The sequence below is a fragment of the Balaenoptera borealis genome (genome assembly GCF_965194805.1).
Source record: "Balaenoptera borealis genome assembly, contig: HAP1_SCAFFOLD_1415, whole genome shotgun sequence".
In the NCBI taxonomy this organism is placed as follows: domain Eukaryota; kingdom Metazoa; phylum Chordata; class Mammalia; order Artiodactyla; family Balaenopteridae; genus Balaenoptera; species Balaenoptera borealis.
The window spans coordinates 1-143082 of record NW_028122808.1 but is presented as its reverse complement, the minus strand read 5'-3'; the positions used below and the strand labels follow the sequence as shown (position 1 = coordinate 143082).

General features: G+C 42.6%; 1 protein-coding gene, 2 long non-coding RNA genes and 4 pseudogenes across 12 annotated transcripts; 3 read left to right on the top strand and 4 right to left on the bottom strand.

Moving 5' to 3' along the window:
* Positions 1–48309: 48309 nt before the first annotated feature.
* Positions 48310–57751, bottom strand: LOC309622028. 6 transcript variants are annotated; one of them, XR_014240440.1, is made up of 6 exons: positions 56832–57564; positions 56591–56651; positions 55120–55461; positions 50447–50620; positions 50243–50289; positions 48310–49533 (listed from the first exon to the last, which is right to left on the bottom strand). It is a non-coding gene; the product is annotated as an uncharacterized lncRNA (long non-coding RNA). The 6 variants fall into 6 exon arrangements; XR_014240437.1 differs by lacking the exons at positions 55120–55461; positions 56832–57564 and adding an exon at positions 57663–57751; XR_014240438.1 differs by having other exon boundaries at positions 56591–57564.
* LOC309622027 (RING finger protein 11 pseudogene) lies at positions 52854–55109 on the top strand (annotated as a pseudogene). The gene has a single exon. The product of its transcript is annotated as an RING finger protein 11 pseudogene (transcript).
* Positions 57752–60183: 2432 nt separating the features above from the next.
* LOC309622026 (uncharacterized protein) lies at positions 60184–111533 on the top strand (the record flags this gene model as incomplete). The annotated part of the gene is made up of 6 exons (XM_082409240.1): positions 60184–60198; positions 91224–91702; positions 92164–93152; positions 109660–110103; positions 110228–110276; positions 110444–111533. 6 exons carry the CDS (start codon positions 60184–60186, stop codon positions 111015–111017), a joined length of 2550 nt encoding a protein of 849 aa, XP_082265366.1. The 3' UTR covers positions 111018–111533.
* Positions 94099–94991, bottom strand: LOC309622022 (heterogeneous nuclear ribonucleoprotein A3 pseudogene; annotated as a pseudogene). Its single transcript has 2 exons — positions 94281–94991; positions 94099–94223 (listed from the first exon to the last, which is right to left on the bottom strand). The product of its transcript is annotated as a heterogeneous nuclear ribonucleoprotein A3 pseudogene (transcript).
* A 181-nt stretch (positions 111534–111714) lies between the features above and the next one.
* LOC309622024 (heterogeneous nuclear ribonucleoprotein A3 pseudogene) lies at positions 111715–112914 on the bottom strand (annotated as a pseudogene). Its single transcript has 2 exons — positions 111753–112914; positions 111715–111721 (listed from the first exon to the last, which is right to left on the bottom strand). The product of its transcript is annotated as a heterogeneous nuclear ribonucleoprotein A3 pseudogene (transcript).
* Positions 112915–117062: 4148 nt separating this feature from the next.
* Positions 117063–124669, top strand: LOC309622029. The gene is made up of 2 exons (XR_014240443.1): positions 117063–117202; positions 122993–124669. It is a non-coding gene; the product is annotated as an uncharacterized lncRNA (long non-coding RNA).
* Positions 124670–135356: 10687 nt separating this feature from the next.
* LOC309622023 (mitochondrial import inner membrane translocase subunit Tim8 A pseudogene) lies at positions 135357–137328 on the bottom strand (annotated as a pseudogene). The gene has a single exon. The product of its transcript is annotated as a mitochondrial import inner membrane translocase subunit Tim8 A pseudogene (transcript).
* Between the last annotated feature and the right edge of the window lie 5754 nt (positions 137329–143082).

Here is a 143082-nt window from a genome sequence, read left to right as displayed (position 1 = left end):
GTTTATTTTTATTTATTTACTTTTACTTTTTTTTTTTTTTACCGTTAGCCTCATGTAAACCCCTCTTGCCACACTTCTGCGGAAAAAGCAGCCAGCAGCACTGAGGGAGCGTGGGTTTCGGCAGGGCAGCCCGGACGGGGGTGTGCGGCGGCACAGGGCAAGTGCTGAGCTGGTCCGGGGGCTTCTGCACCCCTGGCTCAGCCGCTTCCCGCGCTGAGGGCTGGGGAGGTCCTCACACTGATCCACAGCAGAAAGCGCCCTGGCCTGTCCGTCTGAACACCGGCTCCTGGGCCGGGACTGGTGGTGTCCGTGATTCTCAGGCCCACAGGCAGCAAGCTGCATCCCAGACGTGAGCCCGCATCCCCGCAGACGCCGGGTCTTCTCAGAGCCCAGGAAACACGTGTTCTTCCTCAGAAACGTCTCTCCACCTCCAGGGCTGGCCGCTGCGTCCTTCCTTCCCTTGGCTCCTTCTTCTGTAGCTTCCTGCTTTTCCCAGTTTCCTGGACGAAGTTTTCCCACCTGTTACTTGCGGACAATGTCCCCAGGACGGGGCCACCGCCCCCCTCCCGTTCCAGACCCGAGTGGCCTCCTGGGCGCTTCCCCGCGTTTGCTGTGCGTGGCTCCTGCCCCCGGGTTCCTGCCGGTCCCACCTGGAGACCAAACTCCTGCCTCCCCAGACCCCCCCCCCACCTCGAGCCCCGCAGTGCCAGCAATGGGCTCCAGTGGGTCCTCAGCCCCCCAGCCACCCCTGTTGGCACCGGCTCGTGTGTGGGAGCCGGGGAGGCCTACCTGTGGCTATTTCCTCTTGTTTATTTTTTCCCTGTTTTAATTTAGATTTTTTAAAAAGTAGTGCATGTTCATAAACTAGAGAGCTTGAAGACATTACAAAGCCCATGACAGACCATAGAAATGAAATTAAAAAAAAAAAAAGCAGAGTTAGAGAAACATCTGGAAATATTGAGGTTGATGTGTATAAATGTTTGTATGCTTTTAAAACACAACCTTTCAAATGCTCATAGAACATTTTTTTTTCAAACAGCTTTTTTAATATGTAATGCACATATATAATTCTCCCACTTAAAGTGTACCATTTAATGATTTTTACCCTATTCACAGATATGTGCAACCATCAACACAGTTGACTTTAGAACATTTTTATCACCTCAGAAAGAAACTCTATACCCCTTAGCTATCACCCCTCTATTTCCTCATCACCCACCTCCCCCCAAGCCCTAAGTCAACCACTGATCTACTTTGTCTCTATTATAAATTTTCCTATTCTAGACCTTAATACAAATGGAATCATTTAATGTGTGGACTTTTGTGACTGGCTTCTTGTAACTCAGCATGATGTTTTTGGGTTCATCCAAGTTAGGGCTTGTATCATTATTTTATTCCTTCTAATGGCTCAATAATATTTCATCGTATGTATGTATCACAGTTTGTTTATCTGTTTGTTGATGGACATTTGGTTGTTTCCACCTTTTGGCTACTATGAATAATGCTTTTATAAAATAATGATTTTATATTTATAAAATATAAATGCTTTTCTATTCATGTACAGGTTTTTATATGGACAATATGTTTTCATTTGTCTTGGGTACGTACCCAGGAATGGAATTCCTAGATCATGTGATAACTTTATATTTCATCATCTGAGGAGTTGTCAGACTGTTTGCCAAAGTGGCTGCACCATTTTACATTCCCAGTAGCAATGTATGAGGATTTCAATTTCTCTACTAACTCACCAACACTTATTATCTGACTTTTTCATTGGATCTATTCTAGTGGACGTGAAGTTGTATCTCATTTTGCTTTTGATTTGCATTTGCCTCCTGATTATGATGTTGAACATCTTTCTGTGTGCTTATTGGCCAGTTGTGTGTTATCCTTGGAGAAATGTGTATTCAGATCCTGGCCTGGTTTTTATTTGGGCTATTTCTCTTTTTTATTGAGTTTTAAGAGTTCTATGTATTCTAGATACACATTCTTATCAAAATTTTGATTTTGATATATTCTCCCATTCTGTGAGTTAAAATTGGGAAGTATGAGTCCTCCAACATGACCTTATTTTTCATGATTGTCTTGGCTCTTCTGGGTCCTTGACAATTCCATATGCTTGCAAAATTTCTACTAAGAAATCAGCTAGGATTCTGATAGGGATTGTGTTGAATCTGTGATCACTTTGGTGAGAATTGCTTTCTTAACAGTAAGTCCGTGGACTTGGGATGTTTGATTTAGATAGATATTTATTGATTTAGATATTTATTTAGATATTCTTTAATTTCTTGCAGTCATTTTTTGTAGCTTTCAGAGTAGAAGTTTTTCTCTTCTTATGTTAAATTTACATTAATATTTTAATTTTTTTGAGGCTGTTGTGAACAGAATGGTTTCCTTTTGCTTTTCTTTTTGTTTTTGGCTGTGCTGCTTGACTTGAGGGATCTTAGTTCCCCAACCAGGGATCTAACTTATGCCCTCTTGCAGTGGAATTGCAGAGTCCTAACCACTGGACTGCCAGAGAATTCCCCCAGAATGGTTTTCTTAATTTCATTTTCAGTTTGTTAATTGCAAGTATATCATAATACAATTGATTTTTTTAATATTTAACTTTTATCCTGCAACGATGCTGACTCGTTTATTAGTTCTAAATGGTGAATGGGATTGTTTGCTTAATTGGTCTTTCTTAGCTTTCGTTGTTAGTATGTAGAAATGCAGCAGATTTCTGTGTATTAATTTCATATCCTGAAACTTTAGCGAATTCACTGATGAGCTCTAGTAGTTTTCTGGTAGCAGCTTTAGGATTTTATAGTATCATGTCATCTGTAAAAACTGACAGTTTTACTTCTTCTTTTCCAATTTGGATTCGTTTTATTTCTTTTTCTTCTCTGCTTGCCGTGACTAGGACCTTCAAAACTATGTTGAAAAAAAGTGGCGAGAGTGGACATCCTTGTCTTGTTCCTGATCTTAGGGGAAATGCTTTCAGCTTTTCACCATTGAGTATAATGTTAGCTGTGGGTTTGTCATATATGGCCTTTATTGTGTTGAGGTATGTTCTCTCTGTGCCCACTTTCTAGAGAGTTTTTATCATAAATGTGTGTTGAAATTTGTCAAAAGCTTTTTCTGCATCTATTGAGATGATCATATGTTTTTTTTTTAATAAATTTATTTTATTTATTTATTTTTGGCTGTGTTGGGTCTTCATTACTGTGTGCGGGCTTTCTCTAGTTGCAACGAGCGGGGGCTACTCTTTGTTGCGGTGTGCGGGCTTCTCATTGCGGTGGCTTCTCTTTGTTGCGGAGCACAGGCTCTAGGCGCACAGGCTTCAGTAGTTGTAGCACGCGGGCTCAGTAGTTGTGGCTCACAGGCTCTAGAGCACAGGCTCAGCAGTTGTGGCACACGGGCTTAGTTGCTTCACGGCATGTGGGATCTTCCGGGACCAGGGCTCGAATCCGTGTCCCCTGCAGTGGCAGGTGGATTCTTAACCACGGTGCCACCAGGGAAGCCCGATCATATGGTTTTTATTCTTCAGTTTGTTAATGCGGTGTATCACACTGATTGATTTGCAGATATTGAAAAATCCTTGCATCCCTGGGATGAATCCCACGTGATCATGGTGTATGAGCCTTTTAATTTATTAGTGGATTCGGTTTGCTAGTATTTTGTAGAGGATTTTTGCATCTATGTTCATCAGTGGTATTGGTCTGTAGTTTTCTTTTGTGTAATATCTTTATCTGGTTTTGGTATCAGGGTGATGGTGGCCTCCTAGAATGAGTTCAGAAGTTTTCTTTCCTCTGCAAACTTTTGGAAGGGTTTCAGAAGGATGGGTGTTAACTCTTCTCAATGTTTGGTAGAATTCACCTGTGAAGCCATTTGGTCCTGGACTTTTCTTTGTTGGGAATTTTTAAATTGCTGATTCAATTTCAGTTCTGGTAATTGGTCTGTTCATATTTTCTGTGTCTTCCTGATTCAGTCTTGGGAGGTTGTACCTTTCTAAGAATTCATCAGTTCCTTCTAGGTTGTCCGTTTTATTGGCATGTAGTTGCTCATAGTAGTCTCTTATGATCCTTTGTATTTCTGTGGTGTCGGTTGTAACTTCTCCTTTTTCATTTCTGATTTTATTGATTGGGGGCCCTCTCCCTTTTTTTCTTGATGAGTCTTCCTAAAGGTTTATCAATTTTGTTTATATTTTCAAAGAGCCAGCTTTTAGTTTCATTGATCTTTCCTATTTTTTTTTTAGTCTCTATTTCATTTATTTCTGCTCTGATATTTATGATTTCTTTCCTTCTACTAACTTTGGTTTTTATTTATTCTTCTTTCTCTACTTGCTTTAGATGTAAGTTTAGGTTGTTAATTTGAGATTTTTCTTGTTTCCTGAGGTAAGCCTGTATTACTATAAACTTCCCTCTTAGAACTGCTTTGTCTGCGTCCCATAAGTCTTGGATCATCGTGCTTTCGTTTTCATTTGTCTCTAGGTAGTTTTTGATTTCCTCTTTGATTTCTTCAGTGATCCATCAGTTGTTTAGTAGCATATTGTTTAGCCTCCACGTGTTTGTGGTTTTTGCAGGTTTTTTTTCTTGTAGGTGATTTCTAGTTCCATAGAGTTGTGGTTGGAAAAGAAGCTTGATATGATTTCAGTTTTCTTAAATTTACCAAGGCTTGTTTTGTGGCCTAACATGTGATCTGTCCTGGAGAATGTTACATGTGCACTTGAAAAGAATGTGCATTCTGCTGCTTTTGGGTGGAATGCTCTATAAATATCAGTTAAGTCCCTTTGGTCTAATGTGTTATTTAAGGCCTGTGTTTCCCTGTTGATTTTCTCTCTGGATGATCTGTCCATTGATGTAAGTCAGGTGTTAAAGTCCTTACTATTATTGTGCTGCTGTTGATTTCTCCTTTTATGTCTATTAATATTTTGCCTTCTGTATTCAGGTGCTCCTATGTTGGGTGCATATATATTTACAGTTGTTATATCTTCTTCTTGGATTGATCCCTTGATCATTCTGTAGTGTCCTTCTTTGTCTCCTGTGACAGTTTTTATTTTAAAGTTGATTTCATCTAATATAAATATTGGTACTCTGGCTTTCTTTCGATTTTCATTTGTGTGGACTACCTTTTCCATCCCCTCACTTTTAGTCTGTATGTGTCTCTAGATCTGTAGTGAGTCTCTTGTAGGCAGCAAATACACGGGTCTTATTTTTGTATCCATTCAGCCAGTTTGTGTCTTTTGGTTGGAGCATTCAGTCTGTTTACGTTTAAGGTAATTATCGATATGTATGTTCGTACTGTCATTTTGTTAATTGTTTTGGATTTGTTTCTGTAGGTCTTTTTTTCCCCCTTCTTTTGTTCTCTTCTCTTGTGATTTGATGACTATCTTCAGTGTTATGTTTAGATTCCTTTTTTGTGTATGTGTGTATCTGTTACAGATTTTTGGCTTGTGGTTACCTTGAGGTTATTGTATAGCAGTCTCTGTATACATATGGTGATTCTTCTAAATTGCTGATGTCTTAATTTCAAATGCATTTGCCATTACCCTCCATGTGTACTCTCCTCCCCTCATGATTACTGTTTTTTATGTCATGTTTTACATCAAATTGTTTTGTGTATCCCTTAACTGCTTATCGTGGATACAGATGATTTTACTACTTTCGTCTTTTAATCTTCCTGCTAGCTTTGTTTGCGAATGATTTCCTACCTTTACTGTATGTTTACTGGTGAGCTTTTTTGTTCCATAGTTTTCTTATATCTAGTTGTGGCCTTTTCTTTTGCACCTGGAGAAGTTCCTTTAACATTTGTTGTAAAGCTGGTTTAGTGGTGCTGAATTCTTTTAGCCTTTGCTTGTCTGTACAGCTTTTGATTTCTCTGTCAAATCTGAACAAGAGCCTTGCTGAGTAGAGTATTCTTGGATGTAGGTTCTTCCCTTTCATCACTTTAAATATATCATGCCAGTCCCTTCCGACCTGCAGAGTGCCTGCTGAAAAGTCAACTGATAGTCTTATGGGAGTTCCTTTGTATGTTATTTGCTGCTTTCCCCTTGCTGCTTTTAGTATTCTCTGTATCTTTAATTCTTGACATTTTGATTACAGCGTGTCTTGGTGTGTTCCTCTTTGGGTTATCCTGTATGGGATTTTCTGCGCTTCTTGGACTTGGATGACTATTTCCTTTCCCAGGTTAGGGAGGTTTTCAGCTATTATCTCTTCAAATATTTTCCTGAGCTCTTTCTTTCAAATATGTTCCCGGGCTCTTTCTCTCTTCTTCTGGGACCCCTGTAGTGCGAATATTAGTGCTCTTGATGTTGTCTCAGAGATCTTTTAAACCGTTCTCATTTCTTTTCTTTTTTAAATCTTTTTTCTGTTCAGTGGCAGTGATTTCCACTACTCTGTCTTCCAGCTCACTGATCCATTCTTCTGAATCCTTTAGTCTACTTTGATTCCTTGCACTGTATTTTTCATTTCAGTTATTGTATTCTTCATCTCTGGTTGTTCTTTACATTTTCTAACTCTTTTCTTAAAACTTATAACTTCTCGTTCTGTGCATCCATTCTCCTCCTGAGTTCTTTGATCATCTGTATGATCATTACTCTGAACTATTTCTTGGGTAGATTGCCTATTTCCACTTCACTTAGTTCTTCTTCTGGGATTTTATCTTGTTCCTTCATCTGAAACATATTGCTCTGCCATCTCATTTTGTCAATAAGTTGCTATTTGTATTTTTATGTATGTAGTAGGTAAGTTACATCTGTCAACCTTGGAGAAGTGGCCCTCTGTAGGAGGCGTCCTGTGCATTTCAGCAGCACACTCCCCTCTCGTTACCCAAGCTGTGTGCTCTAGGGGTTCACCCTAAGAGGGCTACTTGGGCCTTCTGTTGTGGTGGGCTAACTATGTGGGCAGTCTGGTAGGCCCCTAGTCTGGTTGGTTGCCAGATCCTGCCTTGTGTGGATGCTGCTGGCTGCTGTTTAGCAGGGCCTGGTCACAACGTGGCTGGTTGCAGAATGCTAGGGGCCCCGGGGCTAATGCTGGCTCACTGGTGGGTGGAGTCAGGGTCCTGAAGACCCTAGGGTTGTTGCCTACCCACTGGTAGTTGAAGCCAGATCATGGGGTTAGTGCTGGTCTACTGGCAGGCAGAGCTGGTCCCTGGAGTCCAGCTGCAGGGTCCTGGGATCCCAGAGCTCATTTCAGATTGTTGAGGGGGTGGTGTCGGTTCCTGACACAGTTGGGTACAGGGTCTGGAGTGTCCTGAAGGTTTCCTTGGCCTGCTAGTGGGCCAGTCCAAGGCCCAGCTGGTCCCAGGGTAGGCTCTGGCCTGCATTGAGGAATCATAGTTTTCTTGCTTTTGGTGCCTGCATCCTGGTGAATGAGACTGGTCTAGAAGCTTGGCCTGGCTTCCTGGTGGGAGAGTCCTGTGCCTGTCTACTGGTGGTTGGTGCTGGGTCTTGGCCCTCTGGTGGGCTGGGCCATGTCTAGGGGCTAGTCCAAAGGCAGCTGTGAGCTTTTTTGTCTTTAGGCAGCCTGTCTGCTAATGGGTGGAGCTGTGTCCTGACCCAGTTAGTTCTTTGGCCTGAGGCGTCCCAGCACTGTTGCCTGCAGGCTGTTGGGTGGGGCCAGGTTTTGGAGCTAATGAGCCAATATGTCATCCACCAACAGTGTTCCCCAATATGTCTGCCACCAGTGTCTATGTCCCCAGGGTGAGCCGCAGCCACCCTCCCCCAACCCCTGCCGCTCCAGGAGACTCTCCAAGACGAGCAGGTAGGTCTGGCCCAGGCTCCTATCAAATTACTTCTTTGGCCCTGTGTCCCAGGGTATATGAGATTTCATGTGCACCCTTTAAGGGTGATATCTCTATTTTCCCCAGTCCTGTGGGGCTCCTGCAATTAAGCCTTTCTGGCCTTCAAAGCCAAATGCTCTGTGGGCTCATCTCAACAATGCCAGACCCCCAACCTGGGAGAACCTCTGGAATATATTTACTCTCCAGTTTTCGTTGCCTACATAGGGGTTATGGAATTTGATTATATTGTGAGTCTCCCCCTATTACCGGTTTTGTTGCCGTTCCTTCTTTATGTCTTTTGGTGTAGGAGATCTTTTCTGGTGGGTTCCAGTGTTTTGTGTGTGTGCGTTTTTTTTTTATTGGTTGCTCTGCGGATAGTTGTGATTTTGGTGTGCTTGTGAGAGGAGGTGAGCTCAAGGTCTTTTTACTCTGCCATCTTGCCCACTTTCCTCTATACCACATTTTCTTTTTTTTTGTTTTGTTTTAATTTTTATTGGAGTATAGTTGCTTTACAGTGTTGTGTTAGTTTCTACTGTACAGCAAAGTGAACCAGCTATACATATATATATATATATATATATATATATATATATATATATATCCCCTCTTTTTTGGATTTCCTTCCCATTTAGGTCACCACAGAGCATTGAGTAGAATTCCCTGTGCTATATACAGTAGGTTCTCATCAGTTATCTATTTTATACATAGTATCAATAGTGTATATATGTCAGTCCCAATCTCCCAATTCCTCCCACCCCCCCCCCATACCACACTTTCCTTATCTATTCATCCATCAGTGGACACTTAGGTGGTTTCCATGTCTTGGCTATTTTAAATAATGCTGCAGTGAGCACAGATCTACGAATATCTCTCCAAGACCAAGCTTTCAATTGTTTTGTGTGTAGACCCAGAAGCAGAATTGCTGGATCGTATGGTAGTTGCATTTTAACTCTTTGGGTAACCTCCATACTGATTTCCATAGTGGCAACACCAATTACATTCTCACTAACAGTGCACAGAAAAAGGAACCTTTAGCTCCATAACCTCACTAATGCTTGTTATTTCTTGTCTTTTTGATGATAGCCATTCTAACAGGTGTGAGGTGATATCTCATTGTGGTTTTGGTTTACATTTCCCTGATGATTATTGGTGCTGAGCATCTTTTCCTGTATTTGTTAGCCATTCGTATGTCTTCTTCACAAAAATGTCTATTAAGATCCTGTGCCCTCATTTTTTAATTGGGTTGTTTGTTTGTTTGTTTTTATTTGAGTTGAATTCTTTGTCTATTTTGGATGTTAACCCCTTGTCAGATATGTCATTTGCAAATATCTTCTTCCATTCAGTAGTCTGATGGTTTCTTTTGCTGTGCAGAAGCCTTTCAGTTGGATGTACTCCTACTATTTACTTTCGCTTTTGTTGTCTTTGCTTTGGGCGTCAAATTCAAAAAATTATTGCTAACACCAGTGTCAAAGCTCTTACTGCCTATGTTTTCTTCTAGGAATTTTATGGTTTCAGACCTTACATTTAAATCTTCAATCCATTTAGAATTGATTTTTGTGTATGGTGTAAGATAACGCTTCAGTTTCATTCTTTTGCATGTGGCTATCGAGTTTTCCCAGTACCATTTATTGAAGAGACTATCCTTTCCCCATTGTATATTCTTGGCTGCTTTGTCATAAGGTAATTGACCTTATATGTGTGAGTTTATTTCTGGTCTCTCTATTCTTTTCCATTGATCTACATGTCTGTTTTTATGTCAGTACTATACCATTTTGATTACTGTAGCTTTGTAATATAGTTTGAAATCAGGAAGTGTGATGCCTACAGTTTTCTTCTACTTTTTAAAGATTGCTTTGGCTATTTGGAGTCTTTTGTGGTTACATACAAATTTTAGGATTGTTCAATTTTTGTGAAAAATGCCATTGGAATTTTGATAGGGATTGCATTGAATCTGTAGATTGTTTTGAGTAGTATGGACATTTTAACAATATTAATTCTTCCAATCTGTGAACACAGAATATTTTCCCATTTGTTCATGTCTTTTTCAGCTTTTTTCATCAATGTTTTCAGTATACAGGTCTTTCACCTCCTTGGTTAAATTTATTCCTAGGTATTTTATTCTTTTGATGCAATTATGAACAGGATTGTTTTAATTTGTTTTTCTGGCAGTTTATTATTAATGTATAGAAATGCAACAGATCTTTGTCTGTTAAATAATTTTGTATACTGCAACTTTACTGAATGTTTTAGTTGTAACAGTTTTTTTGGTGGCGTCTTTAGGGTTTTCTATATCTAAAACCATGTCATTTTCACATAGTGACAATTTTGCTTCTCTTCTGATTTGGGTGCCTTTTGTTTCTTTTTCTTGCCTAATTGCTCTGGCTAGAACTTCCAATACTGTGTTCAATAAACGTGATGCCGGTGGATATCCTTGTCTTGTTCCTGATCTTAGAGGAAATGCTTTCCATTTTTCAACATTGAGTATGTTAGCTATGGTCTTGTCAGAAATGGTCGTGAGCTATGTTTCCTGTATACCTACTTTGGTGAGAGTTTTTATCATGAATGGATTTTGAGTTTTCTCAAATGCTTTTTCTACATCTATTGACTATATGATTTTTGTCCTTTATTTGGTTAGTGTCATGTACCACATTGATTGATTTGTAAGATGTTGAATCATCCTTGCATTCCTGGAATAAATCCCACTTGATCATAGTGTATAATCCTTTTAATATATTATTGAATTTGGTGTGCTAATGTTTTGTTTGGTTTCTTTTTGCATCTATGTTCATCAGGGATATTGGCTTGTAATTTTTTTGTAGTGTATCTACACTGGGTATCTAGGTAACGTCTGGATAACAGGGTAATGTGGGCCTTATAAAATAAGTTTGGAAGTGTTCTCTCCTGTTCTGCTTATTGGAAGAGTTTGAGAATCTTTCATATTAATCCTTCCTTAAGTATTCGGTAGAATTCAGCAGTGAAGCCACCTGGTCCTGGACTTTTGTTCATTGGGAGGTTTGAGAGTCTTTTTATCCTTTAGATATAAAAGCAGACTCCATGTATCCCACTATATTTTCGGGAAATTGTCTTAGGGATTCCCAGAGTATTTTGTGAAAATTCTGATTACCAATAATCTATAGAGAAGGTAAAATGGATCCCATAGTTACAAGTGATACTGTGTTTCATATGTATGTCTGTTTCTTCCATGACTTAGAACTCTAAAAATGTGTATGGAAACTGAATTAACGTTTGCAATTATGGTTTATAGTTGTTAAGATGTTCTACATCTTAAAATGCCTATTTTGATATAGAATGACTGTCAAAATGTGAAGATGGAAGATGGTAAATTATAGTAGGTGTATTTTACCACAATAAAAAAAATGGAGGGGGTGTGAAGATGGTTCAGAAAAAAGAATTTTTCAAGGCTCTAAAACATACAAAGAGTTGGAGTTTTAAAAATTCCATCCATTTAATTACTGATGATAAAAATAAAGTCTCAGGTTTCTTAGCTGAAAATGAGATTAATAATACCTCTCTCTCAGTTTGATAAGAGGGGAAAAAACAGATATAGAGCATATATCATAATAGCCCACACATAGCAAGCAGTAATACATAGCAGCTGCTGTTACAATCCCAAGAACCTAAATGCCCTCCTCAAGGTCATACAGCCAGTCTGTGGCAGAATCCAGCCCAGAATCTGGGTCTTTTGATCCTGAGTCTCTTAAACTATTACCATGCCAATCTAGCCACTAGGCACAAGGCATGAATCCTTTGTCCAGGCAGTGAATTTTCTGAATCTTTATATAGACCATTCTTTCCTTCAGTCTTTGTTTTGTATCTAAAGAATTAAATGTGAATACTATTTCTAAAGGGAATGCAAATATTTTGAAAGTCCTTCAAAATCTTTTTTTTTTTTTTTTTCACCTTTTCAGAGTCCAGATGTCATTCAGAATTTGAAAATACCACCCATTCTGTCTTCAGGTCAGCTAAGTTTTACTTTCATCATCCAGTGCACCTACCAAGTGATCAAGATTTTTGCCATGAATCCTTAGGAAGAAGAGTTTTCATGAGGCATTCTTGGAAAGATTCCTTTCAGCATCATCCAGACAAACAAAGAGAACACACTTGTCTTCCTTCCTCTTATCAAAATGTGGCAAAGACAAAGTCAGATTATACCAGAATAGAGAGCCTCAGTATCAATGTAAGCTTGGAAAACAAAGAAGTACAGCATACTACTAAAAGTCAGGCTAGAGATTTTCCAAAATATGACAAACAAGTTAATGACCTAAAAAGGGATCATAAGGCCACCCCAGAGTTAACAACTCAGCACACTGTGAGTTTAAATGAACTCTGGAACAGGTATCAGGAGCGACAGAGGCAACAGAAACCTCCTGAGTTCAGTGCCAAGAAGGAACTTTCCTTGGTGGAGCGACTTGATCGTTTGGCTAAACTTCTTCAGCGTCCCATCACACATTCTCTCCAGCCCTCAGAAAGTACACAGGATGATAGCAAGGGGGAACAAGATGTTAAGGAATGGAGTGGTAGACAGCAACAGCAGAACAACAAGCTTCAGAAAAACAAACGGTATAAAAGCCTGGAGAAATGCCGTAAAAACACAGGCGATCTTAAAAAAAAAACAAGGTTCTTTCTACTCATCAAGCTGGGAGGGCCAATCAGATTACAATTGAACAGATTAAATTTGATAAATATATTCTGAGAAAACAGCCAGGTTTTCATTATATAAATAACACTTCTTCAGATTCTAGACACTCAGAGGAGAGTGAGCTGCTCACAGATACTGCCGCCAACATCCTTTCCACCACCACTTCTGTGGAATCAGATATATTGACCCAAACAGATAAGGAAGTGACTCTGCATGAGAGGGGCAGCTCTATTTCCACCATTGATACTGCCCGACTGACTGAGCCATGCTTTTGGCCATGAAAGAGTTTGTTTGTCACCCAGGCGAATTAAACTAGACAGCAGCATCACCGACCATCAGAGGAGATACCTTGAGAAGCGGAGCGAGAAAAACAAGAAACCATTGAATACAGGTTACCCCCAAATTACTTCAGAGCACACCAGAAGGAAACACATCCAGGTACATGGCTACAAATTCCATCTGGCAATGTGACTGCATTTTTCATGGACTTTTTAGTTAAGCTTTGCACACAGGTGAAAAATAGCCAATTGCCCTTTCCTCACTATAACATTTCTTACCAGCTGGAAAAGAGTGAGAAAGTGTAGTACAATGCTGTTTGAGTCGTCATGCTTTTCATCAACACTCATTTACGAATTACCCTTTGGATGAAAGGCTTTGCTGCTAAATGCTTCAAAATCTGCAAAGTCTATACCTTTGGTACAGGGGAGCTTCAAGTTTAGAATGACCTCCATTCTGAACAATATTGCCTGGTTTTTTTGCCTGTTGGTTTTTGTTTATTCATTCCTTCCTGTCTTTTAAGAAATTTTGAGGTGCTTTTAAGCGCGCACACACACACACACACAGACACATACATATATAAGTAATATGATATGATTGTTTTTTAAGTAAATGAAGAATTGGAATGATGGAAAATTAGACTGAAGCCAGGGAGGGGTGAGCTACAACATGATTTGAAAAATAAATACATGAAGAATTAAGAGTGACGGGAAGGCAAGTTGATACCTTGTGGATGTGGTTGCTAAAAATGAGCCACAAATTTTGCTTTATGTTGTCTAGCAATTAGTGTTGCTAGAATTTTGTGATCACTTACATAACTCGAATATAAAAGCAAGCGAAATTTTCAAAAGCATTACAGATATTTCTGGTACTGAGACTTCTTAAATTTCTCTCGTCTGTCCTCATAAAGAAGGCGTTGTGGTGTAACAAAATCCTCAACGGCGTCCTTACAGTACATTCTCAGTAACAACAATCATGTAAGGCTAATAGGGCCTTAGTTTAGGGAATTCCATAAAGGCAGATTTCAAGGGGTCAGTAAATGCAGACCATTACTTTAACCCAAGATAAAATTGATTTGGAGAGGTGCTCTCCAAATAGGGATACTTGCAAAATGGTTCATTGGAGTATGAACCTTTTAAAATTTATATTTTTGTATATGTTTTACAGGGCATGAGTACAGCAATAATATATAATTTATAAATAAGTATCTACTTTAGTAGTTTGTACTCAAAAATATTTTATCAGTGGGACCCCATGATCAAAACAATTTGGAGACCACTAGTTTAGCTGAAAGAAGGCACAAAACATTCAGACATTTAACCATAAATATTATTTCTCAATTGACTTTTTGGTAGGTATTAAATGACAGTAATTACACATATAAATAGTACAATAAGACTCTTTTTTAAAGTAAGCCAAAAATTGGGACAGACACAGATTGAGGCTTTTTGTTCCATAGAGGAGGTAGGGGGAAAGGATGCAGATAGAGGGGTTTTTGGTGTGTGTACTAGAATACATATACGTAACAAAGTTTACAGTTTTATCATTTTAAAGTATGCAGTTCAGTGGCGCTGAGTATATTCACAGTGTCTTACAACTATCACCACTATCTAGTTCCAGAGCTTTTTCATCACCCTAGTGGAAACCTCATACCCATTAAGCAGTTACTCTCTATTCCCCCTTCCTACCAGCCCCTGTCAATCACTAATCTACTTTTTGCCTCTGTGACCTTGCCTATTCTGGTTATTTCATTTAATTGGAATCATATCATATGTGGCCTTTGTGTCAGTCTTCTTTGACTCTAGAATAATCTTTCTGAGATTTATCCATGTCCCAGCATCTGTCAGTACTTCATTGCTTTTTATGGCTGAATAATATTTCATTATATGTTTAGACACATTTTGTCTATGTGTTCATCCATTCATGAACATTTAGGTTGTTTCTACCTTTTGGCTATTGTGAATAGACCTGATATGAACATTTGTGTACAAGTTTTTATTTGAACAGCTACATACAGTTCTTTTGGGTATACATGTAAGAGTTGAAAATGCTGGGTCATTTGGTAGTTTTATTTTAAGCTTATTTAGGAACCATCAAACTGTTTTTCACAGTGGCCACACCATTTTACATTCCCAGCAGCAATTTCTAAGGGTTCCAATTTCTCCACATTCACCAACACTCTTTGTTTACTTTTTTTTTTTTTTTTTTGCCATCCCAGTAGGTACAAAGTGGTATCTCACACTCATTGTCATTTTGATTGTGGTTTGTTTTGCCTTTCCCTTTGCATAATGACTAATGATGTTAAGTATCTTTTTATGTGCTTGTTGGCCATTTAAAAAATTTAATTAATTAATTAATTAATTAATTTTTGGCTGCATTTGGTCTTCGTTGCTGTGCATAGGCTTTCTCTAGTTGTGGCGAGCGGGGGCTACTCTTCGTTGTGGCGTGTGGGCTTCTCATTGCGGTGGCGTCTCTCGTTGCAAAGCACGGGCCCTAGGTGCGTGGGCTTCAGTAGTTGTGGCTTGCTGGCTCAGTACTTGTGGCTCGTGGGCTCTAGAGTGCAGGCTCAGTAGTGTGGCGCCTGGGCTTAGTTGCTCCGTGGCATGTGGGATCTTCCTGGACCAGGGCATGAACCCTGCGTTGTCAGGTGGATTCTTAACCACTGAGCCACCAGGGAAGTCCCTGCCCACTTTTTAATTAAGTTGTTTGGCCTTTTTGTTTTTGAGTTGTAAGAGTTCTTTATATATTCTGGATTGTGGAATCTTATCAGATGTGTAATTTGCAAATATTTGCTTCCACTCTCTGGGTTGTGTTTTCACTCACTTACTACTGTTTTGTGAAGCACAGCAGTTTACTTTCAGTGAAGCCCCAGTGTACCTATTTTTTCTTTTGTTGCCTGTGCTTTTGGTGTCATATTTAAGAAACCATTGCCAAATCCAAAGTCATGAAGATTTGTCCGTATATTTTCTTTCAAGAATTTTATACTTTTAGTTCTTTCATTTGCATCTTGGATGTATATTGAGTTAATTTATTTATATGGTATGAGGTAGGGGTCAAACATTCTTTCCACATGGAATTGTCCCAAAATCAGCTGTTGAGACTGTTCTTTCTCCATTGAATGGTCTTGGCACCCTTGTCAAAAATCAGTTGACCATAGATGTGAGGGTTTATTTCTAGGCTCTCAGTTCTGTTCCATTGATCTATATGCCGATCTGTATGCCATTACTGCACTGATCTGGTTACTGGAGCTTTGTTGTAAGTTTTAAAATTGAGAAGTATGAGTCTTCCAACTTTGTTCTTTTTAAAGACTGTTTTGGCCAATCAGGGCCCTTGTGTCTCCATATGAATTTTAGGATCAGCTTTTTTTCATTTCTGCTGAAAAGGTTGTTGGGAATCTTATGTTAATTGCATTTAATATGTAGCTTGCTTTGGGGTTTATTGCCATCTTAACAACATTGTCTTCCAGCCGATGAACACAGGATGTTTTTCAATTTATTTAGGTCTTTAATTTCTTCCAGTAAGGTCTTGTAGTTGCCAATGTACAAGTGTTATACCTTCTTGTCTAAATTCATTCCTAAGTATTTGATTCTCGTGTTTTCTTTCTTTTTCTTTATTATTTTTAATTGTGGTAATATATGCATAACAAAATTTATCATCTTAACCATTTTTTCTTTGTAATTCTAGTTTATTTATTTTTCTTCCAGTTTTATCGATTTAATTGACATACAGCACTGTTTGTTTGAGTACAGCATAATGATTTGACTTACATACATCATGAAATGATTATCACAGTAAGTTTAGTGAACATCTATCATCTCATACAGATACCAAATTAAAGACATAGAAAAAAATATTTTCCTTGTGATGAGAACTCTTAGGATTTACTCTCTTAACCACTTTCATCTATAATATACAGCAGTGTTAGTTTTATTTATCATGTTGTACATTACATCCTTAAGAGTTGTTTACCTTATAACTGGAAGTTTGACTGCCCTCAACCAATTCCCACTCCCTCCCCCCACCCGTTGCCTCTGTTAACCACAAATCTGATCTCTTTCTATGAGTTTGTTATCTTGTTTCTGAAGTATAATTAATCTACAACATTCTGTTAGTTCCTGTGCACAAAATAGTGATTTGATATTTCTATACATTTCAAACACCACGGTAAATCTAGTTACGATATGCCACTATGCAAAGATATTACATAGTTATTGACTGTATTCCCCACACTGTACACTTAATACCCGAGACTCATTTGTTTTACAAATGGAAGTTTGGACTTCTTAATCTCCCTCACTTATTTCTTTCCTCCCTTCACCACCTCCCCTCTGACAACCACCTGTTTGTTTTCTATCTATAACTCTGTTTCTGTTTTGTTATGTTTGTTTGTTTTGGTTTTTAGATTTCACTTAGCATAATACCCTCTAGGTCCATCCATGTTGTTGCAAATGGCAAGATTTCATTCTTTTTATGGCTGAGCAATATTCCATTTCATAAATATATACACCACATTTTCTTTATCCATGGGCATTTAGGTTGCTTCCATATCTTGGCTATTGTAAATAATGCTGCAGTGACCATAGGGGTGTATATACCTTTTCGAATGAGTGTTTTTGTTTTCTTCAGAAAAATACCCATATGTTAATTGTTGGATCATGTGATAGTTCTGTTTTTAATTTTGTGAGGAGCCTCCAAACTGTTTTCCATAGTGGCTGCACCAATTTACATTCCCACCAACAGTGCACGAGTGTTCCCTTTTCTCTTCATCCTTGCCAGTACTTGTTGTATTTTGCTAATAGCCATTCTGACAAGTGGGAGGTGATATTTCATTGTGGTTTTGATTTTCATTTCCCTGATGATTAATGATGTTGAGCATCTTTTCATGTGCCTCTTGGCCATCTGTATGTCTTCTTTGCAAAAATGTCTATTCAGATCCTTTGCCCATTTTTAAAAATCAGGTTGTTTGGGTTTTTGATGTTGAGTTGTATGAGTTCTTTGTACATTCTGGGTATTAACCCCTTATCAGATAGATTGCTTGCAGATATCTTCTCCCATTCAGTAGATGATAGTTCCCTTCACTGTGGAAAAGCTCTTTAGTTTGATGTAGTCCCATTTGTTTATTTTTGGTTTTGTTTCCCTTGCCTGAGGAGACATATGCAAAAAAAAATTATTAAGATCAGTGTCAAAGAGCTTAGTGCCTGTGTTTTCTTCAAGAAGTTTTGTCTCTTTTTTTGGTTGTGGTTTCAGTTCTTACATTTAAGTCTTTAATCCATTTTGAATTTGTTTTTGTGCATGGTGTAGTTTAATGGTATTAAATACATTCATATTGTTGGGCAGACATCACCGTCACCCATCTCTAGAACTCTTTTCATCTTGCAAAACTGAATTTCTACATTGACTCAAATAGCAACTCCCCATTCCACCTTATGCTCAAGCCCCTGGCAACCACCATTCTAAGAATTTGACTACTCTAGGTACCTCACGTAATTGGAATACAGTATTTGTCCTTAAGTAACAAGTTTACTTCACTTAGCATAATGTCCTCAAGGATCATCAGTGTTGTACTATCTGACAGGATTGTCTTTTTTTTAAGACTGAATGATACTGCGTTGTATGTATATACCACATTTTGTTTGTTCATTCATTCATCCATCCGTTAATAGATACTTGTGTTGCTTCCACCTGTAGACCATTGTGAATAATGCTGCTATGAACATGAGTGTACAAATATCCATTCAAGATCCTACTTTCAATTTTGGGGGTTACATATCCAGAAGTGGAATGGCTGGATTATATGGTAGTTCTATTTTTAATTATTTGAGGAACCACCCTACTGTTTTCCACAGCAGCTGCCCATTTTACAGTCCCACCAACAGCACACAATGGTTCCACTTTTTCCACATCTTTGTCAACACTTGTTATTTTCTGTTTTTTTTTTATAGTGGCATCCTAGTGTGTATGAAGTGATATGTTTTTGACTTGCATTTCTTTCATGATTATATTGAGCATCTTTTTATATACTTCTTGGCCACTTGTATATCATCTTTGGAGAAATGTCTATTCAAGTACTTTGCCCATTCTTGAATCGCGTTATTTTTTGGTCATTGAGTTGTAGTAGTTCTTTACATATTCTGAGTATTAACCTCTTATCAGATATATGATTTATAAATTTTTCTCCCAATCAGTGGGTTACCTTCTCACCTTTGTTGATTGTGTCCTTTGATGCCCAGAAATTTTTAATATTGATGTAGTCCCAATTGTCGAGTTTTACTTTTGCTGCCTGTGCTTTTGGTGTCATATCTAAGAAGTCATTACCAAGTCCAATGCCATGAAGCTTTTCCCCTGTGTGTTCTTCCAAGAATGTTATGGTTTTAGGTCTTTAATCCATTTTGAGGTAATTTTTGTATACGATGTAAGATAAGGCTCCAACTTCATTCTTTTTTTTTTTTCCCCATTTCATTCTTTTTAAGAGCATGTGCATATCCAGTTTTCCCAGCACCATTTGTTAAGGAGACTGCTCTTTTCCTGTTGAATGGTCTTGGCCCCTTGTCAAGGGTCAGAGATCATTTGACCATGTGGCACAAAGGTTTATTTCTGGGCTCTCTATTCTAGTCCATTGATCTATTTATCTTTATGCCAGTACCACAGTGTTATTGTATTACTGTTTTGAAATCAGGAAGTGTGAATCCTCCAACTTTGTTGTTCTCTTTCAAAGTTGTTTTGGTTCTTCAGGGTTTCTTATCATTTTTAATGATTTCTTATTGTTTTCCATTTTTTTTATTGCTATATGATTTTCTTTGAGTTGTTTTTTTTTGCTAACTTAGCAGCCATGTAATTAACAAATATGCTTAAGCCACTGTCTCAATGTACCACTCAGATATGAAATAGTATCTATTGACTCCATTATATAAAAAATTAAGAAACTGGTTGCACTTGCCCTACTTCTCCCCACTCTCCACCTACACACACTTCCCCCAACATAACAATATTCGTTAATTTTGTGAATGTTGTCTCAATTCATTATGGTAGTATTACTACTGTATTGATTAGCTTTATTTTTAAGAAGTATAGCATTTTTCTTCCATGTTATAAGCAAAATCACCATTTTATGTGTTTTTTAAAGGGGGTCAATATCATCAGTCTTTTCAGTGTAACTGTTTGTGAGTTTATTAATTTAAATAATTTTATTATTTAGCTAGATTTTTCAACAGTTGTTCAGGAGTGAGCATCTCTTCAGTTCTTATAAATTTGAGATTATCATTCTGTAACCTTTGTATAGGAATAACAACTTGTTTGGGTATAAAACTTTTGAATAATAATCTTTAATTCAAAACTCAGTCAGATTTGCTCCCCCTTTCTGGGCACATACAATTAATATTTCTGTGCCAGAGGCAACCCTAATATTTTTTCCCTATTGGATCCTGGATTGTTGTTGGGTTTTTAAAATTTAAGTTTTCTTACTTTCCCAGGGTATGTCTCAGCGTTGGTCAATCTCTATTGATTTTTTAAAAATAAAATTTACATACCTTACAATTCATTCTTGTAAAGTATACAATTCAGTGGTTTTTAATATATTCAGAGGAGGTTATACAACTGTCACCACTAATTCCAGAACTTTTTGTCATACCAAAAAGAAACCCTGTGCCCCTTCACAGTCATTTCCTAGCCTTCAACCATTAATCTACTTTCTGTATCTATGGATTTGCCCATTGGGCACATTTTCTATAAGCAAATCATGCAATATGTGGCCTTTTGTGTCTGGCTTCTTTTACTTAATATTTTCAAGGTTCATCCATTTTGTAGCAGGAATCAGTACTTGTTGTTTGTTATGAACAGTAACAAACAGTATTTCAAATACATATACAACATGTTTATTCATGAGTTGTTGGACATGTGGATTGTTTCTGCTTTTTTGGCCATTATGAAAAATGCTGCTGTAAACATTAATGCACAGGTTTTTGTGTGGACATGTTCCTTCAATTTTCTTACGTATATACCTAGGCGTAGAATTGCTGGATCATATGGTAACTCTGTTTAAGCTTCTGAGTAACTGCCAAAGTGTTTTCCAAAGTGGCTGCACCATTTTATATTCCCACCTGGATCATATTTCAGTTTGTCTACATCCTCATCAACACTTGTTGTCTGTCTTTTGATAATAACTATCTTAATGGGTGTGAAGAGGTATCTCACTTTTTAATGATTTTAATTTGCATTTCGCTAATGACTAAGATGTTGAGCATCTTTTCATATGCTTATTGGCCATATGTTTACCTTTAGAGAAATGTCTAATCCAATCCTTTGCCCATTTTAAAATTGGCTTATTTGTCATTTTATTACTGAGTTCTGTTTCTTTGTCTATTCTGAATACAAGTCCCTTATTAGGATATGTTTTGCAAACATGTTCTTTCATTCTGTGCCATCCTTTTCACTTTCTTGATGACTTTACTTGTGGTACAAAAGTTTTAATTTTGACAAAGTACAATTTGTCTGTTTCTTCTTTTGTCACTTGTGCTTTTCATGTCATATCTAAAACTATTGTCTAACCCAAGGTTACAAAATATTTACTCTTTATTTTCTTCTAAAAGTTTTATAATTGTAGTTCTTACTTTTAGTTCTATGATCATTTTTTAGTTAACTTTTGTATGTGGCATTGAGGTAGTACAGTTTTATTCTTTTGCCTGTGGATAGCCAGTGTCGTAGTACCATTTGTTGCAAAGACTATTCTTTCTTCCATTGAATTGTCTGGGCACCCTTGGCAAAAATCAATTGATCATAAGAAAAAAAAAAAATCAGAAAAATAAAAATAAACTTAAAAAATTGATTATAAATGTAAGGGTTTATTCTAGACTATAAACCCTATTTTATTGATCTATATGTCACTCTTTATGCCACTACCACACTGTCTAATTAGTGTGACTCCTCCAACTTTGTTTTTTCTTTTTCAAGATTGTTTTATCTATTCTTAGGTCATAGGAATATTCAGATCAGCTTGTCAATAATTTCTGCCAAAAAGAAAAAAAAAAAGACAACTTGAATCTTGGGTAGGGATTGCATTGAAACTGTAGAAAAATTTAGGGAGTACTGCTGTCATAACGATATTAAATCTTCTAATCCATGAACTGGGGTGTTTTTCCATTTATTTAGGTCATCTTTAATTTCTTCAACGATGTTTGTGGGTTCCACTTCTTTGTAGTTTGGCACTTCTGTTGTTAAAAGTATCCCTGAGGGGGGAGAAGAGAAGATGGCGGAAGAGTAAGACGCGGAGATCACCTTCCTTCCCACAGATACAGTAGAAATACATCTACACGTGGAACTGCTCCTACAGAACACCCACTGAATGCTGGCAGAAAACGTCAGACCTCCCAAAAGGCAAGAAACTCCCCCCGTACTTGGGTAGGGCAAAAGAAAAAAGAAATAACAGAGACAAAAGAATAGGGACGGCACCTGCACCAGTGGGAGGGAGCTGTGAAGGAGGAAAGATTTCCACGCACTAGGAAGCCCCTTCGCGGGCAGAGACTGCGGGTGGCAGAGGGGGGAAGCTTCGGAGCCACGGAGGAGAGCGCAGCCACAGGGGTGCAGAGGGCAAAGCGGAGAGATTCCCGCACGGAGGATCAGTGCCGACCAGCACTCAGCAGCCCGAGAGGCTTGTCGGCTCACCCGCCGGGGCGGGCGGGGCTGGGAGTTGAGGCTCGGGCTTCGGTCGGATCGCAGGGAGAGGACTGGGGTTGGCGGCGTGAACACAGCCTGAAGGGGTTAGCGCACCACAGCTGGCTGGGAGGGAGACCGGGAAAAAGTCTGCAGCTGCCGAAGAGGCAAGAGACTTTTTCTTGCCTCTTTGTTTCGCGGCGCGCAAGGAGAGGGAATTCAGAGCGCCGCCTAAACGAACTCCAGAGATTGGCGCGAGCCGCGGCTATCAGCGCGGACCCCAGAGACGGGCGTGAGACGCTGGGGCTGCTGCTGCCGCCTCCAAAAATCCTGTGTGCGAGCACAGGTCACTCTCCACACCGCCCCTCCCAGGAGCCTGTGCAGCCCACCACTGCCAGGGTCCCGTGATCCAGGGACAACTTCGCCGGGGGGAACGCACGGCGCGCCTCAGGCTGGTGCCACGTCACGCCGGCCTCTGCCGCCGCAGGCTCGCCCCGCCTCCTCTGTACCCCTCCCTCCCCGCGGCCTGGGTGAGCCAGAGCCCCCGAAGCAGCTGCTCCTTTAACCCCGTCCTGTCTGGGCGGGGAACAGACGCCCTCAGGCGACCTACACGCAGAGGCGGGTCCAAATCCAAAGCTGATCCCCAGGAGCTGTGCGAACAGAGAAGAGAAGGGGAAATCTCTCCCAGCAGCCTCAGAAGCAGCGGATTAAAACTCCACAAACAACTTGATGTGCCTGCATCTGTTGAATACCTGAATAGATAACGAATCATCCCAAATTCAGGAGGTGGACTTTGGGAGCAGGATATATTAATTTTTCCCCTTTTCCTTTTTTTGTGAGTGTATATGTATATGCTTCTGGGTGAGATTTTGTCTGTATAGCTTTGCTTTATAATAGCTTTCTTTTACTTCACTATATTATAGCCTCTTTCTTTCTTTCTTTCTTTCTATTTTTTCTCCCTTTTACTCTGAGCCGTGTGGACGAAAGGCTCTTGGTGCTCCAGCCAGGCATCAGGGCTGTACCTCTGAGGTGGGAGAGCCAACTTCAGGACACTGGTCCACAAGAGACCTCCCAGCTCCACGTAATACCAAACGGCAAAAATCTCTCAGAGATCTCCATCTCAACATCAAGACCCAGCATCACTCAATGACCAGCAAGCTACAGTGCTGAACACCCTATGCCAAACAACTAGCAAGACAGGAACACAGCCCCATCCATTAGCAGAGAGGCTGCCTAAAATCATAATAAGGCCTCAGACACCCCAAAATACACCACCAGACGTGGACGTGCCCACCAGAAAGACAAGATCCAGCCTCATCCACCAGAACTCAGGCACTAGTCCCCCCCACCAGGAAGCCTACACAACCCACTGAACCAACCTTAGCCACTGGGGACAGATACCAAAAACAACGGGAACTACGAACCTGCAGCCTGTGAAAAGGAGACCCCAAACACAGTAAGATAAGCAAAATGAGACGACAGAAAAACACACAGCAGATGAAGGAGCAGGGTCAAAACACACCAGACTTAACAAATGAAGAGGAAATAGGTAGTCTACCTGAAAAAGAATTCAGAATAATGATAGTAAGGATGATCCAAAATCTGGGAAATAGTATAGACAAAATGCAAGAAACATTTAACAAGGACGTAGAAGAACTAAAGAGGAACCAAGCAACGATGAAAAACACAATAAATGAAATTAAAAATACTCTAGATGGGATCAATAGCAGAATAACTGAGGCAGAAGAACGGATAAGTGACCTGGAAGATAAAATGGTGGAAATAACTACTGCAGAGCAGGATAAAGAAAAAAGAATGAAAAGAACTGAGGAAAGTCTCAGAGACCTCTGGGACAACATTAAACGCACCAACATTCGAATTATAGGGGTCCCAGAAGAAGAAGAGAAAAAGAAAGGGACTGAGAAAATATTTGAAGAGATTATAGTTGAAAACTTCCCTAATATGGGAAAGGAAATAGTTAATCAAGTCCTGGAAGCACAGAGAGTCCCATACAGGATAAACCCAAGGAGAAACACGCCAAGACACATATTAATCAAACTGTCAAAAATTAAATATAAGGAAAACATATTAAAAGCAGCAAGGGAAAAACAACAAATAACACACAAGGGAATCCCCATAAGGTTAACATCTGATCTTTCAGCAGAAACTCTGCAAGCCAGAAGGGAGTGGCAGGATATACTTAAAGTGATGAAGGAGAAAAACCTACAACCAAGATTACTCTACCCAGCAGGGATCTCATTCAGATGTGATGGAGAAATGAAAACCTTTACAGACAAGCAAAAGCTGAGAGAGTTCAGCACCACCAAACCAGCTTTACAACAAATGCTAAAGGAACTTCTCTAGGCAAGAAACACAAGAGAAGGATAACACCTACAATAACAAACCCAAAACAGTTACGAAAATGGGACTAGGAACATACATATCGATAATTACCTTGAATGTAAATGGATTAAATGCTCCCACCAAAAGACACAGGCTGGCTGAATGGATACAAAAACAAGACCCATATATATGCTGTCTACAAGAGACCCACTTCAGACCTAGAGACACATACAGACTGAAAGTGAGGGGATGGAAAAAGATATTCCATGCAAATGGAAATCAAAAGAAAGCTGGAGTAGCAATTCTCATATCAGACAAAATAGACTTTAAAATAAAGACTATTACAAGAGACAAAGAAGGACACTATATAATGATCAAGGGATCGATCCAAGAGGAAGGTATAACAATTGTAAATATTTATGCACCCAACATAGGAGCACCTCAATACAGAAGGCAAATACTAACAGCCATAAAAGGGGAAATCGACAGCAACACAATCATAGTAGGGGACTTTAACACCCCACTTTCACCAATGGACAGATCATCCAAAATGAAAATAAATAAGGAAACACAAGCTTTAAATGATACATTAAACAAGATGGACTTAATTGATATTTATAGGACATTCCACCCAAAAACAACAGAATACACATTTTTCTCAAGTGCTCATGGAACATTCTCCAGGATAGATCATATCTTGGGTCACAAATCAAGCCTTGGTAAATTTAAGAAAATTGAAATCGTATCAAGTATCTTTTCCGACCACAACGCTATGAGACTAGATATCAATTACAGGAAAAGATCTGTAAATAATACAAACACATGGAGGCTACACAATACACTACTTAATAACGAAGTGATCACTGAAGAAATCAAAGGGGAAATCAAAAAATACCTAGAAACAAATGACAATGGAGATACGACGACCCAAAACCTATGGGACGCAGCAAAAGCAGTGCTAAGAGGGAAGTTTATAGCAATACAAGCCTACCTCAAGAAACAGGAAACATCTCGAATAAACAACCTAACCTTGCACCTAAAGCAATTAGAGAAAGAAGAACAAAAAAACCCCAAAGCCAGCAGAAGGAAAGAAATCATAAAGATTAGGTCAGAAATAAATGAAAAAGAAATGAAGGAAACAATAGCAAAAATCAATGAAACTAAAAGCTGGTTCTTCGAGAAGATAAACAAAATTGATAAACCATTAGCCAGACTCATCAAGAGAAAAAGGGAGAAGACTCAAATCAATAGAATTAGAAATGAAAAAGGAGAAGTAACCACTGACACTGCAGAGATACAAACGATCATGAGAGATTACTACAAGCAACTCTATGCCAATAAAATGGACAACCTGGAAGAAATGGACAGATTCTTAGAAATGCACAAACTGCCGAGACTGAACCAGGAAGAAATAGAAAATATGAACAGACCAATCACAAGCACTGAAATTGAAACTGTGATTAAAAACCTTCCAACAAACAAAAGCCCAGGACCAGATGGCTTCACAGGCGAATTCTATCAAACATTTAGAGAAGAGCTAACACCTATCCTTCTCAAACTCTTCCAAAATATTGCAGAGGGAGGAACACTCCCCAACTCATTCTACGAGGCCACCATCACCCTGATACCAAAACCAGACAAAGATGTCACAAAGAAAGAAAACTACAGGCCAATATCACTGATGAACATAGATGCAAAAATCCTCAACAAAATACTAGCAAACAGAATCCAACAGCACATTAAAAGGATCATACACCATGATCAAGTGGGGTTTATCCCAGGAATGCAAGGATTCTTCAACATACGCAAATCAATCAATGTGATACACCATATTAACAAACTGAAGGAGAAAAACCATATGATCATCTCAATAGATGCAGAGAAAGCTTTCGACAAAATTCAACACCCATTTATGATAAAAGCCCTGCAGAAAGTAGGCATAGAGGGAACCTTCCTCAACATAATAAAGGCCATATATGACAAACCCACAGCCAACATTGTCCTCAATGGTGAAAAACTGAAACCATTTCCACTAAGATCAGGAACAAGACAAGGTTGCCCACTCTCACCACTATTATTCAACATAGTTTTGGAAGTGTTAGCCACAGCAATCAGAGAAGACAAAGAAATAAAAGGAATCCAAATCAGAAAAGAAGAAGTAAAGCTGTCACTATTTGCAGATGACATGATACTATACATAGAGAATCCTAAAGATGCTACCAGAAAACTCCTAGAGCTAATCAATGAATTTGGTAAAGTAGCAGGATACAAAATTAATGCACAGAAATCTCTTGCATTTCTATACACTAATGACGAAAAATCTGAAAGTGAAATTAAGAAAACACTCCCGTTTACCATTGCAGCAAAAAGAATAAAATATCTAGGAATAAACCTACCTAAGGAGACAAAAGACCTGTATGCAGAAAATTATAAGACACTGATGAAAGAAATTAAAGATGATACAAATAGATGGAGAGATATACCATGTTCCTGGATTGGAAGAATCAACATTGTGAAAATGACTCTACTACCCAAAGAAATCTACAGATTCAATGCAATCCCTATCAAACTACCACTGGCATTTTTCACAGAACTAGAACCAAAAATTTCACAATTTCTATGGAGACACAAAAGACCCCGAATAGCCAAAGCAATCTTGAGAACGAAAAATGGAGCTGGAGGAATCGGGCTCCCTGACTTCAGACTATATTACAAAGCTACAGGAATCAAGACAGTTTGGTACTGGCACAAAAACAGAAATATAGATCAATGGAACAGGATAGAAAGCCCAGAGATAAACCCACACACATATGGTCACCTTATCTTTGATAAAGGAGGCAAGCATATACAGTGGAGAAAAGACAGCCTCTTCAATAAGTGGTGCTGGGAAAATTGGACAGGTACATGTAAAAGTATGAAATTAGAACACTCCCTGACACCATGCACAAAAATAAACTCAAAATGGATTAAAGACCTAAGTGTAAGGGCAGACACTATCAAACTCTTAGAGGAAAACATAGGCAGAACACTCTATGACATACATCACAGCAAGATTCTTTTTGACCCAGCTCCCAGAGAAATGGAAATAAGAACACAAATAAACAAATGGGACCTAATGAAACTTAAAAGCTTTTGCACAGCAAAGGAAACCATAAACAAGACCAAAAGACAACCCTCAGAATGGGAGAAAATATTTGCAAATGAAGCAACTGACAAAGGATTAATCTCCAAGATTTACAAGCAGCTCATGCAGCTCAATAACAAAAAAACAAACAACCCAATCCAAAAATGGGCAGAAGATCTAAATAGACATTTCTCCAAAGAAGATATACAGATGGCCTACAGACACATGAAAGCATGCTCAACATCATTAATCATTAGAGAAATGCAAATCAAAACTACAATGAGATATCATCTCACACCGGTCAGAATGGCCATCATCAAAAAATCTAGAAACAATAAATGCTGGAGAGGGTGTGGAGGAAAGGGAACACTCTTGCACTGTTGGTGGGAATGTAAATTGATACAGCCACTACGGAGAACAGTATGGAGGTTCCTTAAAAAACTACAAATAGAACTACCATACGACCCAGCAATCCCACTCCTGGGCATATACCCTGAGAAAACCATAGGTCAAAAAGAGTCATGTACCAAAATGTTCATTGCAGCTCTATTTACAATAGCCAGGACATGGAAGCAACCTAAATGTCCATCGACAGATGAATGGATAAAGAAGATGTGGCACATATATACAATGGAATATTACTCAGCCATAAAAAGAAATGAAATGGAGATATTTGTAATGAGGTGGATGGAGTTAGAGTCTGTCATACAGAGTGAAGTAAGTCAGAAAGAGAAAAACAAATACAGTATGCTAACACATATATACGGAATCTAAGGAAAAAAAAAAAAAAAGGCCACGAAGAACCTAGTGGCAAGACGGGAATAAAGACACAGACCTACTAGAGAATGGACTTGAGGATATGGGGAGGGGGTGGGGTGAGATGTGACAGGGTAAGAGAGTGTCATGGACATATATACACTACCAAATGTAAAATAGATAACTAGTGGGAAGCAGCCGCATAGCACAGGGAGATCAGCTCGGTGCTTTGTGACCACCTAGAGGGGTGGGATGGGGAGGGTGGGAGGGAGGGAGATGCAAGAGGGAAGAGAAATGGGAACATATTGTATATGTATAACTGATTCACTTTGTTATAAAGCAGAAGCTAACACACCATTGTAAGGCAATTATACTTCAATAAAGATGTTTAAAAAAAAAAAAGTATCCCTGAGTATTTCATTCTTTTTGATACCAGTGTAACTAGTATTGGTTTCTTAAGTTCATTTTGGGAATTTTCCTTGTGGTACAGGAATATTACTGGTTTTTGTATGTATTTTGGTTCCTGCAACTTTGCTGAACTTGCTTATAAGTTTGAGTAATTTGTGTTTGTGTGTTCCTTAGTGTTTTCTATATAAAATATTGTGTCATTTGCAAAGAGAGATAGTTTTCCTTCTTCTTTCCGATATCATGTCATTTATCTCTTTTTCTTGCCTAGTTGCCCTTGCTAGAACCTCCAGTACTGTGTTGAATAGAAGTGTTAAGAATGAGTATCCTTGTCTTGTTCCTGATTTTAAGGAGAAATCTTTCTGGTCATTAAGCATGATGTTAGCTGTGAGTTTTTTTTATAAATGCCGTTTATCAGGTTGAGGAACTTCTATTCCTGTTTTGTTGAGTGTTTTTATTATGGAAGGGTTTTGGGTTTTGCCATATGCTTTTTCTACGTATAATGAAATGATCCTATGTTTTCTTTATGAAGATGGTGTGTTACGTTGATTGATAATCATATATTGAACCAACTTTGCCTTCCTGGGATAAATTCCTCTTGGTTTTAATGTATAATCCCTCTTCTGTGTTGCTGGATTCAGTTTGCTAGTATTTTGTTGAGGATTTTCCTTCTATATTCATAAGGGGTATTGGTCTGTAGTTTTACTGTATCTTTGCCTTTTTTATCAGGGTAATAATCTCCTTATAGAAAGAATTGGGAAGTAATCCTTCTTCTCATTTTGTTTTGATGATGATGTTGTTTTTTGAGTTTGTGAATGGTTGTTGTTAATTCTACTTTAAATGTTTTTTAGAATTCACCAGTTTGGACCTGGGCTTTTCTTTGGGGGGTGTTTTCTGATTACTGACTCAGCCTCTGTCCTTATTATAGGTTTGTTCAGATTTTCTATTTTTGCTTGAGTCAGTTTTGCTAGGTTGTTTTTCTAGGAATTTGTCTATTTCATCTGGGTTACCTAATTTGTTGACATGTGATTGTTCATAATATTCCCTTATGATCCTTTTTAATTTCTGTGTGATTGGTAGTAACATCCCCTGGTTCATTCTTAATGTAAATGATTTGAGTTTTCCCCTTTTTGCTTTTGGTGAATTCTAGCTAAAGATTTGTCCATTTTTGTTGACCTTTTCCAAGAACCAACTTTTGATTTCTTTGATTTTTCTCTTTTTTTGATTCTCTGATTCATTTATTTTCATTCTAATCTATATAATTTCCTTCATTTTGCCTGCTTTGGGTTTTATTTGGTCTTCTTTTTCTGGTTTCTTAAGGTTGAAGGTGAGGTTATAGTTTCGAAATCTTTCTTCTTTTAATATGGACATTTACAGATACAAATATCTGTAAGCTCTGCCTTCACTGCATCCCAAAGGTTTTGGGATGTTTTGCTTTCGTTTTCATTCATCTCAAAGTATTTTCTAATTGCCCTTGTGATTTCTTCTTTGAACATTGGTAGTTAAGAGTGTGTCATTTAATTTCTCTATATTTTTGAATTTCCCAAATTTCCTTATTGATTTCTAGTTTCATTCCATTGTGGTCAGAAAACATACTTTGTATAGTTTGTAAATATATTGTGACTTGTTTTATGGCCTAGCACATGGTCTCTCCTGGAGAACATTATTATGTTCCCTCAGAAGAATGTGTATTCTGCTTCTGTTGGTTGGAGTATTATGTATATGTCTTTAGGTCTAGTTGGATTATAGTGTTGTTCAAGCCTTCTATTTCCTTATTGGTCTGTCGAGTTTTTCTATCCATTTTGAAAGTGTACTATTGCAGTCTCCAGCTATTACTATTGAATTGTCTATGTCTCCCTTCATTTCTGTCAGTTTTTTTCCTTTGGTACCTGTCCTTGGTTTTCCAACACATGGCAGACATTCATTAATTTTTGGATGAAGTGTGTTAATTTGTCAACTACCTTTTAGTCTCCCTGTATTGTCCTAGCTTATCTTGGATCCATTTCATTAAGTCCATGTTCTTTTTAAATTTTCTCTAGAGTGAGAGTACAAATTCTTCATTGACTAAAATGGGTAAACCTTCTGGCAAAATAAATTCTTTCTCTTTCCCTTCTTTTTTTCCTTCCTTTCTTCCACTTGTTTCTTTATACATTTATTTATTTTATTTATTTATTTTTGGCTGCATTGGGCCTTCATTGCTGCGCCCAGGCTTTCTCTAGTTGTGGTGAGCGAGGGCTACTCTTCATTGTGGTGCGGGAGCTTCTCATTGCCGTGGCTCCTCTTGTTGTGGCGCACGGGCTCTAGGCACACAGGCTTCAGTAGTTGTGGCGCGTGAGCTCAGTAGTTGTGGCTCGCAGGCTCTAGAGCACAGGCTCAGTAATTCTGGCACCCTGGCTTTCTTGCTCCGCGGCATATGGGACCTTCCCAGACCAGGGCTCGAACCCGTGTCCCCTGCATTGGTAGGCGGATTCTTAACCACTGCGCCACCAGAGAAGCCCCCTTTCTTCCATTTTAATGCTATAGAATATTTTCATAAATCCTTCTCTTTTGTTTTCAGATGACCTTTGTCTCAAAACAGTTCTGTGGAAGCCATTTATTTGATCACAACCATTTATTTGATCACATTTGATGACCTTATTACCTATTTACAAGATACTGCTTGAGTCCCCTTCCTAGGACATGAACTTGAAGGCTCATTGTGTATGGCTTGTATTTCTTTTGCCCCTCAGAGTTTGGGAAAGGCAGAAAGATAGTAATTGATTCTAGGACTCTGGACAGCTACAGTAGGTGACATTTTTCTCTGCCATTGTTTTGAAACTCATAAATTGATGGCCACCTTATCAAGTGTGGAGGTGAGGAAAGTATCTTGTTCTATAGGACATGCCCTTGGGGTTTTGCTATTACACTACTGTAAAGTCACCTGGCAGCTGCTTTCATAGCATTGTCGTGTGGGCAGTGATATGGCTGAGGCCTTATTTTTTTCTAGCAAATCTTAGTAATAAAACTAAGACATTTAGACTTAAAAGGTTATTTCCCATCCCTTTTTCTGACTTCTTCCTGGCCAGAGTAGGCATACAGTAAACCATTCTGGCAAGGACATAAGGAGCTATTTTTTCACAGGGAACGTGTCTCCAATTGGGACATTTATCTTTCTCCTGGGCCACTTATTACCTCAGTCCCTTTTCTGAGATACCAGTGGGATATTTTGAATTGTTGACTCACCTTTTACCCTTCTGCTGTATGGTCCTTTGTGTAGGAAGAGCTTTGTGGTGGCTCCTTATATTTATTCCCAGTTGTTTCTTTAGACATTATTTCTGGGATTTTGTGGTGTGAGTTGAGTCTGTTCCCTAGATTCTGAATATTTTTTTACTTTTTTAATAAATTTGTTTATTTATGTAGTTAGTTATTTTGGCTGCGTTTGGGGCTTTGTGCACGGGCTTTCTCTGGTTGTGGCGAGTGGGGGTTACTCTTCGTTGTGGTGCGCAGGCTTCTCATTGTGGTGGCTTCTCTTGTTGTGGAGCACGGACTCTAGGCATGTGGGCTTCAGTAGTTGTGGCACATGGGCTCAGTAGCTGTGGCACACGGGCTTAGTTGCTCCACGGCATGTGGGATCTTCCCTGACCAGGGCTCGAACCCATGTCCCCTGCCTTGGCAGGCGGATTCTCAACCGCTGTGCCACCAGAGAAGCCCTATTTTTTTACTTTTTGATGTTTTTTGTTTGTGTCTTTCAGTTATGAAAGAAAAGGTTCATTAAGGTCTCTGTGCTGTCATATTTTCTAAAATCCATTATCTGTTTTCTCAGTTTTGTTTTCGCTCTCTCTTTTATATTCCATTTCTTCCTTTTCTGTAGGCTCCTTCCTCTCAGCTAGAACCATGCTTATGTCTCTCCTTATCATAGACTGGGGAGTGGAGGGCTTGCCTGTGGTTGATGCTTCTACCACTTTACATCTCTCTCTTCTCTTTATTACTAAATACTTTGGTCAAAAAAGATATTTTATTACTTTTGAGTATAAAAGTAAAAAGGTAACTAAATATAAAGAGTTTAGATAATATATAAAATATAAAGACCTTGGAAATCACCCATAATTCTCACCATCCTGAAATAGTCGTGATTAACATTACAGATAAGCTTCCAGGTTTATATTTTATGATTCACATACCTACTGCCTATCTTGGATCTATTTTATTAGGTCTGCAATCTAATGAAGCTAAATATCAAATGAAGAACTCCATGAGAGCATAAAATGAGAGCTTTATTAATGTTTAATTAAATGTTTACCAGTGTTTCTTACACTTTTATAAAACAGGCCGATTTCATACCAGTCTTCAAAATCATGTTCATATATGGAGAGAAACAACAGTCCAAAAAAATGAAATCATACTATGTATATGTATGAATACGTATGTATGAATACATACTATGTATATGTATGAATACAATATATGTATTGTTTTGAAGCTCTGCACTTAGTATATCATAGACATCTTTCTATGCAGTAAATAAAGATTTATGTAGTCATTGTTAATAGCTTTATGGGTTCCATTGTATAAATATAATATTTAGTTAGTTCCTAATGACAGATATTTAAGTTTTTTTGGAATTTTTCTTTATCATAATCTGCACTTCGATGGGTAGTCTTGTTACATCTTTCTGAATTTTTCAATTTCCTTGAGAAACATTTCTAAACATGGAATTTCTGGGTTACCAAGTAGGCACATTAAAAATGTTTAAGCCACACTACTAAATTGTCCTTCTGAAATGTTGATTCAATTATTTGTTCACCAGTAATGTGCAATAATATTTTGGTCAATACCTGCCAACAGCATCCTTGTTAATACTTGCCACATTGGCCAGAAATATGGTATCTATCCTGATCCACGTTTCTTTAATCACATGGAGTTTTTAGTTTCTTTTGTGTGTTGATCGACCGTATTTCTTCTTTTTGGAACTGCCTATCTTATCTTTAACCCAGGTTTCCTTAGATATGCTAATGCTTTTTTCCCCCTGAACATGTGTACCCAGGACATGTACATTTGAGGGGTTAAGAGTGAATATAAGGGAATAAGTGCAACTGCCTGCTTGTTCTTCCCTTCTTCCTTTGATTACACCTACTCTTTCTTTGACTCATTCTTTCTGTGCCTCTCTCTGCTGTGTCTATGCAGGCTGTCCCCAGGCTCTATAGTTCATGCTTTTCTCTTATTACAGTGTCTTTGCACCCTGTCTGCTTCTGTGTTCTTTCTCTCTGCCTCTGTGCACCCGCATTCTGTGCACTTGTGCTCTCCTCCACCCCACCCCATGCTGTCTCTTGTCTCACTGTCTCTGCTGTGTAGCTCTCTTGTTCTTCTGCTTACTCCTTTTCTCCTCTCCTTCTCTCATGTTCTTGCTGTGTTTGTCTCTGTGCTCTTTCTCTCTCTCCTTCTTGTTTTTTCTTTCTTTCCCCCTCCCTTTCCCATCTTTTTCTCTCAATGTCTGGGTGTATACTGGGATCAAAGAAAAGGGATAGTTTACTACTGTCAGTACAAAAGAAGCCATATTTAACAGTTTTTGTTTACAGAGAAAAAGCTGAAGATGAATAATTTCTCTGTATTTTTGACCTCTCATTATTTCCAGTTGCCCACGTTTTCAGCAGTGGGGCAAATGAACAACACAAACTAACTACCAAACAAAGAGACCTCCATGAGAGAATAAAATGAGAGCTTTAGTAATATTTAATTAAATGTTTACCAGTGTTTCTTACATTTTTATAAAACAGGCTAATTTCGTATCACTCTTCACAATCACACATATATGGAGAGAAACAACAGTCCAAAGCAGTATCTTGGAACCCAAGGATACATTTCATTATATGCTAAGAGGTAAAAAGCAAGATATAATATTTACATGTATTTATATGACTGGATCAAAATTAAATATTAGCAGATTATTTTAAGATTATGGGATTATACTTTTTTTAAAAAAAATTTTTCATGTTTTTTTTTAAACAAGAAGCACATCTTTTCTACTATGAAACCATAAAAATTTCTTTGTGACATTAATTAAAAAGTGACCTCAGCCAGACTGATCAAACATAAAACGTTAGTTATGAGCTGGAAGAGAGAATTCTCAAGCTTTTCATTGTGTTCTAGTTTCTGCCTAAAGTACCTGTTTGAACCTCCAATCTAGTCATAACAAATCCTTCTAGAAGCAGAGCGAAAGCATAGAATTAGTACGCAGTTTCTATGCCAAGATAAAGTTAAAAAAATTTTTTTAACTTCAGCTGCCAAGAGTTGAGTTAAGTATACTCCTAGGTTCATGGCCTCTCTTTTTAAAATTTCATTCCCATATCCCATCCTCATTCCTGTCCTCCCGTCGGAACTGGCCTTGTTATGTAAATATCTTTTGGCTTACAAGAGTTCTTACAAAATATGTATTCTGTGTTGTCATGTATTTTCAATGTATATAAAAGGTATGTCATTACTTTTGTTATTTTCACTAAGCTTGTATTTTTAAGATTCATCACATTGCTATACATACGTCTAATTCAGGTTTCTGATCACTGCATAGTACTCCATGGAGTGCATCTACCAATCTACCTATGCACTTGCCCTGTAATGGACACCCAGGTCGCCGTCAATTCCCAACAAGGCAAAACACCAGCAGTGCACATCCTTGTCCATATTGCCTTATGGACCTTGTGAGACTACCTTTGTTGCACAGACCCAGAAGTGGAAATCTTGGATCATAAGCTATATGTATACTTAATTTTCTACATTAGTACCAAATTAATTTCCAGTCTATATTCCTACCTGCAATGCATGAAAATTCCTATACTTCCACCTTTCTGCCAATAATTTATAGTTTTTCCGGATTAGAAATACAAGTTTCTATACCATGGAAAGGTAGCGTTTTGGGGTCATTTCTAATTAAATGTTACTTGTCTTGAGAATCTACCCTATCTCCACTCTGTAATTTCCAAGGGAAGAAAGAGTCTTTCAGAGACTTCCAAAATTACTGCTGTGCTTTCAACCAGAGTGCATTCATATGTTCATCCAGACATAATTACAATATACAACGTGACAAAAGTACAAGAATGGGATATTTTCATTGTTTTTATCAGATTTTGACATATAACAGATAAAAGATATGGAAGATTTTAATAGCAATATTAAGAAGTTTGATTTAAAGTATCTATAGAAAACTTTATTCCCAAAACACAGCAGCCACAGTTGTTCCAAATGCCCACGGAATATTTACAAAAATTAACTGTACATTTAGGCAAAATGTTGATAAATCCGCAAAGTAGAACATTTCTAACTAAGCTTATATTCTCTAACCACAGTACAATAAGGTTGGAATTTAACAACTATAACTTTTTCCTTAAATAAACATTTTAAAACAGTCTAAGCTTTTGGGCTACAGGAGAACTAAAAATTGAGATTATAGAATTTTTTTCATTAATGACAGTAAAAGCACATATCCAAAACTTACGGGATGTGACTAAATCTATATTGAGAGGAAAATGTATAGCCTTCAATGATATTTTAGTTCAACAAACTCAACTAGGAAACAATTGAAATAAGCATTCTATAAATCAGTCCCCAGAATTGATCGATATAACCAAGATCTGGTTCTTTCAAAAAAAAAATAGACCAAATCTCTGGTTATTCTGACCATGAGAAAAGGATCAACACTAATAGTATGGAAGGGTATAACCACAGTCAAAGAAGTGTTTTTTTTAAAAAGATTACTGTATGCAACTTTAAGCTGATATATATATTTTTTTTTCCTTTTTTTTTTTTTTTAATATGAATGGCTGGATTTTATTTATTTATTTATTTTATTTTTTTGGCTGTGTTGGGTCTTCGTTTCTACGCGAGGGCTTTCTCTAGTTGTGGCAAGCGGGGGCCACTCTTCATCGCGGTGTGCGGGGTTTTCACTGTCGCGGCCTCTGTTGTTGCGGGGCACAGGCTCCAGACGCGCAGGCTCAGTAGTTGTGGCTCACGGGCCTAGTTGCTCCGCGGCATGTGGGATCCTCCCAGACCAGGGCTCGAACCCGTGTCCCCTGCATTGGCAGGCAGATTCTCAACCACTGCGCCACCAGGGAAGCCCTAGGCTGATATATTTTAAAACCGAAATTAGATGGGTGATTTTCTAAGAAAATATAAATTAACAGAGTTGACCAAGAAGTTTTAAATCCTAAGTAGATCATTAATAATAGAAATTTAAAAGACTGTCAGTAATCTGTAGACCTCCCCACCTCTAACTATGTGCCCTCCGGGAATTTTGTACAAATATATGTGCCCACCAAAAGTATGAGAGGACGTGTTTCTTCATTCCTTTGCCAACTATGGGTAGTATCAGTCTTTTTAATATTTGCTAATCTAATGTGTGAAAAAACTCATTGCTTTAAATTGCATTTTTTAAATATTAGGTTTCAGAGATTGCTCTTTACATTTCTTGTTTTGAGAATTAGCTGCTTATATCCTTTGCCCATTTTTCTCTGAAGAATTTTTCTTATTAATTCTTGAGCATTATTGATATTGTATTAATAGTGTAATAGCATTGTTGTGTACTCAACTTCTTTATTTCTTTTTTCCATGCTAAGAAAGATGTCCCCAACCACAAGATTATAAAAAAGTATTCTCCTTTTTTTTTTTTTTTTTTTTAATACTTATTTAGGGTGGAGGGCAATGCATTTAAACACTTAATCCACATGGAATTTATTTTGTGTGTCTAGATATAATTTTATTGCCAAATGTTTAGCTAATTGTCAGCAGAGATTTTTAAATAAGAAAGTGATATTCATCAATTAATTTATGAGAAGAAACTAAGCTGGACTCTCATCACTTGGACTTGGTAATTAATAGCCGTGGTTCTTTTGAAATTTCTACCCAAAGCAACTAAAATACTATGCAAACACCTTATCAAAATGGAGAGATTGGAAGAGGAAACTAATTCTGACTGAAATATGAAGGAGTTTTATTGATTAAAGTTGAAGTTAGATCAAAACATCCAAGTGAAACTATCTAAAAACATAGCTACGTATGACCTCATGAGTATGTCATGAGTGGAATAAAGATTTTAGAGCCATCCATGTAAAAAAGGTGATCATAATCCTCACAAATACTAAAGCTAAGAGGAAAGATTTCAGAGAATGCAGAGAAGCAAAGAGAGTGAGAGGGTCACTTCCAGACCATAATTTTTCAAACCTGATAGAAAATCCTTTGGGACTTAAGTCATCTAGCTCTACCACCCTCTACAAGATTTTAATGATCATTTGCTAACCTTCCAGTTTTTCCTGTATATTAATTGAGGACTTTAGCTCTTGATTTTCTTTCTTTTCTACCCCAAACCCAGCCACTATCTGGGAACCTTACCATCCTGTTAGTTTCTTGACCTCGGTTCTAATGACAAGTACTTCCATTACATTTTAACTCTACAGTCTCATGGCCATACTTGGAATTTTGGCATTATTCAGATTCGTTATGTCTCTGCAATCTTTACTCATTCATGTATGAAAAGAAATTTTCTGAGGACCATTCTGCAGGCGCAATGCATTTTTGATTTGAGGGGGAGGATATATTAGAGTTATCATCTACCATACTTGCAGAAGTAATTGACCAGTTCTGATTTTCTGATGGTGACTACTAGACAGTTATCACCTTAGTTCCTGCTTTTAGAAGTTCTAATCTTGCCTTTCAGAATTAAATCTACGTCAAAATGTTATTTTGGGGGCAGACGAGCTAGTACGTTTTCGTACTGAAACGCCAGTTGCCAGTTTGAACGGTGCATATCTAAAAACTTTTCACAAGAAAAGACTGTCTTTTGGTGCCATCGACTGTATTTCTAATTTTGACTCTGTCTTATCAATGTGTATCTCTGGTCCTAAACTTTAGTGGTTATAAATAAATGAGCATAAACCCATTTTTCTGAAAGAAAAGCATCTTTCAGCAGGCACCTTGCCGGCAGAAGGTCAGCAATAACAATCTTCATACATGAAGAATAGCTGTATAAGGTGATGTAAGAAAATACAGCCTTTTTCCTATATTAGAGATGTTTTCCTAAGTTCAGTTTCCACCTAAAAAGTCATTATTTAATTGAAAAGCTTTTCTTTTTCCCCCCCTGGGTCTCTATGATGGTTTGTCTGATCAATGAACACGGGAATGAATTTCACCTAGATTTTAATTAAACTAAAAAGTACTACAAAAAGCCTGAAACATCTCTGAGATGGTGGCAGTTACTTTTTCCCCAGTTGTAATAAGGCATTAACAGGTGAGTTTACTCTCACAATAATAGAAATTATAACAGAAGAAGCCAGCCAGTGTGTATCTCCTTTCAAGACTCTCTGCAACAGAAAGCTTAAATCATGGTAGCTGATAATGTGAGTTGACTTGTAGTCACTTCAATCTTTATGCGTAAGCCCAGTTGCAGAGAACAGAGTGGGTTGATTCACATCCAGGCGCTAAGGGATGATGAGATCATTAGAGGAAATGCCTGAGACTCTCCCACGGACTAAGGAAAGTGGATTGTTGTGGTTTACCGACGGCATCTGTAAATGAATTCAGCAACAGTTCTATGTTCTATCCCATGGTGGGTCCTCAGCACAAATTGTCACACACAGTGCAGACCTGTGAATTGTGGTTATTGATTGAATCTGTGGAAGTCAAATTAGCGTGACGGCACGGTTCTGACGGTTTGCACTTAGTGCTAGCCGTAGTGTGTGTAGCACTGCACCAAACGTACAATACCCAGCGCCCACATTTTTGTTGGGACTGTCCACTGTTAAATGGAAATGACGCTGTTGGTCACCTTCCATTGTTCTTGTACCCCTGATTCAGTAACAGAAGATGTAAGAACAGAGAGCCCGAGAAGCTTTTTTCTCCAAATAAGGCTTCATAATCGACATGTATTTTAGTTTGCGTACATGAATAAACACATTGTTATAGCTTTCTTGAGATCCTTAACATACCATAAAAGTCACCTATTTAAAGCGTACAGTTAAGTGTGTTTCAGTGTATTCACCGAGCTGTGCAACCATCACCCCAGTTTAATTTTAAGACATTTTCAACACCTACCATAAACACCCTATGTACATTAGCAGTCACTCATTTCTCCCAATCTCCCACCCCTGCCCCAGCCCCTGCCCCGGCTGTGGTTACTAATCTGCTTTCTGTCTCTATAGATTTCATTATTCTGGACATTTCATGTAAATGGAATCATACAACATGTGATCTTTTGTGACTGGCTTCTTTCACTTAATATTTTCAGAGTTCATCTACACTGTAGCATGTATTCATTCCTTTTTATGGCCAAATCATATTCCACTGTATGAATGCACATATTTCACTTATCTATTCATCAGTTACTGGACATTTGCATTTCTTCCACTGCTTGGCTACTATTAACAAAGCTGCTGTGAACATCCATGTACAAGTTTTTGTGTGGACGTATTTTACATTTCTTTTGGGCATATGCCGATGAATGGATATACTCTGGATAATACAGTTAACTCTATATTTAACCATTTGGGGAACTACCAGACTGTTATGCAAAGTATTGTTACCATTTTGCATTCCTAGCAGCAATGTATGAAGGTTCCCATTTCTCCACATCCTTGAAAACACTTGTTGGCGTCTGTCCTTTTGATTTTCACCATCCTAGAGGGCTAACTAGATACATTTTGTTGAGAAAGAATTTATTTTTAGACTATTTTCTATTTTTAAATGTTTACCGTTTTATAGGCAGGAATGAACTTAATCAGAAAGATTGAAACTAGAAGCAGAAACACACACACCAAGGCTCCTCCCTCATTTAATCAGATGTAAACGTGTGTGCTTTACACCCAGCGGTGCATACCATGTCCTCTGGAAGTGCCAGAGGTTCTCAGACTCGTTCTCGGAAGGGACCGTCAACACTTCCGCTGCCTCTGCTCCACAGGGTGCTCCAGCCTCTGCTTCAACAGCTCCACCACTCACTTGCCGCTCATTGGCAACTTGTTCCATTTGTCTAAGGCTCCAGCTGGCAAAGGTTTTAAAACTTAAAAAGATCCAAAATCTGCCTGTACTAGATTTCCTGGCTCTGCTTCCAGTTCTGCTCTCTGAAGGCACAAAAGAGACCTAATCTTCTACCTCTCAGGTCCCCACTTCCTTCCCTGAAGTATTTTCCCTCAGGTCTTCACTCTTTGAACCGTTTCTCACAGGTCATCCTTTCTACTCCCCTTTCCTAAGTTGACAGCTTCTGGGTCTATTTGTTGACATCCTGTTTTTAAGCATGTCCCTTTGAACTAAGCATGTTGTGCTTCAGATGGTGACAGAGGATTTATCATCTTCCTTTCTGTAAGCTAGAACATTTCTATGGCCTAACATATGTTTTACTCCTATTGAACTCACCAAAGCCATTAAACCTTTATTGCCACACTCTTCTTTGTAAGTTTTTGTTTTGTTTATTCTCATTTCTTAAACTGACAATACATGGTACAAAATTAAAAATATAGAAAGGAGTATTTGATACAGTGTCTTCCCTCTCCCGTTTCCCAGGCACCCATCTTTCCTTTCCAGAGCTACTCAGTGTGACTTGTTCTGGCATATCTTTACAGAGATTTTTAAAACACTTTATAGAAGTTTAATTTACATACCATAAAATACATCCATTTTAAGTATACAATTCAATTATTTTTAGTAAATTTACAGAGCTGTGCAATCATCACCACAATCCAGTTTTAGAACACTTCTGTTACCCAGAAAAGTCCCTTATACCTGTTTGCAATCAATCCACATTCCCAGCCCCAGACAACCTCCAATCTGCCTTTTTCCTTTTCTGCACATTTCATGTAAATAGAATTATATAATATCTAGTCTTTGCATCTAGCTTCTTAGCATGATGTTTTCAAGATTCATCCTTGTTATAGTGTGTACCAGTACTCCTTTTTATTGCTGGTTAGTATTCCATTGTATGTCTCTACCACATTTTGTTTATCCAGTTGCCAGTTGTTGGACATTTGGATTGTTTCATTTTTTTTTTTTTTTTCCGGATAACGTGAATCATGCTGCTATGAACATTTTTGTAAAAGTTTTTCTGTGGACATAGGTTTTCATTTCTTTTGCATATATACGCAGGACTGGAATTGCTGGGTCATATGGTAAGTTTATGTTTAGCTTTTAAGAAAATGCCAAAGTGCAAGCCCCACAAACAGCAAGAAAGTTGAAGAATGAGGTCAGCATTCAAAAATGGGGTCAAATCTACAGCTGGGAAGTGGTGTACAGACAGGTAGAATTTAGATCCTGAGCCTTTAATAAGCACTACCTTCGCTCAGTGCTCTCTGTTTTTAGACTCTATATGAGAACACCTAGGGCTTCCCTGGTGGCGCCGTGGTTAAGAATCCGCCTGCCAAGGCAGGGGACACGGGTTCGAGGCCTGGTCAGGGAAGATCCCAGATGCAGTGGAGCGACTAAGCGCATGTGCCACAGCTACTGAGCCTGCATTCTAGAGCCCGGGAGCCACAACTACTGAAGCCCATGCGCCTAGAGCCCATACTCCGCAACAAGAGAAGCCACTGCAATGAGAAACCCGCACACCGCAACCAAGAGTAGCCCCCGCTAGCCGCAACTAGAGAAAGCCCGTGCACAGCAATGAAGACCCAGTGCAGCCAAAAAAATTAATACATAAAATAAATAAGTTCAAAAAATAAATAAACAAATTAAAAAAAAAAAACAGAACACCTAATGCAGGTGGGAAGGTGGGAGGGACACTGTAAAGGTCATCTATGCTACATGTACAAGAACCCCGAGAGCACACCAATAGGTACCACATTTTTCACTGCTGTAGCCGATCATTCCCCCTGTACTACCACACTGTAGCATTCCCTTCCCTGATCTACTGCTACAGTCTCTTTGGAAGGTGTTTCAGAACTCTTGTTATGAGAGTGCCAGTTGAACTGTCCTCACTTCCTTCATTTATACCAGGATTGAAGACCTTGTGGTCCGAGATCCTGTCCAGAGAGCAAGCAGGCTAAGACTCTGTCTTTGTTGATGTATTTCATCAGAAAGGGCTCTACCCCCTCTCCTAGTTCATGGTGTGAAGTGTTCTTAGCCTCTCAGGAAAGTGGGGAGAATTGGAAAGACTCTACATGAGAATGCTAGGCTTTGTAAAACACTTTAGTTTTTTAAAAATAAGACTCATTTTGTATTGGACTTATAACAATCCTATGAAATACAAAGAAAGCCAAGAATCAGTGACATGAAATGATCACCAGTAAGAACTACAACAGTCACCGCTTATCTCGTAGCACAGGGCATTGTCCATGATCCTTAAGAAGAGTTACTAGAAATGCCTCGCCCATCCTGCCCCTAAACACCAACACAGCAATCATGTACCTTGAACGGTACATGATTGCTGTGTTGGAGTTTAGCGGGAGCATCTCACTTACCAGGGACTGGACTTTTACCTTGATTCCTTTGTAGTGACGGAGACATCCCTGGTGATGAAAAATTCCCTGGGATTGCAACCTCCAAGCCAGACATTTTGTGTGACACAAACTCAAGAACTCCCCAAGTCCTGCAGTAGCAGAAACAGTCACATATTTGAGAGTAACCCAGCATCTGAACTTGGGGACATTTCAGTGACAGCTCCAGTCCAGAGTGCCAGGCGTCTCCTGGCCCTGCCTCCAGCTCCAAGCCAGGGACAAATAGAGAGTAAGAACGTGGATGATATTAAAACCAAGCTTTCAAAGATTCTGGATGCCTAACACATCCCAAAAGAAAACCAAGATCCTCCACTACTCCCTTTAGGAATCCCTGATATTCACCAGCCGCTGGCCTGCACCGATCCCCTCAGCCAAGAGGAGCAGCCTGGTTCTGAAAATGCTGATCTGGGAAAGAACAGCCTGAGTCGTGAGGACCTAGGGACACTCGAAAATGGGATCGAATCCAGCAGTGGTCTTGCAGACATTACTACACTGGCGGAGGATATTCACCTTCCCCAGCTCTTTAGTTCTTTGAAAGATCTTGATCAATCCCAAGGTCCCAACGGGATCAAAGCCAAAGATGCCAGAGCCTTTAAGGTGAATCAGGTGCAGGAAAAGCCAAGTGTCATAAAGGTTCCCTCTGATCAACCCAGGAAGAACAAACAGAAAGCCTCTGAGCCTATCAGTGGCGCTCCCAAGGCCAAAATCCAGCCAAAGAATCCAGAGTGCCTGTTAGGGGGAGAAGTGGTTACATGCCACGCTGCAGTCAGTGACAGGGCTCCTGTGAACACGGCCAAGCACTCTCAAGGCAAACCTCAGAAAGCTGCATCCAGAAAGATCAGCAAAACTAAGAGCCACGGGCAGGAAAAGACCAAAAGGACCAGAGGAAGAAACAAGGCTGAAGAGAACAAGCAGTCAGGGAACAAAGTCAAGGCAGAAGAGAAGCCAACAATTCCCGAGACGAAGCGAAAAAAACACCAAACTGAGCTTTAAAAAGCCTCGAACCTCCCTAGGCATGCGCATGCTGGAGTCTGTGAAGGTTCTTCATGCGCTGGGGAAGAAGGATGATAAGAAAACTGGGCTCTCTTCCTGTCGGCTCTTGGGAAATTCAAGCAACCCCAAAGACCCCCAGCCATCCAGCCATGGCGGCATACCCCACATGAGGGTAAGAGTGCTGAGAAAACTCAAGTCGAAGCCCAGAAACCAGTCAGCAGTGCTGAAACAGAGTGTCTATCCTCATCCCAGTATGAGCGGCCTCCTCCTGGGAAGGTCAAGTTGATACCTCTGCCTTTTTCTGCCTGGGACAAGCCTCAAGCTCGACCCGCTCCTCGGAGGCCACAGTCTCTGGCCTCACATTGGCCTGCTGGGGCTTACCGTGCCCAGCCTGGTTCTACTGACTCAGCTCAACCTGCTGCAGTCAATTCATCCCAGCCAGTTCCTGCCTCTCTGCCAGGTCCCGCCAAACCAGCTCAGCCAACTGTGACCAACCCAACCCAACCGGCTTGGACCAACCATACCCAGCCTCGTGTCCCCTCAGTCTGCTGCTCTTAGGCCTGCACCCTACAAAACTTCATCTGGCGCTTCTCTCCAGCGGGAAGCCTGTTCCCCCTGCTGTGACTAAGCGCCAGTCCCCATCCAAGCTCCAAACCCAACTTCTATGCCAAGACTTCAGCAAGCAACGAGTTCCATGGAGGGAACCCAACGTGCCTGAGCCAGTCATGTCAAAGCCCATCGAACAAGAGCAGAGGCCAGAGCGAGAGGCCATGAAGAGGCGGGCTCAACAACAACGGGAGAATGCTGCCAGATACACCTCTTCGGGGAAGCTGCAATTTTTCACTGAGAGGGAAAAAGAAATGGAAATTGCTGTCTACTACGGATACGTCAAGTGAGAGCTGCTAGGATTCTTGGTGCCACCTTGGCTACCAGCTGTTCTTCCATACATAGGTAAGATAGGTATAGAACTGAATAAGTAAATGGAATACAATTAATAGATGAGTAATAAACCTTAAGAATTTTGAGATGCTGCTAACTGGGGCGTGAGAAAGGAAGGACTGAAAGTTGGATGGGAGAATGAAGGAAAGGGGTAAAAACTGAGCAAAGAGGAAGGAACTTGGCCCAGGGCTAGGAAGGCCAAAAGAGACGTATGGATTTAGGAAAGGAAGCAGGAGCGAGGATGAAATGGCAGAAGTAAAAAGCAGGGTCAGAGGTCTGGGTTGAAAGAACACAATTGGAGTAGAGTTGAAGGTGACAGAAGATGAGTCTAGGTTTACTAGGAGAAATAGAAAAAGTCTCTCGGGGACGCTGGCCTTAAGTCTCACAACCACCAGATAGGTATTTCAGAAAACAAGAGGTTCAGGACACATCTCTGAAAGGTCTGAGTTGCCTTATTCAGGTGTGACTATAGTGGGGGAATAGGGAAATCTACCAGAGAAGTGGCTAGGGCTCAGAGTTATCCTAGGGGCAGCTGACGACAGGGGCAGAGCCAAGGGAACTGCTGCATCAGGAGGCCCACGAATAGGGCCTGGTATGTAAATCACGATGTACTCAACACCTAAGCACGCGGGGAGCGAATGCGCTCTTCAGTTAACCTTGGCAAAGACAGGCAAGGCCGGTATTCCTGTGCCACTTCACTTACAGAGGTGCAGCAAAGGGCTGAGGTCACATCCCATGTGGAGGTACAAGGACTCAATTTGAGGCCCAAATGCCTCTGAAGTCCTCTGTATTTGCAGATGCCCGTAGGCGGCCAACCTGGCTTTCAGAGCACAGCATCCTGAGGTTACTGGTGGACGAGATCAAACTTCTGCACGCGCCTAAATATTAACTTGAGGGGCTTCCTCCATTGGGCAGGGCACGTGCCGCCTTTTGTAAACATCACCATCTACTGAAACGCATGAGAAAAAATCCGACGGAAGCGTCCACTCTCACGGGTGAGAGTGGTGGGGGCATGCGCACTGGGCAGCAGCTCCAACAGCCACAGGACGCAGGCGCCCAGGGGTTCAGAGGCTCCCTGGGAGGCCTCGTGGGGCAGCTCGAGGGAGTGACGATGGGAGAGAGCGGCAGGGCTGGGCGTGAAAAGGAATGCAGTGGGGAGAAGGGAGAGATGGAGACAGTGGATAGTGACTATGGGAAAATGGGCAATTTTCATTTTCAAAATTATTTTTTTGAGATGTCATTCACATGCCATAAAATTCACCTTCTGAAACTGCAAATTCAGTGTCATTTAGTACATCCACAAGCCTATGCAACCATCACCGGCATCTAACCCATCACGTTTTCATCACCCCAAAAAGAAGCCCCCTTAAGCATCAGCAGGCACTCTTCATCCCCTCTTCCTTCAGCCCTGGCAACCATTAATTTGCTTTCTGTTGCTATGGTTTTGCCTTTTCTGGACATTTCATGAAATAATACAAATGTGACCGCTGTCTCTGGCTTCTTTCACTTAGCATAATGTTTTCAAGTTCGTCCATGTTGTAGCATGTGTTAGTACTTCATTCCTTTTTATGGCTGTATAATATTTCACATATCCACCACATTTAAAAAATCCATTCATCCACTGATGGGCATTTGGGTTTTTTTCACTAATAATGTCCATTTTTTGAGAGTTTATTCTGTGCCAGGCAGCACCAGGCTGAGTTACTGACCTTACTTCACAGATTAAGAGGCTTGGAGAGTGTGAAGAGTTTGCCCTAGATTAAGAGCTAGCAATTGGGGGAACTGGGGTTTGAACTCAGGCAAACTTCAGAGGTAATAGATTCACATGACAGAACACTAGAAAAGGTACACAAGGGTATTCAATGAAAAGTGACCCTTTTCCCCACGTTCCCCAGCCACACATTTCCCTCCTCAGAGACATCTGCTTTGGCCGTGCTGTGGATCCTTCCAGAGAAATATTTATACCCCAACATTTATGTATCACAACTTATTGACTAATCTGTCCCACTGATTTGAAATGTCACTTTTATGGTATAACAGATTCTTATACGTATATATATATATATATATATATATATATATATATTTTAATGTATTTATTTATTTATTTTTGGCTGCTTTGGGTCTTTGTTGCTGTGCGCAGGCTTTCTCTAGTTGCGGCAAGCGGGCTTCTCATTGCGGTGGCTCCTCGTGTTGCCGAGCACGGGCTCTAGGCGCGTGGGCTTCAGTAGTTGTGGCACACAGGCTCAGTAGTTGTGTCTCACGGGCTTAGCTTCTCCATGGCATGTGGGATCTTCCTGGGCCAGGGATCGAACCCATATCCCCTGCATTGGCAGGAGGATTTTTAACCACTGCACCACCAGGAAAGCCCCTTATACGTATTTATATTTCTCTTTTCAGAGCTGTCCTGACTCTTTCTTGCCTATCTGTTATGTTTGCCATTTCTCTAAAATTCTTTTTATCTTCTTTTTGATTTAAAAAAATTTTTTCCTCTTCTTGTTTGTTTCTCTTAAGGCATTATCCATTATGTTCATTCACTCGTATTATTTTATTTAATTTATTTAATTAATTAACTTATTTATTTTTGGAGGTGTCGGGTATTAGTTGCAGCACGTGGGCTCTTTGTTGCAGTGCGTGGGCTCTTCCTTGCGGCTCGTGGGCTCTCCAGTTGTGGCGCGTGGGCTCCAGAGTACGTGGGCTCAGTAGTTGCGGCGTGCGGGCTTAGTTGCCCTGCAGCATGTGGGATCTCAGTTCCCCAACCAGGGACCGAACCTGCATCCCCTGCACTGCAAGGTGGATTCTTAACCACTGGACAACCAGGGAAGTCCCCACTCTTGTATTATTTTAAATTTAGTCCTCATTTCTGAAACTTTTTTCTTTTATTTTGAATTCTGTCTTGAGTTCTATCATCTTACCTAATTCTGGTTTATGCTGTTCTTTCATCTTTTTTTTATTATGGTAAAATATACATAAAACAAAATTTATTATTTCAACCATTTTCAAGTATACAATTCAGTGACATTAAATACATTCACAATGCTGTGCAACCATCACCACTGTGCAAATTCAAAATAATTATGTCAAAAGATTGAGCAGGACATCAGAAAGATGGAGGCAGCAGCATAGCTTCTGAATCTCTCCAAACCCTTTCATGGAAGAAGATCAACTAAAACCAAACACCCATAGGTGGCATTTATCAGCATTTACCATTTCCAGAACTTTTCCACCATCCCAAACAGAGACTCTATAGCCACTAAACAATAACTTCCCATTCCCTCCTCGATCCATGTTCTTTCATCTTTCGCATTGTTTTTCCTAACATCTTTTAGCCCACTTTGAAATAATAGGTTACAGTTTTGATCTGTTTTGTGGACCTGTCTTTTCCAACTTGATTTTATTGTCTGAAGACATGCTATTCTGCTCCTTATTCTCTTTTTTCTTACACTACCTCTGTACGGGATTTGATCCCAATCCTTTTCTGTTACTGATTTTTGGATGAAAAAAGTTTTACAGCACTTTGAAAAGGTGGTGCGAGGCCATGTGGAAACATGTTCTTCATGGCTGTTTCATCAATGCTTCACTTATACTGCTTTGGAATAACTGTTTTCCAGGAGGCATAAACCAGTGGGCTTTACCATTGGACAGAGTGCAGAGAAAGGACCCCACGAAAGCTGATCACCTTAGCAGAAATGACTTAGTTATGATTTCACCCAAGATTGGTCACAAACCAGCCTGGGAAACTCAAGGCACCAGAGACAAGGCATAATGCCATCTTTCCTTCTCTCTGCCTCAGCTCTCAAGGATTGGTCACCTCCATGTTATTAGTAACTATTATTTGGTTTCTGTTCATAATTACTATCAGGAGACACAGCACTTAGGGGCCTAATTACACTGCCCAGCTACGCACCATTCTTCTTCATCTTGGCTTCCTGTCCACCAGCAGGAACCTGATTTAGTTTTGTTCTCCCTTCACCACAGCCCAGTAATTTTTGTGCATGACTCTCAGTCTCACCAGAATCTGTATCTCTCACTCTGCCCCAACATTCCACCCCATCATTCGCTCCCTGAAGTGTACTCTAGAAATTTCGGTCAACTGGATATTTTACCACTGTTCACCATCTCTTATGAAACCAGAAGACGAGCAGCTTTCTTATGGAATGACGGAGAACTTGTAAAGATAAAACACCAGTCTGCAGGAGAAAGGGAAGAAGAGAATGATGGAAATCGTTTCTGCAAAACTAGTTTTACATTACGTTTTGTTTGTTCCTGGTAAAGAAACTGAAATCCTCTAAACATTAAAAAAAAAATCTAAACCACTAAAGTCAATAATACAGGAATATAACTTTTGAAAAAAAGTTCTTTGGCTGCGCAGCATGTGGGATCTTAGCTCCCCAACCAGGGGTTGAACCCACGCCTGCTGCATTGGAAGCGCAGAGTCTTCACCACTGGACCACCAGGGAAGTCCCAGGAATATCACTTTTAAAGGAGAAGTTATAAACCCCTTGGTTCTATGAACTGGAGATTTTTAGTAAGAAGTCATGTATTTTAAATGACTTGGAGCTTTAAAGGAAGGAAGGAAGGAAGGGAGGAAGGAAAGAAGGAAGGAAGAAAAAGGGACTTCCTTGGTGGGGCAGTGGATATAATATCAAAAGTAAATTAATTAATTAAATAAATTTAAAAAAGAAAAAAAAATGCTGAAATCCACTGACTAATTATTCAGGCTATTATATCTTGCTATTTCCAGATACATCCCTTTATAAACTTTTGGTAAAAGGTTATCGTATGTCAGAACAAATGAATTACAGACTTTTCTATTTTTCCAAAATTTGAGAAATTCCCTTACATTTCTCCCTTCAAATTTTATAACAAGGGAAAAGTAGTGACAACCCTTATACTTACATTCAATTGCATCATCTGGCCACATGCCTTCTACATCAATCAAATATCTACAAAACAACAAAATTCGAGTCATTTGTAAATAAAAAGGAAAGAAAATCAAGTTTTTGCAAAAAAAGGTCCAATTGTGCTTTACAAATACAGATAGAAAAATCCTAAGAAAATATCAGCATATCTAATCAATAATTATTAAAGCATGATACATACCATGACTACAAAAAGGCTTTATTCCGGAGTTTCCCTGGTGGCGCAGTGTTGAGAATCTGCCTGCCAATGCACGGGACACGGATTCGAGCTCTGGTCTGGGAAGATCGCACATGCCCCGGAGCGACTGGGTCCGTGAGCCACAACTACTGAGCCTGCGCGTCTGGAGCCCGTGCTCTGCAACAAGAGAGGCCGCGATAGTGAGAGGCCCGCCCACCGCGATGAACAGTGGCCCCCGCTTGCCGCAACTAGGGAAAGCGCTCGCATAGAAACAAAGACCCAACACAGCCAAAAAAAAAAAAAAAAAAAAAACAAAACAGGCTTTATTCCAAGGACCAAGGATGCAAGGATAACGCAACTTTAGAAAATCTATTAATATAGTTATTTACATTAATACAACAATTTAATCAATAAATGAAAGAGAATAAAATACAGGACCAAACTGGCAGATGTTAAAAAGTTATCTGATAACATACAACGGTCAGTTTCGGTCAAAATGCTTTGTACACTAAAAACAGGAGACTTAATATGACAAGAGTATTCATCAAGAACCAACAAATAACAAAAGACAAATTAGGACAAATATTAACATCATATCTAAAAAACCCTATCTAACCAACCACAGGAGCCAGAAACTTAGGAATCACCATCACTGACAGCTATTTCTCCCTCACCCTCATCCTCAACCCACCACCAGTGCTGACAATGATACTGCCTACATACCTCTAGAATCTGTCCACATCTTTCCACCAAAATGACCACCATACCCTGGTCCAAGCCACCATTATGCCCAATTTCTACACAAGTCTCCTAACTTGCTTCCTCGCTTCCACTCTTTCTCCCTGCAGTGTATTCTCCACTCGGTAGCAAAACGATAGGTTGAAAATGCAATTGGGTATGTTCCACACACTCACCTTCAACAAAAATAGTTCAATGGTTTTCTATTACTCTTCAAGTCTGAAACCTTAAACATAAGCCTGCACGATCGAGCTCCTACCCACACTTGCAGCTCCATTATAATGACATGCTCCCCCAACGGCCCCACCTTCCTGGCCAGTTCCTCCAACACAGCATATGCTTTCCTCTTAGAGGGTCTTTTGCTATTCCTTATGCTCAGAAATCTCTCCCCAACGTCCCTATCTGGTTAATACCTACTCATCCTTCAGATATCAGCTGAAACATCCCTAAACCTTCTCTAATCTCCATGATGAGATCAAATCCTCCCTAAAATATGCTCTCATGGTACCATGTCCCTCTCCTTGGCACCTGTCAGAGTTGTAATTCTACATGCAGAGTGTGATTCTTGAATAGCTATTCCCTCTCTGGACTGCTAGAATTCACAAAGGGCAGGCAGGTCAAGTCTCCTCACTCACAAAATTTCTCAAGTCTTTTTGCTAGCACCCAGCACAGTGCTTAAACATAACAGATGCTCAATACGTATTTCCTGCATGAACAACCATACATTGGTACAGTGTAGCAACACCCACAAAAAGCATAAGGGCATAAACTCCTTGATGCAGAAGTCCCATTCTGAGTGAAGTTAACTGAGACAAAGCATATATATTCAAAGATGTTCACACAGGAATGTTCATTACTTTGATGTTTTATAATATCAAAAACTTCTGACTTGTACATGTTCATCAGTAAGCAAAGGAACAATGCAGCCTTAAAAAAAAAAATAAACCGATCAACAAAGGATTAATCTCCAAAATATATCAATAGGTCATGCAGCTCACTATTAAAAACACAAACAACCCAATCAAAAAATGGGCAGAAGACCTAAATAGACATTTCTCCAAAGAAGACATACAGATGGCCAAGAAGCACACGAAAAGCTGCTCAACATCACTAATTATTAAAGAAATGCAAATCAAAACTACAATGAGGTATCACCTCACACCGCTTAGAATGGGCATCATCAGAAAATCTACAAACAGCAAATGCTGGAGAGGATGTGAGGAAAGGGAACCCTCTTGCACTGCTGGTGGGAATGTAAACTGATACAGCCACTATGGAGAACAGTATGCAGGTTCCTTAAAAACTAAAAATAGAATTACCATATGACCCAGTAATCCCACTACTGGGCATATACCCAGAGAAAACCATAATTCAAAAAGACATATGCACCCCAATGTTCACTGCAGCACTATTCACAATAGCTAGGTCACGGAAGCAACCTAAACGCCCGTCGACAGGTGCACGGACAAAGAAGATGTGGTACGCATATACAATGGAATATTACTCAGCGATAAAAAAGAACGAACTTGGGTCATTTGTAGAGACGTGGATGGACCTCGAGACTGTCATACAGAGTGAAGTCAGTCAGAAAGAGAAAAACAAATATTATATATTAATGCATATATGTGGAATCTAGAAAAGTGGTACAGAAGAACCGGTTTGCAAGGGCAGAAATAGAGACACAGATGTAGAGAACAAACGTATGGACATCAAGGGGGGAAAGCGGGGCAGGGCGGGGGTCGGTGGTGGTGAGATGAATTGGGAGATTGGGATTGACATATATACACTAATATGTATAAAATAGATAACTAATAAGAACCTGCTGTATAAAAAATAAATAAATTTTTTAAATTCAAAAATAAATAAATAAATAAACTAATTAAAAAAAAAAAAAAAAAAAAAAAAGAATGAGGTTGGGAGACTGTCAAAACAGCACACAGATCACACACTCAAGCCCCGGAAGATGGGGAACTGCCTTAAGTCCCCCACTTCGGATGACATCTCCCTGCCTCACAAGTCTCAATCCGACTGGGCTAGCTTTGGCAAGGGGACGGAGCTGGATCAGGAGCTGCTGCTGCCATATCTGGATCAAGTTCCAGTTTTGGTCTCTCATCCAACACCTAGTCAGACTCGCCTAGCACCTCAGCTGAGAGGAGCAAATTAGGATAGCTCAAAGAATAGGCCTCATACAGCATCAGCCTGAAGGAGTTTATGACCCTGGAAGAAATGGATCAGAAAAAAGGATCCGGGGGACTTCCCTGGTGGTGCAGCGGCTAAAGACTCCACACTCCCAACGCAGGGGGCCCGGGTTCGTTCCCCGGTCAGGGAACTAGATCCCACATGCATGCCGCAACTAAGAGTTTGCATGCCACAACTAAGGAGCCCACCGACTGCAATTAAGACCCGGCGCAACCAAATAAATGAATAAATAAAATAAAACAAATATTTAAAAAAAAGATCGGGGAGTGTGTGATCTGTATGATGCACTTTGTTTATGAGAACCCAATTTGATTTCTGCTGTGTATGCAGATCACCTGGGCTGTACAGATGACTGGCTGATGAGATCCTTCACGTGCCCCTCCTGCATGGAGACAGTTGATGCAGCACTGCTTTTGTCCTACGAGACTAACTGAGCCAGTGTCTCTCACCTGACTTCAAGTGAACCATCATTTTTGGTGGTTTTGATCTTTTGTGGTTGAGCCCAAAGAGCCAGGGATTAGGAATTAAGATCATGCATGAAAGTTTCCTAAAAATTCCTGAACGGCTGCAGATGTTGGGGAAAAGCACGTGATATTTTAGAAATTTAGGGGGAAAAAGGAGGATGGTATTTTTATGTAAAGCCTTCACCCAGTGTTGAAAAATATAATTGTTATTTAGATCTTGTTATTCCTCCAGTACATAGGAATTGTGTAAAGTGTTACAGCAGCTATATATGTTTCAACTGTGTGCCAAAGATTAGGATAAAGATAGTGGTTGTTTTTCCTAAGTGAGATAACTTTCTTCTTCCCCCTACCCAAATTCTTTTCTGAAGTTGCTGGCATTTGGGTCAAGGTTTTATGAAAAGCCACATTTTAGAACACTGGCACAAAAAAAGGAGTTTTAAGCTGGTTTGCATAGTTCTTTTTTTGTTTTAGAATAAACATAGAGCACTTATATTTTTTACTTTATAGGAACTCCACAAGTTAAGGTCCCATTGTTCTTTTGCTGTGATTGTTGTTACTATTGATGTTGCTGTTTTCTGTCTTTGCTGGTTCTTTCTAATCTACCATTTGTCATTATTGGCATATGATCATCTCAGGGTCACAAGATGGCTGCTGTAAAACCAAATATCATATTCTCACAAAACAAGGAGGAAGCAGAAAAAGAGCCCAAATGGTCATTTTCCTAATGCCTATTTATCTTTTCTCAGAGAAAAATATCATTCTCATAAGCACAATAACAGCCTTCCCTTAATTACTCATTTGCCAAAACAGACTGATATGACCATTCGTAAGACAATTCATGGCAAAGAGGGATATGATAATGATTGTCTTAGCCTAACAAGGATTTATCCACTCAAGCTGAATGCTTCACTCCTCAAAAAAGTCATAAAGCTCTATGAGCAAGGAAGAACTACTAAGTGACTGTTAAGTAAACCATCAGAATTGTTTGTCCAAGACCATACGATTCTTTCTTTCCACTGGAAATGGAATTCATTGCCTTAGGTCTTTTTCAATAGTGTACTATTACTGTTGGGGCTGGCTCTGTGCTTGAAAACCAGCTGAAAACCAGTTATAACCTGTTACAAGTGCTATATCTGTTTGCAGTTAAGAAATGCAGAATTCAAAGTGATCTCCTAGCTTGTAAGCCAACTGAGATTCACTGTCCCTCTTCTATAAAAAAAATGAGCTAATGTGTCCAGAAACTAACTCTAGTAAAGTGGGGTTTATTAACATTACCCTTTCTTATGAGTTTCGTCAAATTATTTTGGTTGTTAACATGGTGATAATTAAAAGTCAAGGTAAATTTTAAATATTAAGAATTCTGATGTATTGAGCTTGAATTATGCCACCATGCTTATGTAAAAATGAAAGTGGCACCATGGTTACACTGAGAAAAGTTTCTCAGTTGTAACCATTTTGATTTCTTCTTTCCTGTGACCTCCTTCCCTGTTGTCTTGAAGCACAGCAAAAGGATACTGCATGTCTTCTTACTGTAGTGCTGAGGTTATTGAAGTTATATAAAACACATCTCAGTCTCTTGTTTCTTGGAAGGAAAGTCCTGCTAGTTGACTGACAATTCTAAGCAGGGAGAATTAAGAGAAATGTGTTTCATGTTTTGCACACAAATGAAGAATTTGTATAATCACGACTTCACAGCTGTGATCTCAAAAAAGAAGGAATTTCTCTCTTTCTATTTTTCTTGCAATTAACGTAAGAACACTCTAAATCTCTAAGTTTCTGAAGCGTTAGTAGAGATGGTCTAGTAAAGATGTAGTTGTAATGTTTTACCCATTTAGCATGTGTTTATTTTTCCTTATGTACTCCAAGGTGACATATTTGTTCAGCTCAGTGATATTACAGCTAAAACAATCATTCATTAGTAAAAGGAGAAGCAATCTCAACCTAACAAATCAGAAGTGTTTCTTATTATTTTATACTGAGTTGAATATTTGACTCTTAACACTTTTTGCTACATACAAAACACAAGTCTCTTGAAGGGTTCCTCATAAGTGCATTATACAAGGATTTAGTATGTCCTAAGCACTTAAAGATTTGACATTCAACTGTAGTAGTATCCATGTTGGTTACTTTTCTTACGAGCCCCATGATGAGTTGGAGAAACACTGAAAGAATTAAGAGTATCAGGTTCTATTAAATTGTTACATGTATCTTGCTTAAGTTTGTGCTCATTTATTTATATCCAACTACATAAAGCAAATTTGGAGGAAAAAAAAGAATAATAAATAAATAAGAATGAGGTCTCCAAATATTGTCAGACGAAGATGTCCTCCATATATTAAATTATAAACCAGAATGTCTAAAACACTATACCATTAAATCACAGGTACAGTCAGTTCTGTATATCCAACGGTTCCATAACCTGCAGATATGGAAGCCCGACTGTACTACACCATTTTACATACGGGACTTGAGCATCCGAGGATTTTCGGATCCATGGGGAGTCCTAAAACCAATCCCCCTGCAGATACCAAGGGACCACTGTATATGCTTATATCTGCATTTTTTACGTCTGAAAAAATATGTGCTAAATTATTACTGGTGGTAACATCTGAGTAGGGGGCAAAATTGCCTTCCACTTCATACACTTCTCTGACTGCATTTTTTGCATTCAGCTTACATTAGCTTACATTACTATTGTAAACAGAACAATTTAAACATGCTCTGCCTCTTGGGGTTGGCAACTCACCTGCACATGAGGTAGCCAGTCCTGTTGAAACCATGGGTACAGTGGACACCAAGAAGTCTGTCTAGAAAACAGGGAATATGGAATTAAGTAAGCGAAGTAGATACACTAAAAACGAGTTATACAATTTTCTGAAGAGTAGCCTTTATTAGTTACCACAACACTACCACTATCCTGAAAAGGAAAAACTCTGAAGAAAAGAGTGTTTTTGCAGGAACGTACTATAAAGAATTAACTACTATACAGTCAAAATTCATTGTCTCTGGGAAATTTTGCATAGCCTCCAATCAGATGCAATAGTGTGGACTGGAGAATGCCCATCAGGAACTGATCTGACTATAGAAAAAGGGAGTGGAAAAAAAAAACAGGCTATCAGAAGAACAGAATTTGTTTTTGAGTGAAACAAATGGAATGCCTTCACTTTTAATGCTCAATATTAAAAAGAACAAACGGTTTCTGAAGGGCTCTTGGGGTCCCCAAAGCACTTCCATTCCTTCTCTCCTTCACTGCTCCTCACACGCCACGGGTCTATGTGCCTGGGGAGTTCTCGGGTTAAGTAGCACCGTTCTTATTTCACAATGAAAAAGTAAGGCTTGAGAACGTAAGCCCAAGCTGCAGAGCAGGCAAACAGAAAAAAGACTAGAATCGAGTCTCAGATTTTTCCAACGATGCCACAGTATTTTGTGGTCCAGGACTTAAAAAAAATTATATGAGAGAGTAAATAAAAAACAACAACATGTAGCTGATCTCTGCAAAAGCTATGTCTGTGACTAGGTGGTGTCTGGCATTCGTCATCTCCTGCCTGGAATACTACCGCCCTACAATTCTAACAATCTCTTCTATTTCAACTGATCCTCCACATGGAAGATGTTCTCTCTCTAAAATATAAACTTGGCTGGATTGCTCTGTTGCTTAAAAATCTGTTGTAGCAATGCAACTTCCCTAACACGAAGCGTCTGCAACTTCTCCAGAGTCTCTGCCCCTGCCGTCAGTTCGGCATCGGCTACTGGTACCCCTTTCCAGACACTCATGGGTAGTGCCTACCTTTACCAACATTCTAGCACGACTATGTTACCTGGAGTTACGGACCACAGCCAGATCTCCACTTCAGCTGCTTCCTATCCAGGTGTTCTTGAGTGGGACATCACAGCAAGCACTGAAAAGAATTCTTCTTCACTCGGAGACTTTACTCTGGCACTCACTGACCGGCATACAGCTGCTTCCTCCATGTTTCTGGCAGCCCAGTATGATAAAACTTCAGACGCCAAGAACATGGTCCCTCTACATCCATCGCTTTCTGCCAGCCTTGCTCAGGGAACACCATCTCAGATTCCAAATCAGGGGCAGAGCCGCCTGTCACTTACCTACCAGGAAGGAAGCCAGGTATATTACTATAACCAAGGCACACTGGGGTCTTTACTGTATGGAGAACTTGGCTCCTGCCCGCAATCCTATGGCTCTGTGTCATACACAGGAAGTAGGGCCTCTGTGCAACCAGAAATGGGAATGGGACTGAAGGAGATTCAGCCCACAAATATCCGACCACCAGCTTCCACCTCTGCAATCTGCCACCCTGTGTCTGCTCAACGCATCACAGAAACAAGTTTTCAAGGTGAGTACACAAACGGCAGAGAAAGTTGAAGAATGAGGTCGGCATTCAAAAATGGGGTCAAATCGACAGCTGGGAAGGGGTGTAGAGACAGGTAGAATTTAGATCCTGAGCCTTTAATAACCACTACCTTCTCTCAGTGCTCTCTGTTTTTAGACTCTATGTAAGAACACCTAGGGCTTCCCTGGTGGCGCCGTGGTTAAGAATCCGCCTGCCAATGCAATGCGGGGGACACGGGTTCGAGCCCTGGTCTGGGAAGATCCCACATGCCGTGGAGCAACTAAGCCCATGTGCCACAACGACTGACCCTGCATCCTAGAGCCCGTGAGCCGCAACTACCGAAGCCCACGCGCCTAGAGCGCATGCTCCGCAACAAGAGACGCCACCGCGAGGAGAAGCCCGCACACCACAACCAAGAGCAGACCCCGCTAGCCGCCAACTAGAGAAAGCCCGTGCACAGCAATGAGAGACGCAGTGCAGCCAAAAAAATAAATACGTAGAATAAGTAAGTTCAAACAATAAATAAATACATAAACATAAATTACAAAAAAAAGAACACCTAATGCAGGTGGGAAGGTGGGAGGGCCACTGTAGAGGTCATCTATGCTACATGTACAAGAACCCCGAGAGCACACCAATCGGTACCACACTTTTCACTGCTGTAGCCGATCATTCCCCCTGTACTACCACACTGTAGCACTCCCTTCCCTCATCTACTGCTATAGTCTCTTTGGAAGGTGTTTCAGAACTCTTGTTATGAGAGTGCCAGTTGAACTGTCCTCACCTCCTTCATTTATACCAGGATTGAAGACCTTGTGGTCCGAGATCCTGTCCAGAGAGCAAGCAGGCTAAGACTCTGTCTTTGTTGATGTATTTCATCAAAAAGGGCTCTACCCCCTCTCCTACTTCATGGTGTGAAGTGTTCTTAGCCTCTCGGGAAAGTGGGGAGAATGGAAAGGACCCTATATGAGAATGCTAGGCTCTGTAAAACATTTCAGGTTTTTAAAAATAAGACTCATTTTGTATTGGACTTACAACAGTCCTATGAAATACAAAGAAAGCCGAGAATCTGTGACAGGAAAGGATCACCAGTAAGAATTACAGCAGTCACCGCTTACCTCGTAGCATAGGGCACTGTCCATGATCCTTAAGAAGAGTTAGTAGAAATGCCTAGCCCATCTTGCCCCTGAACCCCTTGAAAGGTACACGACTGCTGTGTTGGTGTTTAGGGGGAGCATCTCACTTACCAGGGACTGACTTCTCCCTTGATTCCTCTGTAGTGATGGAGACTTCCCCGCTGATGAAAAATTCCCTGGGATTGCAACCTCCAAGCCAGACAGCTTTCCTATGGAATGACAGAGAACTTGTCAAGGTGAAACACCAGTCTGCGGGAGAAAGGGAAGAAGAGAATGATGGAAATCGTTTCTGGGAAACTATTTTTACATTATGTGTTGTTTGTTCCCGGTAAATAAACTGAAATCTTCTTAACAGTACAACAAAATCTAAACCACTAAAGCCAATAATACAGGAGTATAACTTTTGAAAAAAATTTCTTTGGCTGCGCAGCATGTGGGATCTTAGCTCCCCAACCAGGGATTGAACCCACGCCTGCTGCATTGGAAGCGCAGAGTCTTCACCACGGGACCACCGGGGAAGTCCCAGGACTATCACTTTTAAAGGAGAAGGTACAAACCCCTCGGTTCTATGAACTGGAGATTTTTAGTAAGAAGTCAATATATTTGTTGTTAGGCTCATTTTATGTTAGGCTGTCTCCCTGCACAGGATGCAGGCGCCTTGAGGATGGAAATCATATCCCTCTATAGTACGTCCCTCTTCTTTCTGCTTTGCAGTTTGCTGCTCCACTTGCTCAACCCCACCTAGTAATAACCTATACTTCCCTTGTTCCTGTTTTCCCATCTGGAAAACAGACAAAAGGCAACCAAACAACGCAAAGGTCTCAACAAATAAGGGATATCCAAAACCAGAGATGGCCAGAACTTCTGTATCCCTGATGAAACCTAGCCCGGTGTTCAATACTTAGGTATCATTAATTCATGCGTGTTGACTGAAACAGTTGAAACTCAATTCTGCAACTTCCCAGTTTAGTTTTAGTCCTCATACAAAACCTGATAATCAAATTCCTTAATGCTAGGAATCACAGTGAAAAATAGTATCTGAACTGACTTCTGTCAGATGAGTGAGAACTAAGGTTAATTCAGTGTATCTGAAGCATAGAAAGTGAGGGCAAAAGTGGCACAAGATGGGGCTAGAGAAGCAGAGAGGATTCTAGACCACGCAGAGTCTTAAAGGCCAACAGTGTGTTTTCTATTCTCAAAACAATGCTTGTGAGCGATGTTTATGAGCAACGTTCCAACTTGCTTTGAAGGTTTCTTGTGTGAAGAGTGGATTGGAAGGAAACAAGATATATGGACACTAGTTAGGACCTAATCGCAACAGACAGGCAAGTTCAGTATTAGGAAGTTGAGGAAGAGCTGGCTGACAGATTCCAAAGAAATTCAGGAGATGAACTGAAGCGGGCTTAATGGGGTAGGAGATGGAGGAAAGGAAGGTCTTAGGGAATTCAAGGGTTTACTGCACACATGAGCAAAGTCTCAAAATTAATCATTTGAACGTACAGAGGCGGATCTCCCAAATGACACCGGTTAGGAAGCAACGGTACGCCCTTTAGAATTCCTAGAGACAACACAAATCAACTGTTTCGATGGAAAATTCGGCGGGACTCTTGATTTCCATGGGAATACAGAGAAAAGAGACACTGATCTGGCTTGCAGGTATATTTAGGAAGTTGTTAGCCGGACATCACCTACTAGTATCATGTAAGTAGGCCGTCCGAAGTAGGAAGCTTAGGGGAAAAACCTGGAGGAAAACTTAAAAGCTTAAGCCACACCTCTACACTACACCACCTTTCACAATTTCTTCTCAGATAAGCATCATCCCCATCAGTGAAGAAACTCGTACCTCATAATAGGAAAAACAGGCCTAAAGATTCAATGTGTGTCTTGGGAGGTCCCATCTATGCGATATCTTCCTGGGACCAGAAAAGGCCCCAGGAAGATCAATCTCTGCACCCCTGAAAGCTTACCACCAAGGAAAATGACTAGGTCCATAGATTTCCTCCCTCAAACCAGCTTACCTCACACATAGATCGTTAGCAACTCCGCCCTTACTCACATTATCACAGTCACAAGAGTGGTTAGGGAGAAAAGCACTAACCAGGGGAACTAAAACAGAGGCAATCCAGGCCAAGCTGGGCTGGTGGCAGATATCTTGCTCCTTACGCTCGGGTGCATAATGCGACTCACCACAGTGCCTTTTTCACAGACCCTTTTGAACGTTTCTCCACAGAATCCAACAGCTCAAGTCAGTTCATGACGCTTCAAGGTCAACAATCGTCAAGAGAAAAACATGCAATATGTCTTACAATGTTGGATTCCTTACAAACAGGACAAGGAGATAACCATGTAGACAAAACCAGAGCATTTGAAAACATCTGTATTCTACAAACACACCAGTGAATGCTATAAATAAGGTACTATGACATAAAACAAAATGAAAACTAGATGTGAGACTGTTCTCTTCAGTGTACAGACTTCATGGCAGTTGCTGCACACTATCTAGCTACTTAGATCTTTAACTCTCTGTTCTGTTAATACCAAATGAGGCCCAAGTGTGTCAACCTGTTTCCCACAGAAACCAAAAAGTCTACATGCATCTCTTTTCTCCTGTGCCCTTTCACCTTACCTGCTCCCAATTCTCCACCAACGTCCTCCTCTTTCTCTAATTATTCTCCTCTTCATTTTGCTTGGCCTTGCCCCCAAGCATGCAAGACAGAGAGTCCTAGAGGTCCAAGATTCTAGAGTGGCTGTTTGCAAGGCGGAGGAGATTACAGTAACTGCCACACTGTATATACTTCTGTGCAAAGAAAAAGGGACAGTGTTCAGAATGTCTCTCACATATAACAAGAGCTGGAGATGGCAGGATACCTGTGTGGCCCAAGGAACTAGAGCTAGCAAATTATGGGCCAAACAATTGCAACCAAAGGCTGGAAGAGGAAAGGTCTGCAACCAGCTCTGTCTCCTAGCTCTCTGGTATTTGCTGCCAACGGGCAGAGTCTATTTCGTGAAGCATCAAGCACTGAAAAGAAGACTCCTGCTGCTGGAAGTTGACAGGAAGTAACGTCCAATGCAAGATCAAGGCTTGTCCTCGAAGCAATGCCCATAATGGAAGAAAAAAAAAAAGAGGAAGCGGAAGAGAAATGTTAAGTCGCAAGTCCAACCTGGCCCCCAGCCTAGCCCAGCCCAAGGAAGGTAGGAGTCAAGGAGAAGAAACTAAAAGAGAAGAGCCTTGGACCACAACATTCTCCACAAGGTACACTCAACAAACTTCACCCTACTCTTGAACCAAGTTACAAAGAGAGCTTCTTAATCCCTACTTTGGCTCCTTAAAAGCTGCTATCAGTTCACTCATTAGACACATCTGATTTCAGAACAACTGTAATAGTTCAAACTAGATGGCTCTTTCCTTCCTAAGGATTATTAATTAAATAAGATCTATATAGCTCTAAGTATATGATACATAAAATAGAATACTCTGTAGAATATAAGTAACTCTTAGTTCAGTGTATTAATGAACGTCTGTAAGAAATGTGGCAATGATTTCCCTAATGGAAGAGCCTGGGGGAGGTAAATCTGTCTTCTAGGATTTCCTCCCCAGAGCTCAGAAACTCAGGTGTTGTTTTAGCTCTCCTACACTCTCTTCACCCAAGCCCGCCTTCCTGTTGGGGATCGGACCTCCCTATTGGCTCTCTCATACCTTTCAACTGCCTGCTTTGTGACATCACTCTCCTACCAAACCTACTACCACTTGGTAGAGCCTTGGGGTTTCCGTGGAGCTGTTTGGACCAGTAACCAGTGACCTCTGTACTGGACACGTGCGCCGTTCAGCTGCAGCCACTCAGACATCCTCTAGTGTTGTCTCCTCATCCCTTGTACCTGCAGTGGATGCTTCCTCTTCTCTGACCATGTCAGGTAAGAAAAGAAACTTTGGAAAGTTTTGCGTTCGATTTCTTTTGCCCCTAAATTGAGTAGGAGATTCAAAATAGCATGGAATAATGAGGGAAAGTATTGAACTACACGTCTGGAGACCTAATTTCACTTTTGACTTTGACGTTTACTATCTGTGTGACTTTGGACAAATCACTGGCTGTCTCACAAAGCCTGTTGCTTTCCTTAACTGTTACGTTAGGATACCACGTTGGGTTGATCACTCTGATCCCCTTCTTTTCCAGTATTGAGCCTTAAAGGGTACCCATGTAGAAAACGAAATCAGACACTTCTCAAGAGTGTTTCAACAGAAACATAGAAAAGCCAGGGGACATAGAAAACTAGCAATATATACCAAGATGTTTCATCTCTAATGGTCTCCCTCCACTAGGATTTCGACTAGTTGAAAAGAGAGAATAGGGAGAGAGGATGGAGAGTACTGGGCTCTACAGGGAGGCACAGAGTCGAGCGTAAGGAAGTTTAGGACGGTTTTCATTAGCACAGGCCAACAGGCACCAAGAGATGGGAGAAAATGTAAGAATGAAGAGGGAAAGCATAGAGGAGCTCTCAAGAAAAACGGAGTTTGCAATGGAATGCTGATGGGAACCAAAGATTTTCAATTAAAGCAGAAACAGCACAGAGGGAAACCTGCTCAGAGCAGGGCAAAACCAAGTTGATGGTAGCAAACCCTTACATTAACAGACTAAGAAGGAAAGTAAGGCCAGAACAGGGGATCACCAGGAAAGGCAGCTTATCAGAAAAGTCATACTCCGTTTTCTTTCTTTTATTGCCTCTCTGAATACAGTTGGCCACTTGACAGTTTTGAATATAAACATTTTAGAAATACGTTTTAGAAATGATGCCTCCTATAAACAAGCAACCACAGTGGTTATCTAGGGGGCTGCTTTTCAGTGTTTTATTCTTTCTAATTTTTAAACTAGGTAGACATTTCACCAATTCAACATTTTAAGTGATATCTTCTAAATTGAATCAGAAGGACTATTTTCCTTGGTGTGATATGTAGGTTCTAAGGCAAGGCTGCTTTTCATTTTTACAGTTATTTCCTTCCTAACACAGAGAGCACATTGATCAACAGCCATCGTTCGCTTGTAGAGCTTAGCTACCGAAGAAGAAGAAGAAAAAGTCAAGCCCCACATCTCTAATTCCCCCCACTTAGGGAATTCCCTGGCGGTCCAGTGCTTAGGACTCGGTGCTTTCACGGCCAGGGCCACGCGGCGCGGCCAAAGAAACAAAACAAACAAACATCCACGTTTATCGAAAACCATATTGTGGAGTCCTGTGGATTTTCTTACATTTGAAAATCTTTTTTAATTGGATTCTAGGCATGATGGTTTTTTGAGGTTTTGGGATGCCATCTTCCTGGATGCTGAAGATGATTCTAATCTAAGTTCTAGGATAAATCCAAAAACCTTCCTGATACATTTTAAGCTTCCTTTCTGCTTATTATATAAGCTATATTCATTGAAATATATATTTCTCCTAGGCTTAATACCTCTTACTTGCTGGGTAAAAATATGAAGGAGCACAATAATGAAACTCTTTTACACTTATTATTTTGCTGTCTGCTTCGTACCGGTTTTCATTGAAATACTTGTCTATATGTGTTGTGGCTACCTATACATGCACATTTATTGCATTCTGTTGCTTGTTATGCATTTTTTACTGACATACCTTCTCTGTCTGTATGCATTGGCTAGGAATTCATTCACCTCTATCACCTCCATCGTGTTTTCTGGTTAATAGTATTCACTAAAATAGAGTGGGCAAAATTCACTTTCATAATATTGCATGGATGGTACAGAATGCCATTTGTCAGTAAATTCATTAGGCTTTGATACTTGCCACATACCCCAGTTTTCATTAATATCTATGGATTTCTTTTTCGTTAACGTAATATGCTTGTCATGATTTTTCTTTGTCTTTCTAGAACTTATTGTATCTTCCTCCATATAAATCATACGCAACAGATCAGCTTATTCATCTATTAATTATTACTGCTATTATTATTGGTGGTGGTGTTATAACCACTTTATAGGTGAGTAATCTGAAGTAATCAGATAACTTTTCCCTTTCCAAAAGCACTTAAGAAATCCACTTTCGGGTAATCATTTTGAGGTAGGATGAGAAACCAGGCTTGAAGAGGGCAAAAATGACTCTTTCAATTCACCAGTTGGACTGAGCTGTACGTCACCTCTAGGTAATAGCGTGGGAACTGCACAAGCAAAGGGAGACACTGAAGACGACAATGGTAATAGCCGTACTGTTTTCTAATGGACAAAAAAAATGCCTATATTATAAGTTCTATTTCTCCTGCTTTCTGGCAGTATCATGCTCAGAGTGGAGTCCTGGCAAGGAAGTCAGGATACTTAGGTTCTGAAACCTGGTAATGATACTAACATAATGAGAGAACTTGAACAAGTCAACCCGACCTCTCTGAGCCTCAGTTTCCTTACTCACGAAATGAGACTGAGAACATCGAAGTTCTCTAAGGGCCTCCTAGTTCTAAAATGCTTCCAGTCTAGGAAATAGCATAGAAGTCAATACGAGTGCAGGCCGAAGGGAAAGACAGGGCAGGGAGAAGGTTGCTTCCAGCCTAGAGAACAATCTCTGAACCACACCACTTGGCTCTTCTGCCCGTCTGTGCCCAAGATGGGAGCACAGGCAGTTAATAGAGAAGAGTGGAAAACTGCTCAGTCCTTACAGCCATCATCAACTGTCTGATTTTGGGCTTCTCAGGAAGTAGTGATAGTAGAGGTGTCCTGATAGCAAGAACCTTCAGATGATGCCGTTCCTCAAACGTAGTGAGAATTTCTCAACCTCCCTGAGTTTTTCATGACCCTCTTGTTCTTACAGAAAATTTCCAACATCCATCTCTACTTGGAACTCTAAATTCTCTGCAGCATTCTCCTCCTGTGGTGAGCAATGCAACTTCCCTAACACGAAGTGTCTGCAACTTCTCCAGAGTCTCTGCCCCTGCCGTCAGTTCGGCATCGGCTACTGGTACCCCTTTCCAGACACTCATGGGTAGTGCCTACCTTTACCAACATTCTAGCACGACTATGTTATCTGGAGTTACTGACCACAGCCAGATCTCCACTTCAGCTGCTTCCTATCCAGGTGTTCTTGAGTGGGACATCACAGCAAGCACTGAAAAGAATTCTTCTTCACTCGGAGACTTTACTCTGGCACTCACTGACCGCCACACAGCTGCCTCCTCCATGTTTCTGGCAGCCCAGGATGATAAAACTTCAGACGCCAAGAACATGGTCCCTCTACATCCATCGCTTTCTGCCAGCCTTGCTCAGGGAACACCATCTCAGATTCCAAATCAGGGGCAGAGCCGCCTGCCACTTCCCTGCCAGGAAGGGAGCCAGGTATATTACTATAACCAAGGCACACTGGGGTCTTTACTGTATGGAGAACTTGGCTCCTGCCCGCAATCCTACGGCTCGGCGTCATACACAGGAAGTCGGGCCTCTGGGCAACCAGAAATGGGAATGGGACTGAAGGAGATTCAGCCCACAAATATCCGACCACCAGCTTCCACCTCTGCAGTCTGCCACCCTGTGTCTGCTCAACGCATCACAGAAACAAGTTTTCAAGGTGAGTATAACAAACGCCAGAGAAAGTTGAAGAATGAGGTCGGCATTCAAAAATGGGGTCAAATCGACAGCTGGGAAGGGGTGTAGAGGCAGGTAGAATTTAGATCCTGAGCCTTTAATAACCACTACCTTCGCTCAGTGCCCTCTGTTTTTAGACTCTCTATGAGAACACCTAGGGCTTCCCTGGTGGCGCCGTGGTTAAGAATCCGCCTGCCAATGCAATGCGGGGGACACGGGTTCGAGCCCTGGTCTGCGAAGATCCCACATGCCGTGCAGCAACTAAGCGCATGTGCCACAACGACGGAGCCTGCATTCTAGAGCCCGTGAGCCTCAACTACCGAAGCCCACGTGCCTACAGCCCATGCTCCGCAACAAGAGAAGCCACCGCGATGAGAAGCCCGCACACCGCAACCAAGAGTAGCCCCCGCTAGCCGCCAACTAGAGAAAGCCCGTGCACAGCAATGAGAGACCCAGTGCAGCCAAAAAAATAAATACGTAGAATAAATAAGTTCAAACAGTAAATAAATACATAAACATAAATTACAAAAAAAAAGAACACCTAATGCAGGTGGGACGGTGGGAGGGCCACTGTAGAGGTCATCTATGCTACATGTACAAGAACCCCGAGAGCACACCAATCGGTACCACACTTTTCACTGCTGTAGCCGATCGTTCCCCCTGTACTGCCACACTGTAGCACTCCCTTCCCTCATCTACTGCTATAGTCTCTTCGGAAGGTGTTTCAGAACTCTTGTTATGAGAGTGCCAGTTGAACTGTCCTCACTTCCTTCATTTATACCAGGATTGAAGACCTTGTGGTCCGAGATCCTGTCCAGAGAGCAAGCAGGCTAAGACTCTGTCTTTGTTGATGTATTTCATCAGCAAGGGCTCTACCCCCTCTCCTAGTTCATGGTGTGACGTGTTCTTGGCCTCTCGGGAAAGTGGGGAGAATGGAAAGGACCCTATATGAGAATGCTAGGCTTTGTAAAACATTTCAGGTTTTTAAAAATAAGACTCATTTTGTATTGGACTTATAACAGTCCTATGAAATACAAAGCGAGCCGAGAATCAGCGACAGGAAAGGCTCACCAGTAAGAATTACAACAGTCACCGCTTACCTCGTAGCATAGGGCACCGTCCGTGATCCTTAAGAAGAGTTAGTAGAAATGCCTTGCCCATCTTGCCCCTGAACCCCTTGAAAGGTACACGACTGCTGTGTTGGTGTTTAGGGGGAGCATCTCACTTACCAGGGACTGACTTCTCCCTTGATCCCTTTGTAGGGATGGAGACCTCCCCCCTGGTGATGAAAAATTCCCTGGGATTGCAACCTCCAAGCCAGACGTTTTGTGTGACACAAAGTCAAGAACTCCCCAAGTCCTGCAGTAGCAGAAACAGCCACATACTTGAGAGTAACCCACCATCTGAACTTGGGGACATTTCAGTGACAGCTCCAGTCCAGAGTGCCAGGCGTCTCCTGGCCCTGCCTCCAGCTCCAAGCCAGGGACAAATAGAGAGTAAGCACGTGGATGATATCAAAACCAAGCTTTCAAAGCCTCTGGATGCCTACCAGATCCCAACAGAGAACCAAGATCCTCCACTACTCCCTTTAGGAATCCCTGATATTCACCAGCCGCTGGCCTGCACCGATCCCCTCAGCCAAGAGGAGCAGCCTGGTTCTGAAAATGCTGATCTGGGAGAGAACAGCCGGAGTCGTCAGGACCTAGGGACACTTGAAAATGGGATTGAACCTAGCAGTGGTCTTGCAGACATTACTACACTGGCGGAGGATATTCACCTTCCCCAGCTCTTTAATCCTTTGAAAGATCTTGATCAATCCCAAGGTCCCAACGTGATCAAAGCTAAAGACACCAGAGCCATTAAGGTGAATCCGGTGCAGGAAAAGCCAAGTGTCATAAAGGTTCCCTCTGATCAACCCAGGAAGAACAAACAGAAAGCCTCTGAGCCTATCAGTGGCGCTCCCAAGGCCAAAATCCAGCCAAAGAATCCAGAGTGCCTGTTAGGGGGAGAAGTGGTTATATGCCACGCTGCAGTCAGTGACAGGGCTCCTGTGAACACGGCCAAGCACTCTCAAGGCAAACCTCAGAAAGCTGCATCCAGAAAGATCAGCAAAACTAAGAGCCACGGGCAGGAAAAGACCAAAAGGACCAGAGGGAGAAACAAGGCTGAGGAGAACAAGCAGTCAGGGAACAAAGTCAAGGCAGAAGAGAAGCCAGCAATCCCCCACACGAAGCGAAAGGAACACCAAACTGAGCTTCTCCAACAGAGCTTTCAAAAGCCTCGAACCTCCCTTGGCGTGCGCATGCTGGAGTCTGTGAAGGTTCTTCATGCGCTGGGGAAGAAGAATGAGACGAAAACTGGGCTCTCTTCCTGTCGGCTCTTGGGAAAGTCAAGCAACCCCAAAGACCCCCAGCCACCCCCAGCTATCCAGCCATGGCGGCATACCCCACGTGAGGGGAAGGGTCCTGAGAAAACGCAAGTCCAAGCCCAGAAACCAGACAGCAGTGCTGAAACAGAGTGTCCGTCTCCAGCCCAGTATGAGCGGCCTCCTCCTGGGAAGGTCAAGTTGATACCTCTGCCTTTTTCTGCCTGGGACAAGCCTCAAGCTCGACCCGCTCCTCGGAGGCCACAGTCTCTGGCCTCACATCGGCCTGCTGGGGCTTACCGTGCCCAGCCTGGTTCTACTGACTCAGCTCAACCTGCTGCAGCCAATTCATCCCACCAGCCAGCTCCTGCCTCTTTGCCAGGCCCCGCCAAACCAGCTCAGCCAACTGTGACCAACCCAACCCAACCGGCTTGGACCAACCATACCCAGCCTCGTGTCCCTCAGTCTGCTGCTCCTAGGCCTGCACCCTCCAAAACTTCATCTGGCGCTCCTCTCCAGCGGGAGCCTGTTCCCCCTGCTGTGAATAAGCGCCAGTCCCCACCCAAGCTCCAAACCCAATTTCTACTCCAAGACTTCAGCAAGCAACGAGTTCCATGGAGGGAACCCAACGTGCCTGAGCCAGTCATGTCAAAGCCCATCGAACAAGAGCAGAGGCCAGAGCGAGAGGCCATGAAGAGGCGGGCTCAACAACAACGGGAGAATGCTGCCAGATACACCTCTTCGGGCAAGCTGCAATTTTTCACCGAGAGGGAAAACGAAATGGAAATTGCCGACTACTACGGATACGTCAAGTGAGAGCTGCTAGGATTCTTGGTGCCACCTTGGCTACCAGCTGTTCTTCCATACACAGGTAAGACAGGTATAGAACTGAATAAGTAAATGGAATACAATTAATAGACGAGTAACAAACCTTTCGAATTTTCAGATGCTGCTAACTGGGGCGTGAGAAAGGAAGGACTGAAAGTTGGATGGGAGAATGAAGGAAAGGGGTAAAAACTGAGCAAAGAGGAAGGAACTTGGCCCAGGGCTAGGAAGGCCAAAAGAGACGTATGGATTTAGGAAAGGAAGCAGGAGCGAGGATGAAACGGCAGAAGTAAAAAGCAGGGTCAGAGGTCTGGGTTGAAAGAACACAATTGGAGTAGAGTTGAAGGTGACAGAAGATGAGTCTAGGTTTACTAGGAGAAATAGAAAAAGTCTCTCGGGGACGCTGGCCTTAAGTCTCACAACCACCAGATAGGTATTTCAGAAAACAAGAGGTTCAGGACACATCTCTGAAAGGTCTGAGTTGCCTTATTCAGGTGTGACTGTAGTGGGGGAATAGGGAAATCTACCAGAGAAGTGGCTAGGGCTCAGAGTTATCCTAGGGGCAGCTGACGACAGGGGCAGAGCCAAGGGAACTGCTGGATCAGGAGGCCCACGAACAAATCAGGGGCATAGCCGCCTGCCACTTCCCTGCCAGGAAGGAAGCCAGGTATATTACTATAACCAAGGCACACTGGGGTCTTTACTGTATGGAGAACTTGGCTCCTGCCCGCAATCCTACGGCTCGGCGTCATACACAGGAAGTCGGGCCTCTGGGCAACCAGAAATGGGAATGGGACTGAAGGAGATTCAGCCCACAAATATCCGACCACCAGCTTCCACCTCTGCAGTCTGCCACCCTGTGTCTGCTCAACGCATCACAGAAACAAGTTTTCAAGGTGAGTATAACAAACGCCAGAGAAAGTTGAAGAATGAGGTCGGCATTCAAAAATGGGGTCAAATCGACAGCTGGGAAGGGGTGTAGAGGCAGGTAGAATTTAGATCCTGAGCCTTTAATAACCACTACCTTCGCTCAGTGCCCTCTGTTTTTAGACTCTCTATGAGAACACCTAGGGCTTCCCTGGTGGCGCCGTGGTTAAGAATCCGCCTGCCAATGCAATGCGGGGGACACGGGTTCGAACCCTGGTCTGCGAAGATCCCACATGCCGTGCAGCAACTAAGCGCATGTGCCACAACGACGGAGCCTGCATTCTAGAGCCCGTGAGCCTCAACTACCGAAGCCCACGTGCCTACAGCCCATGCTCCGCAACAAGAGAAGCCACCGCGATGAGAAGCCCGCACACCGCAACCAAGAGTAGCCCCCGCTAGCCGCCAACTAGAGAAAGCCCGTGCACAGCAATGAGAGACCCAGTGCAGCCAAAAAAATAAATACGTAGAATAAATAAGTTCAAACAGTAAATAAATACATAAACATAAATTACAAAAAAAAAGAACACCTAATGCAGGTGGGACGGTGGGAGGGCCACTGTAGAGGTCATCTATGCTACATGTACAAGAACCCCGAGAGCACACCAATCGGTACCACACTTTTCACTGCTGTAGCCGATCGTTCCCCCTGTACTGCCACACTGTAGCACTCCCTTCCCTCATCTACTGCTATAGTCTCTTCGGAAGGTGTTTCAGAACTCTTGTTATGAGAGTGCCAGTTGAACTGTCCTCACTTCCTTCATTTATACCAGGATTGAAGACCTTGTGGTCCGAGATCCTGTCCAGAGAGCAAGCAGGCTAAGACTCTGTCTTTGTTGATGTATTTCATCAGCAAGGGCTCTACCCCCTCTCCTAGTTCATGGTGTGACGTGTTCTTGGCCTCTCGGGAAAGTGGGGAGAATGGAAAGGACCCTATATGAGAATGCTAGGCTTTGTAAAACATTTCAGGTTTTTAAAAATAAGACTCATTTTGTATTGGACTTATAACAGTCCTATGAAATACAAAGCGAGCCGAGAATCAGCGACAGGAAAGGCTCACCAGTAAGAATTACAACAGTCACCGCTTACCTCGTAGCATAGGGCACCGTCCGTGATCCTTAAGAAGAGTTAGTAGAAATGCCTTGCCCATCTTGCCCCTGAACCCCTTGAAAGGTACACGACTGCTGTGTTGGTGTTTAGGGGGAGCATCTCACTTACCAGGGACTGACTTCTCCCTTGATCCCTTTGTAGGGATGGAGACCTCCCCCCTGGTGATGAAAAATTCCCTGGGATTGCAACCTCCAAGCCAGACGTTTTGTGTGACACAAAGTCAAGAACTCCCCAAGTCCTGCAGTAGCAGAAACAGCCACATACTTGAGAGTAACCCACCATCTGAACTTGGGGACATTTCAGTGACAGCTCCAGTCCAGAGTGCCAGGCGTCTCCTGGCCCTGCCTCCAGCTCCAAGCCAGGGACAAATAGAGAGTAAGCACGTGGATGATATCAAAACCAAGCTTTCAAAGCCTCTGGATGCCTACCAGATCCCAACAGAGAACCAAGATCCTCCACTACTCCCTTTAGGAATCCCTGATATTCACCAGCCGCTGGCCTGCACCGATCCCCTCAGCCAAGAGGAGCAGCCTGGTTCTGAAAATGCTGATCTGGGAGAGAACAGCCGGAGTCGTCAGGACCTAGGGACACTTGAAAATGGGATTGAACCTAGCAGTGGTCTTGCAGACATTACTACACTGGCGGAGGATATTCACCTTCCCCAGCTCTTTAATCCTTTGAAAGATCTTGATCAATCCCAAGGTCCCAACGTGATCAAAGCTAAAGACACCAGAGCCATTAAGGTGAATCCGGTGCAGGAAAAGCCAAGTGTCATAAAGGTTCCCTCTGATCAACCCAGGAAGAACAAACAGAAAGCCTCTGAGCCTATCAGTGGCGCTCCCAAGGCCAAAATCCAGCCAAAGAATCCAGAGTGCCTGTTAGGGGGAGAAGTGGTTATATGCCACGCTGCAGTCAGTGACAGGGCTCCTGTGAACACGGCCAAGCACTCTCAAGGCAAACCTCAGAAAGCTGCATCCAGAAAGATCAGCAAAACTAAGAGCCACGGGCAGGAAAAGACCAAAAGGACCAGAGGGAGAAACAAGGCTGAGGAGAACAAGCAGTCAGGGAACAAAGTCAAGGCAGAAGAGAAGCCAGCAATCCCCCACACGAAGCGAAAGGAACACCAAACTGAGCTTCTCCAACAGAGCTTTCAAAAGCCTCGAACCTCCCTTGGCGTGCGCATGCTGGAGTCTGTGAAGGTTCTTCATGCGCTGGGGAAGAAGAATGAGACGAAAACTGGGCTCTCTTCCTGTCGGCTCTTGGGAAAGTCAAGCAACCCCAAAGACCCCCAGCCACCCCCAGCTATCCAGCCATGGCGGCATACCCCACGTGAGGGGAAGGGTCCTGAGAAAACGCAAGTCCAAGCCCAGAAACCAGACAGCAGTGCTGAAACAGAGTGTCCGTCTCCAGCCCAGTATGAGCGGCCTCCTCCTGGGAAGGTCAAGTTGATACCTCTGCCTTTTTCTGCCTGGGACAAGCCTCAAGCTCGACCCGCTCCTCGGAGGCCACAGTCTCTGGCCTCACATCGGCCTGCTGGGGCTTACCGTGCCCAGCCTGGTTCTACTGACTCAGCTCAACCTGCTGCAGCCAATTCATCCCACCAGCCAGCTCCTGCCTCTTTGCCAGGCCCCGCCAAACCAGCTCAGCCAACTGTGACCAACCCAACCCAACCGGCTTGGACCAACCATACCCAGCCTCGTGTCCCTCAGTCTGCTGCTCCTAGGCCTGCACCCTCCAAAACTTCATCTGGCGCTCCTCTCCAGCGGGAGCCTGTTCCCCCTGCTGTGAATAAGCGCCAGTCCCCACCCAAGCTCCAAACCCAATTTCTACTCCAAGACTTCAGCAAGCAACGAGTTCCATGGAGGGAACCCAACGTGCCTGAGCCAGTCATGTCAAAGCCCATCGAACAAGAGCAGAGGCCAGAGCGAGAGGCCATGAAGAGGCGGGCTCAACAACAACGGGAGAATGCTGCCAGATACACCTCTTCGGGCAAGCTGCAATTTTTCACCGAGAGGGAAAACGAAATGGAAATTGCCGACTACTACGGATACGTCAAGTGAGAGCTGCTAGGATTCTTGGTGCCACCTTGGCTACCAGCTGTTCTTCCATACACAGGTAAGACAGGTATAGAACTGAATAAGTAAATGGAATACAATTAATAGACGAGTAACAAACCTTTCGAATTTTCAGATGCTGCTAACTGGGGCGTGAGAAAGGAAGGACTGAAAGTTGGATGGGAGAATGAAGGAAAGGGGTAAAAACTGAGCAAAGAGGAAGGAACTTGGCCCAGGGCTAGGAAGGCCAAAAGAGACGTATGGATTTAGGAAAGGAAGCAGGAGCGAGGATGAAACGGCAGAAGTAAAAAGCAGGGTCAGAGGTCTGGGTTGAAAGAACACAATTGGAGTAGAGTTGAAGGTGACAGAAGATGAGTCTAGGTTTACTAGGAGAAATAGAAAAAGTCTCTCGGGGACGCTGGCCTTAAGTCTCACAACCACCAGATAGGTATTTCAGAAAACAAGAGGTTCAGGACACATCTCTGAAAGGTCTGAGTTGCCTTATTCAGGTGTGACTGTAGTGGGGGAATAGGGAAATCTACCAGAGAAGTGGCTAGGGCTCAGAGTTATCCTAGGGGCAGCTGACGACAGGGGCAGAGCCAAGGGAACTGCTGGATCAGGAGGCCCACGAACAAATCAGGGGCATAGCCGCCTGCCACTTCCCTGCCAGGAAGGAAGCCAGGTATATTACTATAACCAAGGCACACTGGGGTCTTTACTGTATGGAGAACTTGGCTCCTGCCCGCAATCCTACGGCTCGGCGTCATACACAGGAAGTCGGGCCTCTGGGCAACCAGAAATGGGAATGGGACTGAAGGAGATTCAGCCCACAAATATCCGACCACCAGCTTCCACCTCTGCAGTCTGCCACCCTGTGTCTGCTCAACGCATCACAGAAACAAGTTTTCAAGGTGAGTATAACAAACGCCAGAGAAAGTTGAAGAATGAGGTCGGCATTCAAAAATGGGGTCAAATCGACAGCTGGGAAGGGGTGTAGAGGCAGGTAGAATTTAGATCCTGAGCCTTTAATAACCACTACCTTCGCTCAGTGCCCTCTGTTTTTAGACTCTCTATGAGAACACCTAGGGCTTCCCTGGTGGCGCCGTGGTTAAGAATCCGCCTGCCAATGCAATGCGGGGGACACGGGTTCGAGCCCTGGTCTGCGAAGATCCCACATGCCGTGCAGCAACTAAGCGCATGTGCCACAACGACGGAGCCTGCATTCTAGAGCCCGTGAGCCTCAACTACCGAAGCCCACGTGCCTACAGCCCATGCTCCGCAACAAGAGAAGCCACCGCGATGAGAAGCCCGCACACCGCAACCAAGAGTAGCCCCCGCTAGCCGCCAACTAGAGAAAGCCCGTGCACAGCAATGAGAGACCCAGTGCAGCCAAAAAAATAAATACGTAGAATAAATAAGTTCAAACAGTAAATAAATACATAAACATAAATTACAAAAAAAAAGAACACCTAATGCAGGTGGGACGGTGGGAGGGCCACTGTAGAGGTCATCTATGCTACATGTACAAGAACCCCGAGAGCACACCAATCGGTACCACACTTTTCACTGCTGTAGCCGATCGTTCCCCCTGTACTGCCACACTGTAGCACTCCCTTCCCTCATCTACTGCTATAGTCTCTTCGGAAGGTGTTTCAGAACTCTTGTTATGAGAGTGCCAGTTGAACTGTCCTCACTTCCTTCATTTATACCAGGATTGAAGACCTTGTGGTCCGAGATCCTGTCCAGAGAGCAAGCAGGCTAAGACTCTGTCTTTGTTGATGTATTTCATCAGCAAGGGCTCTACCCCCTCTCCTAGTTCATGGTGTGACGTGTTCTTGGCCTCTCGGGAAAGTGGGGAGAATGGAAAGGACCCTATATGAGAATGCTAGGCTTTGTAAAACATTTCAGGTTTTTAAAAATAAGACTCATTTTGTATTGGACTTATAACAGTCCTATGAAATACAAAGCGAGCCGAGAATCAGCGACAGGAAAGGCTCACCAGTAAGAATTACAACAGTCACCGCTTACCTCGTAGCATAGGGCACCGTCCGTGATCCTTAAGAAGAGTTAGTAGAAATGCCTTGCCCATCTTGCCCCTGAACCCCTTGAAAGGTACACGACTGCTGTGTTGGTGTTTAGGGGGAGCATCTCACTTACCAGGGACTGACTTCTCCCTTGATCCCTTTGTAGGGATGGAGACCTCCCCCCTGGTGATGAAAAATTCCCTGGGATTGCAACCTCCAAGCCAGACGTTTTGTGTGACACAAAGTCAAGAACTCCCCAAGTCCTGCAGTAGCAGAAACAGCCACATACTTGAGAGTAACCCACCATCTGAACTTGGGGACATTTCAGTGACAGCTCCAGTCCAGAGTGCCAGGCGTCTCCTGGCCCTGCCTCCAGCTCCAAGCCAGGGACAAATAGAGAGTAAGCACGTGGATGATATCAAAACCAAGCTTTCAAAGCCTCTGGATGCCTACCAGATCCCAACAGAGAACCAAGATCCTCCACTACTCCCTTTAGGAATCCCTGATATTCACCAGCCGCTGGCCTGCACCGATCCCCTCAGCCAAGAGGAGCAGCCTGGTTCTGAAAATGCTGATCTGGGAGAGAACAGCCGGAGTCGTCAGGACCTAGGGACACTTGAAAATGGGATTGAACCTAGCAGTGGTCTTGCAGACATTACTACACTGGCGGAGGATATTCACCTTCCCCAGCTCTTTAATCCTTTGAAAGATCTTGATCAATCCCAAGGTCCCAACGTGATCAAAGCTAAAGACACCAGAGCCATTAAGGTGAATCCGGTGCAGGAAAAGCCAAGTGTCATAAAGGTTCCCTCTGATCAACCCAGGAAGAACAAACAGAAAGCCTCTGAGCCTATCAGTGGCGCTCCCAAGGCCAAAATCCAGCCAAAGAATCCAGAGTGCCTGTTAGGGGGAGAAGTGGTTATATGCCACGCTGCAGTCAGTGACAGGGCTCCTGTGAACACGGCCAAGCACTCTCAAGGCAAACCTCAGAAAGCTGCATCCAGAAAGATCAGCAAAACTAAGAGCCACGGGCAGGAAAAGACCAAAAGGACCAGAGGGAGAAACAAGGCTGAGGAGAACAAGCAGTCAGGGAACAAAGTCAAGGCAGAAGAGAAGCCAGCAATCCCCCACACGAAGCGAAAGGAACACCAAACTGAGCTTCTCCAACAGAGCTTTCAAAAGCCTCGAACCTCCCTTGGCGTGCGCATGCTGGAGTCTGTGAAGGTTCTTCATGCGCTGGGGAAGAAGAATGAGACGAAAACTGGGCTCTCTTCCTGTCGGCTCTTGGGAAAGTCAAGCAACCCCAAAGACCCCCAGCCACCCCCAGCTATCCAGCCATGGCGGCATACCCCACGTGAGGGGAAGGGTCCTGAGAAAACGCAAGTCCAAGCCCAGAAACCAGACAGCAGTGCTGAAACAGAGTGTCCGTCTCCAGCCCAGTATGAGCGGCCTCCTCCTGGGAAGGTCAAGTTGATACCTCTGCCTTTTTCTGCCTGGGACAAGCCTCAAGCTCGACCCGCTCCTCGGAGGCCACAGTCTCTGGCCTCACATCGGCCTGCTGGGGCTTACCGTGCCCAGCCTGGTTCTACTGACTCAGCTCAACCTGCTGCAGCCAATTCATCCCACCAGCCAGCTCCTGCCTCTTTGCCAGGCCCCGCCAAACCAGCTCAGCCAACTGTGACCAACCCAACCCAACCGGCTTGGACCAACCATACCCAGCCTCGTGTCCCTCAGTCTGCTGCTCCTAGGCCTGCACCCTCCAAAACTTCATCTGGCGCTCCTCTCCAGCGGGAGCCTGTTCCCCCTGCTGTGAATAAGCGCCAGTCCCCACCCAAGCTCCAAACCCAATTTCTACTCCAAGACTTCAGCAAGCAACGAGTTCCATGGAGGGAACCCAACGTGCCTGAGCCAGTCATGTCAAAGCCCATCGAACAAGAGCAGAGGCCAGAGCGAGAGGCCATGAAGAGGCGGGCTCAACAACAACGGGAGAATGCTGCCAGATACACCTCTTCGGGCAAGCTGCAATTTTTCACCGAGAGGGAAAACGAAATGGAAATTGCCGACTACTACGGATACGTCAAGTGAGAGCTGCTAGGATTCTTGGTGCCACCTTGGCTACCAGCTGTTCTTCCATACACAGGTAAGACAGGTATAGAACTGAATAAGTAAATGGAATACAATTAATAGACGAGTAACAAACCTTTCGAATTTTCAGATGCTGCTAACTGGGGCGTGAGAAAGGAAGGACTGAAAGTTGGATGGGAGAATGAAGGAAAGGGGTAAAAACTGAGCAAAGAGGAAGGAACTTGGCCCAGGGCTAGGAAGGCCAAAAGAGACGTATGGATTTAGGAAAGGAAGCAGGAGCGAGGATGAAACGGCAGAAGTAAAAAGCAGGGTCAGAGGTCTGGGTTGAAAGAACACAATTGGAGTAGAGTTGAAGGTGACAGAAGATGAGTCTAGGTTTACTAGGAGAAATAGAAAAAGTCTCTCGGGGACGCTGGCCTTAAGTCTCACAACCACCAGATAGGTATTTCAGAAAACAAGAGGTTCAGGACACATCTCTGAAAGGTCTGAGTTGCCTTATTCAGGTGTGAATGTAGTGGGGGAATAGGGAAATCTACCAGAGAAGTGGCTAGGGCTCAGAGTTATCCTAGGGGCAGCTGACGACAGGGGCAGAGCCAAGGGAACTGCTGGATCAGGAGGCCCACGAACAAATCAGGGGCATAGCCGCCTGCCACTTCCCTGCCAGGAAGGAAGCCAGGTATATTACTATAACCAAGGCACACTGGGGTCTTTACTGTATGGAGAACTTGGCTCCTGCCCGCAATCCTACGGCTCGGCGTCATACACAGGAAGTCGGGCCTCTGGGCAACCAGAAATGGGAATGGGACTGAAGGAGATTCAGCCCACAAATATCCGACCACCAGCTTCCACCTCTGCAGTCTGCCACCCTGTGTCTGCTCAACGCATCACAGAAACAAGTTTTCAAGGTGAGTATAACAAACGCCAGAGAAAGTTGAAGAATGAGGTCGGCATTCAAAAATGGGGTCAAATCGACAGCTGGGAAGGGGTGTAGAGGCAGGTAGAATTTAGATCCTGAGCCTTTAATAACCACTACCTTCGCTCAGTGCCCTCTGTTTTTAGACTCTCTATGAGAACACCTAGGGCTTCCCTGGTGGCGCCGTGGTTAAGAATCCGCCTGCCAATGCAATGCGGGGGACACGGGTTCGAGCCCTGGTCTGCGAAGATCCCACATGCCGTGCAGCAACTAAGCGCATGTGCCACAACGACGGAGCCTGCATTCTAGAGCCCGTGAGCCTCAACTACCGAAGCCCACGTGCCTACAGCCCATGCTCCGCAACAAGAGAAGCCACCGCGATGAGAAGCCCGCACACCGCAACCAAGAGTAGCCCCCGCTAGCCGCCAACTAGAGAAAGCCCGTGCACAGCAATGAGAGACCCAGTGCAGCCAAAAAAATAAATACGTAGAATAAATAAGTTCAAACAGTAAATAAATACATAAACATAAATTACAAAAAAAAAGAACACCTAATGCAGGTGGGACGGTGGGAGGGCCACTGTAGAGGTCATCTATGCTACATGTACAAGAACCCCGAGAGCACACCAATCGGTACCACACTTTTCACTGCTGTAGCCGATCGTTCCCCCTGTACTGCCACACTGTAGCACTCCCTTCCCTCATCTACTGCTATAGTCTCTTCGGAAGGTGTTTCAGAACTCTTGTTATGAGAGTGCCAGTTGAACTGTCCTCACTTCCTTCATTTATACCAGGATTGAAGACCTTGTGGTCCGAGATCCTGTCCAGAGAGCAAGCAGGCTAAGACTCTGTCTTTGTTGATGTATTTCATCAGCAAGGGCTCTACCCCCTCTCCTAGTTCATGGTGTGACGTGTTCTTGGCCTCTCGGGAAAGTGGGGAGAATGGAAAGGACCCTATATGAGAATGCTAGGCTTTGTAAAACATTTCAGGTTTTTAAAAATAAGACTCATTTTGTATTGGACTTATAACAGTCCTATGAAATACAAAGCGAGCCGAGAATCAGCGACAGGAAAGGCTCACCAGTAAGAATTACAACAGTCACCGCTTACCTCGTAGCATAGGGCACCGTCCGTGATCCTTAAGAAGAGTTAGTAGAAATGCCTTGCCCATCTTGCCCCTGAACCCCTTGAAAGGTACACGACTGCTGTGTTGGTGTTTAGGGGGAGCATCTCACTTACCAGGGACTGACTTCTCCCTTGATCCCTTTGTAGGGATGGAGACCTCCCCCCTGGTGATGAAAAATTCCCTGGGATTGCAACCTCCAAGCCAGACGTTTTGTGTGACACAAAGTCAAGAACTCCCCAAGTCCTGCAGTAGCAGAAACAGCCACATACTTGAGAGTAACCCACCATCTGAACTTGGGGACATTTCAGTGACAGCTCCAGTCCAGAGTGCCAGGCGTCTCCTGGCCCTGCCTCCAGCTCCAAGCCAGGGACAAATAGAGAGTAAGCACGTGGATGATATCAAAACCAAGCTTTCAAAGCCTCTGGATGCCTACCAGATCCCAACAGAGAACCAAGATCCTCCACTACTCCCTTTAGGAATCCCTGATATTCACCAGCCGCTGGCCTGCACCGATCCCCTCAGCCAAGAGGAGCAGCCTGGTTCTGAAAATGCTGATCTGGGAGAGAACAGCCGGAGTCGTCAGGACCTAGGGACACTTGAAAATGGGATTGAACCTAGCAGTGGTCTTGCAGACATTACTACACTGGCGGAGGATATTCACCTTCCCCAGCTCTTTAATCCTTTGAAAGATCTTGATCAATCCCAAGGTCCCAACGTGATCAAAGCTAAAGACACCAGAGCCATTAAGGTGAATCCGGTGCAGGAAAAGCCAAGTGTCATAAAGGTTCCCTCTGATCAACCCAGGAAGAACAAACAGAAAGCCTCTGAGCCTATCAGTGGCGCTCCCAAGGCCAAAATCCAGCCAAAGAATCCAGAGTGCCTGTTAGGGGGAGAAGTGGTTATATGCCACGCTGCAGTCAGTGACAGGGCTCCTGTGAACACGGCCAAGCACTCTCAAGGCAAACCTCAGAAAGCTGCATCCAGAAAGATCAGCAAAACTAAGAGCCACGGGCAGGAAAAGACCAAAAGGACCAGAGGGAGAAACAAGGCTGAGGAGAACAAGCAGTCAGGGAACAAAGTCAAGGCAGAAGAGAAGCCAGCAATCCCCCACACGAAGCGAAAGGAACACCAAACTGAGCTTCTCCAACAGAGCTTTCAAAAGCCTCGAACCTCCCTTGGCGTGCGCATGCTGGAGTCTGTGAAGGTTCTTCATGCGCTGGGGAAGAAGAATGAGACGAAAACTGGGCTCTCTTCCTGTCGGCTCTTGGGAAAGTCAAGCAACCCCAAAGACCCCCAGCCACCCCCAGCTATCCAGCCATGGCGGCATACCCCACGTGAGGGGAAGGGTCCTGAGAAAACGCAAGTCCAAGCCCAGAAACCAGACAGCAGTGCTGAAACAGAGTGTCCGTCTCCAGCCCAGTATGAGCGGCCTCCTCCTGGGAAGGTCAAGTTGATACCTCTGCCTTTTTCTGCCTGGGACAAGCCTCAAGCTCGACCCGCTCCTCGGAGGCCACAGTCTCTGGCCTCACATCGGCCTGCTGGGGCTTACCGTGCCCAGCCTGGTTCTACTGACTCAGCTCAACCTGCTGCAGCCAATTCATCCCACCAGCCAGCTCCTGCCTCTTTGCCAGGCCCCGCCAAACCAGCTCAGCCAACTGTGACCAACCCAACCCAACCGGCTTGGCCCAACCATACCCAGCCTCGTGTCCCTCAGTCTGCTGCTCCTAGGCCTGCACCCTCCAAAACTTCATCTGGCGCTCCTCTCCAGCGGGAGCCTGTTCCCCCTGCTGTGAATAAGCGCCAGTCCCCACCCAAGCTCCAAACCCAATTTCTACTCCAAGACTTCAGCAAGCAACGAGTTCCATGGAGGGAACCCAACGTGCCTGAGCCAGTCATGTCAAAGCCCATCGAACAAGAGCAGAGGCCAGAGCGAGAGGCCATGAAGAGGCGGGCTCAACAACAACGGGAGAATGCTGCCAGATACACCTCTTCGGGCAAGCTGCAATTTTTCACCGAGAGGGAAAACGAAATGGAAATTGCCGACTACTACGGATACGTCAAGTGAGAGCTGCTAGGATTCTTGGTGCCACCTTGGCTACCAGCTGTTCTTCCATACACAGGTAAGACAGGTATAGAACTGAGTAAGTAAATGGAATACAATTAATAGACGAGTAACAAACCTTTCGAATTTTCAGATGCTGCTAACTGGGGCGTGAGAAAGGAAGGACTGAAAGTTGGATGGGAGAATGAAGGAAAGGGGTAAAAACTGAGCAAAGAGGAAGGAACTTGGCCCAGGGCTAGGAAGGCCAAAAGAGACGTATGGATTTAGGAAAGGAAGCAGGAGCGAGGATGAAATGGCAGAAGTAAAAAGCAGGGTCAGAGGTCTGGGTTGAAAGAACACAATTGGAGTAGAGTTGAAGGTGACAGAAGATGAGTCTAGGTTTACTAGGAGAAATAGAAAAAGTCTCTCGGGGACGCTGGCCTTAAGTCTCACAACCACCAGATAGGTATTTCAGAAAACAAGAGGTTCAGGACACATCTCTGAAAGGTCTGAGTTGCCTTATTCAGGTGTGACTGTAGTGGGGGAATAGGGAAATCTACCAGAGAAGTGGCTAGGGCTCAGAGTTATCCTAGGGGCAGCTGACGACAGGGGCAGAGCCAAGGGAACTGCTGGATCAGGAGGCCCACGAACAAAGCAGGGGCATAGCCGCCTGTCACTTCCCTGCCAGGAAGGAAGCCAGGTATATTACTATAACCAAGGCACACTGGGGTCTTTACTGTATGGAGAACTTGGCTCCTGCCCGCAATCCTACGGCTCGGCGTCACACACAGGAAGTAGGGCCTCTGGGCAACCAGAAATGGGAATGGGACTGAAGGAGATTCAGCCCACAAATATCCGACCACCAGCTTCCACCTCTGCAGTCTGCCACCCTGTGTCTGCTCAACGCATCACAGAAACAAGTTTTCAAGGTGAGTATACAGACGGCAGAGAAAAGTTGAACAATGAGGTCAGCATTCAAAAATGGGGTCAAATCGACAGCTGGGAAGGGGTGTAGAGACAGGTAGAATTTAGATCCTGAGCCTTTAATAACCACTACCTTCTCTCAGTGCTCTCTGTTTTTAGACTCTATATGAGAACACCTAGGGCTTCCCTGGTGGCGCCTGCCAATGCAGGGGACACGGGTTCGAGCCCTGGTCTGCGAAGATCCCACATGCCGTGCAGCAACTAAGCGCATGTGCCACAACGACGGAGCCTGCATTCTAGAGCCCGTGAGCCTCAACTACCGAAGCCCACGTGCCTACAGCCCATGCTCCGCAACAAGAGAAGCCACCGCGATGAGATGCCCGCACACCGCAACCGAGAGTAGCCCCCGCTAGCCGCCAACTAGAGAAAGCCCGTGCACAGCAATGAGAGACCCAGTGCGGCCAAAAAAATAAATACGTAGAATAAATAAGTTCAAACAGTAAATAAATACATAAACATAAATTACAAAAAAAAAGAACACCTAATGCAGGTGGGAAGGTGCGAGGGCCACTGTAGAGGTCATCTATGCTACATGTACAAGAACCCCGAGAGCACACCAATCGGTACCACACTTTTCACTGCTGTAGCCGATCATTCCCCCTGTACTGCCACACTGTAGCACTCCCTTCCCTCATCTACTGCTATAGTCTCTTTGGAAGGTGTTTCCGAACTCTTGTTATCAGAGTGCCAGTTGAACTGTCCTCACTTCCTTCATTTATACCAGGATTGAAGACCTTGTGGTCCGAGATCCTGTCCAGAGAGCAAGCAGGCTAAGACTCTGTCTTTGTTGATGTATTTCATCAGCAAGGGCTCTACCCCCTCTCCTAGTTCATGGTGTGACGTGTTCTTGGCCTCTCGGGAAAGTGGGGAGAATGGAAAGGACCCTATATGAGAATGCTAGGCTCTGTAAAACATTTCAGGTTTTTAAAAATAAGACTCATTTTGTATTGGACTGACAACAGTCCTATGAAATACAAAGAAAGCCGAGAATCAGTGACAGGAAAGGATCACCAGTAAGAACTACAGCAGTCACCGCTTACCTCGTAGCATAGGGCACTGTCCGTGATCCTTAAGAAGAGTTAGTAGAAATGCCTTGCCCATCTTGCCCCTGAACCCCTTGAAAGGTACACGACTGCTGTGTTGGTGTTTAGGGGGAGCATCTCACTTACCAGGGACTGACTTCTCCCTTGATTCCTCTGTAGTGATGGAGACTTCCCCGCTGATGAAAAATTCCCTGGGATTGCAACCTCCAAGCCAGACAGCTTTCCTATGGAATGACAGAGAACTTGTCAAGGTGAAACACCAGTCTGCGGGAGAAAGGGAGGAAGAGAATGATGGAAATCGTTTCTGGGAAACTATTTTTACATTATGTGTTGTTTGTTCCCGGTAAATAAACTGAAATCTTCTTAACAGTAAAACAAAATCTAAACCACTAAAGCCAATAATACAGGAGTATAACGTTTGAAAAAAATTTCTTTGGCTGCGCAGCATGTGGGATCTTAGCTCCCCAACCAGGGATTGAACCCACGCCTGCTGCATTGGAAGCGCAGAGTCTTCACCACGGGACCACCGGGGAAGTCCCAGGACTATCACTTTTAAAGGAGAAGGTACAAACCCCTCGGTTCTATGAACTGGAGATTTTTAGTAAGAAGTCAATATATTTGTTGTTAGGCACATTTTATGTTAGGCTGTCGCCCTGCACAGGATGCAGGCGCCTTGAAAATGGAAGTCATATCCCTCTATAGTACGTCCCTCTTCTTTCTGCTTTGCAGTTTGCTGCTCCACTTGTTCAACCCCACCTAGTAATAACCTATACTTCCCTTGTTCCTGTTTTCCCATCTGGAAAACAGACAAAAGGCAACCAAACAACGCAAAGGTCTCAACAAATAAGGGATATCCAAAACCAGAGATGGCCAGAACTTCTGTACCCCTGATGAAATAGTCCTCATACAAAACCTGATAATCAAATTCCTTAATGCTAGGAATCACAGTGAAAAATAGTATCTGAACTGACTTCTGTCAGATGAGTGAGAACTAAGGTTAATTCAGTGTATCTGAAGCATAGAAAGTGAGGGCAAAAGTGGCACAAGATGGGGCTAAAGCAGAGAGGATTCTAGACCACGCAGAGTCTTAAAGGCCAACACTGTGTTTTCTATTCTCAAAACAATGCTTGTGAGCGATGTTTATGAGCAACGTTCCAACTTGCTTTGAAGGTTTCTTGTGTGAAGAGTGGATTGGAAGGAAACAAGATATATGGACACCAGTTAGGACCTAATCGCAACAGACAGGCAAGTTCAGTATTAGGAAGTTGAGGAAGAGCTGGCTGACAGATTCCAAAGAAATTCAGGAGATGAACTGAAGCGGGCTTAATGGGGTAGGAGATGGAGGAAAGGAAGGTCTTAGGGAATTAAAGGGTTTACTGCACACATGAGCAAAGTCTCAAAATTAATCATTTGAACGTACAGAGGTAGATCTCTCAAATGACTCCGGTTAGGAAGCAACGGTACGCCCTTTAGAATTCCTACAGACAACACAAATCAACTGTTTCGATGGAAAATTCGGCGGGACCGGTGCGTTTTTTCACTCCAACTTAGCTCCAGTTCCTATTACTCACATCTTCTGTGCCAAAACAACACAGCTGGAGGAACTGAAGGGGATTCCGTTTTGGTAATTAAGGAGTGTCCCCAACACTGACAGTCCCATCTTAAAAAGCACTCCCTCTGCATTTTACCCGAGGAGCAATGGCCAGAGCCTCCCTTTGAAAACGATGGGCAGAAATGAGAACATCACACACTGTCCCTTTCAGCTACTGTGAACTGAGCCGCGAGACGACCAATACCCCCTGGCACAGCGCGGACGGGCCAGCGCGCGGGGGCAACAGGGACAGGAGACAGCACAAGAGACGAAGCCCAGGCCCAGGGGCCAAGGCCTATTACCTTTCCGGCATGTGCAAAACATAAAACAGAAGCAATATTGTAACAAATTCATTAAAGACTTAAGAAAAAAACAAAAATCAGATGCTAAAGTGCCTACTCTAACCACTATACTATATTGCTTCTATAAAACAAGCACTAAACCTCAGATACAGAAAAAAACCCTTTTCGTGTCCTCACACCTAGGTCAAAATTACAAAGCGTTAATTCAGGAGACAGAAAGGGAAGGAATAAATCTGAATGAATCTGAGTCAGAACACAGTGCTATATAACCTTAGGCAAATTCCACAATACCCATGCCTCAACATGGCAAATTCCACAATACCCATGCCTCAACCTCCCTATCTATAAAGGAGTTAACCACACCAGCGCTAACCATTACTTGCCTCCTGGTAGCTTGTGAGTGTTAATTAATATTTGTAATAAATACACAGATCATCAGTTGAAAGAAACAAGGAAAACTACAGCGTTATTATTATTGCCTTGTTGCTAGAGCTAAACACCACAAATCAACATAAATAACTTATGTACACCAAGAATGTAGGGTTTGAATATGTACTTTGAAAGGCCATCATATAATTAGTTGTTTCACCTCTAATTGCTTTTCCTTTTTTTTTTTTTTGAATTTAAAAAAGCAATACAGGGACTTCCCTGGTGGTTCAGTGGTAAAGAATCCGTCCTGCAATGCAGGGGACGCGGGTTCGATTCCCGGTCGGGGAACTAAGATCCCACATGCCGCGGGGCAACTAAGCCCTCGCACCAAACTACTGAGCTCGCACACCTCAATGAGGTAGCCCACGTGCAGCAAACTACAGAGCCCACGCGCTCTGGAGCCTGCACGCCACAACTACAGAGCCCACGTGCCACAACTAGAGAGAGAAAACCCGCACGCCACAACTAGAGAGAAGCTCTCATGCTGCAACGAAGAGCCCGTGCGCCGCAACGACAATAAAGATCCCACATGCCTTAACGAAGGTCCCGCGTGCCGCAACTAAGACCCAATACAGCCAATCAACCAATCAATCAATCAAGTGGGGCGGGGGGAGCAATACAGGAATTTCCCTGGCAGTCCAGTGGTTAAGACTCCAAGCTCCCAATGCAGGGGGCACGGGCTCGATCCCTGATTGGGGAACCAAGATCCCACATGTGGCACAGCGTAGCCGAAAAAAAAACAAAAAAAGCAACACATACCCTACGGCATTTATCCCAGAGAACGCATGTTCGCACAAAAAAAGGTACACAAATGTCCACAGCATCTCTATCAGTAATAGTCAGGAAATGGCAAAAAAAACTCAGATGTTCTTCAATGGGCAAGTGATTAAACAAACTGAAGTACAGCCAAACCATGGAATACTACTCAGCAATTAAAAAGAAAGCGGCACTGGGACCTCTCTGGTGTTCCAGTGGTTAAGACTCTGCACTCTCAATGCAGGGGGCCCAGGTTCCATCCCTGGTCAGGGAACTAGATCCCGCATGCTGCAACTAAAGACCCGCACAGCCAAATAAATAAATAAATAAATATTTTTTTTAAAAAAGAGGAGCACTGTTGATTCATGCAATTTGGATGACTCTCCAGGGAATTACACTGATTGAAAAAGGCCAATCCAAAAGGTTGCATACTGGGAATTCCCTGGCGGTCCAGTGTTTAGCACTCAGCACTTTCACTACCTGGGCTGGGTTCAATCCTTGGTCGGGGAACTAAGATCGCACAACCGGCAGCGCAGCCAAAAAAAAATTTTTTTTACTTAAAAAAAAAAAAAGGTTACACACTATATGATTTTATTCACATAACATTCTTTTTTTTTTAATTAATTAGTTAATTTATTTTATTTTTGGCTGCGTTGGGTCTTCGTTGCTGCGTGTGGGCTTTCTCTAGTTGCGGCGAGCGGGGGCTACTCTTTGTTGCAGTGTGCGGGCTTCTCGCTGCGGTGGCTTCTCTTGTTGCAGAGCACGGGCTCTAGGCACGCGGGCTTCAGTAGTTGTGGCACGTGGGCTCAGTAGTTGTGGCTCCCGGGCTCTAAAGCGCAGGCTCAGTCGTTGTGGCGCATGGGCTTAGTTGCTCCGCGGCATGTGGGATCTTCCCGGACAAGGGATCAAACCCATGTCCCCTGCAATGGCAGGCAGATTCTTAACCGCTGCGCCACCAGGGAAGTCCCACATAACATTCTTGAAATGACAGGTTGCCAGGGACAGATAGGGCCGGGGGAGTGGGAGACGGGCCATCTTCCCCAGGGGGTATTTTCCCTTGATCATCTGCACAAAAACTTTATTGCAACTTTATCCACTGCACTATCAGATCATTATGATTTGGTGGGGAGTGGGGGAGCAGCAGTGGCTATAAAATGGCATCAGGAGAGATCCTGTGGGATGGAAATGTTCTCTATCTTGACTGTGTCAATGGCAATACCCAGGTTGTGACAGTATACTATGATTCTGTAAGATGTTACCATTGGGGAAAACTGGGTAAAGGACACGCAGGAGCTATCGCACTATTATTTCTTACAACTGCATGTAAACCTACAATAATCTGTACACAAAAAGTTTAATCAGAAATGAAGGCAACACATGCCTCTTGTAACAAGTAAAACAATAGTCTGTGGTCAGTCTCTTTCTCTACCCGTCCCATTCCCTCCCTCTTGAGATAACCATGCAAACTCACTGCTCATACAAACAGGCATGCATTTAATACTTTCTGTTTACTGTATCAAAATGGGATCATACATACTACATATTACCCTGCAGCCTACCTTCTTCACCCATCATCCCTATATCATAGAGAGCTTAAAAAAAAAAAAATTTTTTTTTAAGTGCCAAGCAGGATGGCAGGTATAGAAAATTTTCTGACTAGGGCAAATCTGACAAATGTTTACCGTGCTAATGTGCCATAGCTCAGCCAGGTGCATTCAGTGAGAGCACAATATGCAAGTAGCATTCTAAAGAGATCTGCAAAAAATGCAAGGTCTTCAGCAGCTCTTCGAGGATCCCATCCCCCTCTCTGCCTCCTCCATGGAACCATCCCATGGAGGTTGAACAGTTTAACTCCATTTGCCCCTCCTGCTGTTTGTGCTTTCGTTGTATACTTCTGTTCTACATCTCCACAAGACATTATTACTGTCACTTATTTACAAAATAACATATAAATATAAAGGTGTATGTACCTGGGTATATGTACATGTATATATTAGACACACACACACTTTAAGTGCTCTTTGTTCTTTCCTGCAGTTGTGTTCTTTTTTTTGGGGGGGGGGGGCAAGTTTTTATATTGGTAAAGTTCTGTACTACTAGAAATATAAGATTTGAAAAGAAAAGTGAGACTTGAGGATCATCTGTGGAGCTTATCCTCATTCTCCTGCTGACGCATTATGTGTTTATAATTTGAGAACTGCAGATAAATACAAACTGGTCTTCTCCATACTTGCTCACTAAGGAATTCCTCATTTCTAGGAAACGTCTATTTCAAGGAAAGGAAACAAACAAAAACACCTAGTGCACTAGATGATTAAAAGGTACACATTTTATAGCCTGAGTTCGAGAAAAAAATTACCCAAGAAACGGCCTTTTTCCCTAGGAGCCAGCTTCTACTAGGGGAGTCTAGGGTTCTCTAGGCAAAGAAAAAAAACTTGCCAGTTTAAACAGAATAACAGAAACGTTCAGCCAATCAAATATACAGAACTCATCACTTGCAGTGAGGAATGAAAGGCCTGTATCAACAGAAAAAATAAATGGCACCGGCAACGTCTGCAACAGAAAACAAACAGGAAATCCTTTAAAAAGCCAAAATTGCAAAGACAGACGAACAGGGTATGAAATTACACGCCGGGCAATGCACCTGTTAAAGGAAAAGAGGCGCACACCAAGTCTGAAGTCTTAAGAATTCGGTGTTTAACACTACTTCTGCATGCTGCCCAGCAGAAAACTCGGGTCCTGGCTTAATCCACAACGCACACTTCATTTAAGGAGGTGAACTGCTTGGTCTGACTCAGTTTCTTATTCTGTAAAATGAATGCAACACAGCTGTCGTGAGTCCCCAAAGAATTCTGCACAAACGCTTTGTAACTCCAAAGTGCTGTGCAAATCAGAGCAGCCCTTCTCTCCTTCACATTCGTTGGACTTAGAATTTCAGAAGTTTAGCTGAAAATACAGACGACTCGGAAGCAAGGGACTGAGAGTGGCCCACACAGGTGGAAAGAAATGCAGAAACTGGAGCACCTCATACAAACCGCAAGAGACCACGTTCACGTGCACACGTTATCAGTAACAGAAAACGCCACCGGTAGCAACTGTAAACCACTGAGAGGACCAGCAACGACATGTGTCCAAATCCAGCCGGCAGCACAGCCTCGTCGGCGGCAATGCCTTAAACACAGCTCCCCGCACTCCGCGGCCTAACAAGATCCACTTTTTCCAAAAAGTTTAGCAACTTGCCAAGTACACTGGCGTAGTTCACCTTTTTTAATTGCTAAGCAAACATGCAGGGGAGTTGAGACAATCAAGGGAATGTTCAGCCTTCCTCAAAAATAAGATCCAGGAAATTCACGTTTTGCTTGAACAGTTTCATGTCTAAAACTGATCACAAACCTCTGTTTGATGTTGTTTTCTCGCTGCTGGCCAATGAGCCCGGGAAAAAGAACCAATTCTTTCAAACAGGGAGGGCTCTCTGCACTCTTCAGCTAAACCAGCGAGGCTTTACCACCGTCACGTTTAAAATAATGAGGAGGATGCCTCCATAGAGTTTACCGGGCTGCGCTAATCACGAGGGGCCTCGGGCGCCCAGGGCGGATCCCAGCGCCGGTGGCCGCGGGACCGGACGCCCTCCCCGGGACCCCCCCAGGACCCCCTCCCCGGGACGCGGCCGCGGGACAGGACGCCCCCCAGAACCCCTGCCCGGGACGCAGCTGCGGGACAGGACGCCCCCCAGACCCCTGCCCGGGACGCAGCTGCGGGACAGGACGCCCCCCAGAACCCCTGCCCGGGACGCGGCCGCGGGACACGAAGCTCCCCCCTCCCCAGGAACCCCTCCCCAGAGCGCGGGCCTCGCCGCCGTCTCGCAGCACCCGCCGCGCTCACCGCGGGCCGGGAGCCCCCTCAGGCCGACTGGCCCCCGCCCGCCGCCCGGCCTCCCTCCGGCCCGCGCCGCCCGCCGCGCTCACCGCGTTTTTCTTCTGCACCATCTTGTCCATCTTCTTGGCAATGCGGACCACCTCGTCCTCCATGGCCCTGGCAGGCCTGCCCCGCGCCGGGCCGCGGGGGACGGGAAACGAGCGGAGCTGGCCGGGCGGCAGGTAAGCCCAGGCGTCGGCGAGGGCCCTCACCAGGCGTCACCGAGGCGCTTCTTCACTCACGACGACTGCGACGGCGGGGGCGGCGGCGGCGGCGGCGCTCCTCCCACGCAGGCAGCGCCAATCGAGCTCCCAGCTCGCGGCGGCGACGGCGGCGGCGCTCCTCCCACGCAGGCAGCGCCAATCGAGCTCCCAGCTCGCGGCGGCGACGGCGGCGGCGCTCCTCCCACGCAGGCAGCGCCAATCGAGCTCCCAGCTCGCGGCCGCGGCGGCGCTCCTCCCCCGCAGGCAGCGCCAATCGAGCTCCCAGCTCGCGGCGGCGACGGCGGCGGCGCTCCTCCCACGCAGGCAGCGCCAATCGAGCTCCCAGCTCGCGGCGGCGGCGGCGGCGGCGGCGGCGCTCCTCCCCCGCAAGCAGCGCCAATCCAGCTCGCGGCGGCGGCGGCGGCGGCGGCGGCGCTCCTCCCCCGCAGGCAGCGACAATCGAGCTCCCAGCTCGCGGCGGCGACGGCGGCGCTCCTCCCCCGCAGGGAGCGCCAGTCGAGCTCCCAGCTCGCGGCGGCGGCGGCGGCGCTCCTCCCCCGCAGGCAGCGCCAACCGAGCTCCCAGCTCGCGGCGGCGACGGCGGCGGCGCTCCTCCCACGCAGGCAGCGCCAATCGAGCTCCCAGCTCGCGGCGGCGGCGCTCCTCCCCCGCAGGCAGCGCCAATCGAGCTCCCAGCTCGTGGCGGCGGCGGCGGCGGCGGCGGCGGCGCTCCTCCCCCGCAGGGCAGCGCCAATCGAGCTCCCAGTTCGCGGCGGCGGCGGCGGCGCTCCTCCCCCGCAGGCAGTGCCAAGCGAGCTCCCAGCTCGCGGCGGCGGCGCTCCTCCCCCGCAGGCAGCGACAATCGAGCTCCCGGCTCGCGGCGGCGACGGCGGCGCTCCTCCCCCGCAGGCAGCGCCAATCGAGCTCCCAGCTCGCGGCGGCGACGGCGGCGGCGCTCCACCCCCGCAGGCAGCGCCAATCGAGCTCCCAGCTCGCGGCGGCGACGGCGGCGGCGCTCCTCCCCCGCAGGGAGCGCCAGTCGAGCTCCCAGCTCGCGGCGGCGGCGGCGGCGCTCCTCCCCCGCAGGCAGCGCCAATGGAGCTCCCAGCTCGCGGCGGCGGCGGCGCTCCTCCCCCGCAGGCAGCGCCAAACGAGCTCCCAGCTCGCGGCGGCGGCCGCGGCGGCGCTCCTCCCCCGCAGGCAGCGCCAATCCAGCTCGCGGCGGCGGCGGCGGCGGCGGCGCTCCTCCCCCGCAGGCAGTGCCAAGCGAGCTCCCAGCTCGCGGCGGCGGCGCTCCTCCCCCGCAGGCAGCGACAATCGAGCTCCCGGCTCGCGGCGGCGACGGCGGCGCTCCTCCCCCGCAGGGAGCGCCAGTCGAGCTCCCAGCTCGCGGCGGCGGCGCTCCTCCCCCGCAGGCAGCGACAATCGAGCTCCCGGCTCGCGGCGGCGGCGGCGGCGCTCCTCCCCCGCAGGGAGCGCCAATCGAGCTCCCAGCTCGCGGCGGCGGCGGCAGCGCTCCTCCCCCGCAGGCAGCGCCAATCGCGCTCCCAGCTCTGTTCTTTTGTTGTTTTTTTTTTTGAATTCTGAGATTTTTCATTTGAAGTAAATCTTAAAGCTATTAAATTCACAAATATGCTAATTTAAATACCCAATTCTATTATCTAAAACACACATTGCAAACATACAAATATCTATTCTCTCCACATGTCAGAGCCCATTCATTTCATGGTTTGGAAATGGGGAGAATAGATCCCCTTAAACTGCAAGTCAGCAGGTGTTTCTTTACAGTTAACTTTAGCAAAATTCATACAAAATATTAATGAACAATGATCTTCTTTACTTGTTAACTCACAAGGAAACACCTTCAAAACTGCATTTTGTTAAAGTTTCTGTACTAAAATGTAGAAAAACTGAACTACACAAATATTGAAAAGTTTAAAATTCCTTAATTTTTTATTCCTGGTACCACTACCACAATTTACAGGGCAATATACCTGATGTAATGAAAAGAAAAAGACAAAGCTACAACAGATAAAAGACCTCAGGAATGTACATCTAATTGACCCTCCGTTGCATGAATCAATAGCTGCACTTTTTGCAAACTGTGGCTAGGACAGTCCTGAACAAGAAGGGTTTCCTGTTTAAGCTGCAGTAACTTTTCTGACTATGGATCATCGTTCCTTCTGCGGCAGGTTTTTACAGTTCCTCTAATGCATTTGGGACGACTGTCTCAAAGTAACCTGCAGCTTTCCTGACAACTCCTCGCTCTCTCTCCTGCTAAGAACTGTAGCCCTTTTCTTCTGAGTTTTGAGAACCTTCTGCTACCATATCCACCACTTCCACCACCAGATCCATAACCACCACCATAGGGACTTCCCGAGCTTCTTCCACCAAAACTGCCCCCCTTCATGGGTCCATAATTTGATTGCTGTTGTCCACTATAATTTCCAAAATCATTATAGCTCCCACCACCACCACCATAGTTACCTCCAAAATTTCCTCCTTCATTGTAAGCATCATATCCTCCACCACCGCCACCATATCCACCATCTTGGTTTCCATATCCTGGTCCACCACCACCATAGCCTCCTCTACTACTGTAACCAGGACCACCACCATCGTTACCACCGTCGCCTCCAAATCCGTTTTATCCACCATCACCTCCTCCATAACTACCTCTGCTGCCACCACCTCCACCACCATAGCCTCCTCTTCCACCAAAGTTTCCACCACGGCCAAAGTTACCTCCACCACCTCCAAAGTTTCCTCCACGACCCATAAAGTTGCCAGATCCACCTCCACGACCTCTCTGTGATCCAGCAGATTGCATTTCTTGTTTAGAAAGGGCCTTTTTCACTTACAATTATGCCCATTAATAGTGTGGTATTTCTGAACAACAATTTTATCAACTGTATCATGATCATCAAAAGTTACAAAAGCAAATCCTCTCTTTTTTCCACTCTGCCTGTCTTCCATAACTCCTATGGTTTCAATCTTGCCATACTTTTCAAAGTAGTCTCTCGAATTACATTCTTCTGTATCTTCTTTAATACCACCAACAAAAATTTTCTTCACTGTTAGACGGGCACCAGGCTTTACAGAATCCTCTCTAGAAACAGCTCTCTTTGGTTCCACTACACGCCCATCAACCTTGTGTGGTCGAGCACACATTGCTGCATCCACCTCTTCAACCCAAGAGTAAGTCACAAAACCAAAGCCCCTGGAACGGTTTGTCTGGGGGTCTCTCATCACCACACAATCTGTAAGTGTGCCCCATTTCTCAAAATGTTCTCTTAAGCTATCGTCTGTAGTTTCAAAGCTCAGACCACCAATAAACAGTTTTCTCAACTGTTCTGGTTCCTTTGGATCATGGCCCTCCTCCCCCCGGCGGCGGCGGCGGCCGGAGTCGGGCTGGGGGCGACCGGGCGGCGGTTTTACCTCCGTTTTGAGACCGGACTCGCCTCTTCCAACTCGAGTTCAATATGGGACCGAGAGCCCAGCTCTGTTCTATGTTGGGCCATTTTACTTCAGCCCAAAAAAATTTCTTCTAGTATTCCCTAAGGTCTGCTGGGGATCAGTTTTCTTATTTTTCATTTATCTGTATTTGATTTTTTAAAATTGATTCCAATTTTCTGTTGAGATTCTCCATATTTTAATCTATTAATCCCCATCTTTTACTCTCAATATAGTCATTTTAAAGTTCTGTGCTAACTCCAGAATCTGAATTCCCTCTAAATCAATTTTTCTTGGTTTTTTTTTTTTTTTTTTTTTTTGTCTTAAGTTTTAGTCACTTTTTCCTGCTTCAGGAATTTCATAATTTTTGATTGTGTGCTGGACGTGGTGAATAAAAAATTCATAGAGACTGAAGATGCTATTACTTTGCACCAGAGAAGATTTACCCTTTTCTCTGTTAATCAGAGTGGCTGATCATTTCAGTCATTTCAGGAATTTTACTAGGTCAGAACTGGGTTGGAGCTTTAGTTGTCTCATCCTACCTATGATTTTTCCTAATTTGTGGCCTCCCTGGATTTTTGCTGTGAGCCTGACAGGTCTTTGATTCTTCAATAAATACAGTCAGTTATTGACTTCAGTCTTTCAGATGTTTGAATTCAGCTCTTTAGGCTCTCAGTTCTCACAGCTTCAGAGTATGGCAAATGTAAGGAGAGACCAGCTATGTATTTGTTGCCGTTACACTTTCTCAGTGAAAATTTGTCTCATAAACACTGAAACATTGCAGATGACTTCACTTTTTCTGACTCAGCCCCCTTCTTGGGGATGGCACTTCTGGGTTTTTACTGTGAGTCTGGTAGGTCTCTAATTCCTCACTTTGGAAAGTTCTCTCCCTCAGGCATTAGGTATTTAGCTTCCTGCTTTATATAGGTTCAAAAACTGGCAAATGTCTTGAAGAGGAGACCTAATGATTGTCACAGGCCCCTTTATCTAGCGGGATTTGGTTTGTTAGTGCCATGACTGTGCAGGAAATTTCACTCTGCTTTCTTGGCTCAGTCCCCCATCATCCTATACCACCCTGACACTAAGGAAATGTCCTGTGGGGGAAATCGGCTTGACATTCTGCTAGATTTCACTCCATCATGCCAGCAAGTGAGTTCATCAAAAGATATGGTGATTTCTCTTTTCCAGTGGAGTATGTCTCCCTACACCAAACCCCTGCTCCAAATCTCTAAATGTCCCTCTCTAGCATATTAGTTGATATTGTTTCTTGATTGCTTCCTTAGCTCGATGATCTTTTATTCAAGTTTGTTTGCTCGTTGCAGCAGGAGTGATGGCCTGTGCCTACCTAGTGCAGGCATATTATTATGGAGATATGGCTTTGGTCCCAGACACCACAATAAGGAGAATATCATAAGAAAGCAAGTCACACGAGTTGTTTGGTTTCCCAGTGCATGTAAAAGTTATGTTTATGCTATACTGTAGTCTATTAAGTGTGCAATAGCATTATGTCTAAAAAAAGTACATATCTTAATTTGAAAGTAGACTTTAAGAATGCTACCCATCATCTGAGCCTTCAGCAAGCTGTAATCTTTTTGCAATAGTAACATCAAAGATCACTGATCACAGATCATGTAACAAGTATAATAGTGAAAAAGTTTGAAATATTGTGAGACTTACCAAAACATGACATAGAGACACGAAGTGAGCAAATGCTGTTGGAAAAATGGCACCACCAGTAGAGCTGCTTGACACAGGGTTGCCACAAACCTTCAATTTGTAAAAAAAAAAAAAAAAAAAAAAAAAAAAAAAAAGCATTATCTGCAAGGTACAATAAAGTGAAGTGCAATAAAGTGAGGTATGCCTATACATCCTGCCTCAAAGCAGAAATCCTATTTAGATCACCTTTAATTTCTCTCTATGATATATCAATAGTTTTCTATTCTAATAGGGTTCTTACATTTTTTATTACACTTATTATTAGGTATATGATGTTTTGATGATAATGTAGATGGCATATTTTTTAGTTTTTAATTTTATAACTTTTCAGACACAGAAAAATGTTAGTGGAATTTTTTAATGTTTGGTCTCTTATCTGGCAACTCTTCTAAAAACTAACTGATATTCTAATAAGTTATCTGTAGATGGTTTTGGATTTTCTGTATCCTTAATTATATCAACTATGGAAAGTGACAGTATGATTTCTTCCTTTCTTAGCCTTATATTTCTGATTTCTTTTTCCTGCCTTACTGCTAATGCCATTTAATACTTTTACTAATAGGTTGAATAGAAAAGGTAAGAGTTGGCATTCTTATTTTGTTCCTAATCTTACAGTGGACGTTCTCCACATTTCACTATAAATAGGATGGTGGCTCTAAAGTTTTTTGTAGTTTCCCTTTGCTATGAGTTTTTAATCATACATAATTATTGAATTTTATCAAATGCTTTATCTGACTATACTGATATGATCATATACATTTTCTCCTTTATTTTATGGATGTGGTGCATGACATTTATTGATATTTGAATGTTAACTCACCTTGCATTTCTGGAGTAAAACAACTTGGTAGGAATTCACACACACACACACACACACACACACACACACACACACATTCACTCACTCACACACTCTACATTTGATTGTCTAACATTTTGTGTATGATTTTTGCTTCTGTATACATAAGGGAGATGGGCCTATTTTCTTTTCTCATAATTGTCCTTTTAATTAGTGAATAGTATATAGAGGGTAGAGATTTAAAAGACCTTTTAAAAGGTCTTCTTCTTCTGTGATATAATACAATACAGTATTACTCCATTTTTTAAAAATGACCTTTTTCATTTTCAAATAATTTCAAATCTGCAGAAAAGATACAAACAGAGTTCCCTTTACCTCTCTCCCAGTTTTTCCTATTGCTAACATCTTATACTACCATAGTATATTTTTCAAAATTAAAAAGCCAACATTTATACATTACTATTAACTAAACTTAAGACTTTTTTTGGATTTCACCAGTTTTCCTGTTAATGACCTTTTTCTGTTCTAGGACCCAATCCAGTATATCACATTCCACTTAGTTAGTTGTCATGTCTCCTTAGTCTTCTCTGGTCTATGACAGTTCCTCATTCCTTCCTTGTTTTTCATGATTTTGACAGTCTTGAGGAATATTTGTCTGATATTTTGTAGAATTGTTCTCAGTCTGGGTTTGGCTGATGTTTTTCTCATGATTCGACTGGAGTTATAGGTTTTGACAAAGAATACCGCAGAAGCGAAGTAACCGTCTCATCACATCATAACAGAGAGTATGTAGTGTCTCCGTGACATCACTGGTGATGTGAAACATCATCACTTGCATAACATGGTGTTTGCTTGGTTTCTCCACTGTAAAGTTACTTTTTCTCCCATTTTATACTGTCTCTGGAATTCAATCATTAAGGCCAGCCCAGGACTGGACTTAAGGGGAAGATTAAGCTTCACCTCCACCTCCTTGGGGAGGAGATGGATGCCGGGGGGGGGCGGGGGGGAGGTTACCTACATATGGAATTCTTCTGTTGGCAAGATTTGTCTTCTCCCTCCCTCCTATTATTTATTTATTTATACACTCATTTATTTACTCCATTATGTTTTAATATGGATTCTTTATAATCTATATACATAATTACAACCTTAAAAACCTCTGGTTCCCCCACTGACATATAAACTTTTTGAGGAAAGGCTCTGTTTCTTTTTTATTTTTGTACACTCTATGCGTTTAGCATAGTCCCCTAATTTATAGTGGACTTCCAGTAATTATTTTTTAATGGATATCTTTCCACTTCAACTGAAAAGTACCCTTTCCTTATATAATAGCATTCTAAATCCAAAATAAAAGTAGATTTTAAAATAAGTAAAAGTAAACTCATGCATGATCACCCTGTAATAAGTATGTAAAAAAGCACAGGGTACTGCAGAAATAACTTAACCATTTGAGTTGGATGTGTCTCCAAAAAATATTGAAGCCACATTTGGAAAGAAATTACAGTATTTGATAAGCCAAGGATATGACCTGCTGTGTGCTTTCTCTTTTTTGTTCAGATCACCAAAGGAGATTAAGACCCCGTTTTCTCCCTTCTCTGGAAAATTATCATCTGATGCAGTCACTCAGATAACAACAGAGAGTCCAGGAAAAACCATGTTTTCATCTGAGATTTTTGTTAATGCTGAAGATCGTGGACATGATATTCCAGACCTCAGTACACAGAAGTTGGGCAAAGTTCCTGTCAAGTTTGCTTCATCATCTTCAGTCCAACAGATTACTGTTCTTCATGGCACAGATGGTAAGAGAATTTTAGGTCACATTACCAACTTTTGTGTGTCATTAACTAAGAAATTTCTTGATTGGGTCTTTCTAGTTAGAAAACCTAATTTTAATTTTAAGCATTAGGTTGTACATGATTAAAACATCTTTTATTTACATAGCTATGAAGAGAATATAATTTATTATGTTTTTACTTCAATTTCTAGTGAAGTTAACAACCTATGTGAAACTCATGCTACTTGTGGCTGACGTATTTTCAACTCATAATACTTGTCATAAGAATGCAAGTAGTTCATGAAAACATAAAAACTATAGAGGTTCAATTTTAGGGAGGTAGATAACTATTTGGCATTGTTTCTTTTACTATTGTTTTGCATGATACAGTGAACAGATAGCAAACACAATACCAGTCTATTTCTTGCTCAAGAAACGTTGAGCAGGGACCCAGGTTGACTGTGACTCTGCTTTCTTTAAAACATGGAACCTTGGATTCATCATCATAGTCAACTGGAAGGGACGAAAAGCATGGAGGAGCACATGTTGGGAGGCTTTTATGGGCTAGGCCTAGGTGTGGCCCACATCACTTTCCACTGACTAGGAATAGTTTAGCTGTGCTTTCCAGGATGAAGAAGAAATGAGTTTTGGTGAACAGCTAGCAATTTCTACCATAAGGTCTACATTTAGAGTGTTCCTATGCTATCATGACAGTGATATTTTTATAGTGCTTATACTATATAACATTCAAAATTATAGCAAGTTATTTTCTTTTTCAGACCAGTAACTGGAAAGTTAAGTTCCCATTCTACCTCCAAATGAGGGTGGGAACTTTCAATTACTAATTTTAAAGTATTCAACAGTTTGTACAAATCTATTCAAAATATATTTTAAGTTTTCCTACTTGTGCAAAAAGTTTATCTGTCTGTAGGTATAAATGGAATATGCCTAAATGTATAAAGAAAATTGCTTAGTTCCACATGTAAATTGCACTGAATTTAATTTGAATAAATACATTTATATGTTGAAATGGTTATATTTCTTTTCTTTTTTTTTTTTTTACTTTTATTTATTTTATTTTTGGCTGTGTTGGGTCTTCATCGCTGCGTGCAGCCTTTCTCTAGTTGCGGCGAGCGGGGGCTACTCTTCGTTGCGGTGCACGGGCTTCTCATTGCGGTGGCTTCTCTTGTGGTGGAGCACGGGCTCTAGGCGCGTGGGCTTCGGTGCATGGGCTCAGTAGTTGTGGCTCGCGGGCTCTAGAGCGCAGGCTCAGTAGTTGTGGCACATGGGCTTAGTTGCTCCGCGGCATGGGGGATCTTCCCGGACCAGGGCTGGCACCCGTGTCCCCTGCATTGGCAGGCGGATTCTTAACCACTGCGCTATCAGGGAAACCCGAGATGGTTATATATCTTATACATTTTTATTGTGATATAAAATTATGCCCCCCAAATGTATAGTCTAATCAATATCACACAGAACACCTTTAATGTGTCAGTTACCTATTGCCACCGTGATACTGTATAAGAACCTCGAAAATCTCAGTGCTTCGTAACAACAGACATTTGCTTTCCTCACTCATGGGCTTATGAGTCAGTTGGAGTTTGGCATCAGGATGCAAAAACGGTTTGGGTCTGTTCCACATGCCTTGTACTGAAACCCAGGCTACTCTGGGTATGCTGTTTTCATGTTGGTGGCAGAGCACAGGAGAGGAAATCCAACTGTGAAAGTGTATTTTATACCTCTTCTGACATCAAATGGATCGGTCTACATAGAGCCCACAGTTCACGGTCTTACCTTTACATACAGGTACTTGGTAGAAAGGACTCCTTTAAAAGAGAAATATTATTTGGTTTAATAATAAAAGATTTTTAACTCTGTGGATTCAGAAGTAAAATTTTAAAAAATATTTTAAAAGTATACAGAATAGGGCTTCCCTGGTGGCGCAGTGGTTAAGAATCCACCTGCCAATGCAATGCGGGGGACACGGGTTCGAGCCCTGGTCTGCGAAGATCCCACATGCCGTGGAGCAACTAAGCCCATGTGCCACAACTACTGAGCCTGCATTCTAGAGCCCGTGAGCCGCAACTACCGAAGCCCACGCGCCTAGAGCGCATGCTCCGCAACAATAGACGCCACCGCGATGAGACGCCCGCACACCGCAACCAAGAGTAGCCCCCGCTAGCCGCCAACTAGAGAAAGCCCGTGCACAGCAATGAAGACCCAGTGCAGCCAAAAAAATAAACACATAGAATAAATAAGTTCAAACAATAAATAAATAAATAAACATAAATTTAAAAAAAAAAGAACACCTAATGCAGGTGGGAAGGTGAGAGGGCCACTGTAAAGGTCATCTATGCTACATGTACAAGAACCCCGAGAGCACACCAATAGGTACCACATTTTTCACTGCTGTAGCCGATCATTCCCCCTGTACTACCACACTGTAGCACTCCCTTCCCTCATCTACTGCTATAGTCTCTTTGGAAGGTGTTTCACAACTCTTGTTATGAGAGTGCCAGTTGAACTGTCCTCACTTCCTTCATTTATACCAGGATTGAAGACCTTGTAGTCCGAGATCCTGTCTAGAGAGCAAGCAGGCTAAGACTCTGTCTTTGTTGATGTATTTCATCAGAAAGGGCTCTACCCCCTCTCCTAGTTCATGGTGTGAAGCGTTCATAGCCTCTTGGGAAAGTGGGGAGAATTGAAAGGACTCTATATGAGAATGCTAGGCTTTGTAAAACATTTCAGTTTTTTAAAAATAAGACTCATTTTCTATTGGACTGACAACAGTCCTATGAAATACAAAGAAAGCCGAGAATCAGTGACAGGAAATGATCACCAGTAAGAACTACAGCAGTCACCGCTTACCTCGTAGCTTACGGCACTGTCCATGGTCCTTAAGAAGAGTTAGTAGAAATGCCTAGCCCATCTTGCCCTTGAACCCCTTAAAAGGTACACGACTGCTGTGTTGGTGTTTAGGGGGAGCATCTCACTTACCAGGGACTGACTTCTCCCTTGATCCCTCTGTAGTGATGGAGACTTCCCCGCTGATGAAAAATTCCCTGGGATTGCAACCTCCAAGCCAGACAGCTTTCCTATGGAAAGACAGAGAGCTTGTAAAGATGAAACACCAGTCTGCGGGAGAAAGGGAAGAAGAGAATGATGGAAATCGTTTCTGGGAAACTATTTTTACATTATGTTTTGTTTGTTCCTGGTAAATAAACTGAAATCTTCTTAACATTAAAACAAAATCTAAACCACTAAATTCAATAATACAGGAGTATAACTTTTGAAAAAAATTTCTTTGGCTGCGCAGCATGTGGGATCTTAGCTCCCCAACCAGGAATTGAACCCACGCCTGCTGCATTGGAAGCGCAGAGTCTTCACCACTGGACCACCAGGGAAGTCCCAGGAATATCACTTTTAAAGGAGAAGTTATAAACCCCTTGGTTATATGAACTGCAGATTTTTAGTAAGAAGTCAATATATTTTTTGTTAGGCACATTTTATGTTAGGCTGTCTCCCTGCACAGGATGCAGGCGCCTTGAGAATGGAAATCATATCCCTCTATAGTACGTCCCTCTTCTTTCTGCCTTGCAGTTTGCTGCTCCACTTGTTCAACCCCACCTAGTAATAACCTATACTTCCCTCGTTCCTGTTTTCCCATCTTGAAAACAGACAAAAGGCAACCAAACAACGCAAAGGTCTCAACAAATAAGGGATATCCAAAACCAGAGATGGCCAGAACTTCTGTATCCCTCATGAAACCTAGCCCGGTGTTCAATATGTAGGTATCATTAATACATGCGTGTTGACTGAAACAGTTTAAACTCAATTCTTCCACTTCCCAGTTTAGTTTTAGTCCTCATACAAAACGTGATAATCAACTTGCTTAATGCTAGGGATCACAGTGAAAAATAATATCTGAACTGACTTCTGTCAGATGAGTGAGAACTAAGGTTAATTCAGTGTATCTGAAGCATAGAAAGTGAGGGCACAAGTGGCACAAGATGGGGCTAGAGAAGCAGAGAGGATTCTAGACCACGCAGAGTCTTAAAGGCCAACAAACACTGTGTTTTCTATTCTCAAAACAATGTTTGTGAGCGATGTTTATGAGCAATGTTCCAACTTGCCTTGAAGGTTTTTTGTGTGAAGAATGGATTGGAAGGAAACAAGATATATGGACACTAGTTAGGACCTAATCGCAACACACAGGCAAGTTCAGTATTAGGGTGTTGAGGGAGAGCTGACAGATTCCAAAGAAATTCAGGAGATGAACTGAAGCGGGCTTAATGGGGTAGGAGATGGAGGAAAGGAAGGTCTTAGGGAATTAAAGGGTTTACTGCACACATGAGCAAAGTCTCAAAATTAATCATTTGAACGTACAGAGGTAGATCTCTCAAATGACTCCGGTTAGGAAGCAACGGTACGCCCTTTAGAATTCCTACAGACAACACAAATCAACTGTTTCGATGGAAAATTCGGCGGGACCGGTGCGTTTTTTCACTCCAACTTAGCTCCAGTTCCTATTACTCACATCTTCTGTGCCAAAACAACACAGCTGGAGGAACTGAAGGGGATTCCGTTTTGGTAATTAAGGAGTGTCCCCAACACTGACAGTCCCATCTTAAAAAGCACTCCCTCTGCATTTTACCCGAGGAGCAATGGCCAGAGCCTCCCTTTGAAAACGATGGGCAGAAATGAGACCATCACACACAGTCCCTTTCAGCTACTGTGAACTGAGCCGCGAGACGACCAATACCCCCTGGCACAGCGCGGACGGGCCAGCGCGCGGGGGCAACAGGGACAGGAGACAGCACAAGAGACGAAGCCCAGGCCCAGGGGCCAAGGCCTATTACCTTTCCGGCATGTGCAAAACATAAAACAGAAGCAATATTGTAACAAATTCATTAAAGACTTAAGAAAAAAACAAAAATCAGATGCTAAAGTGCCTACTCTAACCACTATACTATATTGCTTCTATAAAACAAGCACTAAACCTCAGATACAGAAAAAAACCCTTTTCGTGTCCTCACACCTAGGTCAAAATTACAAAGCGTTAATTCAGGAGACAGAAAGGGAAGGAATAAATCTGAATGAATCTGAGTCAGAACACAGTGCTATATAACCTTAGGCAAATTCCACAATACCCATGCCTCAACATGGCAAATTCCACAATACCCATGCCTCAACCTCCCTATCTATAAAGGAGTTAACCACACCAGCGCTAACCATTACTTGCCTCCTGGTAGCTTGTGAGTGTTAATTAATATTTGTAATAAATACACAGATCATCAGTTGAAAGAAACAAGGAAAACTACAGCGTTATTATTATTGCCTTGTTGCTAGAGCTAAACACCACAAATCAACATAAATAACTTATGTACACCAAGAATGTAGGGTTTGAATATGTACTTTGAAAGGCCATCATATAATTAGTTGTTTCACCTCTAATTGCTTTTCCTTTTTTTTTTTTTTTGAATTTAAAAAAGCAATACAGGGACTTCCCTGGTGGTTCAGTGGTAAAGAATCCGTCCTGCAATGCAGGGGACGCGGGTTCGATTCCCGGTCGGGGAACTAAGATCCCACATGCCGCGGGGCAACTAAGCCCTCGCACCAAACTACTGAGCTCGCACACCTCAATGAGGTAGCCCACGTGCAGCAAACTACAGAGCCCACGCGCTCTGGAGCCTGCACGCCACAACTACAGAGCCCACGTGCCACAACTAGAGAGAGAAAACCCGCACGCCACAACTAGAGAGAAGCTCTCATGCTGCAACGAAGAGCCCGTGCGCCGCAACGACAATAAAGATCCCACATGCCTTAACGAAGGTCCCGCGTGCCGCAACTAAGACCCAATACAGCCAATCAACCAATCAATCAATCAAGTGGGGCGGGGGGAGCAATACAGGAATTTCCCTGGCAGTCCAGTGGTTAAGACTCCAAGCTCCCAATGCAGGGGGCACGGGCTCGATCCCTGATTGGGGAACCAAGATCCCACATGTGGCACAGCGTAGCCGGAAAAAAAACAAAAAAAGCAACACATACCCTACGGCATTTATCCCAGAGAACGCATGTTCGCACAAAAAAAGGTACACAAATGTCCACAGCATCTCTATCAGTAATAGTCAGGAAATGGGAAAAAAACTCAGATGTTCTTCAATGGGCAAGTGATTAAACAAACTGAAGTACAGCCAAACCATGGAATACTACTCAGCAATTAAAAAGAAAGCGGCACTGGGACCTCTCTGGTGTTCCAGCGGTTAAGACTCTGCACTCTCAATGCAGGGGGCCCAGGTTCCATCCCTGGTCAGGGAACTAGATCCCGCATGCTGCAACTAAAGACCCGCACAGCCAAATAAATAAATAAATATTTTTTTTAAAAAAGAGGAGCACTGTTGATTCATGCAATTTGGATGACTCTCCAGGGAATTACACTGATTGAAAAAGGCCAATCCAAAAGGTTGCATACTGGGAATTCCCTGGCGGTCCAGTGTTTAGCACTCAGCACTTTCACTACCTGGGCTGGGTTCAATCCTTGGTCGGGGAACTAAGATCGCACAACCGGCAGCGCAGCCAAAAAAAAATTTTTTTTACTTAAAAAAAAAAAAAGGTTACACACTATATGATTTTATTCACATAACATTCTTTTTTTTTAATTAATTAGTTAATTTATTTTATTTTTGGCTGCGTTGGGTCTTCGTTGCTGCGTGTGGGCTTTCTCTAGTTGCGGCGAGCGGGGGCTACTCTTTGTTGCAGTGTGCGGGCTTCTCGCTGCGGTGGCTTCTCTTGTTGCAGAGCACGGGCTCTAGGCACGCGGGCTTCAGTAGTTGTGGCACGTGGGCTCAGTAGTTGTGGCTCCCGGGCTCTAAAGCGCAGGCTCAGTCGTTGTGGCGCATGGGCTTAGCTGCTCCGCGGCATGTGGGATCTTCCCGGACAAGGGATCAAACCCATGTCCCCTGCAATGGCAGGCAGATTCTTAACCGCTGCGCCACCAGGGAAGTCCCACATAACATTCTTGAAATGACAGGTTGCCAGGGACAGATAGGGCCGGGGGAGTGGGAGATGGGCCATCTTCCCCAGGGGGTATTTTCCCTTGATCATCTGCACAAAAACTTTATTGCAACTTTATCCACTGCACTATCAGATCACTATGATTTGGTGGGGAGTGGGGGAGCAGCAGTGGCTATAAAATGGCATCAGGAGAGATCCTGTGGGATGGAAATGTTCTCTATCTTGACTGTGTCAATGGCAATACCCAGGTTGTGACAGTATACTATGATTCTGTAAGATGTTACCATTGGGGAAAACTGGGTAAAGGACACACAGGAGCTATCGCACTATTATTTCTTACAACTGCATGTAAACCTACAATAATCTGTACACAAAAAGTTTAATCAGAAATGAAGGCAACACATGCCTCTTGTAACAAGTAAAACAATAGTCTGTGGTCAGTCTCTTTCTCTACCCGTCCCATTCCCTCCCTCTTGAGATAACCATGCAAACTCACTGCTCATACAAACAGGCATGCATTTAATACTTTCTGTTTACTGTATCAAAATGGGATCATACATACTACATATTACCCTGCAGCCTACCTTCTTCACCCATCATCCCTATATCATAGAGAGCTTAAAAAAAAAAAATTTTTTTTTTAAGTGCCAAGCAGGATGGCAGGTATAGAAAATTTTCTGACTAGGGCAAATCTGACAAATGTTTACCGTGCTAATGTGCCATAGCTCAGCCAGGTGCATTCAGTGAGAGCACAATATGCAAGTAGCATTCTAAAGAGATCTGCAAAAAATGCAAGGTCTTCAGCAGCTCTTCGAGGATCCCATCCCCCTCTCTGCCTCCTCCATGGAACCATCCCATGGAGGTTGAACAGTTTAACTCCATTTGCCCCTCCTGCTGTTTGTGCTTTCGTTGTATACTTCTGTTCTACATCTCCACAAGACATTATTATTGTCACTTATTTACAAAATAACATATAAATATAAAGGTGTATGTACCTGGGTATATGTACATGTATATATTAGACACACACACACTTTAAGTGCTCTTTGTTCTTTCCTGCAGTTGTGTTCTTTTTTTTGGGGGGGGGGGCAAGTTTTTATATTGGTAAAGTTCTGTACTACTAGAAATATAAGATTTGAAAAGAAAAGTGAGACTTGAGGATCATCTGTGGAGCTTATCCTCATTCTCCTGCTGACGCATTATATGTTTATAATTTGAGAACTGCAGATAAATACAAACTGGTCTTCTCCATACTTGCTCACTAAGGAATTCCTCATTTCTAGGAAACGTCTATTTCAAGGAAAGGAAACAAACAAAAACACCTAGTGCACTAGATGATTAAAAGGTACACATTTTATAGCCTGAGTTCGAGAAAAAAATTACCCAAGAAACGGCCTTTTTCCCTAGGAGCCAGCTTCTACTAGGGGAGTCTAGGGTTCTCTAGGCAAAGAAAAAAAACTTGCCAGTTTAAACAGAATAACAGAAACGTTCAGCCAATCAAATATACAGAACTCATCACTTGCAGTGAGGAATGAAAGGCCTGTATCAACAGAAAAAATAAATGGCACCGGCAACGTCTGCAACAGAAAACAAACAGGAAATCCTTTAAAAAGCCAAAATTGCAAAGACAGATGAACAGGGTATGAAATTACACGCCGGGCAATGCACCTGTTAAAGGAAAAGAGGCGCACACCAAGTCTGAAGTCTTAAGAATTCGGTGTTTAACACTACTTCTGCATGCTGCCCAGCAGAAAACTCGGGTCCTGGCTTAATCCACAACGCACACTTCATTTAAGGAGGTGAACTGCTTGGTCTGACTCAGTTTCTTATTCTGTAAAATGAATGCAACACAGCTGTCGTGAGTCCCCAAAGAATTCTGCACAAACGCTTTGTAACTCCAAAGTGCTGTGCAAATCAGAGCAGCCCTTCTCTCCTTCACATTCGTTGGACTTAGAATTTCAGAAGTTTAGCTGAAAATACAGACGACTCGGAAGCAAGGGACTGAGAGTGGCCCACACAGGTGGAAAGAAATGCAGAAACTGGAGCACCTCATACAAACCGCAAGAGACCACGTTCACGTGCACACGTTATCAGTAACAGAAAACGCCACCGGTAGCAACTGTAAACCACTGAGAGGACCAGCAACGACATGTGTCCAAATCCAGCCGGCAGCACAGCCTCGTCGGCGGCAATGCCTTAAACACAGCTCCCCGCACTCCGCGGCCTAACAAGATCCACTTTTTCCAAAAAGTTTAGCAACTTGCCAAGTACACTGGCGTAGTTCACCTTTTTTAATTGCTAAGCAAACATGCAGGGGAGTTGAGACAATCAAGGGAATGTTCAGCCTTCCTCAAAAATAAGATCCAGGAAATTCACGTTTTGCTTGAACAGTTTCATGTCTAAAACTGATCACAAACCTCTGTTTGATGTTGTTTTCTCGCTGCTGGCCAATGAGCCCGGGAAAGAGAACCAATTCTTTCAAACAGGGAGGGCTCTCTGCACTCTTCAGCTAAACCAGCGAGGCTTTACCACCGTCACGTTTAAAATAATGAGGAGGATGCCTCCATAGAGTTTACCGGGCTGCGCTAATCACGAGGGGCCTCGGGCGCCCAGGGCGGATCCCAGCGCCGGTGGCCGCGGGACCGGACGCCCTCCCCGGGACCCCCCCAGGACCCCCTCCCCGGGACGCGGCCGCGGGACAGGACGCCCCCCAGAACCCCTGCCCGGGACGCAGCTGCGGGACAGGACGCCCCCCAGACCCCTGCCCGGGACGCAGCTGCGGGACAGGACGCCCCCCAGAACCCCTGCCCGGGACGCGGCCGCGGGACACGAAGCTCCCCCCTCCCCAGGAACCCCTCCCCAGAGCGCGGGCCTCGCCGCCGTCTCGCAGCACCCGCCGCGCTCACCGCGGGCCGGGAGCCCCCTCAGGCCGACTGGCCCCCGCCCGCCGCCCGGCCTCCCTCCGGCCCGCGCCGCCCGCCGCGCTCACCGCGTTTTTCTTCTGCACCATCTTGTCCATCTTCTTGGCAATGCGGACCACCTCGTCCTCCATGGCCCTGGCAGGCCTGCCCCGCGCCGGGCCGCGGGGGACAGGAAACGAGCGGAGCTGGCCGGGCGGCAGGTAAGCCCAGGCGTCGGCGAGGGCCCTCACCAGGCGTCACCGAGGCGCTTCTTCACTCACGACGACTGCGACGGCGGGGGCGGCGGCGGCGGCGGCGCTCCTCCCACGCAGGCAGCGCCAATCGAGCTCCCAGCTCGCGGCGGCGACGGCGGCGGCGCTCCTCCCACGCAGGCAGCGCCAATCGAGCTCCCAGCTCGCGGCGGCGACGGCGGCGGCGCTCCTCCCCCGCAGGCAGCGCCAATCGAGCTCCCAGCTCGCGGCCGCGGCGGCGCTCCTCCCCCGCAGGCAGCGCCAATCGAGCTCCCAGCTCGCGGCGGCGGCGGCGGCGCTCCTCCCCCGCAAGCAGCGCCAATCCAGCTCGCGGCGGCGGCGGCGGCGGCGGCGCTCCTCCCCCGCAGGCAGTGCCAAGCGAGCTCCCAGCTCGCGGCGGCGGCGCTCCTCCCCCGCAGGCAGCGACAATCGAGCTCCCGGCTCGCGGCGGCGACGGCGGCGCTCCTCCCCCGCAGGGAGCGCCAGTCGAGCTCCCAGCTCGCGGCGGCGGCGGCGGCGCTCCTCCCCCGCAGGCAGCGCCAACCGAGCTCCCAGCTCGCGGCGGCGGCGCTCCTCCCCCGCAGGCAGCGCCAATCGAGCTCCCAGCTCGTGGCGGCGGCGGCGGCGGCGGCGGCGGCGGCGGCGGCGCTCCTCCCCCGCAGGGCAGCGCCAATCGAGCTCCCAGTTCGCGGCGGCGGCGGCGGCGCTCCTCCCCCGCAGGCAGCGCCAAACGAGCTCCCAGCTCGCGGCGGCGGCGGCGGCGGCGCTCCTCCCCCGCAGGCAGCGCCAATCCAGCTCGCGGCGGCGGCGGCGGCGGCGGCGCTCCTCCCCCGCAGGCAGTGCCAAGCGAGCTCCCAGCTCGCGGCGGCGGCGCTCCTCCCCCGCAGGCAGCGCCAAGCGAGCTCCCAGCTCGCGGCGGCGACGGCGGCGGCGCTCCTCCCCCACAGGCAGCGCCAATCGAGCTCCCAGCTCGCGGCGGCGGCAGCGGCGGCGCTCCTCCCCCGCAGGGAGCGCCAGTCGAGCTCCCAGCTCGCGGCGGCGGCGGCGGCGGCGGCGGCGGCGGCGCTCCTCCCCCGCAGGCAGCGCCAATGGAGCTCCCAGCTCGCGGCGGCGGCGGCGGCGGCGCTCCTCCCCCGCAGGCAGCGCCAAACGAGCTCCCAGCTCGCGGCGGCGGCCGCGGCGGCGCTCCTCCCCCGCAGGCAGCGCCAATCCAGCTCGCGGCGGCGGCGGCGGCGCTCCTCCCCCGCAGGCAGTGCCAAGCGAGCTCCCAGCTCGCGGCGGCGGCGCTCCTCCCCCGCAGGCAGCGACAATCGAGCTCCCGGCTCGCGGCGGCGACGGCGGCGCTCCTCCCCCGCAGGGAGCGCCAGTCGAGCTCCCAGCTCGCGGCGGCGGCGGCGGCGGCGCTCCTCCCCCGCAGGGAGCGCCAATCGAGCTCCCAGCTCGCGGCGGCGGCGGCGCTCCTCCCCCGCAGGCAGCGCCAATCGCGCTCCCAGCTCTGTTCTTTTGTTTTTTTTTTTTTGAATTCTGAGATTTTTCATTTGAAGTAAATCTTAAAGCTATTAAATTCACAAATATGCTAATTTAAATACCCAATTCTATTATCTAAAACACACATTGCAAACATACAAATATCTATTCTCTCCACATGTCAGAGCCCATTCATTTCATGGTTTGGAAATGGGGAGAATAGATCCCCTTAAACTGCAAGTCAGCAGGTGTTTCTTTACAGTTAACTTTAGCAAAATTCATACAAAATATTAATGAACAATGATCTTCTTTACTTGTTAACTCACAAGGAAACACCTTCAAAACTGCATTTTGTTAAAGTTTCTGTACTAAAATGTAGAAAAACTGAACTACACAAATATTGAAAAGTTTAAAATTCCTTAATTTTTTATTCCTGGTACCACTACCACAATTTACAGGGCAATATACCTGATGTAATGAAAAGAAAAAGACAAAGCTACAACAGATAAAAGACCTCAGGAATGTACATCTAATTGACCCTCCGTTGCATGAATCAATAGCTGCACTTTTTGCAAACTGTGGCTAGGACAGTCCTGAACAAGAAGGGTTTCCTGTTTAAGCTGCAGTAACTTTTCTGACTATGGATCATCGTTCCTTCTGCGGCAGGTTTTTACAGTTCCTCTAATGCATTTGGGACGACTGTCTCAAAGTAACCTGCAGCTTTCCTGACAACTCCTCGCTCTCTCTCCTGCTAAGAACTGTAGCCCTTTTCTTCTGAGTTTTGAGAACCTTCTGCTACCATATCCACCACTTCCACCACCAGATCCATAACCACCACCATAGGGACTTCCCGAGCTTCTTCCACCAAAACTGCCCCCCTTCATGGGTCCATAATTTGATTGCTGTTGTCCACTATAATTTCCAAAATCATTATAGCTCCCACCACCACCACCATAGTTACCTCCAAAATTTCCTCCTTCATTGTAAGCATCATATCCTCCACCACCGCCACCATATCCACCATCTTGGTTTCCATATCCTGGTCCACCACCACCATAGCCTCCTCTACTACTGTAACCAGGACCACCACCATCGTTACCACCGTCGCCTCCAAATCCGTTTTATCCACCATCACCTCCTCCATAACTACCTCTGCTGCCACCACCTCCACCACCATAGCCTCCTCTTCCACCAAAGTTTCCACCACGGCCAAAGTTACCTCCACCACCTCCAAAGTTTCCTCCACGACCCATAAAGTTGCCAGATCCACCTCCACGACCTCTCTGTGATCCAGCAGATTGCATTTCTTGTTTAGAAAGGGCCTTTTTCACTTACAATTATGCCCATTAATAGTGTGGTATTTCTGAACAACAATTTTATCAACTGTATCATGATCATCAAAAGTTACAAAAGCAAATCCTCTCTTTTTTCCACTCTGCCTGTCTTCCATAACTCCTATGGTTTCAATCTTGCCATACTTTTCAAAGTAGTCTCTCGAATTACATTCTTCTGTATCTTCTTTAATACCACCAACAAAAATTTTCTTCACTGTTAGACGGGCACCAGGCTTTACAGAATCCTCTCTAGAAACAGCTCTCTTTGGTTCCACTACACGCCCATCAACCTTGTGTGGTCGAGCACACATTGCTGCATCCACCTCTTCAACCCAAGAGTAAGTCACAAAACCAAAGCCCCTGGAACGGTTTGTCTGGGGGTCTCTCATCACCACACAATCTGTAAGTGTGCCCCATTTCTCAAAATGTTCTCTTAAGCTATCGTCTGTAGTTTCAAAGCTCAGACCACCAATAAACAGTTTTCTCAACTGTTCTGGTTCCTTTGGATCATGGCCCTCCTCCCCCCGGCGGCGGCGGCGGCCGGAGTCGGGCTGGGGGCGACCGGGCGGCGGTTTTACCTCCGTTTTGAGACCGGACTCGCCTCTTCCAACTCGAGTTCAATATGGGACCGAGAGCCCAGCTCTGTTCTATGTTGGGCCATTTTACTTCAGCCCAAAAAAATTTCTTCTAGTATTCCCTAAGGTCTGCTGGGGATCAGTTTTCTTATTTTTCATTTATCTGTATTTGATTTTTTAAAATTGATTCCAATTTTCTGTTGAGATTCTCCATATTTTAATCTATTAATCCCCATCTTTTACTCTCAATATAGTCATTTTAAAGTTCTGTGCTAACTCCAGAATCTGAATTCCCTCTAAATCAATTTTTCTTGGTTTTTTTTTTTTTTTTTTTTTTTGTCTTAAGTTTTAGTCACTTTTTCCTGCTTCAGGAATTTCATAATTTTTGATTGTGTGCTGGACGTGGTGAATAAAAAATTCATAGAGACTGAAGATGCTATTACTTTGCACCAGAGAAGATTTACCCTTTTCTCTGTTAATCAGAGTGGCTGATCATTTCAGTCATTTCAGGAATTTTACTAGGTCAGAACTGGGTTGGAGCTTTAGTTGTCTCATCCTACCTATGATTTTTCCTAATTTGTGGCCTCCCTGGATTTTTGCTGTGAGCCTGACAGGTCTTTGATTCTTCAATAAATACAGTCAGTTATTGACTTCAGTCTTTCAGATGTTTGAATTCAGCTCTTTAGGCTCTCAGTTCTCACAGCTTCAGAGTATGGCAAATGTAAGGAGAGACCAGCTATGTATTTGTTGCCGTTACACTTTCTCAGTGAAAATTTGTCTCATAAACACTGAAACATTGCAGATGACTTCACTTTTTCTGACTCAGCCCCCTTCTTGGGGATGGCACTTCTGGGTTTTTACTGTGAGTCTGGTAGGTCTCTAATTCCTCACTTTGGAAAGTTCTCTCCCTCAGGCATTAGGTATTTAGCTTCCTGCTTTATATAGGTTCAAAAACTGGCAAATGTCTTGAAGAGGAGACCTAATGATTGTCACAGGCCCCTTTATCTAGCGGGATTTGGTTTGTTAGTGCCATGACTGTGCAGGAAATTTCACTCTGCTTTCTTGGCTCAGTCCCCCATCATCCTATACCACCCTGACACTAAGGAAATGTCCTGTGGGGGAAATCGGCTTGACATTCTGCTAGATTTCACTCCATCATGCCAGCAAGTGAGTTCATCAAAAGATATGGTGATTTCTCTTTTCCAGTGGAGTATGTCTCCCTACACCAAACCCCTGCTCCAAATCTCTAAATGTCCCTCTCTAGCATATTAGTTGATATTGTTTCTTGATTGCTTCCTTAGCTCGATGATCTTTTATTCAAGTTTGTTTGCTCGTTGCAGCAGGAGTGATGGCCTGTGCCTACCTAGTGCAGGCATATTATTATGGAGATATGGCTTTGGTCCCAGACACCACAATAAGGAGAATATCATAAGAAAGCAAGTCACACGAGTTGTTTGGTTTCCCAGTGCATGTAAAAGTTATGTTTATGCTATACTGTAGTCTATTAAGTGTGCAATAGCATTATGTCTAAAAAAAGTACATATCTTAATTTGAAAGTAGACTTTAAGAATGCTACCCATCATCTGAGCCTTCAGCAAGCTGTAATCTTTTTGCAATAGTAACATCAAAGATCACTGATCACAGATCATGTAACAAGTATAATAGTGAAAAAGTTTGAAATATTGTGAGACTTACCAAAACATGACATAGAGACACGAAGTGAGCAAATGCTGTTGGAAAAATGGCACCACCAGTAGAGCTGCTTGACACAGGGTTGCCACAAACCTTCAATTTGTAAAAAAAAAAAAAAAAAAAAAAAAAAAAAAAAAGCATTATCTGCAAGGTACAATAAAGTGAAGTGCAATAAAGTGAGGTATGCCTATACATCCTGCCTCAAAGCAGAAATCCTATTTAGATCACCTTTAATTTCTCTCTATGATATATCAATAGTTTTCTATTCTAATAGGGTTCTTACATTTTTTATTACACTTATTATTAGGTATATGATGTTTTGATGATAATGTAGATGGCATATTTTTTAGTTTTTAATTTTATAACTTTTCAGACACAGAAAAATGTTAGTGGAATTTTTTAATGTTTGGTCTCTTATCTGGCAACTCTTCTAAAAACTAACTGATATTCTAATAAGTTATCTGTAGATGGTTTTGGATTTTCTGTATCCTTAATTATATCAACTATGGAAAGTGACAGTATGATTTCTTCCTTTCTTAGCCTTATATTTCTGATTTCTTTTTCCTGCCTTACTGCTAATGCCATTTAATACTTTTACTAATAGGTTGAATAGAAAAGGTAAGAGTTGGCATTCTTATTTTGTTCCTAATCTTACAGTGGACGTTCTCCACATTTCACTATAAATAGGATGGTGGCTCTAAAGTTTTTTGTAGTTTCCCTTTGCTATGAGTTTTTAATCATACATAATTATTGAATTTTATCAAATGCTTTATCTGACTATACTGATATGATCATATACATTTTCTCCTTTATTTTATGGATGTGGTGCATGACATTTATTGATATTTGAATGTTAACTCACCTTGCATTTCTGGAGTAAAACAACTTGGTAGGAATTCACACACACACACACACACACACACACACACACACACATTCACTCACTCACACACTCTACATTTGATTGTCTAACATTTTGTGTATGATTTTTGCTTCTGTATACATAAGGGAGATGGGCCTATTTTCTTTTCTCATAATTGTCCTTTTAATTAGTGAATAGTATATAGAGGGTAGAGATTTAAAAGACCTTTTAAAAGGTCTTCTTCTTCTGTGATATAATACAATACAGTATTACTCCATTTTTTAAAAATGACCTTTTTCATTTTCAAATAATTTCAAATCTGCAGAAAAGATACAAACAGAGTTCCCTTTACCTCTCTCCCAGTTTTTCCTATTGCTAACATCTTATACTACCATAGTATATTTTTCAAAATTAAAAAGCCAACATTTATACATTACTATTAACTAAACTTAAGACTTTTTTTGGATTTCACCAGTTTTCCTGTTAATGACCTTTTTCTGTTCTAGGACCCAATCCAGTATATCACATTCCACTTAGTTAGTTGTCATGTCTCCTTAGTCTTCTCTGGTCTATGACAGTTCCTCATTCCTTCCTTGTTTTTCATGATTTTGACAGTCTTGAGGAATATTTGTCTGATATTTTGTAGAATTGTTCTCAGTCTGGGTTTGGCTGATGTTTTTCTCATGATTCGACTGGAGTTATAGGTTTTGACAAAGAATACCGCAGAAGCGAAGTAACCGTCTCATCACATCATAACAGAGAGTATGTAGTGTCTCCGTGACATCACTGGTGATGTGAAACATCATCACTTGCATAACATGGTGTTTGCTTGGTTTCTCCACTGTAAAGTTACTTTTTCTCCCATTTTATACTGTCTCTGGAATTCAATCATTAAGGCCAGCCCAGGACTGGACTTAAGGGGAAGATTAAGCTTCACCTCCACCTCCTTGGGGAGGAGATGGATGCCGGGGGGGGGCGGGGGGGAGGTTACCTACATATGGAATTCTTCTGTTGGCAAGATTTGTCTTCTCCCTCCCTCCTATTATTTATTTATTTATACACTCATTTATTTACTCCATTATGTTTTAATATGGATTCTTTATAATCTATATACATAATTACAACCTTAAAAACCTCTGGTTCCCCCACTGACATATAAACTTTTTGAGGAAAGGCTCTGTTTCTTTTTTATTTTTGTACACTCTATGCGTTTAGCATAGTCCCCTAATTTATAGTGGACTTCCAGTAATTATTTTTTAATGGATATCTTTCCACTTCAACTGAAAAGTACCCTTTCCTTATATAATAGCATTCTAAATCCAAAATAAAAGTAGATTTTAAAATAAGTAAAAGTAAACTCATGCATGATCACCCTGTAATAAGTATGTAAAAAAGCACAGGGTACTGCAGAAATAACTTAACCATTTGAGTTGGATGTGTCTCCAAAAAATATTGAAGCCACATTTGGAAAGAAATTACAGTATTTGATAAGCCAAGGATATGACCTGCTGTGTGCTTTCTCTTTTTTGTTCAGATCACCAAAGGAGATTAAGACCCCGTTTTCTCCCTTCTCTGGAAAATTATCATCTGATGCAGTCACTCAGATAACAACAGAGAGTCCAGGAAAAACCATGTTTTCATCTGAGATTTTTGTTAATGCTGAAGATCGTGGACATGATATTCCAGACCTCAGTACACAGAAGTTGGGCAAAGTTCCTGTCAAGTTTGCTTCATCATCTTCAGTCCAACAGATTACTGTTCTTCATGGCACAGATGGTAAGAGAATTTTAGGTCACATTACCAACTTTTGTGTGTCATTAACTAAGAAATTTCTTGATTGGGTCTTTCTAGTTAGAAAACCTAATTTTAATTTTAAGCATTAGGTTGTACATGATTAAAACATCTTTTATTTACATAGCTATGAAGAGAATATAATTTATTATGTTTTTACTTCAATTTCTAGTGAAGTTAACAACCTATGTGAAACTCATGCTACTTGTGGCTGACGTATTTTCAACTCATAATACTTGTCATAAGAATGCAAGTAGTTCATGAAAACATAAAAACTATAGAGGTTCAATTTTAGGGAGGTAGATAACTATTTGGCATTGTTTCTTTTACTATTGTTTTGCATGATACAGTGAACAGATAGCAAACACAATACCAGTCTATTTCTTGCTCAAGAAACGTTGAGCAGGGACCCAGGTTGACTGTGACTCTGCTTTCTTTAAAACATGGAACCTTGGATTCATCATCATAGTCAACTGGAAGGGACGAAAAGCATGGAGGAGCACATGTTGGGAGGCTTTTATGGGCTAGGCCTAGGTGTGGCCCACATCACTTTCCACTGACTAGGAATAGTTTAGCTGTGCTTTCCAGGATGAAGAAGAAATGAGTTTTGGTGAACAGCTAGCAATTTCTACCATAAGGTCTACATTTAGAGTGTTCCTATGCTATCATGACAGTGATATTTTTATAGTGCTTATACTATATAACATTCAAAATTATAGCAAGTTATTTTCTTTTTCAGACCAGTAACTGGAAAGTTAAGTTCCCATTCTACCTCCAAATGAGGGTGGGAACTTTCAATTACTAATTTTAAAGTATTCAACAGTTTGTACAAATCTATTCAAAATATATTTTAAGTTTTCCTACTTGTGCAAAAAGTTTACCTGTCTGTAGGTATAAATGGAATATGCCTAAATGTATAAAGAAAATTGCTTAGTTCCACATGTAAATTGCACTGAATTTAATTTGAATAAATACATTTATATGTTGAAATGGTTATATTTCTTTTCTTTTTTTTTTTTTTTACTTTTATTTATTTTATTTTTGGCTGTGTTGGGTCTTCATCGCTGCGTGCAGCCTTTCTCTAGTTGCGGCGAGCGGGGGCTACTCTTCGTTGCGGTGCACGGGCTTCTCATTGCGGTGGCTTCTCTTGTGGTGGAGCACGGGCTCTAGGCGCGTGGGCTTCGGTGCATGGGCTCAGTAGTTGTGGCTCGCGGGCTCTAGAGCGCAGGCTCAGTAGTTGTGGCACATGGGCTTAGTTGCTCCGCGGCATGGGGGATCTTCCCGGACCAGGGCTGGCACCCGTGTCCCCTGCATTGGCAGGCGGATCCTTAACCACTGCGCTATCAGGGAAACCCGAGATGGTTATATTTCTTATACATTTTTATTGTGATATAAAATTATGCCCCCCAAATGTATAGTCTAATCAATATCACACAGAACACCTTTAATGTGTCAGTTACCTATTGCCACCGTGATACTGTATAAGAACCTCGAAAATCTCAGTGCTTTATAACAACAGACATTTGCTTTCCTCACTCATGGGCTTATGAGTCAGTTGGAGTTTGGCATCAGGATGCAAAAACGGTTTGGGTCTGTTCCACATGCCTTGTACTGAAACCCAGGCTACTCTGGGTATGCTGTTTTCATGTTGGTGGCAGAGCACAGGAGAGGAAATCCAACTGTGAAAGTGTATTTTATACCTCTTCTGACATCAAATGGATCGGTCTACATAGAGCCCACAGTTCACGGTCTTACCTTTACATACAGGTACTTGGTAGAAAAGACTCCTTTAAAAGAGAAATATTATTTGGTTTAATAATAAAAGATTTTTAACTCTGTGGATTCAGAAGTAAAATTTTAAAAATATTTTAAAAGTATACAGAATAGCATGTTGAATTTATGACTATGTGTCCACTGCTCTGAATTAACAAATTAAGAGTAATATGCTATATGTTTATATTTAGTTCCATTTGCAAGTTTTTTGAAGGAATAAAGTTTATGGTTGGACTTTCTTCTTTACCCTTCTGCAGTCCTTTCTTTCTCTCCCAGGAACAACCATTATTTGCTGAATAGTCGCTTCTTCCCCCAGAGATAGGCAGTCCAAAGTAACTTTAAGACTTCTGCATCCAAACAGAAAGTTGTTGAGAATTTCAAAAAGCCACTTATCTTGCCTCTGAATTCTCCATCTCCACATGGTAGCCATTCTTGCCCTGGGTCCATTGTAATTCTGCCCAATTGTTGTTGTCCATTTTCTGCAAACTTTGAACTAAATGGTAAATTTAACCATCACCACCAAGCTTTATATACACTGGTGGAGGAAGAAAACTACTAAGTCAATATTCTAACAATAATGACTACAGCAACGTCCAAAGAGAAGTAGAGGCTACAGCCTATTTTTCCTGTTATTTAAATTCTTCCAGCCTCTATACATTTCTTCATTCTCCTTGAATTCAGCCAGGTTCTCATTGGCTGGGGCTTTGCCTGATAGGTTGGTACAAGTATTCCTAAGTAGTCTAAGGCTTTGCTAGCCCTGCATAGGTTTAAGGTCATTTTTTGTTAATTTCTATGACCAGGCTTGGTAAAGTGGTCCCCTAGGTGTAAGCCATACTCCTACTGACTTTCTTCTTTTAAGGTAACCTTATTTCTCCCTGATAGTTAAGGTCAATTGTAGTTTTAGTCAACACTATGGCATCCTATTCCCTGTATTGTTTCAGTGACATAAAGAATGTAAAATGACTAGATGGCTCCTGTCTCCCGGTAGAAGTGCCCCTCCCTTATTTCTAAGATCTTCCATCAAACAAAGCAGAGTCACAGAGATAGAAAGCAAAAGATTTTAAAGGCTTCTGCCTTTGTTCCTAAATATATGCATTCTGTCTGTAGGATAGGCAAGTGCCATATGTGGTTCTGAGCACATGCCGTATTTGGCAAGCTAGCATTCCAGCCTCAGAAAGTGATGCCTCCCAGCTTGTGCCATGACAGTTATCAGTAAATTGTTCACTCGCTTTTTTGTTTTTGAGTTTACCATAGCTGTGGGTGATCAGGCTTGTGAGGAGAACAGTGACTCCCTTTAGGCATCAGCCTGTTGTCTCATTTCCTTCACTATGAAGTCAGTTCCTTGGTTGGAAGCAGGGTACTAGTAATATGGATTCCATGTCAAATCATCAGAATGATGGAGTGGTCAAGGATGGTAACACAATTCTAAGTAATATAAAAGTTGTTATTGCGTCCAGAATGAAGGAGATCTCATTCTACTCTGGGACTATCAGACTCTGTCTAGAGTATTTTGATTTTTATAAACTAGACATGGGCAACTAGGAGTCCATCTAGAGGTGATTACAGGATGCAAGAGAAGACCATGGTCCATAAGGATAAACTGAAGAAGCTGTTGTGTTTAATCAGGAGAAGTGGTAGCTATCTACAAAATTCTATTTGAATGAGCAGTACAACCCCATGAATACTGAGGAGTAACCTAAACAAGAATTTTATAGGACTCATGTGATGGCAATACTAATCCTTTGTGTAGGCATAGAAAAGGAGAGTAGACTAAAAGGAGGGATGGGATATTTCTGAATGGGAAAATTGAATATTTAAAGATGTCATTTATTCCCAAATGAATTTAAACTCTAATGTAATTCTACTCAAAATTCTAATGGAATTGTTCTTTTGAACTTGTTTAATTGATCTTAAGTTTTTTCCGGAAGACTAATAAAGAAAATACTGGAAAAGAAGAGTAATGGGGAGGATAAATTTTAGCAGCAGCCGGTGGAGTGTTTTAATGGGATGCCTGGAAGTTGCAGACATTATTCTCACCCTTGACCTATGGGCCCAGACTTAGTCATATGTCCATACATGTCTGCAAGGGAGATTGGGAAATACAGTGTACAGATGAGCAGTATGTACCCAGCTAAATATCAAAATGCTGTTACAGAGAGAGAGAGAGTTTCTACCACATCATGAAAGAAAAACAAGTGTATAGAAAAAGATTTCAGGGACTTCCCTGGTGGCGCAGTGGTTAAGAATCCACCTGCCAGTGCAGGGGACACGGGTTCGAGCCCTGGTCCGGGAAGATCCCACATGCCGCAGAGCAACTAAGCCCGTGTGCCACAACTACTGAGCCTGTGCTCTAGAGCCTGCGAGCCACAACTACTGAGCCCATGCTCCACAACTACTGAAGCCTGCGTGCCTAGAGCCTGTGCTCCACAACAAGAGAAGCCACTGCAGTGAGAAGAGTGAGAAGCTCGCGCACCACAACGAACAGTAGCCCCCCCACACCGCAACTAGAGAAAGCCCGCGTGCAGCAATGAAGACCCAATGAAGCAAAAAAATAAGAAGAAGAAGAAAAAGATTTCATCTTCTATAATAATCAAATTACTACCATGTCACAGACATTTTAGAAAGAATTTTAGCAGTTAGTATTTAAAAAAAAGAAACTTTATAAATGACATAATTTTTCACTCTGAAATCAGAAAACTTATGTGAAATGGGGCAGCAGGGGAGAATGGGTATGCTATAAACAGGAAGTCTTTATTACAGAATTCTTTATTATTGAAAATTTAATCCAGCCTAAATTTTTAACATTATGAGAAGGGTTAAATACACTTAATGTGTAGTAGAATGATAAAAAATGTGACGATAGGAAATAAAATGAATATTTTATTATCAATGTAAAGTAGAAAAACTGAATTCCACATTATACATACTATACACAACTATGTAAACAAATAAGAAATACAGAGGAAAGACCTGTAGAAATACATTAAAATATTAATAATAGTTATCTTTGAGTGGTAAGACTTTGTCTTTTTTATTTCTGTGTATTTTTTTAATATTGAGAAGTTATACTTTTTTAATGGGAAACTTATTTTGAAAATCTGCCACATAGAAGAGAATTAGATTTACTTTCTATGACTCTGGAGGGAGAACCTTCAAAGATCAGTAGTAGGGGTTAACAACGACCAGGTTTGGGTTCAATATAAGATAAAGTGTTTCTTAGTTAGAGCCATCTAAATATGGAATAGATTGCTAGGAAGTCGTCTTCTCAATGAATCCTACCCTTACCACTCTATTTAAACTGCATCCTGCTGCAATTTCCCAAATACTTCTAATCTTCCTCAGCATTTTCTAATTTTTGGGGGGGGAGTGGCTGTTTTGGGTCTTTGTTGCTGCACACGGGCTTTCCCTAGCTGTGGTGAGTAGGGGCTACTCTTCGTTGTGGTGCATGGGTTTCTTATTGTGGTGGCTTCTCCTGTTGCAGAGCGTGGGCTCTAGGCGCACAGGCTTCAGTAGTTGCAGCACGAGGGCTCAGTACTCGCAGCACAAGGGCCCTAGAGCACGTGGGCTTCAGTAGTTGCGGCACATGGGCTCAGTAGTTGTGGCGCTCGGGCTCTAGGGCGGGCGGGCTTTGGTAGTTGTGGCACGCAGGCTCAGTAGTTGTGGTGCACAGGCTTAGTTGCTCCACAGCATGTGAGATCTTCCCAGACCAGGTATCGAACCCCTGTCCCCTGCATTGGCAGGCAGATTCTTAACCCACTGCACCACCAGGGAAGTCCCAGTATTTTCTAATTTTTTATGTCACTAATAATTTATAAAAATACTAGATGATTTACTTATTTAGTATGCTAATTGTTTACTGTCTATCTCCCTCTTCTAGAATGCTAGTTTACTGATACATTCCAAGAATCTTGACCACTGCTTGGCACATTAAAGGTGCTTAATATTTGTTCAGTTAATTAATAAATGTTTTCTTATTAATTATTCTGATCTTTATGTCCTTAGGCCAGCCTTTACTGTTGCCATATAAGCCTTCTGGTAGTACAAAGATGTACTATGTTCCCCAATTAAGACAAATTCCTTCATCTCTGGATTCCAAGTCAGACACCACCATTGAGAGCTCACACTCAGGTATTATGCAGAAATTATTCAAAATTTTATTTTTTGAAATTTTATTTGTGGATTGGCTGTTTAATTCTGGATGACATATGAAAGCTCAGTGCTCTTTAATCTTTAAGTGAAACATGGAGATTTTCATGACACAGGCTCTGGTTCAGATAGGTGAGTTATTTGGTCAGATGTATTGTGTACACTCAAACATTTGATAAATATTTGAAGAAAATTGTATGAACAGTTACTTGTTTGGGTTAGTGGACTCCATCTAGGACAAAGGTTTCCAAGTTTTCTCTGTTCACAGTCACCTTAGTGTTTGGGTGATTTCTTTTCTCATCATCGTGGGGATATAAATCATCAGCAGCATATAAATACATGAAGTATTTTTTCAGACACTAAGCTATTATGTTATTAGGGTATAAAAATACTTAGCGTTTTGATCTTACAGCTTAATAAGCAAAAATATTTTTCGTTTTGTGTTTGAAAGAAAACATTTTACTTTGTTCAGAAATATGCATAATTACTTGCTAACGAGATATGTGTGGCTATTAGGGCACAGTTTCTCAAACCTTGAGATGAGATTGGACACAACCACCCTCATTTATTGCTTTTGTTACAGAAACCGTCAAAAATCCAACTCTGCAGAGATACAGACAGCAGCATTGAAAGGAATGTAGCAGTATCTAATGTTGAAACTTTAAACTATCTTTAGCGATTAGTTTTTGTCCTGTACACCAGATATTACATATCACTCTTTCTCTAGAATTTTAAAATATCCCACAACATCCCTGTGAGATCACCACAATAGAACTGCAGATTTAGAAAATGAATAGCATCCTGTGGAGGAACTGAATAAATATTTTCTGTGGAAAATTATAAGGATACAGAGTTGGTATGGTGCGGGGTTTTGATTGTTGGGATAACATATTGATTGGTCCACAGGAGTTGACTTGGTTCAGTTTAGATATAAATTGTTCATGATTTGTCAATAGACATCTTTATAGGTGTAGAAATTAAAAAGAAAGTAGTTGTCCCTGGTCTTACGCAGATTTTCTGTTAATTTTAAGAGGACCCAACTAGTATCTAATGGTAACTGAGTTAAAGCCCCGATATAATTGCTCCTGATTTCCCACTGTGATGCCACTGAAAAAAAGAACCACAAAATGCTCATATGTTAGGATTGATTATGAAGCCTATAACCAGGAACTGGAAGAAATTTTCACTACCTGCATGGCTATGATTTTAAAAACTCACTTAGTGGCTACGAGACATAAAACAAGCTTACTTAATTGATTGTAGGTAGGAAAATCTTTTATCTCAGTCTCACTTTCAGCCCCCTAGTTCAGAAGACAGAATGTACCAATAGAAGTCTAATCAGGTGTTCCAGTATTTTTTGAGGCCTCCTGTGTACTTCTATTCATTTACATCCTAACTCTTCCCTTTGGAGACATTAACTTTGAGAAAAATTGGACAGTAGTGGGAAGAGGAAATGACTCAGGGATGGTACACTGTATCCTGAGAAATACTGTCCGTATAAATAAAGTACTGAATGCATCAGTTAGACAAGAAGAGATCTGTTGGCTATATATACTTGAGGTTGTCATTTATCATGTTCTGCATCTATTCTGAGAGTGAGGGAGTTGACAGTAGAAAATAATAGTTTCTTAGACCAGTAGAGCTGATCTAGATGAAAGCCTAGGAATTGTTCTGATAGATAGTGTCTATTAGTATGTTGTGATTCTATAGATACTAGAAAGATCCAACTAGAGTTTGGGGCCAAGGGCAAGTCATAAACCATTGCAGATATTTGGACCAAATAATTTCTCCTCAGTTGAGAATGAGTAAACAATTGAACTCATAAAATTCTTTTAGAGACAAAAACAAAGGGACTTCCCTGGTGGCGCAGTGGTTAAGAATCCGCCTGCCAATACAGAGGACACGGGTTCCAGCCCTGGTCCGGGAAGATCCCACATGCCACAGAGCAACTAAGCCTGTGCGCCACAACTACTGAGCCTGCGCTTTAGAGCCTGCGAGCCACGACTACTGAAGCCCGCATGCCTAGAGCCCGTGCTCCACAACAAGAGAAGCCACTGCAATGAGAAGCCCGCGCACTGCAACGAAATGTAGCCCCCGCTCGCCGCAACTAGAGGAAGCCCGTGCACAGCACCGAAGACCCTACACAGGCAAAAATAAAAATAAATAAATTAAAAACAAAACAAAAACAAAAAAACAAGGCAAAGGTAACCTCGCAAAGAAAGAGATAGATGTTAGAGATTTACTCATTAGGTCAAGTAACACTCTGAAGTAGTAACAGGATTTCATTTATATCTGACAGTAAGTTCTGTGAAGATAGGTACTATGTCTTTTTTTTTGTAAGCCATTTTATACCTCATACCAATATATAATATAGATGTTATTTTTATATTCATTTAAAGACATTTAAATATTTTGTGTACTAGTACTGTCAATAGGAGCAAAAAGCCATGGGGAGAGAACTGGTTGGGATTTTTAAAACAAAGTGAGGAGTTAATAGCAGAAAAAAATGGTGGAGTAAAGACCTCCAACATTTTGCCCTGTGATAAAAGCAACAGAATTTTGGCAAAACTTTATGGAAAACTTTTCCAAAACTCGAAATTAACCAAAGGCTTGTAGCTTTTGTAGTAAGCATTTATTCAAGAAAAATGGCTGAACCTTGATAAGAATAGTAAGCTTGTGGCATTTTACCTTGCCCTATTCTCATTGCCACACTCAGCTCAGTGATAACCTTGAAAAATATCAGCCTGCATTCCCAGGACTGGAGGGAGCAGAACAGAGCTGGACCTCTTTCACAATTTCATTCCCAAAGAATTGTCAGTATTTGATCTGTCTGATGGCTCTCTGGAAGACTCCACTCAAAAGGCTTATCTTTATTTGACCTTACCCAGAGCTATCCAGTGCGTATGAGCCTCTGTGTCTATGTGTGAGGTGTTTGTCAAAAAACACTTACAGGCAAGTGTTTTATTTTAGTTTCTTAAATATTTATTTATTTTATTTATTTATTTTGGCTGCGCCGGGTCTTAGTTGCACCACTCAGGATCTTCGTTGCGGCATGCGGACTCCTTAGTTGCAGGACCTAGTTCCCTGACCAGGGATCGATCCCGGGGCCCCTGCATTGGGAGCCCGGAGTCTTACCCCCTAGACCACCAGGGAAGTCCCCAGGCAACTGTTTTAATGTCACAATGCAGGAGGCAGTGGATAACACTTTAGACAAACAATAGACTAACCAAAAGCTTTAACGGAAAAACTGAGGATGAGATGTCCATAGATATTTTGAAAAGCATTGATATATTCCTAGGACTCTAGAAGACCACAAGTGTGCACAGGCCTGAGTGCATGCTCAGGAAAGATCTGAGAGGGGCCTACCCTTTACCTTTGGCTGCCCTTGAGGCTCTGGGCAAGAAGAAAGGGAAGGCTAAGGCAGAATTGATAACTCCCTGCCCTCAGCATTGATGGCTATGTGCACGTAGTCCCTCGGCAAAGACTGGGAGATTTATTGTTTCTAGATGTTTAAGGATACCTCCATCTAGGCATTAGCTGACCACTAAGCTAGTTGAGTGGCAGCTTCAGTAGACTTCATAGAATTTGTTCAGAAAAGTTACTTAAAAAAAAAAACAGCGTAAAGCAACAGCAGGAAACTGTAGGGAGGTAGTAGACTCTGATTTCCAGGGTTGTCACATTATATTTTTTAAGATGTCGAGTTTTCAACAAAAAGTTACAAGATATGGAAATTCAAAGTAAAAACAAAATATATGGACCATACAAAAGTTTAGAAACTGTCTGTGAGGAATCTCAGACATTGGACTTACTAAATGAAGATGTTAAAATAGCTATTTAAAATATGTTCAAAGAACTAAATGAAACCATGTCTAAAGAAGTATAGGGAGAGGGGCAAGATGGCGGAAGAGTAAGACGAGGAGATCACCTTCCTTCCCACAGATACAGTAGAAATACATCTACACGTGGAACTGCTCCTACAGAACACCCACTGAACGCTGGCAGAAGACGTCAGAACTCCCAAAAGGCAAGAGACTCCCCACGTACTTGGGTAGGGCAAAAGAAAAAAGAAAAAACAGAGACAAAAGAATAGGGACAGGACCTGCACCAGTGGGAGGGAGCTGTGAAGGAGGAAAGGTTTCCACACACTAGGAAGCCCCTTCACGGGCAGAGACTGTGGGTGGCAGAGGGGGGAAGCTTCGGAGCCACGGAGGAGAGCGCAGCCACAGGGGTGCGGAGGGCAAAGCGGAGAGATTCCCGCACGGAGGAGCGGTGCTGAGTGGCACTCACCAGCCCGAGAGGCTTGTCTGCTCAGCCGCTGGGGCGGGTGGGGGCTGGGAGCTGAGGCTCGGGCTTCGGTGCTAGCCGAGAGGGAGTCCGGGAAAAAGTCTGCAGCTGCCAAAGAGGCAAGAGACTTTTTCTTGCCTCTTTGTTTCGTGGCGCGCAAGGAGAGGGGATTCAGAGCGCCGCCTAAACGAGCTCCAGAGACGGGCGCGAGCCGCGGCTATAAGCGCGGACCCCAGAGGCGGGCGCGAGCCGTGGCTAACAGCGCGGACCCCAGAGATGGGCGTGAGCCGCGGTTATCAGCGTGGACCCCAGAGACGGGCGGGAGACGCTAAGGCTGCTGCTGCCGCCACCAAGAAGCCTGTGTGCGAGCACAGGTCACTCTACACACCGCCCCTCCCGGGAGCCTGTGCAGCTCGCCACTGCCAGGGTCCCGTGATCCAGGGACAACTTCGCCGGGAGAACGCACGGCGCGCCTCAGGCTGCTGCAACGTCACGCCGGCCTCTGCTGCCGCAGGCTTGCCCCGCCTCCTCCATACCGCTCCCTCCCCCCGGCCTGAGTGAGCCAGAGCTCCCGAAGCAGCTGCTTCTTTAACCCCGTCCTGTCTGGGCGGGGAACAGACGCCCTCAGGCGACCTACACGCAGAGGCGGGTCCAAATCCAAAGCTGAACTCCGGGAGCTGTACGAACAAAGAAGAGAAAGGGAAGTCTCTCCCAGCAGCCTCAGAAGCAGTGGGTTAAAGCTCCACAAACAACTTGATGTGCCTGCATCTGTTGAATACCTGAATAGACAACGAATCATCCCAAATTCAAGAGGTGGACTTTGGGAGCAGAATATATTAATTTTTCCCCTTTTCCTTTTTTTGTGAGTGTATATGTGTATGCTTCTGGGTGAGATTTTGTCTGTATAGCTTTGCTTTCACCATTAGTCCTAGGGTTAGGTCCGTCCATGTTTTTTTTCTTTGTTTTTTTGTTCACTCAAAAAAATTTTTTTTCCTAATAAATGTTTTCTTAATATTTTTTCCCTTATTTTCTATTTTTAGAAATTAAAAAAAAATTTTAATAAGTTTTTTCATATTTTTTATTTTAAAAAATTAAACATTTTTTCTTAATAAATTTTTTTCTTAATAATTTTTTTCTTATTTTTTACTACAAAAAATTAATAAATCTATTTTTAAAAATTAAAAAAAATTTTTTTTCTGAATACATTTATTCTTAATTTTTTTTCTTATTTTTTATTATAATAGCTTTATTTTATTTTATTTTATCCTCTTTCTTTCTTTCTTTCTATTTTTTTCTCCTTTTTATTCTGAGCCATGTGGACGAAAGGCTCTTGGTGCTCCAGCCAGGCATCAGGGCTGTGCCTCTGAGGTGGGAGAGCCAACTTCAGGACACTGGTCCACAAGAGACCTCCCTTCTCCACGTAACATCAAACGGTGAAAATCTCTCAGAGACCTCCATCTCAACATCAAGACCCAGCTTAACTCAACGACCAGCAAGCTACAGTGCTGGACACCCTATGCCAAACAACTAGCAAGACAGGAATACAGCCCCATCCATTAGCAGAGAGGCTGCCTAAAATCATAATAAGGCCACAGACACCCCAAAACACACCACCAGACGTGGACGTGCCCACCAGAAAGACAAAATCCAACCTCATCCACCAGAACACAGGCACTAGTCCCCTCCACCAGGAAGCCTACACAACCCACTGAACCAACCTTAGCCACTGGGGACAGATACCAAAAGCAACGGGAACTACGAACCTGCAGCCTGTGAAAAGGAGACCCCAAACACAGTAAGATAAGCAAAATGAGAAGACAAAAAACCACACAGCAGGTGAAGGAGCAGGGTCAAAACACACCAGACCTAACAGATGAAGAGGAAATAGGCAGTCTACCTGAAAAAGAATTCAGAATAATGATAGTAAAGATGATCCAAAATCTTGGAAATAGAATAGACAAAATGCAAGAAACATTTAACAAGGACGTAGAAGAACTAGAGAGGAACCAAGCAACGATGAAAAACACAATAAATGAAATTAAAAATACTCTAGACGGGATCAATAGCAGAATAACTGAGGCAGAAGAACGGATAAGTGACCTGGAAGATAAAATAGTGGAAATAACTACTGCAGAGCAGAATAAAGAAAAAAGAATGAAAAGAACTGAGGACAGTCTCAGAGACCTCTGGGACAACATTAAACGCACCAACATTCGAATTATAGGGGTCCCAGAAGAAGAAGAGAAAAAGAAAGGGACTGAGAAAATATTTGAAGAGATTATAGTTGAAAACTTCCCTAATATGGGAAAGGAAATAGTTAATCAAGTCCTGGAAGCACAGAGAGTCCCATACAGGATAAATCCAAGGAGAAACATGCCAAGACACATATTAATCAAACTATCAAAAATTAAATATAAAGAAAGCATATTAAGAGCAGCAAGGGAAAAACAACAAATAACACACAAGGGAATCCCCATAAGGTTAACATCTGATCTTTCAGCAGAAACTCTGCAAGCCAGAAGGGAGTGGCAGGATATACTTAAAGTCATGAAGGAGAAAAACCTACAACCAAGGTTACTCTACCCAGCAAGGATCTCATTCAGATTCGATGGAGAAATGAAAACCTTTACAGACAAGCAAAAGCTGAGAGAGTTCAGCACCACCAAACCAGCTTTACAACAAATGCTAAAGGAACTTCTCTAGGCAAGAAACACAAGAGAAGGAAAACACCTACAATAACAAACATAAACTATTTAAGAAAATGGGAATAGGAACATACATATCAATAATTACCTTAAATATAAATGGATTAAATGCTCCCACCAAAAGACACAGACTGGCTGAATGGATACAAAAGCAAGACCCATATATATGCTGTCTACAAGAGACCCACTTCAGACCTAGAGACACATACAGACTGAAAGTGAGGGGATGGAAAAAGATATTCCATGCAAATGGAAATCAAAAGAAAGCTGGAGTAGCAATTCTCATATCAGACAAAATAGACTTTAAAATAAAGACTATTACAAGAGACAAAGAAGGACACTATATAATGATCAAGGGATCGATCCAAGAAGAAGATATAACAATTGTAAACATTTATGCACCCAACATAGGAGCACCTCAGTACATAAGGCAAATACTAACAGCCATAAAAGGGGAAATCGACAGCAACACAATCATAGTAGGGGACTTTAACACCCCACTTTCACCAATGGACAGATCATCCAAAATGAAAATAAATAAGGAAACACGAGCTTTAAATGATACATTAAACAAGATGGACTTAATTGATATTTATAGGACATTCCACCCAAAAACAACAGAATACACATTTTTCTCAAGTGCTCATGGAACATTCTCCAGGATAGATCATATCTTGGGTCACAAAACAAGCCTTGGTAAATTTAAGAAAATTGAAATCGTATCAAGTATCTTTTCTGACCACAACGCTATGAGACTAGATATCAATTACAGGAAAAGGTCTGTAAAAAATACAAACACATGGAGGCTACACAATACACTACTTATTAACGAAGTGATCACTGAAGAAATCAAAGGGGAAATCAAAAAATACCTAGAAACAAATGACAATGGAGACACGACGACCCAAAACCTATGGGACGCAGCAAAAGCAGTGCTAAGAGGGAAGTTTATAGCAATAGAAGCCTACATCAAGAAACAGGAAACATCTCGAATAAACAACCTAACCTTGCACCTAAAGCAATTAGAGAAAGAAGAACAAAAAAACCCCAAAGCTAGCAGAAGGAAAGAAATCATAAAGATCAGATCAGAAATAAATGAAAAAGAAATGAAGGAAACAATAGCAAAAATCAATGAAACTAAAAGCTGGTTCTTCAAGAAGATAAACAAAATTGATAAACCATTAGCCAGACTCATCAAGAGAAAAAGGGAGAAGACTCAAATCAATAGAATTAGAAATGAAAAAGGAGAAGTAACCACTGACACTGCAGAAATACAAACGATCATGAGAGATTACTACAAGCAACTCTATGCCAATAAAATGGACAACCTGGAAGAAATGGACAGATGCTTAGAAATGCACAACCCACCGAGACTGAACCAGGAAGAAATAGAAAATATGAACAGACCGATCACAAGCACTGAAATTGAAACTGTGATTAAAAATCTTCCAACAAACAAAAGCCCAGGACCAGATGGCTTCACAGGCGAATTCTATCAAACATTTAGAGAAGAGCTAACACCTATCCTTCTCAAACTCTTCCAAAATATTGCAGAGGGAGGAACACTCCCCAACTCATTCTACGAGGCCACCATCACCCTGATACCAAAACCAGACAAAGATGTCACAAAGAAAGAAAACTACAGGCCAATATCACTGATGAACACAGATGCAAAAATCCTCAACAAAATACTAGCAAACAGAATCCAACAGCACATTAAAAGGATCATACACCATGATCAAGTGGGGTTTATTCCAGGAATGCAAGGATTCTTCAATATACGCAAATCAATCAACGTGAATACATCATATTAACAAATTGAAGGAGAAAAACCATATGATCATCTCAATAGATGCAGAGAAAGCTTTCGACAAAATTCAACACCCATTTATGATAAAAGCCCTGCAGAAAGTAGGCATAGAGGGAACTTTCCTCAACATAATAAAGGCCATATATGACAAACCCACAGCCAACATTGTCCTCAATGGTGAGAAACTGAAACCATTTCCACTAAGATCAGGAACAAGACAAGGTTGCCCACTCTCACCACTATTATTCAACATAGTTTTGGAAGTTTTAGCCACAGCAATCAGAGAAGAGAAAGAAATAAAAGGAATCCAAATCGGAAAAGAAGAAGTAAAGCTGTCACTGTTTGCAGATGACATGATACTATACATAGAGAATCCTAAAACTGGCACCAGAAAACTACTAGAGCTAATCAATGAATTTGGTAAAGTAGCAGGATACAAAATTAATGCACAGAAATCTCTTGCCTTCCTATATACTAATGATGAAAAATCTGAAAGTGAAATTAAGAGAACACTCCCGTTTACCATTGCAACAAAAAGAATAAAATATCTAGGAATAAACCTACCTAAGGAGACAAAAGACCTGTATGCCGAAAATTATAGGACACTGATGAAAGAAATTAAAGATGATACAAATAGATGGAGAGATATACCATGTTCTTGGATTGGAAGAATCAACATTGTGAAAATGACTCTACTACCCAAAGAAATCTACAGATTCAATGCAATCCCTATCAAACTACCACTGGCATTTTTCACAGAGCTAGAACCAAAAATTTCACAATTTCTATGGAGACACAAAAGACCCCGAATAGCCAAAGCAATCTTGAGAACGAAAAATGGAGCTGGAGGAATCAGGCTCCCTGACTTCAGACTATATTACAAAGCTACAGGAATCAAGACAGTTTGGTACTGGCACAAAAACAGAAATATAGATCAATGGAACAGGATAGAAAGCCCAGAGATAAACCCACGCACATATGGTCACCTTATCTTTGATAAAGGAGGCAAGCATATACAGTGGAGAAAAGACAGCCTCTTTAATAAGTGGTGCTGGGAAAATTGGACAGGTACATGTAAAAGTATGAAATTAGAACACTCCCTGACACCATACACAAAAATAAACTCAAAATGGATTAAAGACCTAAGTGTAAGGCCAGACACTATCAAACTCTTAGAGGAAAACATAGGCAGAACACTCTATGACATAAATCACAGCAAGATCCTTTTTGACCCAGATCCTAGAGAAATGGAAATAAGAACACAAATAAACAAATGGGACCTAATGAAACTTAAAAGCTTTTGCACAGCAAAGGAAACCATAAACAAGACCAAAAGACAACCCTCAGAATGGGAGAAAATATTTGCAAATGAAGCAACTGACAAAGGATTAATCTCCGAGATTTACAAGCAGCTCATGCAGCTCAATAACAAAAAAACAAACAACCCAATCCAAAAATGGGCAGAAGACCTAAATAGACATTTCTCCAAAGAAGATATACAGATGGCCAACAGACACATGAAAGCATGCTCAACATCATTAATCATTAGAGAAATGCAAATCAAAACTACAATGAGGTATCATCTCACACCGGTCAGAATGGCCATCATCAAAAAATCTAGAAACAATAAATGCTGGAGAGGGTGTGGAGAAAAGGGAGCACTCTTGCACTGTTGGTGGGAATGTAAATTGATACAGCCACTATGGAGGACAGTATGGAGGTTCCTTAAAAAACTACAAATAGAACTACCATACGACCCAGCAATCCCACTTCTGGGCATATACCCTGAGAAAACCATAATTCAAAAAGAGTCATGTACCAAAATGTTCATTGCAGCTCTATTTACAATAGCCAGGACATGGAAGCAACCTAAGTGTCCATCATCGGATGAATGGATAAAGAAGATGTGGCACATATATACAGTGGAATATTACTCAGCCATAAAAAGAAATGAAATGGAGGTATTTGTAATGAGGTGGATGGAGTTAGAGTCTGTCATACAGAGTGAAGTAAGTCAGAAAGAGAAAAAAAAATACAGTATGCTAACACATATATATGGAATCTAAGGGAAAAAAAAAGGGCCATGAAGAACCTAGTGGCAAGATGGGAATAAAGACACAGACCTACTAAAGAATGGACTTGAGGATATGGGGAGGGGGAGGGGTGAGATGCGACAGGATGAGAGAGTGTCATGGACATATATACACTACCAAATGTAAAATAGATAGCTAGTGGGAAGCAGCCGCATAGCACAGGGAGATCAGCACGGTGCTTTGTGACCACCTTGGGGGGGGGTGGGATGGGGAGGGTGGGAGGGAGGGAGATGCGGAAGGGAGGAGATATGGAAACGTGTGTATATCTGTAGCTGATTCACTTTGTTATAAAGCAGAAACTAACACACAATTGTGAAGCAATTATACTTCAATAAAGATGTTTAAAAAAAAAAAAAAGAAGTATAAGAACAGTGTCTTACCAAATAGAGAATATCAATAAAGAGAAATTACAAAAAAGAACCAAATAGAAGATCTGTAGTTGAAAAGTACAATAACTAAAATAAAAAATTGACTGGAGAAAGCTCAGTATCAGATTTGAACAGGCAGAAGTATGAGTCAGTGAACTTGAAGATAGGCCAATTGAGATTATCCAGTGTGAGAAACAGAAAGAAAAAAGAATGAAGAGAAATTAACAGAATCTCAGAGTCCTATGGGACACCTTCAAGCATCCTATTATACACATAATGGGAGTTCCAGATGAAGAGACAGAAAAAGAGACTGAAGGAGTATTTGGAGAAATAATGGCCTAAAATTTCACAAATTTGATGACTGCTGTTAATCTGCACATCCCAAAAGCTCAAGGAAGTCCAAGCATGATACAGTCAAAGAGAGCCACATCTACATACATCATAAACCATCAAATGACAAAGACAGTGTTAAAGCAGCAAGAGCGGAGTTATCATGTACAAAGAATCTTCAATAAAACTAATTGCTGATTTTTCATCAGAAACCATAGAGGCCAGAAGGCATTGCAATGACATATGCAAAGAGCTGAGGAAAAGAACCTGCCTACCAAGTATTCTGTACCTAGCAAAACTACCCTTCAGAAATGAAGGAGAGATGAAGACATTCTCAGATAAACAACAGTTGAAAGACTCCACTGCTAGCAAACTGACCCACAGAAAATACTAAAGAGATTTTTTTCAAGATGGAATGGTGAACACCAGACAGTAACTTAAATCCACATGAAAAAAGTACTAAAGGTAACTACATAAGTAAATACAAAAGACAGTATAAATGTATTTTTGTTTGTAAGTCAGTTTTTCTCCTATATGACTTAAAAGACAAATGCAGTATAAGCAAGTCCCAAATACATAAAGAAAAACTAACAGAATTAAAATGAAAAAACCTGACACTATTTTTTTAAATAAATAAATAAATTTATTTATTTATTTATTTGTATTTTTATTTTTGGCTGCGCTGGGTCTTCGTTGCCGCGCGCGAGTTTTCTCTAGCTGTGGCGAGCAGGGGCTACTCTTTGTTGTGGTGCGCGGGCTTCTCATTGTGCTGGCTTCTCTTGTTGAGGAGCACGGGCTCTAAGTGCATGGGCTTCAGTAGTTGTGGCTCTTGGGCTCTAGAGCGCAGGCTCAGTAGTTTTGGCGCGCAGGCTTAGTTGCTCCGCGGCATGTGAGATCTTCCCAGACCAGGGCTCGAGCCCGTGTCCCCTGCATTGGCAGGCGGATTCTTAACCACTGTACCACCAGGGAAGTCCGAAAAACTGACACTATTAAACGGAGAAATATTTCAAGCCAATAGCAAACGGTCATATATTGTATAATTCCATGTATATGAAATGTCCAGAATGAGCAAATCCATATAGACAGAAAGTAGATTAGTGGATGCCAGGGGATGTTGGGGAGGGGAAAATAGGGAGTAACAGCTAACATATACAAGATTTCTTTGTGGGGGCGTGACAAAAATGTTCTGGAATTAGATAGCAATATTGGTTGTGAAAATACTAAGAACTAGTGAATTGTACACTTACTTTAATCGGTGAATTTTTTTTTTTGAATCTTGTAGAAGTTTTTATTTCAGTGATGAAAAGAACGCAGTAAATGGAAACTATGCTGGTTTACGTTAGGCATGCACCTCTACCTGAAACTGCTGTTAGTTTTTGACTGGCCTAAATCTTTATAACTTATTTTTTCATTTAGGCACATCTTTAAATTTTTTTGGACCCTGACATACAGGGTAAGTTAACGTCTTCCTTGTGGCAGTTTAGTATGAGAATTATGTTCGCTGGCTAGATTCCTTTAACTAAAGTCCTCTAGACTCTCAGGCTACCTGTACTAGCTCAAGACTGTACTTTATATATAGAAATTTAAGTGAATCACAGTATAAGGGAGGGAGATAATCTAGAAAAGTGAAATGTACTGTATGAATACTCCATACATTTTTTTTCCAGCACTGATAATCAAACACTAGATAAGGAGGCCTACAGTCAAGTACCAAATTACTCTTTCCCCCACTGCTGCCCTTTCTGAGAGACACAAAGATGTATATCGATCTCTCCAGAAATCTGAAAGGAATCCACACAAATAACAGATTATTACCTATGTGGTCCCACATATCAAATTATAGAGCAGTTCCACTATTAAAATTATAGGAAGCAGTTAATGGGACTATGAGGAAAGCATCGTCCCACATACAGTAACATACACCTAGTAGAGTTTTCCATTCATCTGTCAATTGTTTTCCCAAGATTAGCATTAAAAAACACAACCCCAAACACATTTGACCCTCAAACCACCCCCACACACAAAAATCGGTCTTTATTCATTCTCAGATGACAGGATGTCCCAAGAGTGACAAAGGTGGGAGCCGATCCCCCCACAGCCTTTTCTTCAACCATCCCATCAACTGCTCTTCATTTCTTGAACTACCTTCCTTTTCCAGAGAGGTAATACTCAGGTCAGTCAGAAAGGCTTTCTGAGAAGACTGGCTTGGATTTCTGGGTCTGTTCCAGTCGATTCTAGATGAATTGGCTTGTATCAATGAAGCGCTCAACGCAGTTCACAAAACAAGCCTCAGCCCGACTGTCCAACTTTGGCCCAGGCTTGTCCATGCACATTTCCCAACAAAGTTCCGTCATCTGGTGCACCAGCTGCTGGAAGCGCTGCTTCTGAGTCTCTACCTCCGTGCAATGCTGCAGCTGCGGGTCGACCGAGCCCAAACCCGCTGCGGAGGAAGACGAGGAGGACGCCATCCCAGCGCGGCCACGCGTGCCGAGACAAACTCCGCACCAAGTCACCGACCTTCACGTGTCTCCGCGGCAGAACCCTTAAATGGTGAATTTCATGTTTTGTCTCAATTTAGAAAAAAAGTGTGTGTGTGTGGGGGAGGGGGTGGGCAGGAATGAACATATGAAGGAAAAGACTGCCTAAAACTGTAAAGATTTGGTAACAGATTTAAAATACATTTTGCAGGCAAGAAAGGGTGGAATTAACATGAAGGAAGTTAAATTAGTGATGAGGACAAATCTGAGAGTCTGCAAAATTACAGAGGAAAAAGGAGAAGAAAATGAAAATGCTGTGAAAGATGATGAGAGACATAAGAAACATAGCTAAGTAAACCAAACCAAGAATTATATCTGCAGCTGAAGAAGAAAGTAATATTCAAACACTTAATTGAATAAAACATCCTCCTCCTGAAAAGGGGAACACTGTATGCAGATTGAAAGTTGCCATAAAAATCCAGGGAAAAATCAGAGACTGAGACACATATCAGAAAAAGATTTTTGAGTCAAAATAAATAGAAGAAAATCCCATAAATATACAATTTAAAAAAAAAAGTTAAGAGAAGAAAATTTAGTCTGATATCAGGCTTATTTAAAATACTAAATGTAAAAATAATGGAACCAAATCTGTATTTATTGGGGAAATTATATAATTCAAGGATTTATGGACCCAGTGCATTTTCATTAAGCACTATGACAATGAAAAGACATTTTCACAAGTACACAGCAGCTAGAAAGTATATTCAACCTCTGTACCTTCTTGAAAAATTCACTTGAAGACTCACCCAGCTGAAGAGATGAATCAAAATGAAGAATTCATTACAGAGAAATGAAGCAATGCTGAAAGTGATCAGTGGTGAACTTTGAAGTCAGTTTGACACAACACTCATCTAAATAGCAAATTTAGTTACAAGGTGGAAAAAAAAATGCCAAAAGTTAATTTTGGAATGAAAGGCATGAAAAGAAAAAACAATTGTATTTTTTTGTCTTTTTGACTAAAGAGCTGTCATTTTATTCATGACTTGGTGATCAGATAGGTTAAAGAAGTTTTCATAAAAAATAAATTTGACTTGATTAAAATTTAAAACTTGTGTGCACCAAAAAAAAAAAAAAAAAAAAAAAACACCATCAACATAGTAAAAAGGTTGCACACAGAATTGGGAAAAACATTTGCAATTCATATATCTGATGAGAGATGACTATCCATAATATATGAAGAACTCTTACAGTTCAACAACAGCAAAAAGCAATCTAATTTTTAAATGAGTACAGAATCTGAAGAGACATTTCTCCAGGAAAGATACAGATGGCCAAAAAGAACGTGAAAAGATGTTTTACTTCATTAGTCATGAAGGAAATGTAAATAAAAACTACAAAGAGATACCACTTCATACCCATTAGGATGGCTTTTATGAAATAAAAAAGAGCAAGGGTTGGCAGGGATATGGTGAAATTGGAACTCTTGTGTATTGCTGATGGGAATGTAAAATGGTATAGCCACCGTGGAAAACAGTGTAGTGGTTCCTCAAAAAATGAAACATAGAATTACTATATGATCTAGCAATTCTTCTTCTAAGTATATACCCAAAAGAATCGAAAGCAGGGATTTGAACAGATTTTGAACACCCAGGTTCATAGCAGCATTATTAACAATAGCCAAAGGGTGAGAACAATCCAGATGTCTACCACCTGATGAATGGATCAATACAATGTGATACATACATACAATAGAATATTATTCAGCCTTAAAAAGGAGTGAATTTCTGACACATGCTACACTGTGGATGGACTTTGAAGGCATTGTGCTAAGTAATACAAGCCAGTCACAAAAGGGTTGGAGGAGGAGGAAAGGGAGTTATTGTTTAATAGGTACAGAGTTTCCATTTGGGAAAATGAGTTAATTCTGGAGATGGATGGTGTGATGGTTGCCCAACAATGTGAATATACTTAATGCCTTAACTTGTATACTTAAAAATGTTTGAAATGGTAAATTTTATGTATATTTTACCACAATGGAAAAAAGCTACCAAAAAATGAAACTCGAAAAGAATTTTAAAACTAGATATCTGTCTTCCAAATTATTGTTGAGTATATAAAATAAGCAAAATAACATAGAACAAGAACAGGAAACAAGAGGGGCTTCCGTGGTGGCGCAGTGGTTAAGAATCTGCCTGCCGTCGCAGGGGACACGGGTTCAAGCCCTGGTCCAGGAAGACCCCACATGCCGTGGAGCAGCTAAGTCCATGCACCACAACTACTGAGCCCGCATGCCACGACTACTGAAGCCCGCGAGCCTAGAGCCCATGCTCCGCAACAAGAGAAGCCACCGCAATGAGAAGCCCGCGCACCACAACGAAGAGTAGCCCCGCTCGCCGCAACTACAGAAAGCCCGCGCGCAGCAATGAGCACCCAATGCAACCAAATAAATAAACAAATAAATACATTTATTAAAGAAAAAGAATGAAAACTAAACTTTTTAAGCCTAGTCTTTCAGAACAGTAGAATGGGCTCCCAAAGAACCTTTCAAATGCTAATTTTTCTCTTTTCCTTACAAATTCTATAATCTAATAAATTATATACTTGCACTGTTTCTTAGATGTTCAATTGCTTTCCTGATTCCATTTTTTTTCATATGTATTCACCTTTGCCCAAAATGCTTTTCTCTTTCCATCTCAGTTTTTTTGGTTTTGTTTTAAACATCTTTATTGGAGTATAATTGCTTGACAATGGTGTGTTAGTTTCTGCTTTATAACAAAGTGAATCAGCTATACATATACATATATCCCCATATCTCCTCCCTCTTGCATCTCCCTCCCACCCTCCCGATCCCACCCCTCTAGCTGGTCACACCACACTGAGCTGATCTCCCTGTGCTATGCGGCTGCTTCCCACTAACTATCTATTTTACATTTGGTAGTATATGAGTCCGTGCCACTCTCTCACTTCGTCCCAGCTTCCCCTTCCCCCTCCCCGTGTCCTCACGTCTGTTCTCTACGTCTGCGTCTTTATTCCCGTCCTGCATCCATCTCACTGTTTATCCAGTGTAACTCTCTTCTCACACTAGTAGATGCTTGAGAGGTATTTTAAAATAATTTTTGTCAGCTTCCTGTCTGAATCGTGATTTCCCTCTCTTAGGTTCCAGGGCTGCTGCTGCTTCAGAGCAGTCAGCTCAACTACAAGACACGAAGATTGATAATCTAGCAGACACTAAAGCCATTAAACAGAAAGGGGAGATCCACAGTAAGAGGACCGTTCCTAAGGAAGCCTGGCCCGAAGAGAAGAAATCCTTGCAAATAGATATTGCAGGTAATGGGGAGTGGGGTAGGGGGTGTGAGAGAGAGAGAGCATGCACACGCAAACGCCTGTGTCTACGTGTTTCCACTTAATTCTGATGAGACTATAGTCTCACAATTTAAACAGAGTTCCATCTTTTTATTTTTTGCTTTCTTATGCATATCACTTCAGTGCTTCTTTGTCTGTGTGGATGTATGTATTTATTTGTAAGATAATTGTTACTTCTGGGAAAAGACACTGGCAATTTAGAAACAAAATTACAATTAAATACCCAAGGCTGATAGTATTAGAAGTGAAGTATCATGTCTCAACACTGAAACAGGGGAGGGAAAGCTTAAGGCATTCCAGATGACTGTGACAAAGACAGAAAGAATCTCAATACAAACTTTTAAAAAATTACAATAAAAAAGACCCAAGATCAAATCTATTTATGTTCACCCATGGCCCCCTTTTTCTAATAACATAAAAGAAAAGTGTATAGGACACAAGCCATTACTACCTAGCTGTCAAAGGAAAACTGGATATCCACATGCAGAAGAATTAATTTGGACCATTACCTTTTACCATATACAAAATTAACCCAAAATGGATCAAAGATCCAAACAGAAGAGCTAAAATTATAAAACTCTTAGAAGAAAACATGGGGGGAAAGCTTCATGACATTGGATTTGGCAATGATTTCGTGGCTATGACACCAACAGTATAGGCAACAAAAGCAAAAATAAATAAATTATACTATATCAGAATTTAAAACTCTGCTTCAAAGGACACAATCAACAGAGTTAAAAGACAACCTGTGGAATAGGAGAAAATATTTGCAAATCATGATAAGTGACCAATATCCAGATTATATATGGAACTTCTAAAAGTCAACAACAAAGAAACCCAATTTAAAAATGGGTAAAGGACTCGAATAGACACTTCTCCAGGGAGTATATATGAATGGCCAACAAGTATATGAAAAGATGCTTAATATCACTAATCATCAAAGAAATGCAAATCAAAACCACAATGAGATACTACTGCACACCTATTAGGATGGGTAGTATCAAAAGAACAGAAAATAACAATCGTTGTCAAGGATGCAGAGAAATTGGATCCCTTGTGCACTGCTGGTGGAAATATAAAACGGCACAGCCATTATGGAAAACAGTGTGGAGGTTCCTAAAAAATTAAAAATAGAATGACGATATGATACAGCAATCCCACTTCTGGGTGTATATCCAAAGGAATTCAAAGCAGGATCTCACAGATATCTGCACACCCATGTTCATTGCAGCATTACTCACGATAATCAAGATACGTCCATCAGCAGATGAATGGATAAATATAATGTGATATCTATACAATAGAATGTTATGCAGCCTTAAAAGAAGAAAATCCTGTCACATGCTATAACATAGGTGAATCTCAAGGACCTTGTGCTGAGTGAAATAAGCCAGTCACAAAAAGATAAACACTGTATATTCCGCCTACGTGAAGTATCTGAAATAGTGAAAATCATAGAAACAAAGTAGAAAAGTGGCTGCCAACGGCTGGGGAGAGAAAGGAGGGGGAGTTCATGTTTATTGGGTATAGAGTTTCAGTGTTGCAAGATGAAGATGTTCTAGAGATCTGTTGTGCAACAGTGTGAACATACTTAACACTGCTGAACTGTATGCTTAAAAATTGGTTAAGATGGTAAATTTAATCTTCTGTGTTTATCACACACAAAAAAGAATGTGTAAGATGAAAAAACAACATTGCAATTCTGCAGTGGGTAGTCTAGGAGACATAGCTTGGAAAAGAAAGATGGAAATATAACCTGCAGAAGCATACTCTAGCCCAGGCCGCACAGAGGAGGTGAGCGGCGGGCGGGCGAGCGAGAGAAACTTCATCTGCAGCTCCCTATCGCTCCCCATTCCTCACGTTACCGCCTGAACCATCCCCCCACCCCCCAACCCCGTCTGTGGAAAAATTGTCTTCCATGACACCGGTCCCTGGTGGCAAAAAGGTTGGGGACCGCTGCCCTAGAGGACCCTCAAGGAGAAATGGATAATACAGAACACTAGAGAGCTTGAACACACATACTTAGCCCATGACAGACCATAGAAATGAAATTAAAAAAAAAAAAAGCAGAGTTAGAGAAACATCTGGAAATATTGAGGTTGATGTGTATAAATGTTTGTATGCTTTTAAAACACAACCTTTCAAATGCTCATAGAACATTTTTTTTTCAAACAGCTTTTTTAATATGTAATGCACATATATAATTCTCCCACTTAAAGTGTACCATTTAATGATTTTTACCCTATTCACAGATATGTGCAACCATCAACACAGTTGACTTTAGAACATTTTTATCACCTCAGAAAGAAACTCTATACCCCTTAGCTATCACCCCTCTATTTCCTCATCACCCACCTCCCCCCAAGCCCTAAGTCAACCACTGATCTACTTTGTCTCTATTATAAATTTTCCTATTCTAGACCTTAATACAAATGGAATCATTTAATGTGTGGACTTTTGTGACTGGCTTCTTGTAACTCAGCATGATGTTTTTGGGTTCATCCAAGTTAGGGCTT